Here is a 132,851-nt window from a genome sequence, read left to right on the forward strand (position 1 = left end):
TTTAAGTTGATTTTTAATTAAACTATACTTAAATTATTGTCTTAAAAATTATTACTTTAAGTATTAAATTTGTTTGATAAAATTAATTTAAAATTAATTTTAAAGTATAAATTTAATATATATATCTTCATAAATTATAATTAAAGCAAAAGATGTTAGATAATAATGGAGGTTGTAGAGTAACAAAATAGATCGTGAAGATAATTAGGATATACGAGGATAAAAAAAGTAAAATAAATATGTGAACTTAAGAATAAATTAATTATTTTATTTTGTAATTAAATTTATTTTTTTATTTTAAGTTATACCATTAAGTTATTTTATCAAATATAGTTAATGATTTAAATTAAGTTGTTAAGTCATTTAAATTATTAAGTTAATTTACAAAACACTTATTAAAAGGGTATTTGGTAAAACTTAATATTTATTATTTAATAACTTATGTTGATTTTAAGTTAAATTATATTTAAATTGTTGAATTAAAATATATTACTTAACTATTACATTAAGTATTAAGGTTGTTTGGTAAAATTAACTTAAAATGTATTTTAAATATTCAAATTGATATATTTACGTTCATAAAATTATTAAATTAAGGTAAACGAGGTCTAGTAACAATGAGGGTTATTGAATAGTAAAAAATATTATTGAGGTAATTAAAACAAATGAGAATAAAAAAATAAAATAAAGATGTGAATTTAATAATAAACTAATTATTTGTACTTATTACTTAAAAATTATTTTTTACTTTTAAGTCATATCATTAAGTTGTTTTACCAAATTTGTTTAATTTATTTAATAACTTAAATTAAATTATTAAATTACTTTAAATTATTAAGTTGATTTACCGATCACCCACTTTATTATTAAAACTTTTCTTTGTAAAGTCTTTTGCTTGTTTAAATTTTACACATTAATTATGTTTTATGATTATTTTATTTTATAACTTAGAAAAAGATTTTAGATGTATATTGATAATTTTATCAAAAGGAGAATGACTTAAAAAAAAAAAAGAAATTCGCTAATTATGATAATATTTTTCTAATTTATTATAATACTTTTAATTATTTATCATAACACTCTAATAAAACCTAAAAATATTTTAATTTTTTTTTAAAAAATAAACTATTTTTAGTTTTTTACAACAAATTTTCAGAAAATTGTTTTCATTAAAAAATTTTCAAACAGGCCCATAATTTCTCCAACTTCTAATGAAAGCAAACTGGCCCAACTGAGGCGGGCGATTTGTAGGCCCAGCCCATTGAACTGTGGTATGAACGTGGTCAAAAGAATGCAGGTCTGCTTGACGGTTTGGGCTTAAATTCAAATGGCCCAGTCTATTCGGCCCAGATGGTTGGAAGTACGGGCTCATTTGTAAAACCCAGAGAGGCCCGTCAGCATAGATATCTGAAGGCCCAGCCCGTTTCAGCTATGAGGTCGTAATGAAATCTAACCGTCCGATCCCATCGTAGATGTTTAAGGTACCTGACAGAGTCCGAGTGTGTAGTACTCTATATTTTCAGTGTCTATAGTGTTTCTAAAGCAAACACTGACCTATTTCTTCTACTGCCTTCTAGGGTTTTCCATTTCGCGACCTTTCTCGAGAAAATATGAGGTGAGCTCTCTCTTCTCTGTTGGATTTTCTTCCATTTTGGCTACTCTCTGAAACTTTGATCGAAGATTTCTTTGATCTATACTCCATAAATCTTAGTTCTATTCTAAATAAACTTGCGTTTGATCTTTCTCTGCCCTAAACCTCGGTTTGGTTGTCCAGAGAACTAGGAAAAGAAATGAGGGATTTGGTGCTGTTGATAGGGGGGTTTTGTTTTATTATGTTCTAATGAGGAGTCTGAGATTCAATTTTTTTTTTCCTTTTCTTTTGGTGTTTTTTTCTTGGCATCCAAACAGGAGATCAGAGTGCTATGTCTGTCTTCTCTCTGTTCTCTTTTTCTCTATTTTGCATGAAAATATCGTCGTTTTAGCATATTGTCTTACGCCTACTTGTTTTTGTTGTTTGTGTTCTGTTTAATTTTTGTTTCTGGGTTCTTATATATAAAAATATATGATGTTTTAGATTCGGAAAATTTTCTTCCCCTTGTAAGTGGATAATGCCAGCGAATTGCCTGTTTATTGCACCCGGTGTCTAGATTTCTCTTTGACCTTTTTCTGTTATGGATAATTTAGAATGTTGAATTGGAAACTTTGATTTTCAAACAGAAGGTGTATTGCCTTGCCTGAACTTTAGGCATATTAGGATATGATTGTACAAACAGAATGTTATGTCACACATTTCATTTATTTTTCCCCAATCTGTGGGACTATTCTTATCCTTAAAACTAATTAAGTTGGCTTTCCCTCTGTGGATTGGTCAAAAATTGGAGGTTGCCTTTAGAGATTAATCTGTTTTTGCTCTATAATCTTCTTGCCATAAACTAGTATTTATATTGCCTCAAGATTTTGTAAATATCATTATTTTCATATTCGGTTTTGGGGACGGATATCACTGTTTTGCTGTGCCTATACTCGTGTCTTTATTTTGCTGTACATATTTTAACTAACTCTATTTGGACTTTGTAGTCGGCATCCTGAGGTGAAGTGGGCCCAAAGAGCTGACAAGGTTTTTATTACAGTGCTATTGCCAGATGCAAAAAATGCAAAGGTCAATCTTGAGCCAGATGGGGATTTTACATTCTCTGCTAGTGCTGGAGCAGAAAACCATCTTTATGAGCTGAAGTTGGATCTTTTTGATAAGGTTAATGTAGAGGTATGAGATTGCTTCACACATTACAGCACATCTGTGTTCTCATTTCTTCCATTTATTGTGATAACATGCAAGTTTAGGATTCCCATTCTGTTGTAGTCTTTGGGAAATGTATTATGTTTGAAATAATCTAGAGTGAAGTTTGTGTTTCCAATCATTATTATATTAAATTGTTTCCTTTTTATTTTGGAGCTTTGAGGGAAAACCATTAGTGGCTAGGATACATGTTATCTTATTCAAAAAGATTCAAAGAAAAATGAGTGAAGAGAAAAGGGAGAAAACAAATCTTTATGTGTATGCTACTTGTGGTGCCTATTGAATTGGAAACTCAGTTCTTATATATTTGTTTTATCGCTTATTTTTATTTTGTCCTTTGATTTTCGTTTTTTTATTTTTTAGGAAAGCAAAATTAATATAGGAGTTCGGAGTATATTCTGTGTTGTGGAGAAGGCGGAGAAAGGCTGGTGGAAGAAGCTTTTGCGAGGAGATGAGAAGGCACCACATTACTTGAAAGTAGATTGGGACAAATGGGTTGATGAAGATGAGGATACTGGTATGTTTTTCAGGAAACTAAATTTTGGTTTCCTTAAAATTGTTTTTATTTAAACTATTATTTCTATGCATTTAGTGAGGGAAGCATTGAATTTCATTTTTTGTTTTGATTAGGTCTTGGGGACTTGGATTTGGGAGGAATGGATTTCTCGGTAACGACATCAGCTTAAGGAATTTTCACTTAGAATGTTCTTCTTGGACGTTGTTCTTATCATTTTAAATTTTTCTCTATTTTGCAGAAATTTGCAGGTATGGAAGGCATGGGTGGTGATGCTATGGGTGATGATCTTGATGATACTGATGATGAAGAAGAAGTAACAAGTCCTTATGATTTTGTATTCATCTATTTATTTATGTTGATAAGCATAAACTTTTACATTTGATGTGGGGTGAGTTCCAAATATCTTATTATGGATGTGTTATTGTACTAGATTAGTTTGTTGGAACTGATCTTAGGAGTTGAAAACTAGCTGTTAGAAATTAGTGCTTGGTCGCATATTACTTGAAGGATAGCTTTCAAGTAGAATAAGTTCAGATTAAGTTCTTCACTGTCAAATAGAAAATTTGGGCACATATAAGCACACCTAGATTAGTAATTGTAATATGAGATATTTTGTATAGGGATTATTGTGGATAAGAACTTGGAGACTTGGGTTCTCCCTTGCTCGGTAAGGGAGACTCTCCTTGGTTGGTATGGGTCCTTTGTTGGCAAGAAGTGCAAAAAAGCTTGGAAGTTGGCTCCTTTATGCCTTTTTTGGATGGTTTGGAAGGAAAGAAACAGGATAGCTTTTGACAATGAAGAGTTTTTAGTTCATAGGTTGAAAAATTCTTTTGTGTGTGGTTTTTAGTCTTGGACAAAGTTGTATATAGATGCCGGACCTTTACCTTTAATCGACTTTTTTTGATTGGTTGGGTTATAGGTGAGGGTGGGTGAGGTTTTTTGTATCCCCTCTTTTTTTTTGTTCTTCTTTGCCTTGTGACGCCTACTGTATACTTCCTGTATGCCTTGGAATCTCCTATGCTTCCTTTTTCTACATTTATATATTTTATTCTGATGTTACCTATCAAAAAAAGATTTCAAGCATAGTAGTTAGTGCTCGCATTCTAGGAGAAGATGGGCTATCTAGACCATGAAAGTTGTGAAAATACCTCTAAGTATTGCATTCCCATAGTTAACTTGTAAGACGTATTATATATATATTTTATCGTGTATCGTATCTTATTGTGTATCATAAGTTTTTTTATATAGTAAAAAATAAATAAATAAATTAAACATATATGTACATGTTTATTGCAAGCATGAGGTATAAAGTATATAACCAACTTCATAAAAAATAGTAGGATTTAAAGAGTTAAATTATGCCATACCATGTGAAAAAATTGAATACTAGAGTTTTAAAAAATTCAATGCAACAAAATGAGTTTAATGCACAGGTTCATCATAAAATCCACAAAAACAAACTTTTTAAACTTCAATATGTGATTTTTAGTCCCTAATTTTAACTAGGCATATGTACTTATATATTTTGTCGATATGCATAAATATGTGTCATCTCCAAAATTCTAACTTTTCATTTTCTTTTTCTTCATTATTTCCCCACTGAAAAGAAAAAAATCCAAAAAAGGACCTAATATATTGTAGAAATTTTTTTATTCATCAATCACCATCATTGTCAATGTCAACATTAGAATCATTCAAATAAAGATTCCCCAATATTTATTGTTAGAATAAATTTAATTTGCTTCCAACATTGTCTTGTCAACAAGAATGTAGTTTTTCATATAGGACCCCCTTTCATGATTAATTTCTTATCTTACCATACATTTTAAACACTTAATATAATAATTCTTTCAAGAAAGAAAATTGAATTTGATTTTTCTTAAAAATTATGAAAACTAGTTGAAGATGTATGTATTGTTGGATCACTTATCGTATCATGTAATTATATATGTATTGAAAGATATGCTTAAGATAAGATATAGATTGCAATATGCATTGATTTCCAATAAAAAGGTATCATACTGTCGTATGATGTTGTTTATCGTAACTTTTTAACAATTGTGTGTAGTCCCATTGAAAGCTGTAGAAATTTTTGTCAGACACTGCATTCTCACCTTGTATTCATTTTCTTTCTGAATGAAACAAATACCTCAGTTTTTTTCAAAATGCCATCCCAAAGCTTTTATGTTTTACAATTCAACCTCAACTAGGTGGTCGATGCTCTACCCTGTTCATAATCAATGAATCTGTTTGGTCTATAAGATGTTCAAGTGAGATGCAACTTAGTATATGCATGTGTAAATGGGGAAAACAATCAATGGGACATGGGTTTGTGTGTTGTTTATTGTAACCGACGGTTTTCTTTTTATTTCCCCATCATTGTTTTGATGGAAAGATGTGCTCATTCAACCCTCCCTTTTTTTTTGGTAGAAGAAGTTTCAAAGCCAGCAGAAGAAAACTCTGAGAATCCAGATGAACATGGAGTAAAATCAGAGGCTACACCAAGCATATGATTTATCATGCAGTTGACCTTTCGCTTTGTACTGTGGGGTAGATCAATGCTTGCATTTTTCCTAACCCAGAGGACCTCAGTGTCTCCCACTCTTTCCTGCCCTCTATACAGGAAGAAGAAAACAGAAAACATTCTATGTTTTAACTTTAGGATGATGTATTTTTAGTTCAGGGTTTCATGGGATGATAATGCCAGGTGGGGCATATGGATGTCAGTGTGTTATCAAAATTTTTTACCCACATGCATGAGCTTGCTGCTTCTTGTTTGCGGTTTCTATATTCCATTATCGACAGCAAAATGTAGCGCATTTGGTTATAATCCCTTTCATGGTGTGTAATCATTCTCTATGCTGTGTTGAGGAAGTTTACAAGTAGGGAAATAAGGTCCACTGACGCTGGGATGAAGGATTTATGAGTGGTGCAACCCACAATTTGGAGGTTCCCTTACTAGGTGAAGCAAAGTTTGGTTAGGATCCTCAGCTTGGATATAGTTTTCAAAGGTCAGTCTTGTCTGTGTTCTAATTTCCAAGTTGATGGTAACCAATACAGAGTGCTGCCATAGAAGTGGTAAATTTCAGTGCTTTTTGGCCTGTTCTTTTTATGACTCCTGTTCCAGGCCTCAGGGAAAGGTGGTAATATGCTATTACCGGACGTGTTTATAAGTATTTATAGGGCTTTTGAAATAAATATCATTCGAATCAATTTTGAAATGGCTGAGTCCAGTATCAGCAGTATTTTTTTTATATCAAATTTCATATGATACAGACCTGACTCATCCCATTAAAATTTTATATTATTACAAGTAATATATTTCATTTAATCATACTCATTTGGTTAATATTTTCTACGACGGGTGGGTTGACAAACTGACTTTGGGTTGTTAGTCTCTTCTGTCAAGGGCCAAACCCAAGATTATGAGCCCGGTTGGGTTGGCTTGGCTTGGCTTGGCTTGGGATTGAAAGCTTCTCTCAAACCCAATGTGAAGTAACAGGCCTAATGTCTTTTTCGTTTTTCCTCGTTTTCCTCTCGGAGTCTCGGGGTCTCTGGGGCCCTGGGCCATACTCCGTACTGCTGACTTTGAGTGGTGCAAAAGCCAATAAGATTTCGCCACATTAGCATCAGAAAGGATCGAGGGAGCTTTCTGACCTTAATAATGACGCGTCAGGTTGTGATTGGCTACGAAAATCTCTCGACTGAACTCCATCTCACAGAAGCAAACCCAAAAACCCTTACAACACAGCAGGAGGCTCTTCTTCGCCTTCAATTACTTTACCTCACAGAAACAGGGAGAGAGTAATGGAAACCACAGAGATGGATGCAATGGAAGAGGAAGAACCTCAGCCCAATCCAAACTCATTAAAGCGTTTCGCTCTCAAAAACTCCATCCAAACTAACTTCGGCGATGACTACGTTTTCCAAATCGTCGCTAGGTGAAGATTCTTTCTTTCTTTTGTTTTTTTTTCCCTCGGAAATCAAACGCGGTTGTGATTGCAACTGATTTGATTTCTTTTCTCAAAGGGATGATTGGACGGCGATGGCGGTGTCGCTGTCGACAAACGCAGTGAAGCTCTACTCGCCGGTGACTGGTCAGTACCTTGGGGAGTGCCGAGGTCACTCTACCACTATAAACCACATCTCCTTCTCAGGTCCTGGTAACTCTCATATCCTCCATTCATGCTCTTCTGATGGAACCATCAGAGCTTGGGACACCAGAACCTTCAACCAGGTACCTTTTTTTTTTGGTACACCTAGAGGTATGTATTATGGTGACCTAATCTATTCTCGAAAAGGCATTTCTTAATTCCTTATTAATAATGTAGGTATTATGCATAAGTGCTGGTTCTTCACAAGAGGTATTCAGTTTCTCGATTGGTGGTTTAGGTGATTATCTTCTTGCTGCGGGATGTAAATCTCAGGTTTGGTGAAATTCTATGAAAAGCTGCTATTTTCCTGTCTTACTTGGTGTTTTTCCTTTATTAAAGGATTTTAATGGCCTCTAGAGTTATTTTTTGAAATTGCATTGAAAATTGTTTACTGGCTTTTTGTTTAGACCAGAGGATTTAGAGGGATTCTAATGACAATGGCTCAGCTAAAAAAAAAAAAAATTAGTAATAGTAAATTTGCCCTACTGGTGTTGTTAACTATGAAAAGACATCCAGGGAATCTAGTTCCTAATCTCGGATAAGGTTGTGAAAGCAGGGGATTAGACCACATTCTCAGATGATTCATCCTTTATGGGAATTTCCTTCTGGATGAGGATTCCATGAGTTCCTGTAATTGGTGGCTACGGCTTCAATCAAGCCTTATCACAGATCTTCCAAAAACTTGCCTTTTCTGCTTGACCTATTGAAAACCTAATTCACCTTTGTACAGATCTGAAAAAATGATCCAGATGCTATAGGGTATGCACACCAGGATATCATAGAAAGTGTTCTTACTGAAGTTATTAAAAACTTAAGATAATGATGCAGTACAATGATACAACAATATGATACTTTTTTTTCTTTTTTTTTCTGTGTAAATCCATGTGTATCATCAATCCATATCTCATGTTATGCGGATATTATGGTATCCGATAGAGTATGAGATACAACAATAACTTAAACTATTTCTCATAGTTTCTAAGAAAAATCAAGCTTATAAAAAAAAAGTTTCTCCTTGACATCCTTCCTCCTTATATTTTACTATTATTGAGTAACTTCTCAAAAACCTTCTGCCAGGAGCTTATATTATCCTAACTGCTGATATTCCATCAACAACTTTTTCGAGAGCAAGCCCTTTTGATTCACTTCCTAACAGAGCATTTCCTCCACCATCCATTATTCCAGCATGAGCTCCAAGGCAAAAAAATGGTTACTGGAAAAGAAAAGACTAAACTAAAGATCAATTTTGAAAAAAAAGAAAAAAAATCTTAAAAGAATTATTATATTAATTTTTTAAAGTGCAGTTTAAGTTTTGAAATTGATCCTAAAATGAAAAGAGAAAGGTAAGGTAATGCTACATTAAAAAACTACATAGTTGTCAAAGATACATATGAAATGTTGAAAGTTAAGGAAATGCATTCTTGCAATGAATACTAAAGGAATTGTCATTTGAAAGATTTGAATTATTGGCTTTGAAAATGATGGTGAATAAAGACTTCTATTTAACATATTAGGTTTTTGCTGGTTTTTTTTTTAGTGGGATAGGGAATGATGACAAATATGAAAAGCTGGGAATTTAGAGATGGTACATAAAGGCATACATATCAATAATATAGACAAATACATGCCTATTTAGGATTTGGAATTAAAAATTATAGCTAAAATTCAAAAAAATGATTTTTATGGACCTTGTGATGAACACTAAGCTCATATTTTATTAAATTAAACTTGTCAAAAATGTAATGTTCAATGTTTTCATATGGTATGTCATAATTTAACTCTTTAAATTCTATTCTCTTTTACAAAATTACCCTCTCTTTCTTTCTCTCTCTCTATATATATGCATGTATGTATATATACATATATTTCATGTTATATGCATATTTTTTTTATGTTTATTTCTCATTATGTAAAATAACTTACAATACACAATAGATAAGATGCATGATACTAAAAAATATGATACAGGATATGATTTATGAGTTAGCAACTATGACCCTTACCTAATTTGGAAGCCCAACATATTCGCCTTGAACTTATTGCTACATTTTTAATCTTCAAAGCCATTTTCCGCAGGTGTATAAGCTCCCTTCCTTTGATACCTTTCTTTGATTCTTTGAACTCGATTTCTTGGGAAGCTCTGTTGGCACCTAAGACTTGCTTAGGAGTAGTAGCTGGTTTATCACATGAGATGCCATTTAATTGTTAAAGGGCATGCATCAGCCCTGGCTGATGCATGAATAACATTACTAGCCTATCATTTTCCTGTAAGATGTATTATGTGTTATGACTATAAAAGTTGTCTCATTTGTGTATTGCTCCTGTATGAGAACTCACTCCACTAAATGGTATTGCCACTCATTGGTAGATTTCATGCAGATACTCTTTTGGGATTGGAGGAACAAGAAGCAGGTTGCATGTTTGGAGGACTCTCATGTGGATGATGTTACTCAGGTTTCTGATGCCTATACAATGTGTTTGTAGATTGATGATGACATATGCTTATTTTCTTTATTTACCATATCAAAGTTTATGAAAAGCACATGTGATGACACAACCTAGTTTTGGTTTGGATCAAAAGTTCATTCATTCACACTAACCTGAGATGCCTCTGGATACTAAATACTATGTGCAGTACATGTGAACACTTAAGGCTGTGGGTCTAAATATCACTCATAAAAACTATATAGCATTGTCGTAACAGAATTGTTTGGAATGAGCTTATATTTATACCGGTTTATTTCAATAATTTGTATGTCACCTAGTTTCATCCTCATACATGAGGATCTAAGACCCAGACTTGTGAATGCTTGACAGTTTTAGGAATTGCACTGTCTGGTTAGGTTGGTTGAAACATATGGTGTCTTAACTGTGAATGTGGTTGAAATTGGGCTGGGACTACTAAGCAGGGTTCTGTTCTGGAGGATGGTATTGCCTTCCAAATGATTCCCCTCAGGATGGTGGTCATCTAAGTAAAGGTTTATCTTAAATACTTGGTTTTGTTCTTTGTTTATGTTTTTAAATTTTCAAATTTTCAAATATCCCCTAATTGGATCTGCTTCAGTGGTTGATAAGGTTCCAACTCTTGGACCCTTATGGCTTTAGTAATGGTAATTAGTATGCATATAAACGGTTGGATACATATTGACATCCCTTGTGAACTTAGGCATATCAAACTTCAGGCTGGATAGATTTTACTTTGGCTTTATTGCCATATCCATACAAAAGAATATGCTACTCTATGGTAGACTAACTGGCATTGGACATGTGGCCTCAAAATTTTTGTCACAACGTTGGACTAGTGGAGCTGTAGTTTTTGTACCTACAAGTTGTTTTTCAATGACTTCCCCATAAAGATTTGTCAATTTTTTGTGTTGCTGATGAGCTCGTTGGATCCATTTATAAAATGGAATGATACTTAGATTTTATCACATGATTCATGTAATTCATCCATGAAATATGTTTGTTCTAAACTGTTAATAACTTTATGACATAGGTGCACTTTGTCCCTTCTGATAAAAACAAACTTGTTTCGGCATCAGTAGATGGATTGATTTGTACCTTTGATACTGCTGGAGACATCAATGACGATGATCATCTGGAATCAGTAAGTGGAAGCATGAAATTTTCAGTTTTGTTTGTTCAATAATTAAAAAATGTTGTGTTTCCTTTATATTTATATATATAGGTTGCAATAAGCATACCAGACAATGACTTTGTATTCTGTAGCTAGGAAAAGGAGAATTGATCAAAGCAATTTTGAGTAGTTATTTAAGCTACTATTGCTAAACAAGGCGAGTGCACATTGGCTACCAAATAGATATGGGCTGAAAATGTCTTAATTCTCTTGAGTATGTTCTTTTTGTTAAATATTATCCTTGTTTGTTGTTAAGCATGAACAGTTGAAGTCATAGGGAACTCTTCCTTCATGCCTCGCTTATTCTCATCCAAAATGTGACATTTTTCCTGTAAAATATCAGCATTATACTGTGAATTGTGTTAATAATTCATGCAGCTATTATATGTAAATGTACTCGATGAAAATAATTTTGTATTTGTTTGTTTATTTATTTGCTTTTCTCATTTAGAAATGAGTAGAACTTTTTCCTCCACCATGCAAGATCCATTAACGCTGTTGTGATAAATTGATCTGACATTCTAAGCATCTGTCAAGCTGCTTGTTTGTGAAATTTGAATCTTCTAATTGCTGTCATATCTGTTAGTTAATGCCTGCAATGGTTCTTGTGGAGCATAGCTGAATAGAACTTTTTCCCTTATCATGCAAGATCTATTAACACTGTTGTGATACATTGATTTGATGTCCTAATGATCTAACTGTCAAGCTGCTTGTTTGTGAAATTTGAATCTTTTAAATCATTGTCATATCTGTTAGTTAATGCAATAATGATTCTTGTGGAGAATAGCCATTTGTTTTGACTTACCATGGCAAAGGCTGTTTATAGAATGCTAGGGAATCCATTTCAGCAGTATGGTTTTGGCCTAACTGTGACATCTATAGGCAACCTAGAAAAGGATAGGCTTTATCTGCGAGCTGTGATGCTGTATAGAGTTCATTTCAAGAATCAGGTTTTATTTTAGTTTGGTATGTGAAGCACATTTCTTCTCAGATCGTAATTGCTTGTTATATATGTTCTGCGGACAATCAATGGTTACCTGTTTGCTAATTGCTAGGTATATATTCTGCTCATATTAAAGGATTACCTCTCTCCTGAATAAAAAAAAGGATTACTTATAAATATTTTTATTGTGGACTACCCTTTGAGTTCTCAAATAATTGTTCTATAACTGCAAGTGTTTGTGTTTCCTCATTTTCTGTTCTTTTACAAGATTATTCTGATACCAAATGCATTTGGGTCCAATACTGTCAATTGGTCATGCATTTGGTGTTTGACCTAACGATTGAAGAATGAATAGTTTCTTGTTTTAATTTTCTACAACTGCCTTTAATTAGAAATTTACTATTACAACCATGTAGGTAATCAATGTGGATACTTCAATTGGGAAGGTGGGGTTTCTTGGAGATACATATCAAAAGCTCTGGTGTTTGACACATATTGAAACCTTAAGGTATCAAGAAAAAGTGCTTTACTTGAACTGATTTATCAAACATTTGTAATTGTAATATGAGTTCTACTCTGTCAACACCCTGCACAAATCATTGGGCACAAGTATGGTGGGATGCTTTATAACTTTTGACTTAATTTAACTTCTAATATGTGACAAGCTATTAATATAAATCACAAAGTGTGAGAACCACTTCTTTAGGACCTGGCCCAACTGATTCCCAAAGCTTATTTTTGGTGGTTTTTGCCATTTAATTTAGTGTAGCCATCTTATTTTTTCTAGTTGTAAGGAAAGATGGCTGTATAATATATATGGCTCTGTTCTAATTACATCTTATTTTTCCATTATTTTCATCTGTGTAATTTTAATTAATTTGTTTTCTTGCTTCTGCTCACAGTGTTTGGGACTGGAAAGAAGCCAGAATTGAAGCCAACTTCCAAGATGCCCGTTCCTTAGCCTCTGATAGCTGGACATTGGATCGTGTATGCTAGTCTTTCCTATTAAATTCAATCTGCTTATTTTACTAGAAGGAAATTTCAGTTTTTGTTGTTTGTTGTTGTGTCTTCTATGGTAAGTGAGATGCAAAGCATCAAACAAAGATAAAGAGGTAATATCCAAGATCCATGTTAAGATCGATCACTGAAATTTATCCGTCACAACACTGAATTTAAGCAGATGCAAGGCCCTAAATTTACTTCTGGTTCCTTGGAACACAGTGAGAAGTGGCAAGTTTATGGGGTTGGTTCCTTGAGTTTCCAAGTTGGGGTGGGGGGAACTTATTGTTAACAAACCGTGTGAATTCACTCAAACCATTTTGGTGTAAAATTTTGTAGATTGTGCTGCGCTGAAAGCACCTTACCTTTTCCTATTGTGTTTGTGCAGATTAATTATTTTGTTGATTGTCACTACTCGGGAGATGATCAGCGTCTATGGGTGATTGGTGGTACTAATGCTGGTACTTTGGGCTACTTCCCTGTAAATTATCAAGGAATGGGGGCAATAGGGCCTCCAGAAGCAGTGCTTGAAGGTGGGCATACAGGTGTTGTTAGGAGTGTGCTTCCCATGTCCAGCAAGCAGATTGGCACCGCCCAAAGCCAAGGCATCTTTGGATGGACTGGCGGTGAGGATGGTCGCTTGTGTTGTTGGTTCTCTGATGGATCTCCTGAGACGAACCGATCCTGGATTTCAAGCGAATTTGTTATAAAATCACCAAGAACTTGCAAGAAAAACCGACGTCATCCTTACTAAGTGAGCCTGTGTTATTGCCATAAAATTTTCCATTTCTTGAGTGAAGCATGAAGTTTTCAATCAGTGTTGGGTGCATTTTCTGTACCATTATTGTATCCCCTTTAATTTAAAATCAGACCGAAACTTTCATCAAGTAGTAACAGAAAAATAAAACAATATTGATAAATTGTCGTAACTCTTAACAAAGGGTTCATATTAATCTTACTATTGTATTATTATTATTTATTATTATCGTTATTAGGCAAATAGTCATCTGTCAAATAGGTAGCCCATCAAAAGGAAGTGTACCAGGGATCATTTTTGTTCCAAGGATCTTATAAAGATATTTAAGGCATAAGAGAAGAATTTTGTACAGAAATTTCGACTCTAGGATAACATTATTAACCATTTATCGGGAGTGCGAGGGATGCCTTGCGCTCTTGGAGCAAAAGGAGAGAGTATAAGGTGATAGTAATAGGTTAATTGCATTTGTTTCAAAACCCAGAAAACCTTGTAAGACCAACGGCAGAAAAAACAGAGATTACAAAGAAAGCGTTTCTGTCTTCTAAAATACCACTAACATTAAATCAGGAATAAACCTCAACACGTCCCCATTTCAGCTGTGCTCATTCTAACACATTAAAAAACATTGAAAATCGAAATTTCCATACACCACCCTCACTTCAGACATAAATTGGGAGCAAAATGCCTTTAAAAGTGGCAAACTTGCCTCACTCAGTTTATCAGAAACTTGTATCAACCTCGTCCTCGTCCTCCACCTGTCAGCAAAAGCAGATGCGTAAGTTGTGTGGATTCATGTATAGCTAGCTAGTTTCATTGCAAGCTACAACCAATAAAGGTTATAGTTCATTAGAAAATGCAAAAATGGACAGGCCTACTACATTCTTTCTCTGCATGTATTAGCATTCCCAAAGCTTCAGGTCATTTTAAATTTGGAGAATAATCTAATATACTAATCCACAAAACCTTGCTCAATACCAGAAAAACCACAGAAAATTGCAAGTTGTCTTTAACTTCTGAGTAACTTCAACTTCTTGTGCATTTGGCAGAGTCTAATTGGGGATTAAAATCCATCTTAAAGATGATTAATATCAAACAGATTCCTTGAATATTCAAGTAGCAGCCTTTTCATATAATAAGCTTCACATTCTCAAAACTTCGTTTATTTATTTACTTATATATATATATATATATATATATATATATATATATATTGTAATGATGGGAATGGAAAAGCTTTACCTCTACTTCCACCTGTCTTTCCACCAGGCCCACCTCTACCTCGGCCTCCACCCATGCCTCTAGCACCTCCATCATCTAGGCCACGCCCAATGCCCTTCGCTGGCCTCCCACTAGAACCGTCCTCTCTGCCTCTGCCTCTTCCACGCCCTACCCCAGGTGGCTTCCTATCTGAAAAAGCCAAATAAAGCAACACATAAAAAATCCAAATTCCTAGTATGTATCCAATTCTGAAAGAATTCAATGCCAGAAAAGTGCAAAATTGTCCAAGAACACCTAACAGAACCATGGGAGCAACATTCAGCAGAAAGTAACATGTACTCTAGGTAAATAGAATATGATGCCTATGATTGTGAAGGCTGGAATTGATTTGCACAATAAATGGCCAGTACAACTATGATATTAAGTCCCACCAAAATGAGGTTAATTGGTCATAAACTAAGAAACCTCAATTTCTCTGTAAAGGGTGAGACTTCTTTTACAATATTTCTATTTAAAGCAAATGAAAGATTCTTCTCTTCTATAGGGAAGATCCAGATCAATTACCATTCCCATTTCAATAAAAGAAACAGGTTGAAAAAGTGTTGTTATTCATACCTGCTCGGTTCTTGGTTTCTTCTTGAACTTTATCAATTACCTGAAATGCAAAGGCATCAGTGATTGATCAATGGCATAGACACTAACACATCAGAAGAAACAATAGAAAAAAAACATGCAGAAAGATAAAAAAAGTACACTCTTCTGTAAAAGTCTTTAGCAAAATTCAGTTTTACAAGCGCATTAAATCTCTGAAGCCAAAATTGTAACAACCACTGAGTTATCAAAAAGAGATTTCAGGTACTGTTTTCAAAGTTTTTTACGAAGCACCTTTTTTTAAGGCTTTTTTTTTATAAAGAAGAATTGCTTTTATCAGCCACTCCTTTCAGTTTCAAGTACTAAATCTCTATTTCCAAGTCCTTCACCTGAAAAATAGTACTACTCTGAAACAGCACATTGATTCAAGAACCATGATGGCTGATACTAGTATGTTGTTTTCACAACTGGTATATCCCAAGTCAATACATTTGAAGTAAAGAAACAATTAATTCTTTACCAAATTATAAACACCAGTCTATACCAGCACAACTTTGATCCTTCCAAGCCCCTCCACCCGTTAAAAAAAAAAAAAAACCGGCATATCCCAAGTCAATACATTTGAAGTAAAGAAACAATTAATTCTTTACAAAATTATAAACACCAGTCTATACCAGCACAACTTTGATCCTTCCAAACCTCTCCACCCATAAAAATAATAATAATAATGATAAAATAAAATAAAACCAAATATTGGCCAAAAACTCAAACCAAATGGTTTTTGAAGCTCCCAATGATTAATAAATCAATTAGACAAAAAAAACTTCTGCCCAACATAATGAGAAGCAAAGTTGGTCCTTCCAAGACTGTTCTAACAGGGGTGTAAGACAGAACAAATGGATCACAGGAAAAATTATTGTGTAAATGAGTGTACAATTCCCATTATGGTGTAAAAATTTTTAGATGAATTCCACTAGGTCGAAGGAGAAAATAAGTATACAAAATAGGGCCAAAAGACAACTAAGCACAGAACGTAACAAGAATGCACTGTAAGGTCATAGATTTAGCTTAAACATGTGAGGAAAATTTCAGACATACCTCATCAGGAACTCGAAGATATTTAATTGTATTCCCACGGATGTAGCACTCAGGCATTCTCCAAAACCTATCTCCATCCTACATTAAATCGGATGAAACATGAATTTGAAGAGCAAACAAGAACTGTCAAGGTAAATAAGAAGTAAACAACAAACAAGAACTGTCAAGGTAAATAAGAAGTAAACAACAAACAAGAACAGTCAATTAAAGAGTTGATTACTTTTGAGGTACAGATAACTTCCCGAAGATGAATGTTCATCCAAGTATCACAGTTAACCAAATGCCCATTGTAAGTTTCTCCATTTTTAAGCTCCACCAACTATCACAACATACAAGCAGTATAAGTTACAGGTCACGAAGTGAGATGCGAACTCTTAAAGAAAATTTTACATCGAGGCTCTGCTTGTTTTCATCTGAAGTTATTCATGAAAATCCTTGACAAGAAAATTTTAAAAATTCTAGTGCGAGGAGATGTTTTTTTTTTTTCCAAAATTTATCAGAGGAGAACTTCACAACAAAATACAGATTGGGACAATAGAGCCCTAAAAAAGAAGGAATTTTCTTGAGGAAAACATTTTCCTGAAAAGAAATGGATCCCAAGGAGATTGATTGCAAATTGAAAATCACCCATACAAAGATAAAACACTTACCATAGGATGCCCTTGCGCAGTTTTCAATAGGGAGAGAGGAAGCTGCGGCGACAAGAATCAAGTTAGTGAAAACACCAAAACCAACAATTGAACCAAAAGAAAACCCTCATGCTCCATCTGGATACTGAGAAGCGCATAAATACATAAATTAAGTAAAAATATCGAATCTTCTTATGGAGCCTTTTGTTCGTGTTAAATTCCTCTCATATCATTAAATCAAAAAACAGCAGAAAACAATATTTCAAAATTATCTTTCCATCTCTCAGCAACCAAACGGAAGTAATCATCAGGAACGTACCATTTTTACTAGGGCACAAAAAGCAGAACACCCAGCCTGGCGAAAAATAAATAAATAAATAACAAAGTCGTCATTAGAATAGCAAACGAAGGGCTTTGAAAACCCTAGCCGACAACAAACAGAAGCAGAAGAATTGTAGGCGAACCACACGCGAGATCTCAAAGAATGAAGGGTTTTGGAAGGAGACAAGTACCTGCGGTGAGGTTGGAGTGGAGAAGAAAGGATGAAGCCAAACGCAAAACCAAAACAGAAAACGACGTCGTTCGAAGGATCTTCCTCCGCAGGCGCTTCAGCTGAAGAGGTCTTGTAAGTCAGAGAGTTCCGCAGGTCGGAGCAAACTTAAATACTGAGCCCCACATTATTTTATCTAATGATTATTGTATTTGTATTTATATTTATTTCATGATTTAACGACGAGGTGATAATAATAATAATAATAATAATAATAATAATAATAATAATAATAATAAAAGCTTATATAATTAATTTGAACACTTTATTTGCATTAATTAAAACAATGATGTATTGCCATCCAAATAACTTATGTAAAAATTTATAAGCAGTTTTGCTTCTCCAATATTTTTATAATATCAATTCTGTATGTTTTAGTAACAAAAAATTTAATTCTTCAATTGAAATTTTAGGCTTTATTTGATAATTATTTTTTAAAATAATTTTTTATTTTTTAGGGAAAAAAATTAAAAATATATATTTGACAACCAAAAAATAGAATATGAAAATGAGTTTTCACACAATAACGTAAAAATAATTATAAAATAAAAATCTCTTAAAATAATTCAAATTTTATGTTATCATTGATTAAAAGTAAGACTTGAATGATTAAATATAGTATTTTTGACAAAAAAAATGTATGAAATTTAAATTGTTTTTAAATAAATACTTGAAATTTGTATTTTATAAATTTAAGTTTGAATTTTTTTTTTATATGAGTGTAGAGATAAAAATAGGAAACATAGTATTATCATCGAATATTTTTATTATTATTTTTATTTACATTTTTAGGGTTATTTTAAAAAAAATAATACAAATATAAAAAATAATTAAAAATAGAACACAATAAATTCTATTTATTTTTAAAACATAAAAAGATAGATTAAAAATATTTCAAATTTCAAATTCTTAAATAAACTTTTATTTTAAAAACATCAAATAATTTTAAAAGAATATTCTAAAATATTAATTTTTTTAAAATATTTTAAAAAACACTTCTCAAAGAAAATAACATACATTTTTTATTTTTCATTTTCAAAAATAGAAACTTCCACACAAAAATAAGATATTTTATATAAAAAGTACAAATTTTACTTGCATTTTTAAAAATCACTTTAAAATATTTTAAAATTTGAGGTAACAAATTTTTTTTAATAGTTTAATTTTTTAGGCAAATCTTAAAATAATGACCTTTTTCATAGAAACAACTCACAATTTTTATATTTTATATAACAGTTACTATAATTTTCTGATTTTAAAAACAAAAACCAAAACTTAATTGTCATGTTAAGTACCAAAGCCAGAAATAAAGGAAAATAAATTAATAAAAATGGAGGAGAGGTGGGGAACATGGTGGCGCTACAACATCTACAAAAAGCATGAAAAGCAGGCTTTGAACCACAGCATTTGGGCTCCAGTGTGACTGCGGGGAACGCTATCCTACCACCAGGAAAGCAATGTTAACTACATTGATGCAAAAAAATGAATCTCCCTTCCCCATATCAATGTTAACAAAGCTGCTAGGATTCATATCATATCTGTAAGAAAAAGATGGGTTTTCACCTTCAGGGGAAGACCAGTGTTGCAGTTATTGTAACACATCACTAGATTGGGTGCTTTACATTCTTGTCGGGCAGATGGTGGCAAGAATTTACAGAGACAACAAAAATAAGTTAAGAGAGGGGTGGGCATGGTTCATTGATGCAGGGTTCATCCACTGTTGTATCATTTGAATGTACTTTGTAGACGGTTGTTAAGTCGACCAAGTGTCGCATGGTCGGCCTACCATGTGGGCAATTCCAGGGTGACTTCAGGTCTGCAAGATGCTCTAGTATCTGTAATAATCAAGTGCAGTACAGAAAAATGTGAGCAGTTTTAAGCCTACGTTTAAGGATGCAAAATGCAAATATTGATAGGATATCCTGAAAATTAAATTGGTAAAAATCAGAAGGGCATGGAATTCTAATAGGATTTCTTCTCAGATATTAGAGGAGACAAAAAATAAAAAAGCACTGGCCTTTGCAGCTTAATATGAGAAATATTAAGTTACTAATTATGCCCAGAGTTCTTATTTTGTGCTTTTTCCTTTTTAGAAAGTAATATAATAAAATGTAGAATTACTACCCTCTGCATCTCTTTTCTTCCAAGTGGATCTCCAATCATAACAGATGATCTGCAGGCACGTGATGCTAGCATTGCACGGACTCTTGATGGGCAAATAGAGTCACAAGTATCCATTTTGTAAGTACCAAGGATTGAGCATTCCCCTTGACCATCAGCAAGAGTAGAAATAAGCTCCTTAACATCTGTTCAAAGAGATGTGATTATAATCTTGTGCACACTGCCATATTTACAAGATAACCCTGTGAAACTGAGAGAGTACTGCATGCTCAGGTGCAATATCAGACTGACTATTGGATAATGGCTGCCTGCTTAAATATTTTATAATCAACATACCATAGTTTTGTCTCAAAAGGATTACCTTCAACTCCAAAAGTTATGTTTTTACTGAAGGGAACAGCTTTTAGTTTGAATCTTTGCCCAGGAGGGGCATGTAGATCCTCTTCCAAAGCAAACCCATTTTTCCTGATAATGGAGAATACCAGAATGCACATCACAGTCAGAGAAAAACTATACTAGGTCCAGGAAAGAACAAGAAAAAATTGGGGGGAAAAAACAAAAAGAAAACAGAGACACCCAAAAAACTTAAACCCTGGGCTACTGGTAACTGTAAGAAATTGAATTACTCAAGATGCATTTCCTACCTGAAATAGGATAAATGAATGTGATGAAAGTTTGCAAACAAGAAAAGGCAACTGAGAACTAGCTTATAACTTCAACAACATAATTTTGGAGATCTTCAAAGAAAACAAGTTCACATGTCTCAGGGGGGAGAAAGAGAGTAATGAGCTGCTGAGAGGAAAAGAATAAAGATTCAAATGAAGACTGCACCTGATTATATTCATATGTATGGAAGCAATTACTTCTTCTTCAGGAGATAGGTCCAACCTCAATGGCCTACATATATGAAATGAGAAGAAACAAATCAGAAGTTACTGTATGGAAAAAAAGTTTCACACAAGCAGAGGAAAATGGGAAATGCATGAGGGGAACTACTGAAAGGTGAAGAAAGTAAGGTCACCAATTCCAAAACATTTAAGTGTTTTTATGATCTCAAATAAATAATTAAATATATAAAAGTTTTTGGTTTTAAACATGCTTTTTGAAAATAAGAATGAGCAATCCATTCATCCTACAATGTAATTCCATGTCACTGCAATAAGTACCCTATTGTGTAAGAAACACAAAGAAGTTCAATGGAAGTAACTTCATGAATATTCTGAACACCATACCGAAGCAAAGGCTGCTGGTTCAAGACAGTTGATTGTGCCAGATGCTCAAAATTGTATTTTTCATCTGCAGCATGCTGAAAAGAGAAACCCATATTAAGATTTTGATTCTCATGAAAAACATGCAATTAAAATCTGGAAAATTTGAACATACCCACCATATGTGATATGTAAACTCAAGTTTTACATGAGTTTACTGTTGTATTCATGAAATTAATTTTCCAAAGAATGAATTATCTTTCTTCCATTTAATTTCTTTCTATAATGGTACACTGTTCCATGTTTTATCCTCTTTTTCAGGATTGTGGCCATCACTGTATCGATGAAAAACTCACTCCATCATCATACACTATAGCTGGGTTTATCAGTATCAGACTGATCTCTGTTTACTTGCATAAGCTAATTCCAATGAACTTGGAAGCCTCTTCCAAATCACATGATCTTATCTACTAGGATTTCGCTCCAAGGTGGCTACTACATTTGCCATTAGAACATAAATGTTCCACTAAATGTAGAATTGAGAAATAGAAGTTCAGAAGCATGGAGGGAAATTACCTGATCCACAATAAATAGATCTTGATCTAACTTTCCAATGATAAAACCAAGATTGAATTGCCCAATCACCTATGACACAAGAAGAAATGTTGCTCATGACTAATATTATTAAGTCTAAAACCAAAGATAAACAAGCTATGCATATAGCTAATGGCTAAGAATGAATTAGAATTATAATTTCTAGGACAAGATACCCCAAAACTCTAAGAGACAAGCTTTAATTATAAGCATAGCTGATTGTAGATGAGAATTACTAGGATAAACTTAGACAAAAGCAACCTCAGAAACAAAAGTTGTTTTCTTAACAGACATTTGTCAATGACCAGAAAGCAAGCTCATAAATCTTAAATTAGTGGCAGGAAAAATAAGTAGACTGGCTTTATTGTGTGCTTCCAACTATTTTCAATAGTATCAGATTGTTGAGTTCTTGTTCTGCACTGTTTGTATACACACCTATATATGCGCCTAGAATGTGCATTCATGTAGTACATATGTAGAAAACAAGAACCAGAAAGGGATAAAGTTTCAGCAAATAGATCCAAAATGGCCCAGAAAAATCCAGACCAGTTTCTCTGGGGCCAACAAGTGTATGCTTGAAAAATTTAACAACAATTTGAAGCACTATAAGGTGGCTTCACGTTGATGGGGAGACAAGCCTTAACCCAAATCCAATTCATTTGAAATCATCATTTACCCAAAACCAACTTCTTTAGAGAAACACCCGGCCTCTGCCTATATATTTTGGCAGTTTGACCAGTTGAGCTATATTTAGCTAGCTTGATGAAGAGCATGCGTATCTCCCAAAAAAGGGTCAAAAGCCCAGCAGAGTGTTTCTGGCATGGCATCAAATTTTCCATATCAATGGGAAAAAAAAGATTGCCTGCCAAGCAAACCTGGCATGGTAAACATAATTCTGCAGTGAGCTAATGTTTGAAAGCATGTGTATATAAAAATATGAAAAAAAAAGTGTACAACCTTCATTCTTCCAAAGTCCTGTTTCTTGAAAAGTTTCTCCAACTCGGTAGTAGCTGCAGCTAGAGCCCTTACTTTTCGCTCCTCATTTTCAGGTTGAGAAAACTCCAGTGTTGCAGCAGAGTAGCACCTATCAGTAACCATTAAGGGCTAAATCACTCAAAGAGCAGAATGGAATTAAGCCTTTTCCAGTTTTGAAGGGAAGTTTCCACTTTATAAACCTTTCAGTCGTTGTTCTTCCACATTTATAAGAGCTAGATTGCAACCTTGACAACCTCTGATGCCTCCTTGTCCTTAACTCTTCAAAACTAAATTGCAACGTGGAACATATCTTCAAATCAGAAGAAGGCATAGGAGTGTCCAGTACAGGAGTGTCCAGCACAGGAGTGTCTTGCACTGCAGAAGCTACAGCTGAAAGATCTGAAATATTTTTTTCTTCACTCAGTGAAGCAGTTGTTGCCACATCAGCAGGAGGCAATAGTGTTTCATGATTCTCCAAGTCCTAGAAAATGGAATAATTGAACTCAGAAACAGAAGAACTCAAACTACAATTAACAATTAAGAGCAATAAGTAGATATTGAAGGGGACATCCATGATTACCACCATATAATTTCTAACACATGACCACAGTTTCAAAAGGGGCATAGGTATAGAATGGATTCTCATAAAGTTCCTAGAAACTATTACTTGAACCTATTTTACTCTGGAGGATCATATTCTCTTTCTGCAGAAGTACAATATACAAAATGTTTTAGCTCAGAACACCAACATAAAAACTGATATTTTTTATTGCTCATAGTTCCAGTCAAATCACCAAAATGAGTACCCACCAATTATCTCAATTTACCAGCTTCACAAACTCAGAACTCATGTTCTGCACATGAGATGAGGTGAATCTATATACTTTATTTAAACTATTGCACAATCAGTTCCAAATGCTTTATTTAAATCTCAAACAAATGTGGTTGTAAGGATTTTGACAACATAGGTATTTCATAGTACCCAACTATGCCCGTTGATTAAATTAGTCATATCCAAAATTTATCAACAAAATCAGAGAATTTTAGTAATCCATTGTGTCAAGTTAAAAAACCAACTTCCCAAGAACTGCCAAGTTTCTCTACCGATATAAGTTATGGAGTCATGATTGAGCGTTTTAAAACTTAGCAAATGCTGGATACAGGATAAGTGAAGAAGAACATAAATCAAGCATTGAGGAAGAAAATACCTATATGAGCAGTGGGCCATATGTATCTAAAATATTACAAGAAGAAAACCAAAGAGGAAGATCGAGGTTTTTACTTAACATCAGGGGATGTATTACATTTTGTCTTACCTAGAAACTATAGAAAAAAGTTCGAAGATTATGCCTTATGGTGTTTTTCCAATGCATGTATGCCAATTGAATAGCCTTTGCAATGCTCTTATAACTCCTCTGGTCAATAATACTACCATAAAAATTGTGTACTACACATGAAGCAGGTAGAATGATTAGGTTAGTAATTAAAACCTAACAACAATCTTCAAAGCCAAGTAACATCAGGTTATCTAAACATCTGTGGTTTTGAAACTCAAGGGTTTTCCACAGTGAACAGGCAAATAGTTATTTTTTGACTTCTCAAGGCATTATGGAAGATATACAAAAGTTATTTGGGTAGAAATATGTTGCCTTAAACTGTTGGCATTGGTATTTTTGAAAATAAATAAACCATTGAAACATCTTTGCCTGTCAATTTCTACAAACATGCCAGAATTCTTAGACAACTTCCTCTATGTTCTCATAAACAATCCTTTATTACAATGGAGTGAAAGAACCTGAATAATTTTTTAACCGCATCACAAACAAAGCCCGCTGTGCTACAACTTCAGGCTAGAAACTACATTTTTTTAGATCAGAATAGATGATTACATGTGTGACAGGAACAAGCAAAGAATATAACATATAAAAATGGAAAGGAGATATTGTCAGGTTTTAATCATAAAAACAAGCGCACTTTTAAACTTTAAGTGTGGTTCAGCAGGATTACAGATTCTCATACCTCTCCAGCTTTCTCATCATTAATGTTTCCTCCAGAATAATGTGGGTTTTCAGTTGCATCAAAGGCGCTGTCTACTCCAAGAAACTTGGAAGGCTCACTCTCAATAATTCCAGCAGAATCATTAGTTTTCTGATGGTTAACAAAGGATCTTGAAACCAGAGCATGCATCTCAGAGTTGCTTTTCTTTAACTGACACTTAGGGGTTTGGTTTCTTAGGAGAGGGGCTTCAGATAACACTGTACTAATATTTTCATGCTTCCTTTTATTTACTGTTACAAATTTGGATAGTGATGATTGAAAGTAGCTTGAATGACTGGATGAACCTTTATTTCCAAATGATTGAATGTAGCTTGAATGACTGGATGAACCTTTATTTCCCACAGCGCCTTTTACAACCATTTCTGAAAGAGATAGAACTTGGTGATCAATTGTATCACTATTGATGGTCATTGTCGTTTTCTCACTGTCCCACTTGGGAAAGCTATCTGCCTTCTTAATACCATGGACTCGAAGAGAAAAGTCCTTCTCAATTGAATCTTTGTCATAACTGTGGTCCATTTCCTTGACAGCATGCATGTTCTCAGTGCTACTTTTGACCATCTTTGAAGGAATTTGGTCCTCTGTAATTTGTTCCTCACTGTGTGCTTCTTCCTGAAGATCACTGCCATCTGGAAATAATTGTTTCGACGACGAAAGAATTTGTGTTTGAGGAGGATTTAGTTCAGAATTATCAGTCTCCTCTGTAGGCTCCTCAAATCTATTAACAGAATAACTGGTGAGACTTGGGGAATAGATTTTTTCTAATCCCTCTCTTAGGGAGTGCAATATGGAGCCTTCATCAGAAAAGAATATTTTTCTTTTGTCCGGTGTTACATTGACATCATATGCTCGAGTTGGAACAGTAAAATTCATTATTGCAATGGGATACTGCCTGGAGTTTGCTCCTTTATATAACTCATTCACAAGCTTGCCAACTTTAGGCATATCTACCGGCCGACCATTTACAAAAAAGAATTGTCTATCTCCCAAAGTCCGTCCACTGCCATATCCAGACTTAGAAACAAAGCCATCAACTTTGGAACTGTCAGACAAACATATATTCAGAGGCTCTAAGCAGTTGAAGGTGTTCATGCCAAACACTGTTATAATGTTATCTTTCAGGGAACCACTACCTTGTGTTTTAAGAACCATTGATTTCACATTTTTTCCAGTTGTATTGGTGCAGACTAACCGAACTCCTCTAGCAATAAGAGCGTAGGCCTGAAAATTAAGAAATAGCATGTGAATAAGATGGTGCACATTTACATCACTCAAAAATCAAAGTAAAAAGAGATAATTGATCCACTCATTCAAGGGAATATCACATAGCTGTTTTGCTAATAAAAAAATCCAAATAGCTATTTTTTGGTCACTTCATAACCCCTCAAGTCTAAGCACTGGGAATGGAGAAGCTGAAGAATACCCCCAATCAACTGGAGAGATTGCCCCTATGTAAATTAACAAGTTTCAAGATGGTAATGCCTCATACAACATGATATACATATAATAAGTCACGTGATAGCAACTAGAAGTGTAGAACATCAAGTGAAATGACATTCAAATTATAACAAACAAGAAAATCTTTGACAATTATGTTAAGTAGCATTTTCTGACACAAGAATCCGTGGAAAAAGCGTCTTTCTAGGTGGTGAACCATCATCATCATCTCAACTCCCCATGTTAATCATTGGAGCAACCACTAACATGCCAAACACAACCACCATTAAAATTCCACCACTGCCACCTTTTCCGCCCCACCACTACACCATGTCCATCCTTGCCACACTTCATTTTCACCACCATCACACCTCTACCATTGCCACTCTACCACCACCTCTATCTTTCCCAGCCTCCCAATATTGCAAGCATGATATCACACCTGCACCATCACCATCCAATTCCACCACTTCCAAGTTCCAACTCTTCCACCCTACCACTATCATCATGTTCACCATCGTCAACTTACATTTTCAGCACCATCACACCCTTACCATGACCACTCCTCCTCCACCACCACCACCACTTCTTTCAACTACCAGCTGCTGCAGGGGGTACTGGCAAGGTCCAAAAATTCATATCATAAGTGCAAAGGTTTAAAAGTTTCAGTTAATTCTAAGGAAGTATTGCATGATGATGAACTATCAAAATAAAGTCAATGTGACAAGGTGTTGTGCCAGTTATTTACAGCCACTGGAGCAACTATCATAATTTTAGAAATTATCAATACTTGGAAAACATTTAGCCAATCCCAAGCAGCTGCTGTAAAACCTGGAGAATGACAGGGATAAACCAAACCCATTTCTACTGTATCAAACAAACTCAAGCAATATGATGGAAAATAGAGGCTCACACTCAATAAAGAAATAAGCTTTCCATATTCCTTGCGTATGTTGCGACTAAATTCTTTGCTTCGCACTGGTAGATTGGAGAACAACTTCTTAACAGTGACAGTGGTACCAATTTGACGTGCTGTTTTCTTTTCATCTCTTAGTAAACCTGAATGATCAAAGGTCAGGTGTGTTGCAACCGATTCATTTTTTGTTCTTGTTTCGACAGTCAAATTCCCAAGTGCACAGAGGGAACTCAGTGCCTCCCCTCTAAAGCCAAAAGTGGTCAAGGATTGAAGATCAGGAAAATCAATTAATTTAGAAGTATGATGCTTAAGGGCAAGAACCTGCAAAAATCAAAGCAAGACGATGAATACAGCTAAGCAGTAAAATGCCAATGTTATACAAACAAAAAGCCATCATTTAATAGCTAATAGCAGGCTGAAATTGAAAAGTAGCAAACCAAACAGAAATAAGTTCTGAAGACATTGTTTTTTAAAACTTTTTTTTTTTTTTTTTTGTTGGTATGTAGTTGCTAAGAATGCATTGAAAATAAAAAATTTAGTTAATAAAACAAAGAAAAAAAATCAATATTTTGAATTCAAGAATTGTTATTATTAGAATTCAAGAGGAAAAACCCAAATTTCAAGTGCAAAATTTTGGTCAATTGGGTTGAGTTTTCTATTATTTGAAGGGGGAAAAATAGAATGATAACATCATAGCTAAATTTTTTCTTCCCTTTTCTCTGGGGCTATTTTGTCAGAAACCAAACAGACTATTTAATTTGAATACAGGCACTAGGCATAACTAAAGTTAAAAAGGACATAAGCTGTCGACTTAAACCACAAAATTCATATAAATTGAAAACAGAAACAAAGCACTCAATTCTTAAGCTAACAAAGCAAAAAATACCTTGAAATTATTCGGCGAAATGCCACAGCCATTATCGATGACTTGGAACCATTCTTGGCCGTACTCCTTCAAAGCGATTTCGATGCTAGTGGCGCCGGCGTCCAAGCTGTTCTCAACCAACTCCTTGACAGCTGAAGAAAGATCTAGAATCACTTGCCCGGAGCAAATACGATGAACTGCACCCTTATTTATGGCCCTAATTGTTGGAGACTCAGATTGTGCTGCTCCTTCCATTGAACTCATCACCTCTTCCAATCAGATAAAATCACGTCATCATAATCATTAACATTGCCTACAATTCGTATAAATAAACCATAGAATGTGAGGAATAGAGTGAAAAGCAAGAATGAGTTGAAAATTGAAATACAAGATCGACAAGAGAGAATACACAAACCCTAGTTCGCAGTTGCAGTTGTTAGGTTTTTTGCCGCCAAATGTTTAGTGTGTAATACACGCGTGAGAAGAAGGGGTAAAACTCAAACGACGTCGTTTAATTTGTTCCGTTTTCTATCTACTTCACCCTCTCAAAACGTTGTCGTTTATGGTTTTTTCCTGTTCGCTTTTCTCCGTTTTCTTCTGTCATAGAATAATACACTACCGTCTTCCTTAGTTTTTGACTCGCAGCTGAAATGTAAATTTTTAATGAATCACAGGCTCTTGGTTTTTCTCTCTTCAGGTGTTCAAATGCACACTTTGTCAGATTTGATCCAAAAAAGAAAGAAAAAAAAAACTGTGATAAGGACAAATCTTCTTCAGCAACGAATCTTCTTGTGTGGTGTATCACTGTATTGTCTTCAACCTTAATAGAAAAATGATGAAGAAAAATCATCACCATAGCCCAGAGGGTATTTCATATATATTTCCCATCATTCCTAGTTCATTAAGTAGAATATTTCGGTATTTTCTACATTATAGTTGTTCTTCCTTGTTTCTGCCCCAACCTTTCTTGTTTTTCTGCAGTGACGAGGGAGTTTGGGTCCACATCCTTAACCCTTGAGAACCCGAAACTTCCAACTTGTAATTATCACATAGAAAGCACCACATAGCTTTACCAGTTCACTTTTCAAAAGGTTCTTTTGTTCATTAAAACAATGTTCTGAATTTTGATTCATCTTCTACCTGTTACCAGACATAGGACAACAGGGCATAGACCCTCCGGTATAACCATGTAGCTCGATGCGTGATAAATATGATGATAGAAGACTCAGGAGTGATGGTGACGGCTATATTCAGTGAGATCATTTAGGTTGAATGAGCCTAATGAGTCAAGTTCAACGTTGCACACGACGGATTGGCCAAAAAGGCTTGGTGGAGTACGAAGTGGCTGGCAAATTTCAGCAATTGGTTGTCTTGGGAAGTGGCTGCACTGAACTTTCCAACTTTCATCAATGGAATTACATCTGTTTGAATGCCAACAACTGTAAAATACTCAGATAAGTGAAATATTGTGGTAAATAAAGTTCACACCGTTATCAAGTCAAGAACGTGGGAGAAAGGGACAGGCACATGCCTGCATAAAACTGCTGGCTATAAAATGGTATATAGCGAGATCCCCACAAGGATGATGAGACTCCAACATTAAAGTACTTCAAAGGATAATTAAAAAAAAAAATGTAAAGGATGTTGGAAGCAAGCACGTTTTGACCATCTTATTAGTAGCATACTACAACGACTTGATACCAAGAAAGCCAACACATAAAAAAGAATAGGAAGATTTCTAGTTCCTCTTGGGAATTGAAACAGAATTAACTACATACAATTGAATGGAAAGTAAATATTGTACAGAAGAAGCTAAAAACATCTAATATAACTATGAGAAAAAATATGGGACCAATAGTGGCATGAAAACAACTATATATGCAGCTTCACCCCGACAGGGAAGACTTCGTCATCTAGATCCAGATTAAAGGCATCCAAAGAGCAGTATCCTTCACACCTTTTTAATCGATATCGTCCAAAGAAGATCTGAATCTGATTGCACTGTTATCTTGTCTCCTTTCACAATGTTTGATGTACTTACCAATCCACCAAATTTCATCTCCGTGTCATCTGGAATACACAGGATTAAATTACAAACCAATCACAAATTGCAGAATCATGTTGGTAGAATCACGGAGAAAACAAAGATGATAAAATTGATGTGCCTTTAGGAACACCACCATGACAACACACCCAAGCACTATCGCCAATAACCTCTAACATGGATGACTTAAGAGCAGTCAAATAATAGGACCTAACCATTACTCCAAATGCCTTCTCCTGATTATTTTAAGGAGGCGATGCCTCTATAGGAATGTCAACCCACATATCACCGTATGGTACAGAGGAGCCAAGACACCAATCACGAAAAAAAATTTTAGTAAATAGTTGTCACTTCGTTTTTGGTGAAATGACAGCAGCACTCTTAGTAGCAGGATGCATCAAGCAAGAACTGTAGACTGGTCAAAACTAGAATGGTAAACCATGAATATACATTGCAAACCCCATTTGTGCTTTGGTAAACAAAAGCAAGCGCAGGAAGGGTATATTATGTGATGTATACTTACTGAGATCCCATTGGAGCCCTGTGGTTGTAGTGCTGCCAGAAGGTGTGCCAATGGGGACAAGCCCACAATGTGGGCCCTCTACAGAAGACTGGATATGGATCTCGTGATGGTGAGTCCTTGGAAGAAGGTGGATGAGGCAATCATCAGACAAAAGGATTATTCGCATGGTTGAGAAACGGTAAAGAACATTTATGTTTCCAACCTCGTGGTCAAACCTTCCTCCAAGTGCTCCAGCAACAAGTATGCATAGCTGCAATTTAAAGAACAACCATCAACTGAAATCCCAATTGAAGTGTGCACACTCATAACTACCTAGCAAAGAAAAAAGTATCCTGCACAAATATTTCACTTTCCAGTACCTAATGAAGGTTACAAGAGAATGGAATATCAGCACCTAAACAAAGCAGAAATCTCATAGAAAACAGCACAAATCCCATGAAAAAAGCTTATGAAAAGATTATAAGTCACTCACATTGGACTTGTCCAGGTCTGGTGTGAAGTCCCGAATAAATGCTATACACTTATGCAGATCTGTGGTGTCCTGATCATGAGATTCATCTACAATCTTGGTTCCCTGAATTCAATAATCAAACATAGGCCTCCTATGATATCAATTTCTTGAGGACCATACATACATATACCGTAAAGAAGTCAACCCAACAAAAAAATTGTAAATTACAGATAGAAAGGAATTTGTGACAATGTATACATGTATGCTCAGCATACTGAACATGGTAACATGAACTAGATCTCATCTACTTTATTTTCTCATGAATGACGTTAGTATAATGTTTTGCTTTGACTAAACACAGACAGATATGAGAACACAGATTACTGAAGCATAGTAATCTCTCACCTCCCTCGAAGCGGGATCCTGAATGGTAGTTCATTATCAAAATGAATATATGTATAATTGATAGAATGATTATGCAAGAGAATGGCCCATTTACCAAGTTTGAATAAAATTCCAATACTTCAGTTCTGACTGAATCCATGTCTCCTTTTACTGCATCGGGCTTGTACCTGAAACCAATCAAAGAGTTAGTTTTAGTAACTGCTCAATACAAGTATGTATCTGGAGAACCACATGTTCAAGAACTAGAACAAGACAATAAACAGAAAACACCACAGGAAAGTAAAAGGATCTGCTTGGTTCAAGACAACTCATATCATATGACAAGAATATGGTAGAAGATATATTGTTTTAACACTTTTGACAACTTGGAAAAACTTGAAACTTAAAATTACACGTAATTAGGCCTATTTTGTGAGTGATGGAAAAATTATTGTCCATTACAGTATTATAAATAAGCTCGATGCCAAATGATGCACTGAAGCTAATGACAATCCCAAATAATAGTCCAAGACTTGTGAAACAGTTGAGGTAAGAGTAGTTAAAGACAGATTACGATATGCTAATCAAAGCATGATTCAACTACAAATCCCGTAACAACAACAAACACTTCACTAACCCTTCAGTTAAGCATGAAAACTATCAATTTTTCAGTAACCCTGTCCATGTGATATATCATTCTCAGCCTGTTCTTTCCCTTTTCAAGCCTTTAACTGGTATAAGCTTCTTTCAGCAAGAAAAGGGGAACAACAAAATCACAAATATAAGTCGATCAGATACCAGAAAATTACCAAAAACTACCAGGACTTAAAACATATATGCTACAATCTGAACATCCACAACAAGATTAAAATAGAAAATCAGAGACCTGTTTCTGACATCATTTCCATCTTCATCAGCCAAGAGCCCAGGCATTTCATCATACAGACGATTCGCTCCTCCATCCGCACAGAGCCGCAGTTGTGCTGCTCTACACAAACACACCAGTAATGTAACCAAAGCCATAACCCTAGCAGCCCATTTAGTTTCCAATAAACCACACAAAAAAATAGTCAACACACACCAAAAAGGAAAAAGGAATCTCAAAAGTCATAACAGGTTCTGGTTGAATTGCCAGTTCCAAAATTCCATATCTCCTTTTCTTTCTCCACAACTTTCTCAGCAACCAAACAGAGCCTCAATCAAAACCTAAACGAAGAAAATAAATAAATAAATAAATAAAAAAGGAATAGGACAAGTACCGTGCTTCCATACGAGAGGAGTAAAGCGAGGAAGGCGTTGGTTGAGGACGACGAGGGCGTAAGTAGGAGGGGGACCGTCGTCGGGAATCGAAGGGAGGAGGAAGGCGGAGGAGTGACGCATTAAGTCCATGGCTAACGTGCGCCGTAGGGACGAGGAAGAGAGAGAGAGGAAATGAGGATGCAGAGAAAAATGAATATATCTTTCTCCGAGTGATTTGGACTTTTTGAAGTTTTTTAACTCTCAACAGGACAGAAGGTTCAAGGGGGAGGTGAGTCAGAAAAGGTTTATAGGCGGGTCATTGGAGCAGTGATGCACAATTAATTTGAAGAGAAGATGTGGGCTCAGATGGTTCGTGACGTGGGCTCCTTTCAGCCGTCCAAGTATGTTTCAAATCTTACGAGTCGGTCAAAGGGAAAATAATTATACAAATTATATTGCCGCCCCCCCACCACTCCATTAATCTTCCCTCACCAAAATCTATAAAATTAAAAGCTTAAGAAAAACTAGGATTTGAGCAGTGGACATCGGTTCAAAAATTGGACAATATGAAAAGGATTAGAATTAATAAGGAAAATAAAATGGTAGGAAAAAAAAAGGCCAAAGGTGAAGGTTTTGAACAAGGAGTTAATAGTTTTAAAAAAAAATTAAAAAAGGTAAATATTTTTTCAAATAGATCTCCCCATTTGTGGAGATAGAGCTTCAGGAAGTGTTTTTAAAAAATATTTGTAGTTTATACTTAAAAAAAAAAAAAAAGTAAGGGTTTAAAAAAAATTTTAAATCACTTATATTATTTCTCAAGTAACTCTTTTTAAAAATAGTTTTATATTTTTTAAAATGAAAAAACAAGAAAATATATTTAGTAACTAAAAACTATTTTTCTTTTTTCTTTTTTCTATTCTTAATAAATATTTTATTATTATTTTTACTTCTTATTTAGGATTGTTTTAAAAAATAATTATAAAAAATTAAAAATAAAGTATTAATTATAAAAATTATTTTTAAAATATATTAAAAATAATTAAAAAAAATACTTCAATTCCTAAATAAACTTTTGTTTTACAAAATATTAGAAAATAATTTTCAAAAATAATTTTAAAAAATAGTTATCAAATAAATCTAAAGTGATTTAAAAAAAACATTTTTATTAAAAATATTATCAAATACACTTTAAAAATATATTTTTAAAATATTTTTATTAAAAAAACGTTTTCTTTAAATTTATTTTAAAATAATTATGTATCAAATATATTTAAAAGAGTCTTTGTCATCACATGCTCTTTGCTTTTAAAAAGGAAAAAATAATAAAGTTGAACTTGCAAGTACAGGCTATTTATTTTTCAAAAAGGGTTACTTTGACGGGGAACTGGGCGACAAGCATGTGTTTTTTACATTTTTCTTTTTTGTGGGTAAAGCACTAAAGCTGTGCCACTGAAAAAGCAGGTTGCTACAGCCCACCTGATAACATTGCAGGAATTCGCAGATTCAAATCATATCGGTTAGACTTCGCCATATATGAGAAGTTTTGCGTATGGGTATTCAAAGGTTGCCCATATTGGTATTTGATTATTCCCTAGAACTGGAAGCATGTAGAATAGCATTTTATTCCTTACAGATGTGCTGCACCACCAATTTCCCAGATGCTGGTATCTTCCTTTGCAAACAAACACACAACACCCCGCCCATTTAGAATTTCATTCCTTAAACAAACAGGTAAACCTGAAGGACGATTCCTTCGCAAGACAAAAGATGATGGATGCTACACCATTTCCCAGCAAACGTACGGTACTCTAATTCCTAAATTCTATTCTCAATGGCCATTCAAAGTTGATAGCTCACCACATAACTCTCTTATCTTTCATGCATCTGATTCTCCCACTAGAACAAGTTCAGGCCATGTTTTCTTTTCAAATTTGATGATTTTAATTCTCACATTTGGATGATAAAATGTCCTTAGGGAATCAAAATACCTCTCCTAGGATGAATTAAAATCCCACTTCATTTCCTTTTAGTTTCATTCTCATCATTGTTTAAATTATCTAATAAACATGGGAATGGATGAAAAAATCCCACTTATCATTCCCACCTACCAAACATGCCCTTAACAGGGAAAAAAAAAAGAGAGACTATAATTGATCAAATAGTATGTACAGGCAGAAAGGGCCCAGAGTAGCAAAAATGCTTTGGTTAGATAATATTTAAAAATTTCTAATGGATGGGATGAGGAAAAATACACATACACCTATATATCATACAATGGGGGTGGGAGCTGCAATGGAATTTCCACTGGTGTATCAGTTCCCTATATCTCAGCTGGGGCATCTTACGGTGAAGTAGAAGAAGAATGAACTAAATAAGGAATGCTGCAGCTATACACATAAGACACCTACATGAAGTAGCTGAGGGATGCCCTCTTCCTTGATCCACCTTCTCCATATAATTCGTTCCATTGCAGCAGCTCGGTCATATTTGTAGATTCTGAAGAGACGCTTGCACATACCTGCATCAAGAATCATGGAATGAAGTTATGCTTCTTGCAGGACTTTAAATACAGAAAATATTATTGAAAATATGTCAGCCAAATCAGTCAATTTTCACAACTTGATTGCTTCTTAATCCAGCCAAACTGCACATGCCACTTCCCCTTATAATGGTGATTTCCAGATTCCTTGCATGATATGATGATTTCTACTTCAACCCAGTACATTAAAAATCATCAAACAGCAACAAAATATCCCGAGCTCAAACAACATGGACAGAAAAATTATTCTATATGAAATATGAATAGACAAAGATATAGGAGGAACATAGCCTGGTCTGGCTAGGGACTGATATTAACATGATCAAAAAGATATTACCTGATATTAACAATATAGAAAGCATACATCAATGTGCTCAGTGAAAAAGCATATAAAAAACTCATACCTGCTCATGCGCATATCTAAAATCCTCAATGTTCAAAGGACGGATGTCTGTACTGCAATATAATGCAGGCAAAGCTCTGCTCTCTGCCAATGCTAATGCCTTCTCCTGAAATTTTGCAAACAGCTCATTAGGCCAGTTTATGAAATCAAAACCCCTTTTTGTATAATGTAAAAAGACATGAACCAATGCCTATGTTTTCTCCTGAAATTTTGCAAATAAATTATTAGGCTGCTTATGAAAAATCAGATCTTTTTTTCTTAACAATGTGAACAAGTATAATATTTTTTTATACATACACGCAGATATGCATGCTCTTAGAAAACATATGTTAGTTCACATATCAGTCCAACATGAAAACAATGCTGAACAATAAATCTAATAATATTCCAAATCGAGTGCACTAGCATAATATGCAAATAAAGCAAAATAAAAGGATAAAAAACAATCAGGAAAGCAATTGCATTTGAAAATTATAGTGAGGGCAACAAAAATTCCATTTGATAGTGCCTCCAATAAATTCAGCAGCCAGAGAGAATAGCCGAATCTTACTTTTCATTATCATGCCAAAGGATCAGATACAAAGATCTCAGGTGTAAAAGAAAAAAAAATCAAACATGAACGCTCCATCCCCCCAGGGGCCCACCCCTCTCTTCCCTTCATGGTGACCATTTTCTAATAAAGCTGCCCCATCAAGAGAGTTTTAATGCAGGGGTTTGATGCAAATAGTCACCATTTAAAAAAGATTGCTATTTCAGGGAAAAAAATCTACTCAAGAAGATAAACAGATTGCTATTTAAGGGAAAAAATCTACTGGAGAAGATCAGCCCAGTTTTTAATAATAGTAAACAAAATCAAAGGATTAGCATGCAAACACCTAGTAGGACCTTGTCCACTTGGAGATTTTGATGCAGAGTTTCACAAAGAGAATAAAAGAAAGACAAACAACAGAAACCACAAATATATTGGCAATTGCGTCCAGGTACTTATATATCAAACTAACCTTTTTTTCTCTCTCTAAAATCTCTCTTATGGGACAGTGGGCTGCAGTCACACAAAGATTCTGCAAACGGTAATTTGATTAGAGGAAACTAATATAGGCCAAAGTTCTATGTTTAAGGCATATCATATATAATAGAGAGGAGATTAGGCAACCTTTAGGTCACTTCCAGAATACCCATCAGTCATATTTGCAACTGCTTCCAAACCAAAATCAGGTGCCAATTCTTCTTTGGCCAGAATAACTCTCAGAATTTTCTCTCTATTTAAAGCATCTGGCAAATTCACCATCAATCTGCATGAAATATTTATACATATAAAGTCAATTATAATGATTTACCCATCACTTATTTAGCATAAATCGATCTACATCAAGAGGACATACCAAGAAAAAGATGACTGAGATGGTTTCATGAGGTGCATTGTTGATCAATGAATGCATCAACAAGAAGGGGCCTTTTTTTTTAGTTGAAGGTGCTAGAGGTACATAGGGAATATAAAAATGTGGGCTGAAGTAGTGAGGAGATAGATGATGGAATATCTAAAAAAGTTAAGTGGTCCTAAACACAGCCAGATGGCAAAGAAAATTTTGTGTTGGCAGTTAACATACATAGTAGGGAATTAAGGTTTTGCTGGGTTGACTTGTTGATCAATGAATGCATCAACAAGAAGGGGCCTTTTTTTTTAGTTGAAGGTGCTAGAGGTACATAGGGAATATAAAAATGTGGGCTGAAGTAGTGAGGAGATAGATGATGGAATATCTAAAAAAGTTAAGTGGTCCTAAACACAGCCAGATGGCAAAGAAAATTTTGTGTTGGCAGTTAACATACATAGTAGGGAATTAAGGTTTTGCTGGGTTGACTAATACTCATACACAACCAATCAAGGGATTATAATCATATGATGTTTACCTCCTGGGTAGCCTCCTAATAACAGCCTCATCAAGGTCAAAAGGCCTATTGGTGGCGGCAAGTACCAATACACGTTCTTTATCCTTTGTACGTAGGCCATCCCAGTTCACCATGAACTCATTCTTCATTTTCCTCATAGCTTCATGTTCTCCCGGATTTTCACGTCTCCCTAACATGCTGTCAACCTGAAACAATAAATCTAAGTTAACAATCAATTTTTTAACAGGAAAAGAAGAAAGAAACTAAAGATCAGAATGGCGAATTAAAAGGATTGAACAGTTACCGTCACTAAATCCATGGACCCATAAAAAGATTGAGGAACATTATAGCAAAAGTTGTGGATGAATTTAAAGATTTATTCAACTTACCTCATCAACAAAAACAACACTAGGTGCAATTTTACTAGCTAGAGAGAACACAGCTTTGACATATTTCTCTCCTTCCCCAAACCACTGCAAGCAATATCAGGATGTCAAATATTTTCAAAACAAGACTTGCAAAAGAGAGCTGCATAGTCACCATTTTGATGCACATATTTACCTTTGAAGTGATACTAGACATTGATATGTTGATAAAATTTGCACCTGCCTCAGTTGCAACCGCCTTCGCAAGCATTGTTTTTCCAGTCCCAGGAGGCCCAAATAGAAGAATTCCCTTGCAAGGCTGAAAAATAGTAACCTCATTCAGATGATAGACATACAAGGCATGAACTAGATAAAACTTACTTCCATAATTCAAAAGAAAATTCCACCAGATACACAATATATATATACACAATAAAGAAATAAAACACGTGAAACACCTAACCTTAGTCAGCTGTCCCTTACAAAATAGTTCTGGCCTTTGAAGAGGAAGCATCACCAATTCCTTCAAGGTGTCCTTCACATTTTCTAAAGCTCCAATATCATCAAAAGTTACTCCAATATCACTAGGTGGAATAACATCTGAAAGAAGTTTCTTTTCAAATTCATTCTCAGTAACCACATCCTGAAAAATTTTGGCATAAAAATTCCAACATGTGATTAAATAACTTCATAGACTAGATTAATTTGTGAGGTTTTTTTGAGAGAATAGAGCCATGAATTTATAGAGACATCTGCAACTTTACCTTGAGGGATTTCTTCAAACTCTTGCTTTCACTTTGAATACCTTGTAGAAGATTGAGACCATAGCTAATACTGCAAAATAGAACAGCAAGGAGAATGTTAACAAAGAACATAGATAAGTGCATAAAGTTTATTGGCATAAGTGTTCTCTTTCTTATATATAGCAACCTTTCACTGGAAATCAAAAGTTTAGAGTCTCTGACGGAGGCATCAGAACAATGCATAAAGTGGTAACTTAAAGCCCAGCCTACTAACTTATCCACACCTATTAAAAGTCAGGGAAAAAAAATAGCATTAGTAAATATCACAGCAAGATCACTATAACAAAACTTGGGAGTACAAGCTAAAGTTCAAGATAATGCTCACCATCGCTTGCAAGGGATTGATCTTTTATGGATAGCGTCTCAAGGTCAGGGCAATCCAAACCATTGCGATTTAGAACCTGAAATCATGAAGATTACTTCTAATCTAAATTCTAAGAAAAGAATAAAAGACCCTGGGAAAACATGAAAACAACCAAAACTGCAATCTATTTATCTAAATAAATCCTACAATGGAGCAAATTCCCTTGGCCACTAAAGAAAACAAAAAGGAAGGAAGAAAGAAGGAAAGAAAAGAAAGGTATCAGTAACAAGTCCCACTCAGGCAGTCCTGCTTTTCCTGTTTATGTTTTTCTTTAGATACAAAATTTTCCAAGACTTGAATTTTTCACCCATCTGAACCATTGACTCGTGTCAGTCATGTGTTCATCATTAGAAGAATTAGAATCTCGAACTTTTAGACATAACAGGCATGAGTTCATGCGTGTTGGCATGTCATGTCTGACATGATATTGTACATAGAGAGATTTTTTTTTTGATAGATAAATAGCAAATACATTAAATAGCACAAGAAAAGGGGCACTAGGCACACACAGAGTATACAAGAAACACCAGAAAGAAGTAGGAAGGAAAAGAAACGGCAAACCATAACCCAAAACAAGGAGCCCTAAACAAAGACAACGACTTGGGTGACAAAGAAGAGGCTCCCATACTACTAGACCTAGTCCAAAGCAGCAACTATTTGCTACACCAAAGACCCCAAGCCTCTACCAGAGGCAGTTGAACAAAACCCCTTGAAAAACAAACAAACCAAACCATGGACCCCTTACAAGAAGCAAACAGCAAGAAAACAACCACTTCCTCTCCATCTACCTCTCCACCTTCCAACTCCTCACCTTAACACTAGCTTGGGCACTCAGAGACCAACTCCCACTTGCTCGGCCAGCAACTTCACCTTTGTCCACTTAACTGATTGTAATTAACCGATCACTCCAACTTTCGAAGCTCCCTTTCATCTCAAGAGGAAGAGAAAGGCCGCTTCTTAAAACTCGATTCCACCACTCTGTGACCCTTACTAACCTCTAGCTTTCTCAAAAGGGATTCAACTTCTTTCTCAAAGTCTTCCACCAGCAAATGCAGAAACCCACTGAAACAAACTTTTTGAATGAATCGTTAAGGCTCTCACCAGACACAACATCCTTCACCACCTCCAAGTCCATCCTAGGGCAGCCCTCTCTTAAAGTAACCTCATCACTGCACGAAGCAAGGACCATGGACTTCACGTCATGAGAGAGAGACAGTGGGGAATCTGAAACCAAACCCTTGTTGGGAAACAAATCCACAAGCCCATAGAGAGATATCCCCCTTAGAACCAGGACAATTTATGGCTTAATATCTTCAAACAACTAGACCATAAAATTCATATAAGAACTTCTAACTTTCACAAAGAAATATTTTAAAATTGGCTATGAGAACATACGGTGAAGGATATTCATTAAAACCCATCCATAAGGAAGAGCCTAAACTTAACTAGTTATTTATAATATAACTATACCTCCCACTTATCAAGAATTACAAGGTAAACATACATCATATAGGATTTTATCCATGCCACAAGGAAGTGGAAGATCCTTTTATGCAAAAGCTTCGATCAGCATGTACGAACATAATTATGCAGTTGAGCAACATAAGATTCATGCATAACCAGAAAGTGTAAGCCTTATACATTTACAAGGAATAAAGGAAGACTGTTTCAAAAAAGCAGGTGAATACTCACTGAACGAATGTTAACAATGTTTGCCTGTGCTTTTAGAGTTTCACCATCACGGTCCAACTGCTGCTTCCAATCCAAAAGAAGTGACTCATCCTGCAACAATTCTCACAAACATTTTATTACTTCCTTCAGGTAACCAGAGAAGCACCACCTTGTCATAAACTGAATGTAGGCTCAATACCTGTGGCAGCTGTATCATCACTTTGTTTGGAAAAAGCCGAGTGAGTTGCTTCATTGTCTTGGGGTTTCTTTGCTTCTATCATGCAGTCTACCAAAGTTATCCTGCATAACAAGCAAATAGTTAATTTCTACTGATAAAAGATGTCATATCATTACAATACACTAATTGTATTCCCAATTGCACAGAAATTTACTAAACCTGATGTATGCCAATAATTAATGACCTCACACCACAGGAAATCACATGATTGTATGGAAATCATTATTCATCGATCAAATGACCATTACAATGCCAGAGTAGGTAATACAATCATTTGACCATGGTTAGGGCATTATTCCTCTGGTCATATAATTCTTTCACATTTGGGAAAATATGAGAGATCATCTGATAGGAAACTACTCAAGAAACTGTAATTGCAGAGTTAAGTGCATTTTGATATGTTCCAACTAAAATGGCATTGTTCCCACAGATACATTTTGTTGCCCTGCAGTATGATTTAGGAAAAAACTACACATATCCTAAGGAAAACATAAACTCAAATCATTCAGTAAATTTGTGAATTAACCCACTTAGAAGGGATCAAACTTGATTCAACATCAAAAAATAAAGAGCTAAGTAAATAATATCAACAGAAATGTATTTGGATTCATCTTCTGACTAGGGAAGTGTCCAGGATTATGTGTGACAACAAAAGAGGTCTCTTGTTAGCCTGATGTTGTAAAGATAATTCAAATAATTAATATAGTTACTTTGAATATCCCAAGATTTCACCAAACCATTCATAGAACCACAAATTCAAAGTAACTCCACAGATCATATTATCATAATAATTTGACTAGGTGCCTTCATGTAGTAAGATAAATAGCCACATTATTGTGCTACACTTTATTTTGCAAGCCTCTAATTAAGTTTTTATGATCTGGATGTTTGATATCCATATACTTTTATATCCATCAGATAATAATACACATCATGTCGATGATGGTATGCATTATGAATAGATCACATGTGATTGGAACACCTTTTGCCCTAAAATAGATAGTTTAAACATGTATCATCTCTTGTGAAGAAAAAATAAATTATTATTCAGATGAATTCAAGTTCACCATAGCCCATTCCCTCTGGTATCTATGAGAACCTTAACCCCTGATAGGCGTATAAATTTCCATTACCATCAATTATTTACAATATATAATTTCATCTAAATATGACAGGTATATCATATTAAATGTTTTGAGCAAGTTTCCAAGTAATTCAAATTTTTACGCATTTTTTGAACATGAAAATATGTCCATCCCCTATATAATTGATATGGCACTAGTTACCTTGAAAGCATTGCAGAAATTATTAGAAATTGATGCAACTATTAAAGCAGGAGTTAAATTGGGTAAACATTCACAATGAGTAAAACAATGACACCACAAATTGCCCTTAAAATCAGACCATGATAACTGAACTTTGAACAACAAAAATGGCTGGAAACATAACAAAAAACCAGTAGCACACATGTAAAACAGATATATATGCACTACAGTTACTCCAAGCACACATCAGCACACAAAAACATACTAATGTAAGCATACCGGAAATGCCAGGTCAAGTAAAGCTGTTTGGTTGCTTCCAAACTTCGTGAATAAAAGACCACCAGGATGGGACTGGAAACACATGTCAACACCATAAGAGTATCATTTATTTGTCATTAAGCAGTGTACAGTTCTCCAGTGTTAAAATAAGTAAAATACAATTTGACACTACGATAATGTATAAGATCACAAACTGTTACCTTCTCTTTGCGGCTATCCATCTGGGTATGTGAGCCAATTATAACTATATTCTCTGGTAAATTGTCAAGCTTACTCTTGAATGCTGCATATGCCTCTGGATTTCCCACTATAGACTTTTCTATGTCTTTTATAAACAATATCAAAGGGCTGCTTTTACTTTCATTTGAAGCAACCTACAAAAGATATACACTTCAAATCTTAATACTTGAAGATGGGACAAGACAACTACAATTTTTGGCCTCTAGAATGAAAGCAAGTATTCACCTCAAAGAGTTCATTGAGTGCAAGCTTATCAACATCATCACTGCTGGAACTATCTAAACGAAGTAGATCAGCTGCAGGTCAAACAACTAGTAAGCAACAGAAAATAACACAATGTTTTGACAAATGAAAAGTCCAAAGTATAATCTGAAGAGAGAAAGGGCAAAAATGTCTAGGAAATCACCAGGACAAAAGAAACCATGATCATCTTCACAAAGACCTCCGAGATCATTCCCTTCCGGAATCGATCTATCAAATCTAACCCCAATTTTGGAGGATCCATTTTCTTCAAAAGCAAGTAGTACTTTGCCTCGATAACCATTAGTTGGTCCCCTGCAATAAAAAACATAAAATGAGAAACTGTTTTAACAGAACAAAAACACTGAAGGCATAGTTGTTAACTCATAAATCATGTTTTTGATATGCAATGATGAAATTTTATAAACAAGCGCCTAAGTACAAAAGAAGTATACAATGAGCACCAAAAATAACCAAAAAAGAAACAAGAACAAAGGAAACAGGAATAGAAAAAACAATTCCCTCCCTCAAAGAGAATTTAACCAATCAACAACCTCTGTATCACTTTACCCACAAATGGAAATTACTAAAGAAAATGCTCTTTAGAATCAGGACAGATTCCACCTCATACTCAAATGACCTTTGATTTCTCTCTTTCCAAATCATCCAAACAAGAAACAATTCTCCAGACTTTTTTACGCCTTTTTTCAACAAAGGATCCATGATACCCTAACAAAATCTTTCTCACTGTACCTGACAGTACCCAAGGAACATCAAACAAGGAAATGAGCAACTACCAAAGGACCTTTGCCTTGGAACAGTGAAGAAGTATGTGATCAATTGTCTCTTCTACAACTCTACAAAGAAAACATCTACTAATCAACATCCACCCACTTTTCTAAAGCTGATCAAGAGTCAAAACCTTTCCCCAACAAGCTTCCCACACAAAGAAAGTTGCTTTAGGAACCCATGGATTCGAAATAACCCCCACTAGAAAAGGAATTAAACTCTAAAGCAACACAGAGATTTCATTGAGAACCCATCATTCCTTGAATCCATCCATACTGTCTCCCTCCTCTCTATTCACTACCTTTTCCTTGCAGTCTAGAAAAAAAACTATTCAACATTATCAAGCTCTTAATCATTAAAATGTCTAGAAAAGCAAAGATTCCAATGACCACTCTCTCCTATCCGGCCCCACAAATCCGCCACCCAAGCCTCCTTTGATAAAGCCTAAGTAAACAGAGATGGACAAGCAAAACATAAAGGCTCCTCCTCACACACCAAGCATCCTTCCAAAACTTTGCCCTCCTCCCATTTCCCACAAAGAAGGACAATCTACTATTAAAGGTATCCCAACCTTTCCTCACATAACCCCATACCCATATCTCACATGACAAGATGGCCACCCCTTTTTTTCCTTCCCATATTTTCCACTTATAATCTATCTTTGGAAAACTCCCTTTCAAATGCAAATCACCGACTCCAATTTCATAAAACCGCTTTATTGAGCAAAGAAACACTTCTAACCCTCAATGCACACAATTGACCACTTCCCTAGATGAAATATTTTCTCCAAAGCCCTACCTCCCCAAAGAAAGTCTCATTAATTCTTAAGCCTCAATCTAACTTTTCTCAAAATGGATAATAGCATGAAATAGATTGGCAAGCCGGATAATGTCCTCTAGAACAAAATAAACCCCCCCCCCCCCCCCTTGCGCCACCCCCCAGTTTTTTAAATATCGTCTTGTCCACAACAGCCATCTTTTGCGAAACCTTTTTCCCATTCCATCCCAAGCCACCATTGATTTGAAAATAATGCCCAAAGGAAGCCCCAATAAGAAGTTTGAAGCTCATTCACCTCACACCCCATTAAATAGGCCAACTCCTAGATATTGTCCACTCTCCCAATTGAAATCAACTCGCTCTTTTCAAGATAATTTTCAAACCACATGAGCAACAAGCTTAAATGAACAATTTGGTCTTGAGAAGCCTCAAGAAAAACAAAAGTATTATCAACAAACAACAAATAAGACACTTTCTCCCTCTCAAGTCCTTTCCCCTTTACCCTAAAGCGCAAAAGGTAACTACCATCCTTGGCCCCACTTTAGAAGACAACTTAGAGTCTCCATTGATAAAGCAAATAAGTAGGGAGAAAGAGGATCCCCTTGCCTCAAACCCCCAAAACTTTGAAAAAAACTCGAAAAGGTGTCATTGAAAAGAAATTTTTCAAATGAAAACTTAGCAAAAGAAATACACATTTGATCCAACATATCCATTTCTACCAAAATTCATCTTTTGTAGCAAGAAATTCCAGTTGACATGATCATTAGCCTTTTCGATATCTAATTTGCACCAAACACCACATACATTATTTTTTTAACATGGAATCTATTAGGGGTGTAAGTAAATTAAAAGAAAAAAAAAAAACAATTAAATTGAACCAAACCAACCTCATTGGTTCATTTTTAGTTGTAAAAGATTTGGTTCGATTTTGAAAAATCGATTCAAATGGTTCGGATTTTTATTTGAAAATATTAAAACTAACAAGGACTGAAACAACAAACCCTTGTATGTGTTGGCCTCCACCCATACACCTATCGCCAATGGGGTTGAAGCTTGCCAAACTCGCCAAGTGTTTATCTATGATGAGTACGCTACTTGCCAAACAAGCTAAGTAAAGTGGTCTTAAAGAGCACATGACAAGCTCACCTTAAAAGAGAAGGAAATGAGACAAATAGTCATTGAGGAAAAGGGAAACACTCATTTTCTCTCTCCCTATTTTATCAATACCACAAGGTCGATCACAAGAGGAAAAGGAAACCAACCCAAGAAACCCACCATTATCACATCATCTTCACCAAGACCATCATTCACGTTCATGCCTCCAGCGCAACTTCTCCTTAACACCCACACCACCAACCTTCAGCCACGATCACAATCTCTGGCCAGCTCATCTCCACCATCATCCATACTTTCAATAACCTCACAGCAATAGTCATCTTCACTTCAGAAGCTCAACGTAACCGACATCACCATCTTCAACACCTCCACAACAAGTCAAGGAAGGAGGTTGAAGCCTTAAAATTAGGCCTAAACCAATTCTTTGGAACCAAACAAATCAATCTCGATATGCTTGGTTTTGTTCTATTTTTCGCACTACATAGGTACGGTTTGGTTAGCCTCAAGCAGAAACAAATCAAGTTGGTTAATCACAATCTAATAACCAACCGAACCAAGCTTCCTTACACCCCTAGAATCTATAGCTTCACTAGCTTATTAGCACCTCATCAAAGATTTGTCTTCCCTCCCTACAAAGCCATTCTAAGACTTAGAGACTACCCTTCCACACACCATCTTCAATCTCTTTGCCAAAATTGTGGCAAGAATTCCATATAGCCCTTCAACCAAGCTAATAGACCTGCAATCCTTCATATCCTTTGCACCCTCCTTCTTTGACATTAACACAAAAAGAAAAGGTAGTATTGAGACTTTTCTTGAACCTCCCTTAATCAGAAAACTCCTTGAAAATCCCCACACCTCATTTTTAGCAAAGTCCCAACTAAATTAATAGAATGCTAAAAAGAACTCATCTAGTATTCAGATCAAACAAGGCACTAAACACCTCTTTTTTTTAGAATGGACCCTCCAATCTTTCTACTTCATGTCTATCCAAGGAATCAAAAAGCTAAAATGCTAGGTCTCCATTCATTCGTGTCAGATAAAAGGTTGTGGAACACTATTACCACGCCTTCCAAGTTCCCTTATCTCATTTTCCTCAAAAAACCACTCCCCATTAATGTTAATCTTCGACATCAAACTCTTATGAGCATTGATCATTTTGAGGAAAATTTAGTGTTTCTATTACCCTCCTTTGACCAACTTCCCTTGATTTCTCCCTCCACAATGCTTCTTCAAAAAGGGCCCACTTACGAAAATACTCCTTTGCTAACCTCCTAACTTCATCCTTTTCTTTTGATAGAGACCCTTCTCCGTCCTTGGAATCTAAAACCCACCTGATTTTAAGTGATCTCCTTCTTGATGGAAACATTGCCAAACACTTTTTTGTTTCACTTTTTCAGATCTAATTTTAAAGCTTTCAACTTTACAGACAAGACGAGTTTGGGAGAACTTCTAAAATTATAGTCCATCCACCAACCTTTGAACCCCACCTCCTTTAACCACATATTTTTTAACTTGAAAGGGACAGCACCACTCCTCATCCCACCCCCATCTAGCAATAAAGGAGCATGCTCATAAACAATATTCAATAGAGTACTTTAAACCACCCCCTTGAAATGACTTTCCTACCTTTGAAACAATAAAAACCGATCTAATCTTAGTAAGAGGTGCTCCCCCCTCCTTTCTCCCTCCCTAAACTCTAAGTAAAAGGACTCCCCAACAAAGGAAGATCATGCAACTCAAGCTCTTCAATGACCTCTGAGAACCTTCTTTTTACCTCTGCTATGCTCCCCTAGGAATCTATCCGCATTGAAGTCTCCTCAAATGAACCAAGGATCATCCCACAAGCCCTTTTATATATAACCCCCAACTCTGCCAAGAAATCCTCCCTTTCTCCCCCTATGATGGATCCATATACCAATGCAAAACTCAAACAAAGTCATCCCCACAATTTTTTAACCAACAAAAAATTGAATATTCTCCCAATTCCATATCCACAAGCTCTAATACCCTCTTATCCCAGAAATCCAACACCCATGACTCCCAATTACAAAAATCTGCCCACCCCTAAGCCCTTCACTAGCTCCCTTTAGCATCTCCTAAATTTTTGTTTCTTGTAAGCAAACCAAATAAGTTTTTTCCTTGCCAATGATCTCCCCTTTCCCGCTCTGCATCCCTCTAAGCTTAGAGACCAAACAAGCCCTAGACCCACTCTGTTACTCTCCTCTTGATACTCCAGCCCAAGCCAAAGCCCACTCCCTTTAAAAACATAAAATGGTCGATCCATCCCATAGCACACCTGACCATCCAGCCCAAATCCACACTCATTAAAACCCACCCTCTTTCGGCCCAACCCACAACCCATCAGCATTAAAGAAGAACCACATCCCATCTCCTTTTCTAGGCCTCTCCTTACATGGCCCATTTCACTGCCCCCTTCTGTCTCACAATGGGCCTCCTTTAAAGCCAAACCCCTAAAGTCACAACTAGGCCCACCATCCTCTAAGGCCCTGCTTGCATCCCCCCTATTCTCTCACCTTGGGCCTCCAAGAACCTAGTTTAGCCTAAATTCATGACCTTACCCCCTACAACTTGAATCAAAGGATGACCCATCCCAAACCCCACACCTCATTGACAGAAATTAATCTCCTACTCTACCCACTGTGTGTGGCTCTTCCTCAACATCACCCCCCATCTTCAATCTACCCTAGGGATAAGCAGAGACAGCTATGGCAGAACCTCCCACCAAAGCTGAATACCTAAGTAGGAAGGGCCCACCACCAAATTGTATGTCCCAAGGATCCTCTTCCCATTAGACTTCACCAACACTCTTGCCCATTGCGAATTGTATTTGCTTGGGGGTCTCTTCATAACTGCTACCAAGCCACTACAACTATCCCCTAACTTTTTGGAAACCTCTCAAAGCCATAAATGCAAAAGGAAGCCCACAACTCTTACCCAAACTTCCTTTGCACCAAAACTATTGCAAAAGCACCCTACTTTCAGAGCCCACCTGTCCAGATGCAAAAGCTTGTTCTCATATCATCTATAACCTCTTAACAAACACTAATTCAGCATTGGAAACTTCTTCAAACTCGAAAAGGATGAGCGAGTCAAGATGCTCATAGTACCTCTTAGATAGGACCCCACTTCTTCAGAGCAAGCAAATCTAAAACAAAATCATGAACCTCCCCCCATCTTCCTACTGAGCATTTCTTGAGAAGATCTTACTTAATGTTGGAATTCCTTAACTCTTAGCTCTATCCCAACCACTTCACTCAACTCATAATGAGGCTTCTTCATTATATCAACAAAGGAACATGGCTCGGGCACTTTTAGATTGTTGCACCCTTCATGAGGGCCTCTTAACTACCAAAGCCTTTCTTGAAAACCTAAGGAAAGGTTTCACACCCAGCTCAAGAAGTTTCATCGCAAGAATAGGCCATCCCCTCGGCACACCCCTTCCCTATAGAAATATCAAAGTTAACTTCTTCGCCTCAACAAAGTTAACCAAACAATAAAGAAAACTCCCCACATCATTTGAGCATCTTTCCAATTTGTAAGACCTTCCCCCTTCATCACATACCTTGCAGTACTTCTAACAAACAAGACAAGCTAACCTCTCCAAATCTAATCCAACTAGAGAAACCTCTAACCTTCTCCGAGATTTTTCCCCACAAGCAACCATTTACTTCCCAATAGAGATTTTGAAAGATTTCAAATCCACACCAAAACATTTCTTCCCTCCTTTCACCATTCCACTCCTCTCAAGGTTGAAAAAATATCAAAAAACCCAAATCATGCATAATTTTTCCATTATTTCATATCATATGTCATATCATGTATTGTAAGTTTACTTACATAATGAAAAATAAATGGAAAAACATGCATACATATATGAAATACATGCATATTGTATTGTATCAACTCTCACCCTTAAATAAACACGAATCTATTTACCTAAAACCGTTAAGACTCACCCACCCTGCACTCTACTCTCCCAATGTAGAGGCACAATAATGAGAAAGGTCGATTCAACTCTTAATGACCAACCTCAAGTGAGTTGCAGCAAAATGCAACTTTTGATTGCTTCAACTTTAGTTTTCTTCTAGTTGATTTGGCAATGCCACACTATAATAAGTTTGGCCAAGAGAACAAACATCTAACATAATTTAGCACATGAAGGGTAATGCATAAGTCACTTAGAACCCCTATATGAACAAGAACTACTTTCAGTATCCCCAATAGTTTTGTCCCCTCTTCATTCAAGCATGTTGCTAGTTCAGATGAGGCAGAGGTCAAAAAAGGGCTCCCAAACCCTTAATATATCTTTCTAGTAAATTTTGAAAGGCACAAGCCACTACCCCCTTTTGCCCAAGGGGAGAAAGTCTCATAAGGCTTAGGTGCACACCTAAGTAAAGTGAGATGTGACTTGATGTGCATGTCAATTTTATAAAATATAATCTAAAATTCAGTCTAAGCAACAAAAATTCAAGATTCCAAGCATTTAAAAGAAACATCTAACAAAAAACTTACACAATATAAAATTTCGATATAAAGTCAGAATTTAGAAATTGCAGGAATTAAAGTGTTAAAAAAGGAAAAAGAAAGAAAATAGACAAGCTCTATCTTTCCAACAACAACACTTCTTGGTCTACAAGACCTTTTTTTACTCTTATAACCAAGGAACCTTCATAGCTGAACCCTTCAAACTCTTCATAAGGATCCAAACCTTGGAGTGAGTAACCACGCCCACCACAACCAACAACAGGTAATCCAAGACATTTAACCAACGGTAAGAATCAAACTTAGGATCGTGCACCTCTTCCACACATCCAAGCATTCACCCTAACCAATCGAGGGCCTAACGAGCCTAGGCGCACCTAAAGCATGCCCTTAACAACTATGGTCTCTTACACATCCTATGAGCTTATCTCTTCCCCGAATCCCGATCTTCAACTAAGTGCAGAGAGGAAAGTGAAGGAGAAAAGGGAAAGAAAATTTAGTCATATAATGATTATTTTTATTGGCAAATACAGATTATTTGAAAATACGTCTAGCTTGGTCTCATATAATTATAGAATCTAGGTGGGAAGAATGCATCCAATATTCATTCCAATACACACTTCATAGGAGGTTCAAGAGTAAGATGTCATTTCCTCTCAAAGTACTTTAATCAGTGTAAAATACCTCAAAGGCGGCATAGGAGAAAATCCAGAAGGTGGCGGACCCACAAATTTTACTCTGTCACCTGCTTATTTTACAATCATTCATAGGATAAAGGAATTAAAGGGATGTCAACTTAAGGGTAATGGATCAAAATATTGACTTATTTTGGGAAAGAGACAACATGCCTGCTTTGAATATGTAGTTTTTAGATGTAGCAGTTGATGTCTCCTGCTTCGGCAGAGCTCGAGAGCTTACTGTGGATGCACCTGTAATATCAGCCTCAACACTCGAAGCTGGCTTTTTATGCTGTAATACAGCTGCCTGTGCAGCTCGTTTTGCAAAAATTGATGCTCTTTCGCCCCTCATATTTTCTTTCACAGGATCAGGATCCTTTGGGGTTGATCCCTGAAATTATTAGCAAGTGGCAGACAAAGATGAAATTTCTCTCACAAGCAATTACTTCTATGGTCAAAACTAGAAATAGTACGAGTATATGAAGTACAACCACGTAAGGAAGTGCGCAAAATATCAAGAAAGCTTACACCAGGCAATAGAAGAGAATCAACAATAAGCAGTCTGGCAGTAAAATGTTTAGCAAGTGCCTTCGTCAAAGTTTCCTGGTATATTTCAGAACCTATAAAGAACTCATTGGAGTGTTAGATATAGAATCAAAGAAATTATTAAAAAATAAAGCACAGGCAGCATGAAAAAAAAGGTGGTGGTACCTGCAGGACCAGATAGTAAAATTCGCGGACAAACGGAAGAGAGGTCCATGGTATACTTTGCAAATTTAATACGCATCAAATGTATGTATGTGGAAGTAATCAAAACGTTCTTTGTTGTATCACTGTAGCAATACACAATGTCACATTTAGCATTAACCACCAAGATTCATTACTTAAATATGCAGCACTACAGGCAAAAAACATTTATCTAAATGATTTAATGTGTATACATACACACACACACAGGTTTATCTACTGTTGGTTATATTAGCTCTTTAGCATCCAACAAAAGTTTCTCTACAGGCAACTCATAATCCATTATCATTAACCATGACTCTGCTTTGTCAACCAATCCAGACAATCAAAATGCCTGTCAATAAAGATAAATAAATGATGCAATAAAACATTGAATCAATGCCTGATAATTTCATTTGTCTCGGACATAACTATCATGTCATAATGCAAAGATATTTTCTTTTGACCCAAGCATGAGGAAAACAACTAGAAGTTTCAAGCGCAATTACAGCCTAAGAAACTACTAAAGCAAAGCTGTGCACCTCAGGTAATATGGGAAACTTTCAAATGAAACTTCAATGTCATCAGAACTGAGAATTCCTTCTTGTAAACTATCTTTAAATGCTTGGCGTCTTGTTGATGTCAAAGCCATTGGAGGTTCCAAATCCTTGAGGATTTCTCTAATTTCCCTTTGCTCTTCAAGAATCTTTGAAATGCTGCCACTTAAATCAAAATCAGAAGAAGATGATCCAGCAAGCATCCGCAGGAGCGGCCTTAATTCATAAGTTGCCCCAGGTACTTTTCCAATTTCTGCATCCGTACAAGCATCCAGTCCGATACTCTGAAGATTAAGATTTTCGTTGGCAGCTTCAGAGGATGGAACATCAGTTTTTTCCCTCGAAGAAACCCCAGCCACATCATTATTTTCAGCATCCTTCATGTCAGCATCTGGTATACAACTATCAGAAGCTCCACAAGGTGGCGTGGTCATTTCAGTGCCTTGTTGCACATCCTCACCATTTTTAGGAGGTGGAAGAAGGGACAGATCTTTTCGTAGATTTGACAAAGAAGCTAATATTGATGCTCCAGCAACAGCAGAGGGGTCTCCAGATCGTGCCTCAACATGTATTCCTTTTACGGGAGCACTCTGAGCTTCTAAAATGCTTACTGAAGAAGGAATGACCGGGGCAGCTAAGTTATCACTAGTGAACTGCTGGAAGATCTGATAATGTGTCAAGGAACTCGGTGAACATTAATAAGTCAAGAGGATTATATCCATATCAAACTTGGAGAAAGCAAAACCACGTTCACAGCACATTAGCAAAAACAACAACGTAAAAAAGGGGGAAAAATAGGTAAATCATTCATAAGCTGCCATGAAAATATTGGACAAGGATACATAAGCAGGTTGACCAGATGCACTAAAAACCAATTCATCACCACCACTTATGATTAAAGTGGAACTCTTCTGGTGAATCTTTCCATTTACTTGGACAACACCTTTCCCTCCTGTGATCTCCAGTAAAACGACAGATGCACCACCCCGCTATGCACAGTAATAGAGGACTGTTAGTATGAATAGAACCAATAATGAGAGGAATGATAGGAATGTTTTTGCCTTGCACTGTGTTTTTTAAGCTAAACATTTATGTATTATACATTGTGAATAGATATTACAAAAATTCATACCTCTATATGCCTCAGTCTACACAAGGTATTACTAATGGATGGATCTCTCAGTGACAAGTTGCTAGCCCGGCTTTGGCCAATAGTGAAAAGAGGACCACACAGGGGCTGATGGGGATACTGGAGTAAAAATAACACTTAAAAATTAGAAACAATCAGCAGTTAAATTTCATGGCAATAGTAAAATATGAATCCAATACAAGTGGGGGAAAAAAACCATACGGCCTTTTTCACCTGCAGATATTACCACACACCAACACGACCACCCAACACATAACTCCACCAAACCACTGCCACCAGCAGCAGCCTGTGCCCAACTCCAGGCCCCCCCACCCAAACACACACCAAAAAATAAAAAAACAAAACAAAAAGACTTTCTTGAAAAGCCTATATAGCAGTCATGTTGAAACCACTCCTTAGGCTCATGTCTGGACACTCCTTGATTTATATCCTCACCATGCCCTCAACATATTTATGCTGAGAAAAGATTCAAGGATTGGTCTTCCACCTACAAAGGCAAATTAAGGGAATATGATTTGAAAGATAACCAACTAAATGGATGGAGGAGCTTTAGAATTCATCTTGTCAAGATTTATAATCAAACTTGAAGGTATCATAGGGACCATTGATGAAACAACAAGACTTATGAACGACACAGAGAAAAACATGGCTCAGGCATGTTCTGCCCCTACTAATACTTCTCCCCATCCTTCATCAAAAAGGAGGATACTCCTAGAATAGGCATGTATACATTGTTTCTTCTTATAGATGAGTTGCTATGTGTTAATTTACTGCAGTGTCCTAGGCACGTGCATGTCGTATGCATGTTGTATGTTGGTGTCCAAGTTACACGAAATGAAACCCATTGAGGCCATTCATCTAAACTATTATATCTATCTTGGATTCATTTGATATCATCATGATGAAGACAATACCAGGGCACATATAGGCCCTTGGACCTTTTTTCAAGGTTGAGCCATTAGGCATCTCGTAGCTGGTCCAAATATAGCAATCCCTCACGGATTTCAAGTATGGGACCAAGATTACATTTCTAATAGACAAGATTTAGCATTTCTTAGTAATAAGGGTCATATCTTAACATGTAAATGATAATATATTAATATGTAAGGTACATCATTTCAAGATTTAAAAGAAAATTAAGTTGACCGACTAATAACATTAACAAATTTACAAGGCCTAAAAAATTCAAGAAAAAACAACTTAGAGAAAAGAAATCATCTCAAACACGCCATTTTAATCAAAGAGAACACAGAAAGATGCGCCAAACCATATTTTTTTCTTGACCTTTTTTTTGTGATTGCAATGAATGTTCTATCCACTGTCTTTCTAATGTGTGTACATTTCAACCCAGTGGTTTCAAACTTGGTAGGGGATAAATACCCAAAATCCTTTAACCAAACCCCTTAGATTGAATATGAAACCCTAACTATGCACTATCTTTACCCATTTTGCCTATCAAAAGGAAAAAAGAAAACCCTGACAAACCAGTTGATGGCCAGAAAACTAAAAGAATGACAATTCAGAGACTATATCCATGTCGTTTGGATATCCAAGAAATGAGAAATCCAGCTGTGGGTAGGATTAAACCCAACAGTTGCATCCATCATATTTTTAGAAAAACCAAAAAAAAAAAAACAGGCATGAAACAGAAAGACTTCCCCACTCCAAATAAATGGAATATGTGAAGTTCATAGAAAAGCCCACCTGAGAACACTGTGAAAGCAGCTTTCCCCAAGCAACAGTAGCATTGGATTTCACCGATCGCTTCCTCCCCCGATTCGACACCACGGCAACAGACTTCGATTTCTCGCCACCAACGGCAGAATCAACTGAACCCATCAAATAAAAGATCAAATTAAAACCAAGCGGACGCAGAGAGGAATAGCACGCGTAGAAACACCGAGATCGCACCTAAAGGCAACGGCGACGCCGCCACCAAGGCTTCGCCTTCCGCCACGGCTTCGGTAGACTTCTCCTTCGCAATCACATCACATGCATCGGAAGCCTTGGAAGTATCGGTAAGAGGCGGATCAGATGGTTGCGGCGCCTGGTCAATATGTTCAGAACCCGATTCCTTCGCCTGACATAGGGCTTCCTCCGGCAAAGGACCGGGGACCTCACTCGACGACGATGCCGTCTCCTGCGACTGCCGTTTCAACAAATCCCAAAATTCCGAAACCGGTGAAGAAAAAGAAGAACCATCAAAATTCCACGCACTCGCGAAGGAATCAGAGAAAGAAATAAAGCCTTTCAATCAAACCCCACCTCTAACCCAAATCTTTAAAATCAAAAACCCAAAAATAAAAAATAAAATAAAATAAAAGAAGGGAAAAAAAATAGGACCTTGGATCGTTTGCCGCTGGGTAAAGGAGACGACCCAGATGGAGAATGGCGCTTCTTAGAAGAAGAAGAACTCCGCCTCGTTTCAACCATACTGCCTGCCTCTTTCCCTCTTCTTCTTCTGTGATCCAGATATTGAGAGAGAGAGAGAGAGATAGATAGAGAGAGGGTGTGAATGATTGTTGGGGATCAGTTTATCAAAGCCTCTTTCTCTTCTGTGGACTTCTTTTTATATTCAATACGGGCAGAGCAAAAGAAGCCAAGATGGGTTGGTTTTTTGGTGAATGTTATGGGGAAAGTAATGAGATTCTTCGATTATTATTACATGCAAATATTGTTTGGACCTCACTACCTCTATTCCCCTATCCCCCCACCCCCCTCCACACATGTATATAATCCATGTGTGATCGAGCTTTTCTTAATGGCAGTCAAACCCATGTGGGTAGTGTTCTTGTTGTGAATTTGGAATTAGTCCAACTTCTCATTCATCTACAGTCACTCGTGAGTTTATTTTATATCTATGCTACATTATGTTTAGTTAGAGGTTTTATGAAATTACAAGGTTTTTTTTCTCATTGCATCCATTTGGAATTAGGCCTAGTTGTGACTCCATGGCAGAACATTTCGATGATTAGCAAAAATTTATATTTTATTCTATACTTAAAATTGTAAGCAGTTTTTAACCTAATTGTTTATTGATCAAAAGACCTTGTAAGTGTTATCGGTTTTATATAGTAAACATGTTTTCGAATATTTTGAATGATTAATTCAATTAATATAAATAGATTTATGCTGCAATTAAAACAATCGAGCAATGTTGTTTTTATTGTTGTTAAATCATGTAATGTAAGTAAGTTGGGCATTTTCCATTATTGGATGGTAGGTAAGCTTTCAAATTTGGCAATATTTGACATAGAGGCTTCAAATTTGTTGAAGATTCGAGTTTTAGTGACGAAACCTGATATTATTATAAAATAAAAGATAATTATGAAAATATAGAAGATAATATATTAAAATAAATTTGTGGTTGCCAACTTCTCCGGCGTAATAAGTTTTCATTGATATAAAAATTTTATTATACAAACAAATAAATAGGTAAAGAGGGTTTTAAATTGATTATAAAATGGGAAAGAAATTAAAGGGAAGTTTAATGGCAAATAAGCAAAACCTTTCAAATCTTAGCTTTTAATGAAAATTTTTAGGGTATGACATAACTTTTTGTATTTAAATTCAAATGTTTAGATTTATTAAAAGTATAAGCGTTAAATGGTTATTAAGAAGATATAATCAATATTTGATTAATACAAATGAATATTACGGGTATTATAAATAAAATGGTCAGATACACCCAATTTAATTACATTGAGAAACAAATATAAAATATTTCGATTTTTTTAATAAAAATAATCAAAAAATAGAAATTAAAGTTTATAAAATACAAATTTAAAGTAGGTACTACTTTGATTATATTTTAATATATTATTATTATTTAGTTTGTGAAAAAAAAAAAACCCTAGTATTAAAATCACAACAATTCCAAAAAGATGATCCATAGTACAATCCAAGCCATTCCACTAGAGAGGTCATGGTTTCAAGTCTCAACTTGGTGGGTAGACCATCCCGGAGCCAATAGGCCATAGTATCGGGTCCGACCTAATTTCCCAGGCCCACTATTTTTAACTAGCCGGGCTTGGATCTCCCCACAAAGGTCCGGCTCGTTTTGCCCAACCCACCTCAAGAATTCGTTGACCCGACATGGTGCTATACCAATCAAGAAACGTGGACCAATGAAAAAAAATCATTAACAACATCCCCACATTGTATTTTCGAATTTAAGAAACAAATTCGATACAAAAATCAACCACTATCATTATTATTAGTATTGAAATATGATGTACAACGTCACTTTATTTTCAACACTATGGTCGTATTATTACTTTATGGTGGCTTATCATAAAATGCATACCAAAGCAGTTTCTCACCAACCAAACATCTGGACTAGGTAGTGGTTTTTTTTTTTTTTTTTTTTTTTGTGCTTATGCTTTTTCTCTTTAATAATTTTTTATAAGCAGAGCTTTTGGGGTCTTGAAAAGTAGGAATCAAGCACATTAATGATGGGTGGGTTTGATTAGGTGCAATAATTGGAAGATTGATGTGGACGTAAATATGGCTTCATCCCCGAAGGTTTGACCCCATTGCTCTTTTTTAAGTGCCGCCTCTTGGAAAGTTGTGGAAAATTTTGGAGATCTTTTATGTGAATGTGGAAACATTAGAGGTTTGATTGTGAGTGATTTTGACGGTATGGGAAGAGTTTTCCACTAGTAAGTTCCACAAGATTTTTAAAATTATTTTTTAAATATTAAGATACGATATTTTCTTAAATCTATTTTATTTATAATAAATATAAATATTAAAAAAATAATTAAAATAGATATTTTAATATATATATATATATATATAATTTATCATATTTGATAATAATATAGATAAAAAATATAAATTTTATAAATATATATTTATTATTAAATTGTATTATAGATTATTTTATAATATTATTATGATAATATATTTAATTTTAAAATATTTAATGATATCAAATAAATAATAATATATGTATAATTTTTTAATATTTATATTTATTATATTTAATAAATATATAGATTATATTTTTATATTTTTTTAATAAATTAAACCAAAAATAAAAATAAAATAATTATAATTTATTTATTTAATAATAACAAAATCAATAAATTAGTAAAATATTGATATAATATCTAAAAATATCTGGATATTTTAATGGTTGCCTTTTAGTAAAAGCAGGGCAGGTGGCCCCTAGAAAAAATAAAGCATTGGTTTGGAGGTGGGAGCTGGATCCAGGGCAAGCTTGTCAATATCACCACGGCTGGAACCATCCAAGGAAAGTAGATGAGCTGCAGCCTGCAGGTCAAACAGTCAGCCAGCAAGTCACACAAGAAAACAGAATTAATTAATATTTGCAAGAGTATTCCAAAGTACAACCTGCACAGGGAAAGGGTAAAGGTGTGTAGGGAATCACCAGAACAAAAGAAGCCATGGCCATCTTCTACTCTAATTCAAACTAATAACGAACAGATAAATCATAATAATTAAATTTAAAATCAACATCTAAATTATTTATTTTCTCTATTACTCTTCATATGTATTATATTTGATTGATTTCTATTAATTATTTTTGCGTGGTGCGTGAAAACTTAATATGCATAAATTTTTATTTTATTTTAAATTTACTTATTTATTTATTTTTAATGAAACCAAATATAAAAAACTTATTTTTTTCAATATTTTTTATTTATTTCCTTAATACTTTTTGAAAAACAAGCATAGTCTAAATAACTAAGTCATCATATCCCCACACACAACCCAACATAATCCAATTCCTTTTCACATTCTCCTCCTAATTTTCATTGTGACCAAAATTTAGATTATATTTGATTTTCAAAAGATATTAATAAAAGAAAAAATGTCAAAAAAAATACTTTTTTTATATTTGATTATATTATGAAAATTTAAAGAAATTAATTAATAATTAGAAGTTTACATAACTTTTAAATTATTTAATTTTTTATATAGACTAATTAAAATAATTGAAGAGTTCGTCTCTGTTTTCTTATTTTCTTTCACGGTCATCTAACGTAACCTAAACAATGGGATTAAACTATAACAAGTCCATACGGCGGAGTAAGATAATGTTTCGAGTACTTTAATGAGTGTAAATTAAATACCTGAGCGACTGAAAGGGAGAAAATTCAGAAGGCGGCGGACCCACGAATTTGACTCTATCAGCTGCCGGTCTGATAATTATTTATACGGCAGAAAAATCAAAGGGATGTCGACATGGGGGCAACGGAACAAAAGTTTTCGAGGAAAAAAAGGTGTATGAGAGTCAGCATGCCATTGTAGTTTCCTGCTTTGGGAGAGCTTGGGAGCTCACTGTGGATGCGCCTGTACTGTCACCCTCAACACTCGAAGCTGGGTTTTTATGTTGCAATTAATATTACGGCAGCCGGCGCCAAGGCCTCGCCTTCCGCCACGCCAACGGCGGACGTCTCCTTCGCAAAAATCATATGATTCATATCGATCCCATGCATCGGACGCCTCGGGGCGGATCAGATGATTGCGGCGCCTGGTCCGGTTGTTACGGACCCGATTCCTTCACCTGCAGACGTAGTGCTTCCACCGGCAACGCAGAAAGGATCATCTCGGTCCACGAGGCCTGCCGTTTCAACGAAATAACCCCAGAGTTCCGAAACAGAAAAAACCCATCAAGATTATTTAAATTATTTTAACTTTTTATATAAATATTAAATAAATTGAAAATATAAGTTTTTAATTTATCTTAATTAAGTTTTATTTTTAATAATAAAATCAAATATAAAAAAAAAAACAATTTTCGTTTTTTTTCAAATTTTTAAGAAAGGTGCAAAATAAAGAAAATAAAAGAAAAAAATATTTAAAATCAATAAATTATTTTTTATACTCTTTTAAACTTATTTCATAGAAGGACAAATAAGTAAAAAAAAAAAAAAGATTATTATTATTATTAAACCTTGAAACAGCTACATGATAAAATTACAGGGATTCCAAAAGGGTAATCCATGGCAAAATCCAATCTATTAGTCCCAAGTCCTAACTTGATTGCTGGACCAGTCTGGAGTGACGGGTCAGTAGCCCATAAGATCGGGTCATACCTAATTTTCTCGGTCCACAATTTTCAATTGGGCGGGCTGGACTCCGCGACAAAGGTCTGGCCCATTTTACTCATTCACAAATGTGGGCCAATAAAAAATTATTAAACATAACGAGTTTGAATATCATTACATTACAAATTCTTCATCATCATCACCATGGACACCATCATCATCATCTATTATTGTTGTTATTATTATCATTATTATTATAACTTGTGGTGTAATATAAGCGGAATATGGGGAGTTAATGTTTATGTTATTTTCATTATTATTATTATTATTATTATTATTATTATTTTATGATTACTTATTATAATGCATATGTACAAATTAGTTTTTTCCCAACCAAACATTTGGACCATGGAATACATATTTTTGTTTTATTTTTCTCATTTTTATGATCATGGGTTTTTTTTTAAAAAGAAGGAATCATCATGGATGGTTTGGTTTAGGTGCAATAATTGGTAGATTAATGTATACTTAAATAGGATTCTATTCCCAAAAGTCTGACTCATTTATCATTGGGTTATTCGATGAAAAGGGTCATTGAAAAGTTGAAAACTCAAATTTTGAAATATGACTATTCATCATTTTTTTACCTCATTTTGACAAAAATATCATGGTTTTTTCTTATAAAAATAACTTGTTCTTTTAAAACATATTATAAAAATTTGAAATAGTTAAGGACATTTATGTAAAAAAAAAATAGATTACTCTTAAAATAAAAAACATGGGATGTGATAAATTCATATATACGATGATTATTTCATCATTTTTAACCTATTAATTCTTTATTATTATTATTAGATTATTTTCAAAGAAAAAACACCAAATATTTTTAAGTGGAGATGGTTGTCATGCGAAGAAAAAGAATAGCATCATTTTATTTCAATATTGAAATATTATCAATATCTCATTATATTTTTTAAATCTTGATTAAGGAATAATATCTTATATATGGTGTGCCCATATATATTCCTATCTATAGATAACAAAAGTAAAAGGAAATTGTATAAGTAAATCCTATTTTATAAGCACTATATTTAGGGGTTGTTAAGGAAATTTATATTAATTCTTATGTAGTTTCCAAAACAACTAAAGACAACAATAGAAGTAAAATTTGATAGATTTCATAATTTTAGCTTAGTGTTAAAATGTAAATCTCATCTTTGTTACATTTCCAAAATTTATTTTTTCAAATGATTTTTCGTTTCTAAGTTTAGACGAGATCCAATCAAATACACTTAAAAATGTATCAAATAAGTACCAATAGCACGGTCTCACAATCTAATTACATGTCTAACAATGGCTTGAAGTTACGTTCGCTCTTTCGAATATTAAAGGCCTCATATTTTATTCAATTTAACTCAATTTTCATTATAAACCTATTTAATATTAATAAGTTTATTTACAAATGTATGATAGTTAACTCTTTTGAATTGCTTTTCTCTATTCATTGTTTGAAACTATTTTTTATTGATTGCTACTTTATCATATAAAATTGGATTACAATCAACGAATACATATAAATTATTCAATAAGAACTGTCTTTATAAAACACTTATTCAACAACAATGCTACATGAGTAACAACCAAATACCTTTGGAATGGGCTTCGTTTTTAACATACTCCTTGTCATCTTCAAAATTGTCTTATTTTTCATCTCAATTATACTATTTTGCTCCGATTTACTGTTGGTTGTCATCTTAAGAACAAAATAAAATATTACCTTTGCACATAATCGAAGCTTTTAATTTTTTTTTTAATAGAATTACCTTATCATCCAACTAGTTTATCCAACTAAGAAAATAAATTTTTTTCTTACCACACACATGTTATTGCATCCTATATCGAGATACCAAATATCTTTATGTTTTATGTCTAATGTTTTTATATAATAACCTAACACCAAATGTTGATATGCCTCGATAGTACTTGTCCATTCTACTTGTTCGTTTTAAAATTTTGTTGAAAATTCGAAGTGTTGTGTTCTTTTAGATCGAGGAGTGTTATTTTTTTTTTCTAGAAGAATTTTTGTCGTCATCTTCATTTTTATTAGTGAAGTTATGTTTTCATCTACCTTTACTTCGGGCACAACCAGGGCATTTATCGCCTTGTTAACCACCATGACCTTTTGTAAATATTTTGCTTTACAAAGTCTACTTCAAATTAAAAGAATTGATTTTCAAATTTATTATTTGCTTCTGTGAACACAATGAACTCATCAATCCTAGTACAACAACATATTCGGCTTTTGTACCTAAAGGTCATAGAACTTTCTCTACTATTTTTCTGTCATTAAGTTTCTCACCAATAACTTGCATCTGATTGTAATGGTCTCCACCTAATTAAAACCATCCGAGATTAATTAAGATTCATTTGAAATTTTTTTTGTCTTCTTAGTATTTGTAACTTCATTGTCTTATATAATTATCACCTATATATCAATTTTATAGAGTATATCATAGGCCTCATTTATTGTTTCTGTCTCTAAGATTTTTTCAAAGATCTATTTAGAATATAATTTTTAATCAATATTTATACTTCTTTACCGTGCCTTTAATTATTTCAAGTTAATTCATTTATAATCTCGAGATTTAAGCAAGACCCGCATCTAAATACGCCAATTTTAGAAATTCTTATTTATGATTTTTTGGAGTTGTATTTGAATTAAATTATTATTTATAATCATGATTTCACCAACAAATTGGTATTCCAACTCTAATGTTTTGGTCTCACCTATTCCCACCTATTCCTCGATCTTAGGGGAAATCACCAACAAATTGCTTTGGTCTTACTAGATCTCATAAACCGCTTATGATTACATAATCAATCTAGAAAAGGGTCTTGTACAAAATATCTTCAAATTTATTAAAAAAAAAAGAAAAAGAAAAAAAAAAGGGCGAAGATAATTATTTTAGATATTTGACATAGGATAGGAAGCAACTAGTATCGACCATGCATTGGAGATGAGGAATACTAGGGAGTAAAATGAAACACGCAACAATACGCCAAAAAACAAACCATATCAAACGAAACCAAACAACACCCAATCCCCTACACGCTGACCGCCTTGCTTACACAAGCAACCAAACAAGTTGCATTTCCACTCACATCATCAAGGCGAAGACAACCCAATATCCACCGTTGGATCAAATAAATTAAAATTCTTCCACTCTATATTTGGTCATTAAAAAATATTTTTTTAAGTATTTATTTTATTATAATATAATTAATTAAAAATTTATGTATTTGTGATTTATTTAACTTTTATATAAAAAGATAAAAAAAAAAGATTTAAAAATTGTATAAAAATAATTTATTAATTTTATTTATATTTGATTTTAAATTTTTATTTTATAATATAATTATTTTTTTCTTTTTACTTTCTAACAACTAAATATAACCTGGGAGGAAAGATGAGAGGATGGTTTGGAAAATATTGGGTTGGAGGGCAGTTTCGGCATTTTGTGCCCATATAAACAGCGAAAACCCCAAAGCCAATTGTAGAGAGAAAGAGATAACGAGCCTGAGACACCTTATCTCTCTCTCTCGGACATTGTTTGAAACTCAATCCGAAAGGGGCGAAATCTGAGCCAATAAAACCAAACCCTAAAAGCAAACCCTAATTCTCGACCACCCGCAACGCTTTTTTGGTGTTGTGTGTTTGCTTTTTGGTGCAGAACAAAAGCTCGGGTCCATGGAGTCGAAGGCCTTTGTCCCTCTTTCTGGAACAGAAATGACGTCGCAACCTTCGAATTCATCAGGTTCTTTCTCTTCTCCTCCTATTAGAGCGTCTCCTTCTTATGGTTTTGATACTGAAACTGTTAGAAAGAAGGATGTTTTGGAAATTAATGGGAAGAGTAGTAGTAGTACCAGTAGTAGCAGTGGTGCGAGTAGTGATGGTGAGTCTGAGAATGGGGGGTTTGTGAGCGGGGAGGAGGACTTTGAGACGGCTTCGGAGCCAATTATGGAAGACCCGGATGAGGAAATTGTAGAAAAAGGCATAGGAGGGGAAGGTATTGATTCCCCTTTTGTTGGTTCATCGGAGTTTTTTGTGCCCAAGATGGTAATGCCAGTTGCGAGGGTGTCGACCGACGATGAAGAAGAAGAGGGTGGGGATGATGTTGTTGGAGGCCCTAGAGCTAGGGTTTTGGGGGGTGAAGAAGAGACAGGAGAAACGGAGTCGATTGGGGTTGGGGCTGATGGTTCGAAGATTGGTCTTGACCCGGGTGTGGAAAATTGTGAAAATGAAGGAAAAGGGGTTTCTGTGCAAATGGATTCGATGGAGAAGCCAGTTGTTCGGGAATTGGTGGAAGGAAGCAGTATTGGTGGTGCCGCCCAAGGGAATTCAATTGAGGCTTTGGGAGCTGATAATGGTGATAGCACTTTTGAAACACCAAAATTTGATGACCGTATCAAAGAAGATGCATTTCTGGGTGGTGGGACCGATCTAGTTGGTCCTCTTATTGCAGAAGCAGCAGCAGATAATAAGCCTGTGGCAACGGAAAGTGTGAATATAGCTAGGGAAGGAGATTCAGTTGTGGATGCCATACATGTCAGTGTGTCCGGGTCTGGATCGGCTATTGTTGGGGATGAGGGTTTCAGACAGAATGCAGATGGTGAGAGTGATCAAGTTAGCCCTCTCATTGCAGAACCTGCGGATAATAAATTTCTGGAGGAGGATGGTGTGAAGTTAAATGGTGGAGGAGACTCAGTTGTGGAAGCTATGCATACCAATTTTTCAGGGTCTGGACCAACTATTGCTGGGGATGAAGAGGAAAACAAAGATTCTGAGATTGAAGGAAAGGAGATGATGGTTGATGATAGTGTTAAATTGGATAAAAGGTTTGATCAGATTAGTGGTGAGTTAGAAGAACCAGTTAATTCAAAATCAGTTGGAGTGGATACTGATTTTGAGAAAAGTATTAAACCTGTAACCAACCTCAATGTTGAAACTGCAGAACTGGGAGAGAAAACTGATGGTGGTGTGGAGAAAGATCAAGAACTAAATGTTGGTGCTGTTGTCCGTGATGCTGTTATAGTTGATAACCAGGATGGTACTAAAGGGGATGCTTGTACTGATAAAAGCGAAACTGCTGGTCTGATTAATAATAAGGAGAAACAAGAAACAGAAACCAAGCCAGAAGCTGATTCTGAAGCCACAAGGAATGAGCCTATTACAAAGATAGCTGCTGATGGAGTACAATTTGTGTATAGTGGGAAAGAAGCTGTTGGCAATGAAGATCAGGCAGTGGAAAATGGTGCTGAATCTACCACAGAGAATCCAACACTTGAGTCAAAACAGTTAGAAAACAATCTTACACATGTTAATGCTCAGGGCGCTGAACTGGAAAATGTGCTCTCTGGCAAATCAGAGTCACCTGAATCTGCGGATCTCAGTTCAGTTTTAAACCCAGCAATAAAACTAGATGAAACCAATCATCACTCAGATGAAGATGATGAAGAAGGTGAGATTGAAGGCTCGGTTACAGATGAAGAGTCTAGAGGTATGGTTTTTGAAGGTTCTGAAGCTGCCAAACACTTCTTGGAGGAACTGGAGCAAGTATCAGGTGGAGGTTCTCACTCTGGTGCAGAGAGTTCTCGTGATCATTCACAGAGAATTGATGGTCAAATTGCAAGTGATTCAGATGAAGAAGTGGACACTGATGAAGAAGGAGATGGAAAGGAGTTATTTGATTCTGCTGCATTGGCTGCTCTCTTGAAAGCAGCAACAAGTGCAAGTTCTGATAGTGGCAGTATCACAATAACCTCTCCAGACGGATCCAGGCTTTTCTCTGTTGACCGTCCTGCTGGATTGGGATCTGCAAACCGGTCTCTGAAACCTGCTCCCCGACCAAACCGATCCAATCTTTTTACTCCTTCTAATCTTGCAATTGGAGGCGACTCAGAGAACACCTTGAATGAAGAAGATAAGAGGAAGCAGGAGAAGATACAGCTGATAAGGGTGAAATTCTTGAGGCTTGTGCAGAGGCTAGGTCATTCTCCTGAAGATTCCATAGTTGGGCAGGTTCTGTATCGGTTGGCACTTCTTGCAGGGAGGCAAACTGGGGAAGAATTTAGCCTTGATACTGCAAAGAGGAGAGCTATGCAGCTTGAAGCGGAGGGGAAAGATGACTTAAACTTTTCCTTGAACATACTGGTCCTCGGAAAAAGTGGAGTGGGAAAAGTGCTACCATAAATTCTATATTTGGTGAACAGAAGGCCCTCATTAACGCATTTGAACCTGCCACTACTACAGTAAGAGAGATTATAGGAACTATAGATGAAGTTAAGATCCGGGTCTTTGACACACCAGGGCTCAAGTCTTCTTTCTTGGAACAAGGTGTCAACCGCAAAATTTTATCTTCCATACAAAAGTTTACAAAGAAATGCCCCCCAGATATTGTCCTCTATGTTGATCGTCTGGATGCTCAGACCAGAGATCTTAATGATTTGCCATTATTAAGGACAATTACTAGTTCTCTTGGTCCAGCCATCTGGCGAAGTGCTATAGTCACTCTTACACATGGTGCATCTGCACCTCCAGATGGACCATCTGGTGCTCCTTTAAGTTATGAGACGTATGTTTCTCAGCGATCTCATGTTGTTCAGCAGTCTATTGGGCAAGCTGTTGGTGATCTGCGTCTGATGAATCCGAGTTTGATGAATCCTGTTTCTCTTGTTGAGAACCATCCTTCCTGTAGAAAGAACAGAGATGGCGAGAAGGTGCTACCTAATGGCCAGAGTTGGAGACCCCAGTTACTGCTGCTAAGCTACTCTATGAAGATATTATCTGAAGCAAGTTCTCTCTCAAAACCTCAGGACCCATTTGACCACCGCAAGCTCTTTGGCTTCCGTGTCCGTGCTCCTCCTCTTCCATACTTGTTGTCTTGGTTGTTGCAGTCCCGCACACACCCAAAACTCTCTGCTGAGCAGGGTGGTGACAATGGTGATTCTGATATTGACTTGGATGATTTATCTGACTGTGAACAAGAAGAAGACGAGGATGAGTATGACCAGCTTCCACCATTCAAGCCTTTAAGGAAATCTCAAATTGCTAAGCTTAGCAAAGAGCAGAGGAAGGCGTACTTTGAGGAGTATGATTATAGGGTGAAGCTCCTTCAGAAGCAGCAATGGAGAGAGGAGTTAAAAAAAATGAGAGAGATCAAGAAGAAAGGTAAGGTTGCTTCAGATGATTATGGTTATCTGGGGGAAGATGGTGATCAGGATAATGGAGGTCCAGCTGCTGTGCCAGTTCCATTGCCTGATATGGTTCTGCCACCATCCTTTGATTGTGATAATCCAGCTTACAGGTACCGGTTCCTGGAGCCTACTTCACAGTTTCTGGCGAGACCAGTTTTGGACACCCATGGTTGGGACCATGATTGTGGGTATGATGGTGTCAACCTTGAACAGAGTCTAGCCATTCTTGGTCAGTTTCCAGCAGCAGTTTCTGTTCAAGTGACTAAGGACAAGAAAGAGTTTAACATCCATTTGGACTCCTCCGCTGCTGCAAAGCATGGGGAGAATGGATCGAGTATGGCAGGCTTTGACATCCAAAACATTGGAAAGCAACTTGCCTACATTCTTCGGGGGGAAACCAAATTCAAAATTCTGAAAAAGAACAAGACAGCTGCTGGGTTCTCCGTTACATTCTTAGGAGAAAATGTGGCCACTGGGTTCAAAGTTGAGGATCAGTTCACACTGGGCAAGCGCCTTGTTTTGGCAGGTAGCACTGGGACTGTTCGATGTCAGGGTGACGGAGCATATGGAGCGAATCTGGAAGTACGGTTAAGGGAAGCAGATTTCCCAATTGGACAGGATCAATCTACACTAGGCCTCTCTCTAGTGAAGTGGAGAGGCGACTTGGCACTGGGGGCCAACCTTCAATCTCAGTTCTCCATTGGACGGAGCTCAAAGATGGCTGTTCGGGTGGGATTGAACAACAAGCTGAGTGGACAGATCACGGTTAAAACAAGCAGCTCAGAGCAGCTCCAGATTGCACTTGTGGGTATTATTCCAGTTGTCATGGCCATCTACAAGGCCATCTGGCCCGGAGTTAGTGAGAATTACTCAATCTACTAGAACCTGTTTCATTTTTCTTTTTTGGTCTGTCTCTGGTAGTTTACATTGGGTAGCCAACCTGATATAGATCATAGTCTGAAGCACATGGTTTCTTGAATAATGCTTTAAATTTCATTCGGTGTAGAACTACTACTGCAACTATTTGGGTTATGTTATTTTGCTGTTGTCGAATTGTATTTGAGAAAGAGGTGGAACTGAGAGGGAATCTAGTAATGTCATGGTCTGTTCATTAGTTTTCCATTGCTGAATGAATAAGATAGTATTTTGCCGTGTCATTTGAATTGTTAAACATCTCATTTTTCATGTTTAAGGTTCATTGTAGACTGCTGGGAAAAAGGCCGAAAGGGGGGTTGGTAATGAAATCCTAAGCCATTTTAGCCTTCGTGACTTACTTCATTTGTTTCTAATCACTTTTGATTAAACTTTGAAGCGGGAGGGGAACACAGCAGATGCCATTTATCAATCTGTTTAGGCTCTGTTGGGACTGGGGTTTTTATTATTTAACCTTAAATAAAAATCTTAGTAATAAAAAACTCTTTGAATGAAGAGCTTAAGTTAATACACAACTGTACATGCTTGATTGGGGCTGTTTCTAAACACGTATATATTTTAATTTTATGGATATATTGAAAATTTAATTTTATGGATATATTGAAAATATTGGTAAAATATCGATGAATATTTTAACTCTAAAAATATTAGTGAGATTGGAAATAGTTCAAAATGCATGAAAATATTTGAAAAAAGAATAAAAAAAATAAGTAAGAATGCACGTATTAAAGTGATAATTGACATAGGTATGGTTAATGATAATATTTATCACTTTTTTTTTAAAAAAAAAAATTCTTAAATTTTTTAAATATATTTATATTATTTTATTTTAAAATTTTAAAACTATTTTTATTAAAACATGTTTTATTATATTTTAAATAAAAAATTAAATTGATTCATATCACATATTTTATTTGAGATTTAATTTTTAAAATTTTATTATAAATTTGTGATGACAACTTTTTAGTATTAGTATTAATTTGTTTAAATAATTAAAATTATTAAAAATTATATTAATAATTTATTTTATCAAATTCATTTTAATTTATAAAATATTAGAGTTTTATTAATATTTTTTATAATTTATTAATTTTTAAATAAATTAAAATTAAAAGGATAAAAAAAAAATTAAAAGTAAAGTGATAATAATTTTTTAAAATATGATTAATGAGATAAATATGAAAAATAAAAAAAATAATATAAATTTAAAATAAAAGATAAATTAGAAAAAAAGGTCATTAAAGAAACACGAAAGATTAAAAAATTGATTGACGATTTTTCACAAATTTTTTACTCCGTTTGTAGCCCCTTGAAAAATCGGCGATTCATTAGTTTTTAATCGATGTTTCGTCCATATATCAACGGTTTTGTCCGATAACTTTCGGTAGCTAATATTGCATTGATGCCTCCCGATATCCGATATTTTAACAAAATTTCCGAAAATTTTCAACCTTGATGGCTCATGGGTTTGGCTTACATCAGTTAGCACGATACAACGTGACACAATTTTCAACTAGGCCATGCTAGTGCCATAAATGCCCATTAAACATTGGATCATGCTGGTCGACCCGACCCATTTGACACCAACTGAAAGTTCCACTTATATCCGGGCCCTTCATCGATCTCCGAAAGGGGAACACGTTCCGGTAATGAGAAATGATATGTTAGGCTAATTATGACTTTTTGATTGAATCTCTTATTTTATATGTTATGTACCATAGGATTCATGGAAAAGAAGACAGGCCTGGGAACAGAAGACCGAAATTTGGGTTTAACATATTGTGTGTGGCCCACCCCACTAGACCAACCTGTAAGCAAAATTTAAAGAACCCATCAGCTTCATATTCTTCCCAACGTTGGATCTCCAAATTATTTAAAAGCATGGAATGATGTAATTATTATTAAAATATTATCTTTTATATTTTATATTCCATTTAAGAGTTTTAAATAATAAAATTTTCAAAAAATCAACCTTCCCTTGTTTGATTTGAACTCAAATTTGATTAAAGGTGAGTCCCAATGAGGAAGATTATTTTGTTTTTATTTCTATTTTCTTTTTAGTAAAAATAAATTTGGTAATTTAAATTCATGTGTTTAAACATGTATAGGAAAGTAAGGTTGAAATGATAATTTGATTCTATTTCAATGTTAAGTAAAAATATAAAAAAAAAAAATTATCAATACTATCTATATATATAATTTAAAATAATTTCTTTTTATTTTATAAAATTATAGTATGAAACATAGTTTGAAATAATTTTTTAATTTCATTAAAAAAATCAATGAATTTTTTTTGTTAAACAATAAAAACCTATTTGGGTATGCACTTTAAAAACAAAATCGTTTTTTAAAATTTATATCACTATAACACTATTTGATTAATGTAATTTAGAAACAATTTTTAAAAAACTGTTTTTAGGAATTTTTTATTAGAAAAAATAAATTTTAAATCAAGTGAGACTTTGTATTAAATTTATTGATAAGTTTAATTATTTTTAAAATAATTTAAAACTCAATATATATATATATATATATATAATGATTATAGAAAATAATAAACATAATTAATACTTTAAATTCTTTAATAAATCTTGTATATTTTAAGACTAATTTAAATTAAAAATTGATTAATTAATTATAGATTAAATAAAATAATTTAAAATATTCGTAACTGAGTGATATATATAGGCATATAATGAAAATTTTGACAAATTTAAAACTTAAAAAAATAAATTTTATTTGTTTTTATATTCATTTAAAATACAATAATATTAACAATTATTAATTTGAATAATTATTTAAAAAAAAAAATTAATTATGCTAAGATGTTGATATCTATATTTTTATAATATTTATAAAAGTCTATAAACAGTATTACAAATGATAAATTTTAAATTATTTATTTTTAACAAAATAAATCAATTAATTTAATATATATATTTTAATAATATTTATAAAAAATATAATTTATGATTTTATTATATTATTAATATTCATATTTTATTAAAAACTATTTATTTTAAATTCATTTGTAATTAAAAAAATTATTTTTATTTTAATAAGATGTGAATTAAATTTATATAAATTATATATAAATCGAAACTATAATTTGTGTTTTATATAGAATCAAAATAAAAAAAATTATTTTTAAAAATAACTCATCTAGTTCTTAAATTTTTGAAAAATATTTTTAAAAATAATTTGATAGAAATAAAAAAACCATTTAGTTGACAAAAGTTGAAGTTTCACTTATACATAGGATTTAATTTTTATTAAAATGAAATTTGATTCCATTCCTATCACAAGTAAAGAGAAAAAATACTTACTTTCACTTCTCATTCCAACATGATTGATAATCTAACATTTCTCATTTAATAGCTGACTTTATTATTAATGAAATAATAAAAGAAAAATATTTAAAATTTTCAATTATTTAGTATTATGAAATTCTAAGGAATATATAAATTTTTTAAAAATATTTTATAAATTTGCCTTTTATACGGTAATCCGAAATAATTTACAGGAAACACTCAAACCATTAACAATATTTAGTATAGATGCTCATCACAGTATGTTTTATTGTTTTCCCAAATCCCAACTATAGATAAAGCCAAAAAAGCAAAGCACCCAAACAGGACTTTAAAACAAACCGACAGCCCAAAACTAATTGCCATCATTGTGCCAAGGGAATAGCATTCCCATTGGTTTCCACGGTGGGGAGAGCGCTACCCTCCTGAAATACCTTGGCGATTCTCTCTGTTGGAATTAATGGCAGATACAACGCTACCGTGTACCCTCTCTCGGCGGTGTAGGACACACTCTGGTTGTACTTCTCCGACCAGTATGCCGCCGTGGGGACTACTACTTGAGCCACTTGAGGGAAGAGCGGAAGCCGATTCAGTGACCTCCAAGCTGACACAGCGTACTGCTCCGCTACCGGCTCGTACTTGGAGCAGAGCTCTTTGGCGGTGGGCTCGCACTTACTGTACACGTTCTTCGTGATGTTCTTCGCGGTGTCCACCACGCCGGCCCGCTGGACTTCTGAAGCCACGGCTAGGGCCAGCTCAGGAGCCTTCTGAGCCACGGTGATCGCTTGGCAAGAAGCCCGCTTCACCAGCGATGGCACGTGACGTTCCAACTCGTAAATGGACGCCTCAACCTGTAAAGTTACACCATCATGTTAGCGTATTATTGCAGGTGGTGCTAAAATACGCCAAGAGCGTTCTTCTCACCTTGCGATCGACGAACATGAGGAGTTCGAAGGGAACGTCGTAGAACTTCTCGTAAACCGGTCCAATAACGGTCTTCACGGTGCCTTCGACGGTTTGGACGCCGGGCTTCAGCGGACCAGAGTTTTCCTTCGCGTACTCGTAGAGGCTTGAGAAGCAGACGATGACATAGATCGCTGCCACTTGGACGAAATCCAGATACTTCAACCTTTTCTCCTCGCCATGAACCTAAGAATATCAATAGGCCAAAACCAAAGAGATCTTAAAACAGATCGTTTTTTCGCCTGATTTTCCTTCGTTTTCTCAGCATCCAAACAAAAAATGAAAAAAATAATTCCTTTCAAGTCAGATCGAACACCAAAACAGAGGAATTTACCGTTTCTGGTTGCTGTTTGGCTTCTGATTCGGCCATGATCGTACTATTTCACTGGCTAAGTTGCGGCTGTGCAACAGACACCTAGTTTGCCTTCGCGAGATTCTTCTTCTACTTGCTCCTTCGATTATAACGGAGAGGAAGCGGAATCAATAACGACTCGCGATTTATAGGGATCCCAATCTAGGGGCGACGATCTCCACGACCATCCACGGAAAACTACGACTGGTGCCACGTGGCGAGCTTCTAGATGGTTGATGAGATTCAACTTGTTGAGGCTAAGTTAACTTCATCGCTTGGATCAAGCGGGCGGCTTATGATTTATGAATATTTACACGTGGATGCTCGTGAACGCTTCCGATGACAAGGCACGTCCTTGCCACGTGGCTATTATGGATGGCACTTTTCTCGATACGTGTCGGAATTTGGGAGGGTGTGTTGTGCATGGCACGGATAGCTATGCAACCATTGGCACGATGACCAAGGTTGTTTAAAACGTCACCGTTTCGTTTCCTGACGAATTCGAATTAGGTATCATTAGTTTAAGACAAATTGAAAACAGTCTTTCTCAAAAGTAATATTAGATGATTGGTAACGTCAAAAAGTAGAGGATTAGATGTCAAATTTTTCTAAAAGAAATACTTTGCCTGTCTGATTGATTCTTCCGCACGATCCTTATCTCCCTAAGCTGGTCCCACATCGAAAGCTAAGGTTTTATCTTGATTCCTGGTCTCTTCCCCGAACTTTTCCTTTTCTATTACAGCCAAACAAGGCCATCATATTACAACCGCCAACAGTGTGGAATGCGTTCCTTATCCAGAACTGCACTTTTATTTACTATAAAAGGTAGGGATGTTATAGTTGGATAAAATTTTTTGCTGTGGGAGTAGTACAAAACACAACCAGAGAAAGGCCAGCAGTGAAGTAGGAGGGTTAATTGAAGATAAAGCCACGGTTGGATGATAGAACTGAAGGGTTTGGACCTCTGGACCTAGGGACCTCTTATTCTTATTTGTAGAACCTAGACTCCTAACTAGATGACTCTTACCAATTTCAATACTTGGATGTTGAGCAAAGAGACACGTGTGGTTATATTTTCATTCACTTGTGTCTTTACTCTTGACATGGGGGTGGGCGGATGAGCAAGCTGTTGTGTGGAGCATGACTTGATTGGGCAAGGTATGGACTAAGGCCAGATGATACCAAGCACGTGAGCCAAGCGTCATGTGAGTTGAGCAAGGCATAGGGTTAGGTTAAAGGGGTGCAGTCAAGCCTTGGCACATACCCAAGTGGTGGGCTCGGACTGGTGCAGCCAAGGGGCACTGACATGGACCAATACCATGGGCTTCTGACACACTGTGCATTTCCACACCTTGCTGATTGCGTGGATGGAAGAGCAATGGAAAGTTGGCCGAATTGCCATGCAAGCATGACACATAGTCGTCACAACACCTAGTCTAGGGTTGAAAAATGGCGGCAGATTTGGCACGCATCACCTTTCTCCCAACCCGCTGTTAATTTGTATCTACTCTTATTCCCATAAAACCCCTCTTTAAACAATTTTTTTTTACTTTTAAAATATTAAAATTTATTGAAAGTAAATATAATTTATAATTTTTTTTTATAAATGTTTATAGTTTATTTTTATGAAAAAAATATTTTATATAAATTAAAACAAATTTGAAATAAAAAATATTAATTAAAATAATTTTTCATTTAATATTATATATAATTACTTTGGGACTAATGGGATAAAATTATATTCAAACCCGACTCAAACCCATTTTGAGTTTCAAAAAATTTCTTCACACGTTAATATTTATCTTAAACTCATTCCTACCATCCCTCACCAAATCTAAGGAGTTGTAGGGCATTAGACAAGTAAGTTGTTGAGAAAAGCATGTTAAACATGTGGTATGAGTTAGGCAAGTCTTTGTTGTGCCAAAACATGTGGCCTGCAAGGATGAGGCAACAATGGCATGATTCAAGGAAGTAGACAAACTTAATTGGTGACATTAAAGTTTTTGGCATTTATCTTTGATTCATGGTAAGTTATAAGAATAAATCAAAATAATAATGCAAGATGGTATAGATTCCATTTTGTGATATGTATATGAATATTATATCATATGTTATATTAATTTATTTAAAAAATGTAATTTAATGTAAGTATTACCAATGTTTTAAAATTTATCGAACTGTTTATTTTTGGAATTTTTGTTTCATATTTTTTATATTTTCAATTATTTTTGTAAAAACATCCTCCTTTGGTGCACTTGAATTTAATATCCTAATCTAATTATGGGCCTTCAAGCCCACAAAAACACATTCAAACTTGAGGCCTCTCAGAAAGAAAGTCAGGCCCAAATCGACACTCCAAAAGGCCTCCGTGAAGCAACAGCAAAGACTCAAAAAATGGAGGAGAAGCAGAAGATACTTCTTGAGGCCGTGTTTGGCGAATCATCCGACAGCGAAGACTCCGATCACCATCCGCAGAATCGGTTGGAGGACTCTTCAATCCATCCCGAGAAAAACCCTAGCTGGGAACCCATCAGCGAGATCAACGGCCTATGGCTCTGCAGAGATTTCCTCTCTCCGCAAGACCAATCCTCCCTTCTCTCCGCAATCGAAAAAGGTTTCATCCTTTTCTTTCATTCTTCCCTATGTTTGGGTGCTGAGGAAATTCACTTTTCCCAGGATAAAATGGGTGTGGAGTCGGAATTTTTCTGTGGTTTAATTCTCTTATTTTCTTTTCACAACCTTTCCTTGGAAACCAAACGGAGCACTGTGTGTTTAATGTTGTTGATAACAACTGTCATATTTTTGAGCTGATTTCAGTAGTTATCAGTGAAATGGGGCATCGGTCTTGCGTTGTGTGGATATGGTTGAAATCAGTGGAGCAATTTAAGGATAGGAAAATCTATCTAGAAGTTTCAATAGGTTCAAAGATACAGGGAGCATCATATTCTAATGGTGGATAGCTTGAACGTTGATAATCGATGTCTGCAATTGAGTAGTTGAGTTAATCCCAATTTGTAGAAACGTCAGACCATTCTTGCCCGCTCATCGAATTCCTTTAAATCAGTGGTAGTTATTGAACCTTTTTATTAGAAGTTGTGTTTTTGATCCAGATGCTGAATGTTGTTGCTGTACAAAAATGGTTATAAGGCTATGAATAATTGGGGTGTATGTTTTGTAGTTGCATTGTAACTATTCCCTCTTTGAAGTTGCTTTTCTCAAAATCTTTGATCTGTACATACATTTGCGATATTTTCGGATTTACTCTGGGGATGCAGAGTCCTAATCCTCATTGACTTTTCTTGTCAAATTCTTACAAATCTTGTTTTACACCATGTGGTTTCAGAAGGATGGTTCAGTCAAGCCTCTCATAATCAGGTACAATGCAGCTTCAAACCCTAACATATAATATCTGGAAACACTCTACATTCTAGCAGTTTTGGTGTTGTCATTGTAGAATATGAATTACCTTTTATAGTCTTATTCTCAATCACTTTTTCTATTCTTTGTTTCTCTTAATAAGTTTTGTATTTGAAGGGGTGACACACACAAACAAGAATGTGGAAATAAGCTTTGAGTTTGAATTGCTTTCAACAAAAATTGGTTAGGGACTGAGGAAATAAGAATTTTGAAACTAAAAGGAGTTGCTTGATCAAATGGGAGTAGTGCTTTCCTTAGCAATGTTGGGAGTCCAAAATTGATAATATATGTTTAACTACGAGGAATTGGATAAGTATATGATCCGCACTTAATTTATCTAGTTCTATTAGCCATATCCTTAGCACTGCATTCCTTGTTGGGAAGGTCTATCATCAATAGTGGCTTTTCTAAAAGAACAAATATTTTCCTTGTGCTGTGCAGGCTATGAGGTTTGGAAACCTTCCTGAGTGGGCAACTGAACTCTCTCATTCCATTCGTGAGGTGGTGCTTTTTAGCGATTATGTTTCTGAACACATGGACTCAGTGACCTGTGATGGGGATAAGAAAGGCTGCCTCTTGCCATCTGAAATATTGTGGAGAGAGCCCCTTTTTGATCAACTAATCTTAAATGTATACCAACCAGGTGAGGTGCGAATAACTTCTGAAAGTTCAAAGTTATTGTTTTGACATATACTTGAATGAATTGTGGATTCAATGTGGCATTTTATCATCAATTCCATTGGATCAGAAGAAGAGTGTGATTCAACTGGTCAATAAGTTCAACAATGTGAGTAGAAATTGAGATGATTTTTCTCCTGTCTTTTTTTTCCTGTGTGCAGGGTATCTGTCCACATGTTGATCTCATGCGCTTTGAAGATGGAATTGCCATTGTTTCTCTGGAGTCATCATGCATTATGCATTTCACCCATGTTGATGATACAGAGGCTTGTGACAGTGGAAGGGAAGGAAGAAACTATTCGTCCATGACAAAGATTCCTGTTTATCTGACCCCAGGATCTCTAGTTCTGATGTCGGGAGAAGCTCGCTACTTCTGGAAGCATGAGATAAATCGCGAGCCAGGATTCCAGATATGGGAAGGGCAGGAAATTGATCAGAAGAGGAGAACCTCTATAACACTGAGGAAGCTCTGCAAAATTGAGTAGTGTCTTCATTCCTCCACCCATTTGCCCATTTCAGGGATTACCAGTTCCATAATTGTATTCCAAAATGTTTGTTTGTCTGCAATCCCAATTTCAAATCTGCAGAAACTAGGGTTTGAGATTTTGAACTGCATACCTGTATCAAAACTAAAATGACAAAGCCACATTCATATTGCAGAAGAGAAAATTGAAGTTTTCAGATGTTGCCTGCTTTGGAAACAAGATGAACACAGGGTGGAGAGCCTATTTGCCACTGTAAAATAGGTGGTAAAACCCAGATGGATATGCTAGGAGCTATGTAGTTGCAATTAGTAAGAGTGCAACTCTTTTATTTCACTTTTTTAATTTTTTAAATTTCATCAACCACTTTTGATTTTCTCCCTAATTCTAAAACCACTCCCAATCTCTTAGTTGTAGCCTCCTTATATGAATAGCATAGTGGATGCAGATGTTTTTTTTTTTGGATAACCGTGGATGTCCAAACCCAAGGTCGGCCCATCTGAGCTAACCCTCAGGTTAGGTATGATTGCTTGATGGGCAAAGCCAAGAGCCAGCCACTAATGATTCACATTCTCTTTGGATTCCAAAAGTAATCAACACCATGTTTATTATATTCAAAAAGGAAGAAGCCAGTGGGTACTTTCCTTCAATTCCTTGTTCTCCACCTATTCAATGTATTCATACATTACCAGTAGGGTTTTGTAAGAAAAGAAAATAAAACATATGTTTGGACCTTGTACATGCTAAATTTATTTTCATCTTCTAAAAAATAAAGTTAAGAAGGAAGGGATAAAATGTGCATTCATGTTTTCAAAATTTTGTTAAAGTGAAAGATATGTTTGGTTACAATTTCTATATTTAGTTTTTGAAAAATTTGAAAGAAAATAAAAAGGAAAAGTAAAAAAAAATATATTTTTAAATTTAAAATAAAATAAATTATTTTTATATTAAAATATATAAGTTTTTAACTACTTTTAATTATATTTGATTTCTCTAACATCAAATTTAGAAAAATAAGTTTATTTGGATTTTTTTATTGTATTAATACTTTCTTAAAATTATAATAAAAAGAAAAATGATCTTCTGGTTTATTGTGAAAAATAGGGAAGAAAACTAAATATAATTATAATTACTTAAAACTTATACTTTTTAAAATTATTTAATTTTTATATGAAAGATAAAAAATAAGTTAAATATGTTTGAAGAAGTTCAATTTCTTGGGTTATATTTGGTTTTTGAAAAATATTATTGAAAAAAATAAAAAAATCATATATTTTTTTTTAATTTTTACTTTTTCCCCATTTTCCAAAAAGAAAAAAAAGAAAAAAAAAAGGGTTTGGGACCCACATTCCATGAGGACTAATTTGGTGTATTAAAAACAGTTGTCATTTTATTTAATTTTTTTTTAAATGAAAAGCAACTTTAAAATATGGAAAGAAAAGAATAAAAATTAGACAACTTTTGAAGGAAAATCCAACCTTAAACTTTGAGATGGGAAGTTGTTTCTTTGGAAAATAGTTACTAATAATGTGGATTTATTCTGGTTTTATCAATAACAAAGCTGTCGTGGGTTCCACTCGTCGGAAGTCGGAACATAGTATGTTTGGATTACTCTGTCAAACGTGTCCGAATGAGCTGTAACACATGATGGGAGCTGAATGCTGGTGTTTTTGTATGGATACAACATAACACGTTTTGTCCCAAATCTGATCTGCAATCCCTACTTCTAGGGGTTTTTCCTGTGGTTGCTCAAGAAAAGGTTCGTGCTTTAGGTTCTAGGGTTTCCAATTCGATCGCATTATCATCAATGCTCATTCAATCATAAGTTTCCTGTTCGATTCCGTTGATCGCAACAATGATAGAGAGGTGTTTGGGGGCTAGAAGAGCCCGGCAGATCCACAGAGCTCTGCGCCATTTCAAGGTCACCATCCTCTGCCTCGTTATGACCGTCGTCGTCCTACGTGGCACTATCGGGGCAGGAAAATTCGGCACTCCGGAGCAGGACTTCGTTGAGATTCGAGACCACTTCTCCCCGCGCAAGCGAGCCGAGCCTCATCGGGTTCTCGAGGAGGTACAAACGACGTCGTCTTCGTCCAACGAGCTTAACAACTACGCCACCTTTGATCTCAACAAGCTCTTGGTTGATGAAGAGGACGATAGCGAGAAGCCCGATCCGAAAAAGCCCTACAGTCTCGGCCCAAAAATTTCAGATTGGGATGAGCAGAGATCGAAATGGCTTGAACAGAACCCTAATTTTCCAAATTTCATTGGACCCAATAAACCTAGGGTTCTTCTTGTTACTGGGTCGTCTCCAAAGCCTTGTGAAAATCCAGTTGGTGATCATTACCTATTGAAGTCGATCAAGAACAAAATTGATTACTGTAGGCTACACGGGATTGAGATTTTCTACAATATGGCTCTTCTGGATGCCGAAATGGCGGGGTTCTGGGCGAAACTGCCATTGATTAGGAAGCTTCTGTTGTCTCATCCTGAGGTCGAGTTTCTATGGTGGATGGATAGTGATGCAATGTTTACAGATATGGCGTTTGAGCTGCCATGGGAGCGGTACAAAGATTACAATTTTGTGATGCATGGATGGAATGAGATGGTCTACGATCAGAAGAATTGGATTGGATTGAATACTGGGAGTTTTTTGCTTAGGAATTGCCAGTGGTCACTGGACATTCTTGATGCATGGGCCCCCATGGGGCCAAAAGGGAAAATTAGGACTGAAGCCGGGAAAATTCTGACCAGGGAGCTGAAGGATAGGCCAGTTTTTGAAGCTGATGATCAGTCAGCAATGGTATACCTTTTGGCTACGCAGAAGGATACGTGGGGCGGTAAGGTGTACTTGGAGAGCGCATATTATTTGCATGGCTATTGGGGGATTCTGGTTGATAGGTACGAGGAGATGATTGAGAATTATCATCCCGGGTTGGGTGATCACCGGTGGCCCCTGGTGACTCATTTTGTGGGGTGTAAGCCATGTGGAAAGTTTGGGGATTACCCAGTTGAGAGATGCTTGAAGCAGATGGACCGGGCGTTTAATTTTGGCGACAATCAGGTACTTCAAATTTATGGGTTTACCCATAAGTCATTAGGGAGTAGGAGAGTTAAGAGAACAAGGAATGATACGAACAATCCACTTGAGGTTAAGGATGAGCTTGGACTGCTTCATCCAGCATTCAAAGCCGTGAAGGTATCTTCTTCTTGATTGGGCTGGCATGTTTACTCTTCTGCTGCTAGATGGTCAGGATTATCTATGATTATGTTGTCCATGTTGTTCCTATGTATGCCATATATAATGTCTGGAGATAGTATTCTTTTGTTCCTAATCACTGTTTAAATTATAAAATTATAATGCTTTTAGAAAGAAAACAGAGCCTTTTTTCTGTTTGCAGTTATTCAATTTTGTAGTTTCTTTTACTTCTTAACAAGTTTCATTTTTTTTTTTCAAAATTGTAATGCTGGAATGACTTCGGATCATCCATGTAAATCCATTTCCCTTTAATTTTGGCTGTACATTTTAGTTGGTTAGCTTGATTGGAACTCATTGCATGATGGATTACTGAAACTACTATTAATGTTATTGTTCATATGGTGACTGGTCCTATAGATGATGGTCTCTCTTTTTTGTGGACTGTTGGATGGCTTGAGCCTGAATCATAGAATAGTTCAGTTGTCCTCTGTCCTGCCTATTCTTGCTTAGCAAACTTAATTTCCGTGGCTTTGAAGAAATAACTCTTAGGCAACATCCATGTCTGGATTGATGCTTTATTACTGTATTTTTACGGGTTATCACAGACCTTTTGATTACAAGTTCAATACATGGATTATCAGTTACCCATGTGCTTAGGAACTGGTTGACTCTGGGATTAGCCGACCTTCTTTGTTCATATTTAGTTCTAGGTCGTGCCCCTGGTTGCAGTGATATTTTTTGAGTTCGTTCAGCTTAATCTTGTAGCAGGTTTGTTTATGACCCATTTACTGATCCAGAAATTCACATCTAAGAATTGATTGTTTGTGTGACTTGAGGAAAGCTGATATTGCCAGAGACAATTGGCCGTTGAATAGTCTCAAACCATAAAGCGTATATGTTTTAACTGTAACAAAACCTTGACATATCTTATATCGATCTATATCAAGTTTACTACTATGTAACACAAGATGTCCACCCCTTTGGCATCCGTGAATGATCCTTCTCTAGCTTCAAAATTAACCGCAAAGCTTCCTAGTGTGCTAAAACATATAGTAACCACAAAGAAGAGAAATTTTCGTGCAAATTTTTGGAGATTGTTCTGAATGTACACAAGTTGGGTAGCCCAGGCAAAAAAGAACAATCCCGTCAGTGTTGTAAGCATTGTTTTGAGACAAGTTGCCTACCAGGGGACCCAATGGCCAACAGCATATTTGAGACCAGTTGCCTCTATTGTGATATTAAACACTTTCAAACCACCCCTTTTATCAACCCCAGCGGCACCCAGAAATTCAATTTGATCAGCGGCGCCCCTTTTATTGAGCTTAGATCGAAAAAGTTGATCACAGACAGCAGGAAAACCAGATTGGTTTACCAAAATTGGAATTATATAAGATGGTAATTAATCTCAACATGACCATTTCTCCAAATTTTCCTGCAACCTGTATGAATTATGCTGCTGATATTGTTAACTTCAAATCAAAAGAGGAGATATAAAATTCAAATAAGAGAATTTATGGCATTTTTCTATAATTCTTTCTTTTCCTATCACATAGGAACAACAGAGGCTACAGAATATTTGAATCACATTGATGGAAAAACACAGAACTTTGCTCAACTTTTCAAAATCTTTAATACCATCAACAGACTCTATATAACAGACCTCCTTCAAACCACTGCCAATACAATTCTTTTCTCAATTTCATTTTCCCTTGAACCAAACATAACCTTTCCCTGAACGAAGGTAAATATGCTACAATACAAAGCTCCAAACATAAAGGGTCCTCTAACCCGTTACTTACACAACAGACACAAAAAAAAAACCCAGCCTTTCAGGCAAAAAGAAGCTTAAGAGTTACAACACCCACATAGGCAGTCCAAGCCAAACACGGTTTTACCAAATCACCTGCAATCGGATTCACCTCTCTGAACATCCGGGCACAACCTACCAAGGCCCCAAACAGTCCCATGCATACCACCAACCCCACCCGAGTCCCTCCGTATCCGAACACAATCGGGTCTCGGATCAAGCTCAAGGCGAGCTGGGCTACGAAAAGCGGGAGAGCGGTGGGCTTTTTGTGGAAGCCGCCCTCGGCCCACACAAGCCAGGCGGAGAGGCCCATTAGGAGAGACGAGGCCATGGAGGTCGCGTGCACGGCCCACAGCGGCGGGAACCAGAAGGGCTTTGGCAGAGTTCGGTAGCGGTCAGTGGCGCCGGAGAAGTAGATGGTGACGAGGGTTAGGGACAGAGGGATGGAGACCGCTGTGGTGAGCGAACGAAGGCCCCGTTTGGCCATCGCCATTTTCTTCTCTCTTTTGGTGGTGTTGTTGGTGGGGAAGGGCGTGCTCGGACCATCTTTGATGCGTTGTTTCAGATTGGTCGAAGCCATGAAAAGAAGAAAAAGAACAGAAAGAAAATAAGGTAGAGAGAGAGAGAGAGAGAGAGGAGAAGAGATGAGGTGAAATGGAGGAATTTCAGGTGGAGAGTTTATAGAGCAGAGCGGGATTTTCTGGGGAGTCCGTTTGGAAGGTGGGGAAGTATGTGACACGTGGGCGAAGGAGGTGGTAATCAGGGGCATAGGTTCTGACACGTGGAGTTGGATAGTGCCAGCAATGCAGATGAAGATTTGCTTTGACCCTCCACCTGTCGGCATTGTTTCAATCTGACATGGGGCTGAACTCATGTTGAATTGGACTTTGGGCCAGGTATCTCTGAACCTATGCTATTTATATATATTCCTATTTTATTAATTTTCTCCGCAACTTTAGAGAAAATTTCGGGTTAGGTGCACAATTTCTACGGAAAAAAAAAATTGAAAATAGATGTTAAAAACACTTTAAAAATTGATTATTTATTTATTTGTTTTAAGAATAAACCATACAAATATTTTTTTTTCATTTTTCCATGTCATTCTCACATCCCGCACCTTTAAGAGGATTTTGAAAAAAAAAATACAATATTTTTTAAAAATATTTATTAAAATATTACACTTTTAAAATTATTTTTAAATTAACGCACTTACAAGGAATTCAATTGAAAAGTATGAAAAAAATAATTTTAATTGAATTTTAAAATTGATTTTTAAAAATATAACTTTCATATTTGAATCAAGATTTTATTTTTTCAAAAGATAAATTTTAATTGATATTATTAATAGAATTATTGTTTTGAAATAATTTCACCTTTTGACAGCTTCAACTTACATGAGTATCTCATTGGCAACATGATTAATTTTCTTTTATTTTTATATATTTAATTTTTAAGTTTTGTTGTTTTAATTTTATTAATAATGTTTTTTATTGATGATATTGTACATTTGAGGTATATTTTTGTTAAACAATTATGTAATGAGAAATGAGATTCAATGAACTCATGAAAGACCCATATTATAATAAATATATTAAATAAATAATTAGATAAATTTGATTATCATATGGTATATAAAAGGGATAATCTCAATTTTCTTTATAAATTGGGCACATTTGGAATTGTGAGGGAAAAAGGAAGCCAAAAAAAAACAAAAGAGAGAAAAAGTAGAAGAAAGGAAAAAAAAAAAAAATTTAGGTATGTTTGATTCTTGCATTGCAAAATATTTTTAAAAATGTTAAAAAAATGATTTTTCAATCATAAGAAATACGAAAAAAAAATATAATTAAATTAGTTATAAATTTAAATATATTTGTTTTTTTACATAGAAGAAAAAAATCTAAATTAAAATAGTATATAAAAATAATTTATTGATCTTAATTTTTAAAAATTTTAATTATCTTTTAAAAAATATAAATTTCTAAATTTTTAGATCAAACATAACCTTAAATTCAATAAATTATTTTTATATATTATTTCAAACATATTTCCTTTATTTTAACTCTTTTATATAAAATTAAATAATTAAAAATATATAAAAATTTAATTAATTTTAATTATATTTTATTTTCTTTTGTATATTTTTTTTTTTACGTGAACCAAACAAGGGTAAGGGCATGCTCAATAACATTTTCTAAAATAATTCTTAAAAATTTGGAGAATAGTTTTTAGAACAATTATGGATTATTTAGTATTTTTTTTTATAAAAAATCTAAAATACAAAATATAGTTTTCTTGACTTACTTTTACTGAAGTTACTATTCATTTGTAAAATATAAAAAGTTTTCAAATTTATTTAGAGGAGTCCAAACTAATTAAACTTACACTTACTTAAATTTTTATTTTACTTTATTTATTTATTTTTCATTTCTTTCTGGGAACTCTCAATGACCCAAACGAAGCCTGAGGCCAACCTTAGACTGTTGCACGGTGACCCTAGGGCCAAACACCCTCCTTGGATGACTTTCTTTTACTATCATCGAACAGCAGATTTGAGAGAAATCCAACAGCAGAGGCATGGCAGCATCCTCAGCAGCCAGGCGCAAACCCTCACAGAAATCAGATTCTCCGCTTAAAATTTTCCGAAACCCAAAAGTAGTCTTCGCTTTTGCTTTGATTTTCATCGATGCCCTCCTCGTCTTTCTCATCATCACCTTCGTCCCTTGTAAGATCAATCTCTCTCCTCTCTCTCTCTCTATGTTTTATGTATTGTCTTATTGTGACTGTTATTTTGGTTGCTTCATTTTCAGACACAAAGATCGATTGGGATGCTTACATGTCACAGGTGAGATCATTTTTTTGGGAAACCTTATGAATTAATTTCGATTTCTGCTCGTTTTGGTTGCTGAGATACCCGAGAAAAAAGAAACGAAAGTAAAATTGAAAATTCAGCTTCACTGAATTAAGTGGTTATGTTAGCCTGAAAGAATTGGGGTCCTTTTTGTTCCTGCTTTTTTCTCTCTCGTTCCTCTAAACAATGGAATTGTGATGTTTGTGATTTTATTTTAATTTATTTTCCCATGCATTCTTAGTAACCAAACGGGGCGTTGTGGTTGGTTTTGGGTTTTATTGTCTAGTTGAATAAAATGGGTTAATTTCATTTGTTCCCATTAACGAATAGGTTACTGGGTTTCTTCAAGGAGAAAGAGATTACACGAACCTGAAAGGCGACACGGGACCTCTGGTTTATCCAGCTGGATTCCTGTATGTTTATTCTGCTATACATTATGTTACCGGCGGCCTAGTGTACCCAGCTCAGGTAATTTATTTTTCTTGCATTTCTATTTGATTTAGGAATTTTAGGTTGGGGATTATGATTGCAGTGCCAAAGTTATTGAATTATTCTCAAATTAATCCTTATTTCACTAAAGGAATGAAAAGCCAGATTTATCCTTTATTGAATTAATTATTTCTGAATATCTCCAATGACAACACTTGTTTCTTGTTTGTATAGATGTGGGACTAGATGTCTTAGTTTTTTTTATGTTCAATAATTCATGAATCTCAAACTTTCTTCTCCGCCTACAACTACCAGCTGATTTTGACAACAGGAGCTCAAAATACTATTTCATCCATTAAACAGAGTTAAATCAGAGTCTTAATACTTAATAGATGTTTCTTGTAAAGATCATGGAAAGCACAATATACATTTTGGATGTGGGCCCTTTTTCTCTTGTGAACGCTCTGCTCTTACTTTTAGGATACTAAAGTTAGAACTGGATCACTGTAACAGCTCCAAACAGCGCATTTTGATATATGGCTTACGGCTTACCCCATTATAAGGGCTGGTTTTGTCAAGAGCTTGCCAGGTTTATTTTTTATTATAGCAATTATGTAAAAATCGGATATTAATGTAATGCGGAATGCCATGATGATACACTCAGAAAGTTGTTTGACCCCAAAATAAGAAGGAAAAACAATAGAAATTATTTGTCTGTGTAATACTGTAGCTGCTATAACTCGTAAATGTGTCTATTGAAAATATAAGATGATGGCCGTGTCTGTATATAGTTGCCACTTTTATTTGATTTTCATTTTCATGGCTTCTATTATTTTCTGCCCTTGCAGATTCTATTTGGCATTCTTTACATTGTAAATCTGGCGATCCTCCTATTTATATACTTAAAGACTGATGTGGTAAGAAATTTTCCGCCTGCTCTATGAGGTACAAATTATTTCAAATCTTGCCTTTTTTATAATTTTTATTGTTATTAAACTGTATTGCAGCTTCCATGGTGGGCTCTTTCCTTGCTGTGTCTGTCAAAAAGAGTGCACTCGATCTTTGTGCTTCGCCTCTTCAATGACTGTTTTGCTGTCACTCTCCTCCATGCTGCGCTGGCCTCACTTCTCTTCCAGAGGTGGCATCTGGGTTTGATTATTTTCAGGTAGTATTTTTATTTCCTTTTCATACTGCATTGCTTTATTGGAGTTGATATAACTTTTTTTCCTTCTTATACGTACAGTGGAGCTGTTTCGATAAAGATGAATGTGCTCCTTTATGCTCCGCCTTTATTACTCCTCATGTTGAAGGTATATTAATATATACTCATATATACATTTTCCAAGCCTGGGTTTAGTATAGAATTGCTGAAACTGGTCTTTAATCATAGTTCCCAAAACACTTCTTTACAGGCTATGAATATTGGTGGAGTGATATCGGCTTTAGCAGGTGCAGCAATAGTGCAGGTGCTTCCTTGTACTGTTTTGTGTTTTAGGATTCTACTTGTGCTTCAGAATACAGAAAAAAAGTTTAAGTTCCCAAGATTGTAAATTTATTTGAGCAATCACAATGTTCTGCAACATAGTCGATCTGACAAAATTCTCATCTATGTACTCATGCAACCTTTTGTTGAGCATTTTTCTTTCTACTTTCCATCATTTGTAATTTTTCTTTTTCCCTGTTTTTCAACATGGCTAGGTGAGTTGGACTACATCTGCTATTAATGTTATGGAGGACATTATCTGATTGAGGTATTCATATGTTTGCCCTCCTATTGGGTGAATGGTTGTGCAGATTCTGGTGGGGCTACCTTTTATTGTATCACACCCAGTTGCATATATATCAAGGGCTTTTAATCTTGGGCGTGTCTTCATCCACTTTTGGTACTTTCCTTAACCTGATGGTTGAAAATGTTGTTATGAACTAGATCTTAGTACTCTGGACTAATCCTTGTGCCCCACATGGTAACCACATGAGAAGTTGGTAAAATTGGGGGTTATAACCTTGTGGGGAAGGATAAATATGGCACTCATGAGGCCCATGGTTCAATGCACTTTTATTACACAATGGAGTAATCCACGTGAAAAATATGTGTTGCAAAGTTGTTTGCCACACAGATTGGTTCATTCTTTGGACTGCTTTTTCATGAAAGGACTACAATGTAGCAGCATGAATCTTTTACCTACTGGTCTTGTGAATCTTATCAATCTTGATAACCAGTAAAGTATCATATCCTCCATTTTTGTGATAATCAGTGCTGTTGATTAACTCAAATTTTTTCTTCACTTCTCAAAATACTTGCTAGTTTGATCAGTTTTGTATTAATTTCCTTTGAATGCGCTGCTATGCTCGAGTTTTCTTTTGATATGTTGCCCTTTATAGTTGAAATTGACTTTCACTCTACTGTATCAGGTCTGTTAACTTCAAATTTGTTCCTGAACCAATTTTTGTATCAAAACCATTTGCGGTTTCATTGCTGGTTGCTCACCTCGTGCTGCTTGCAACTTTTGCTCATTATAGGTGGTGCAAGTAAGTAAAAGCATTCTCCATTCTTTGTAATAATACACAAAATGGAAGTTGCAAGCTGAAATTTGAAGGAGATCAAATTTAAGGGAAAAATTTCTTCCCTAACCTTATATATCAGAAAAAGTTTCCAGGAAATGCTACAGCAAGTTCCTGAGATTTGTGCATGTATCTGACATTATCATTTTTTATTTCTGTGTATCGTTCATATTTAGTGTTTTGGACCTTATGAATCACTTAACCAGCAAGGTAGACAGATCTTTTGTAGTCTAGCCTTGTCAAATAAGGTTTATTGGACAATCCTAATTACCTGGCATCTGAAAAATCTCTCTCCAATCTTGATATTGCATTCTGTTTTTGGATAAAATGAACAATGATATCGAGCATGTAGTTTCTGTAGAATGAGCCTATTTTAGGGCCTCAGATATTGGACTGTTGGATTGATGAGGATGTGGGGACATGAAAGAACAAGTGCAAAGACCTGAGATCTATGTGCTGTTTCAGGCAGAATTCTAGCCTGTGAATATGCTCATATGAGTATGGGCCTGATTGAAGTTTTAGACTCATTGCTTCTGTCATTGCAGGAATGAGGGAGGGCTTCTCAATTTTTTGCATTCTAGATTTGTTTCTATGAGGCTGGGAGTTACTGGTTCTAGTTCCTTCTTCAAGCAGTTATTCAGTTGTAACTCAACCTGCAAAATCCTCAATGAAGATCGTAAGTCATGAACTTTCTCCTATTTGAGTTCAATTTGTGCTGTGTTTTTCCTGTGGATTGGACATTGAACATGGTTTTGCAATTGATTCAGACATTGTAACCACTATGTTCGTGGGTAACTTCATCGGCATCCTATGTGCCCGTTCTTTGCATTATCAGTTCTACTCCTGGTAAGTTCTGCTGACAAAAATCCTTATCTGCATACCAGTCTTAATATATGCTAGAGCTGCATTCTTTCAATCTCATTTAAATAGAATGTTCTGGGCAATATTCAAATGAGAATCAGAAGCTTATTTTTATCTTGATTGCAGCTATTTCTCATTGTATTTTGATGCAACATGGATTATGGACTACTCTCATTATTAAAAAATGAGTTATGATAACATGGGCTTGAAAAGTAGCTTTTAAAGTATTCCCAAGTCTAGATATCATAGTCAAACATTCTCCTTTAAATCGAGAAGGAATGGCATAATCTAACTGTAAAATATTGGATTCATGTGCAGGTATTTCTTCAGCTTACCATATCTTCTCTGGAAAACGCCTTTTCCTACATTTTTGCGGTAGGTTGCTCAGGTGTCTAGTTGTTCTAACATAATGATGATAAATACTTTTACTGCTACCGGACTGATCTGCGTTTTGTATTCTTATCATGCAGATTAATTTTATTTGTAGGAGTGGAACTCTGCTGGAACGTATACCCCTCAAACATCTATTCATCTGCCTTGCTCCTCTGTATCCACTTAGTTATACTATGGGGTCTCTGGACTGCCCCAGCTGAATATCCTTATGTCAATGATAAATCATTAACAAGAAACAAGAACAAATGAAGTGGAAATTTTGTCTGTCCTCCTGTTATTTATCTAGTTTAAATCTTTGAACTTTTTATACCCGTAAGTGCAAAACAGGCTAATTTTCCTTTTTTCTTCCTCCATTTTTGGCAGGTTGAATCTTGTTCTGGGTCCTATTTGAATATGATTTCAGCAGACACAGCTGCATTTGTGCAGATCCATTCCATTTTCATATTCTTAAACATTCCAGTTTGTTACTAGTTATACCAAAGATAACCTCAATGTTTTCAGGTCATTAATCACTGTGGCATGGTAGTTGGTGGTTGGCACTTGGCAGTTAGTTCTTTTTGAAAAGGGTCTGGTCATAAAATAAAAATTTGACAGAACCAGTAAAGGATTTGATTTGGCTTTAGCCACTTGGAAAGAGATCCTTTGATGAAAGTGTTTTTAAATTAAAATTTTTGAAGAATCATTTGATGTTTGAATATAAAAAATATTAAAAAAATATTTTTTTTTTATAAATAATGAATCAAATTTGTTTTAAGATAATTCTTTAATTTTTTTAAAATAATTTTGTAAATATTTGTAGGGTCCTGGTCAATGACCTTTTTGTACATTAAAGGGCCTGTAGTTTGAAATTTTGAATTAAAAGGCGCCCCTACCACTCAAAGTGGCTCTAGTTATTGAATGACGAAAATGCCCATCTTCAACTTTTCAAATCAATTTTCAATTAGCAGTGTGTACAAGGCAAGAACAACTACTGTCAATGACAAAAATGCCCCCTCATGCCCTCAAATTATTTTGCCAATTTTTTTTTTTAATTCTTCTAATCTGAATTTTAAAATGAAATTCTCTCTCTTAAAAAAAAAAAAACTGATCTAAATTTTGTAAAACTTGGGAAAAAAAAATGGAAAAGAATTTTCAATTCAGAAATTCGCTCCAAAAACATAATGGAGGAGGGTAGCAGAGCCAATATGCATTTTATTGGTTAATATTGTAGCCGTGGCAGGTCCGTTATTATACGGAATTACCAGGGAGGAAAAAGTAAATGTAAAGCAGCTGATAAATATCAATTCTTTCGCATCGTCTCCAACTTTGCTTCACGTCGCTGCGATCGTACGAAACTGCAAAGCATAGATCAACAGCCAAGAATGGTGAGGATAATCCAACTCTATCATCGTTTTTGGTTGATTCTTTGTGCGATCTGTTTGGTTCTCGGGAAAAATGAGGAAGCAATGGAAGTGGTTTTTCCTGAGCCATTTTGCGTGCATTTTCTTTTTTCTTTCATTTTTACCCCGAGACAAACATTGGGTTAGGTTTCGAGGGTTCTCAGGGCAATTTGATGGAAAATTTAGTTTTGTAGCCCCTGAGATCTGCTTTCATTGAATTATTAATGCTCTGTTTCTTGTCTTGAATGTCATGTCTTTGATTTTGTCGTTGTTGCTGCGGGCATCATAGGTTGTGTGTGATCGGTTTTCAAACAGTCTTAGGGTGGGAAAATCGGATATTCTATATTTTTGTAAAGGTTTGTGGATTTGTTGGTGGTTTTTTCGTAGTAAATTACCGGAGTCTGGGATATGATATAGTGGATGCTTGGATGTAAGTTGGATTGCAATATAGGTTGAACCAAGAAAGTGTTTTATATGACCGCCTCTTTTTTAACCAAAAAAAATCGAAAGAAGCAGAACATAGATCAGTCTTTTCCATTGGGGGAGGAGGTGATATTTCCAAAATTTAAGATCAAAAACTTCCGGTAGTATCTTAATCTACTTCTGTCTATGAGGCATTCGAATTTCAAAATTCATGCAAATGGTTATGAGTTGCATTTTAGGATCAGATTCAATATCATTTGTTGAAATAATTAGGGATATTTTAATATCTTAATATACTTCTGCTTTAGGGGCATTGAAATTAGAAGTTACTGCAAATGGTGATCAGTTTCATTTTACTAACTGGTCTTGCTGGCAGGATGGACAAAACTTGGAAGATCCAAAAAGCACTGCTGATATGACAGTTTTCGTGAGTTTCTCTAGCTTTTTAAAAGAAAAATATGGGAATTTGTCCTCCTCATAACATGAATGTGGGAATTAGAGGCCACTATGAAGGGCTGACTTATGATTAATAACCTCCTATTTCTCAAATCATCAGAATTTGGTTTTTACAAGGAAATAGTCAGATTTGAAAGGATGTAGGAACCATTATTTGACTATTGCAATTTTTCTGCCGTTTATTAACAAAGCCCCTCAGCGTTGACTCATTTTTATTGCTTTGTTTTTATCAGGTGCAAAACCTTCTTCAGCAGATGGTGAGTTGTGACTCTCTGCAAATTGCCTTTTTCTTGATTGGAAATTTTGTTGGTATGCCGCTCTTACTAAAATGTAACTTTGCTTTCAGCAATCCAGGTTCCAGGCAATGTCAGACTCCATTGTTACAAAGAATATCCTTTTTCATATTTTCAGTTTGATGGTAATGAATATGATAGGCATCAGTGAGTCAATGGGAAGAACCCATTTTCCCAACATAGGTCTTAATATGCCGTATGATTGAAGGCAGTTAAATCCCTCCAGTATAATGTTTTAGGACAAACTTGTCTATTTTCCTTCATATTGACACACACACTTGAAATGGAACCTCTATACCATCTGAGCTAGACCTCAGGGTATAAATTTGTCTGTTTTACTTTCTATTCTGTCAATCATCTTTAGCCATACATGTTTGCTATGATTCAAATCTGCGAGATGGTATGAATAGGCTTAATACCTTAGTTTGTGTGAATATACGCATATCTTGGTCTTGATCATCAGTCCTTGTGCAATCATATCACATCAACCCTAGTTTTGACGTTTCTCCTGCCCCAAGCAAATAAGAGCTCTGGATATAGAATGCGTTTATACACAATATTGGGCAAAGAGAAGTGCTAGTGTCCCTAGACTTCACAAATCACAAGCAGGAGACCAGTGGGAGTATGTGTGCTTCACATTTGCATTGAGATTGATTGGTGGGTAGTTCTTTATTTCCTTGACTTGGACTCACTTGATGAGATGGGAAACTCAATAAATGAGTTGGAGCAGAGCATCAACGAGCTGAGAGCAGAGATGGGAGCAGAGGGCTCTCCAAGCCCCTTGGCACCACCCAAGTCGAAGCCTGATGAAGTGAAGCCAGATGATAGTTAAGTATTTGATTAATCACAGTCCAAGACATGATGCTTCAAGATTTCATGCCCGACTTTTCTCCCTATGTTTGCCCGGTTGAGAAATCAAAACATTTGTTACTATAAGACTATTACGTGCACTGCTGTAGGAATTATGCAGTTAAGGATCTTCCTGTTTTCCATTTCCCTAAATCATTTTGGCAACTATGCTTGTATAGAGTGCTTTTGTTTCATGCTATCATTCAAGTGCCCCAACTGTGCCTCAATCTGACCTAGCCTTGCATTAATCTGATCATCTCATGTGAGGATTACGGCCTTCCTTCCAATGCAAGCAAGGTGGTTAATTCTCCATAACTTTCAGTACATCAAATTGGTGATATTGTGTACACTTAAATTGTGTTGTTTCTTCTCTTTCATTATTGTTATTCGTTCAACTACCACATTTCTTTTAAAGTCCGCTACTTGCAAGGGCTATATATTTTCAAAAAACAAAGTTGCAGACAGCTTTAGCTTTGAGATTGTGTCTGCAGCTCCTTTATCTCCCTTTTGTAATTTAGGACTGCCGATGCATATTCATTCTTGGTCATTAAAATAAAATTTTTTTTTTACTTTATCCTGTTACTGCAAGGGCGATTCTTTCCCTCAGTTTCGGTCCAAATCGGAGAATATTTTGTTCCCTTAATACAAGGAAGGAAAGATCAAAAGACTGATTCCTGCTGTTCCCCTTTGTTCTAATACCTGTGGCGCGAATATTAGGAAAAATTAAATATCAACCTATTAGGTTTAATTTGGATCGAGAAAATATTAGAAAAAAAAAAATCCTTTTATTTGATTTGTCATGAAAACTAACATACATACAACAAATAAAAACATTTAAAAATCTAACCTTATGATCGAGAAAGATGGGGTGTAAGTATGAAAAGAGACCGAATCAACTCGTAATAATATTGAAGAGCTTATAGATACATTATTAAACAAAACACTCCACATCAAATGTAGTAGCTAAATATTTCCAGTACTCATCGTATTATTATTTTTTGTTATTATTATTTTTATTATTTTACAAATAAAAACAAAGCCATAGATAAAACCAAAATTAAAAAAGAAAAAGGAAAAAGCTTAACTACGGCAACGAGTAATAGTACTGCAGCCACGGTTGTAGGGGTTGGCCTCGGCACCGGGCTTGCAGTTGTAGTATGACGCACCCCTCTGAGAGCAGGGAACAGTGTTCCTCTGCAGCGCACCGTAGCTTATGTACTGCGTCGTCGCTAGGATGCGGCGGTTGATCTCCGTGTCCATCTCGAACTCGTCCCTTCCCGCGAGGCACTCCGCTATCGAGCCTTGGCATGTGGCTGCTGCCTTCGCTGCCGGCTCCCAGTTCAGTTGGCTGAAGTCCCCGCCGGCGGAGACGGAGGCGGTGAAGAGAGCTGCAATGAAGATGGAAGATACGAGGAAAAGGCCATTAGAATTGGCCATAGTTGGTGTTGTTGCTCTCTTTCTCTCTCTTTCTCTCTTTCTCTGTATGAAAAACTATTGAGACTCCTCGAGACAAAATAGCGGGCTGGCGAGCTGTTTTAAAGAGGACAAAATAGGGGTATGGAATATGACCTTGCTTTTGTACATTATCACGGAAATGCCAATCTGTTTGACCACTATTTTCGAATCTTTTGCTTTTTTATTTTTTATTTTTATAAATTAGGTCATTAGGAATTGGATTTAGGAAAAAAAATATTTTTACATTAGAAAATTTTTATTGTAGCAACAAAAATTAATCGAGGAGAAAAATTTAATACTATAGGAAAAGAAAATAAAGAGAAAAAATAAAAAAATTTAAAATCAATAAATTATTTTCCTATAAGACAATTTTATTTATTTTAACATTTTTATATAAAAATTACATAATTTAAGTGACAGCTTGCCCATCAAAGAAATGAGATAAGACAATGTATTAACATAAGGATGACATTATTTTGTCCTTTTCTAATTGGCCAACTAAAGTCATCCCTCCTCTCTATGGTGGCTTTGAAGAATACAATAACCCAGATGGAGTAACCAACCAGCAACCCTAATGCCACTTTTGACTGAGATGCTATCACCTGAGGAAGATCTTCTAGTTACTTAACTGTTTAAGAAATAAATTTGATATTTTTTTCACAAAAGTATATGACACTCATAGAAAATGATTTGAAATTGGGCTTAAAAGAAGTATTTAAGATGCTTGTCTCAATGTTGGTGTGGCAGTTTTGTAATTAGATTGAGAAGAATGGGTTGATTGATGGGCATTTTGGTTGACCAATGAATGTGTTGTCATATGTGTTTTGCTCTTATTCCAAGTTCTGCCCAACTACCCTCGACAGTTGGCCGTCCTAACCTTGGACTCAGTAAAAATAAAAATAATAAGAAAATTAATAAAAATAAAATAGCAAAACCTAACCCCAAAAATTAGATTAAGAAATGAAGAGAGGAGTAGAATTTGATAATAATAATGACATATGGGCACTCATTTCTGAGGCGAATCAGGTTATTAGTATGATTATTCTGTGACAAGTTCAAGGTGTTTTCATTGCTGTAAGAAAGTAGGATCAGTGAGTGTGTGACCTCTTCAAAACCTACCAAGAAATTGATATAAGCTAATCAAAATAGCAAGAGAATATAAAAAAGGGAGCATTGATCGGTTCAACTTCAATCCATGTCAGTTCAGCTATGTTCATGAATATCAGATGTGAAGTGTGATGTTTACGCAGTCTTTTGAATCAAACCACATCAGAAATGAAAAAGATGGATGACATTCAATACCATATGTGTGAAAGTAAATGCAGAGAGGATGATCAGGGGTCTTTCAGACCAGAAATGTTATGAGTCCCTTCCTTGATGTGGGAATGCGGATTGAGGATGATCCGGGAACATTCTTTGTTTGTTCTTGCTCTTTTGGACATGGGGTTTTCCTTTTTTCTGGAGAATTGTAGCCCAAGACTCCAACTCAAGGTCTAGTGTTACATGGAGGTGTTTTTCTGCATAGAAATACTAGGAAGGGGTGCCCTTTTCTGGATGATCTAAGATTCTAAGGCTCTATTTGGTAATTGTTTTTAAAACTAGTTTTTTGTTTTCTAGAACAAAAAAATAAGAAAACATGATTAACAACTAAACAACAAAAAATGGTTTTTTGTTTTTAAAAAACATCTTTTAATTGTTTCTATTTGTTTTTTGAGAATTGTTTAAAAAAATAATTACATAAATATGAAGAATGATTAAAAATAAAAACATAATATGTAAAAGTTATTTTTAAAGCATATTTAAAAACATAAAAAATAGGTCCAAAACATTTCGGTTTCCAAACAAACATTTGTTCTACAAAAGATGATAGAACATTTTTCAAAAACTGTCTTAGACAACTGTTTTACAAAACTGTTTTTGAAACAGTTCCCAAACAGGACCTGAAAAACTGAAGCTTAAGCTGCAGCTGCAGGGCAGTTTTCTTATGACTCAGTCAGTAACTTGAGAACTTTGACATTAATACATGCCAGCTATATGAAATGCAGACTACCCACATGGTGATTTTGATATTCATATGTCAAAGTATGAAACAAAATCATGTCATCGATCTACACTTATTCCAAAATGGAGTGAACTGGGATTATATTTTATAGAGTCCAGGATCACAAGATTTTCCATTTTTATATCCTTCTTTGCCTATTCAAAGCACACTATATCACATCTTTTTAGGCAGCAGAGATTAGAATATGAGTTTTCATTAGAGCCATATACAACTAATTGTTTCATTTTTCGTGCCCTACTAATTGTTTAGAATTTACGTGGCCCAATTCAGATTTATACTATCTGTTCCTCCAAATCCAATGTGGTGAATTTGTATTCTTTACTTCACAACATGTTCAACAATATAAAAGAGAAGGATGAGATGAATGCCCAGGCTGGCATTGTCTTCAAGAATTCAAACAAGGAAAAGAAAATGGATGCCGTCCCATTTGGGGACATCATACCCTATAAGAAAGTTCAATAAATAAAACCAAGGAAGTCCACATACTGTTCAGTTGGCACACTCTGAAGATCGGACAAGGCCAAATAAATGCAACACTGGATGAGTGAAATAGCCGGCCTGCCACCTTAGTGTCTAGTCCCTGTCATTTAGCTTTCCTTTCCTTTATGAACTATCTCCACATTAACTGCCAAATTGAGGGGTAAGACAGGCGTTTTATTTTCAGAGTTTGAAATTTGCAGGGTAGCCAAAAAAAAAAAAAAGGCATTTACAAAGATAAAAGGAGTCTTACCTTAGCTTTTAACTCAAATTCTCTCTGAGGAAGAGTGAGCGAAACATGCGACACCTATCTCTCTAGCTTGCTAAGCAATGCTTCCATTGGTGGGAGCTCCTTCACAATTTGTTGCCAGTCAGGCATGCCCTGCAAGAATGAGGGAGTTATAACTCACAATGACAACATAGCAGAAAGAAATGTAGTAATGTAGTGTGAAACGCTGAATTTTAAGGATACGTCGTTTTTCATCATTTTGTTTCTTAAATAAAAAATGAAAATGATAATGAGGTAAATATCCTCGTGATGTTCTCCAGAAATCGGTCTCAAGCATGATTTTTCCCTTTACACTTGCAATCTCCTATGCTGGTTTTAAGAGTGTGTTATGTAACAAATTCACATTGACCAGTATGGAAGGGGTTAGGAGCTTAATTTCTGTTTTCTAATAGTTTAATTCCTTCTTTGCCAATAGTTCGCTTGAGATAATGAAGCACATATAACATGAACTCTCCAAATGGATGCCAAACCTTCCATTGGTTGCCAAGAATGAAAGGAAAGAACATTTGGAATCTTAAAATTATACAGGATTTAAATGGCGGTAAGATTCCAAGCTTTCATCTTCTTTAATGTCTTTCCAGAAGCCAAATAACACATAAGAAATTGGTTATTCCATATATCAGCAAATAAACAAATAAATAAATAAACTTCATCATATGCATTTACCTTCCCAGATCTTCGAACACGGCCATCTAGACGCAGTATTATGTATACATCCTCACCAGGGGTAACTCCTTCAGATTTTTGTTGATCCCTTATCCACCTGTACAAGTTTAGGAATAGTTAGTGAAAAGAAACAAACTTTTCAGGGCACACATCTGGAGTTCATTCACAATATTGAACTTATAAACGGTTACCAGAAGACCAAATACAACCGTTTGAAATTACTTTGTCAATAAGTGAAAGCAATTTCCCATTTAAAGAAGAAAAACAGAAGAAGCATAACATAAATGTAAAACTTTGTTGAGGTGCATTTCTTCTCTTAAATTAGACGAAAAGTACCATAGAACAATTCTGTCATCCACAATATCAGGACTATGGCAAAACAAGCATGCAGACAAGATAAATCAGCATATGACCTTTCCCATTCTGCAGGTGATACAACTTCAGCCTTAAATCGAACTTCAGCTTTCAACCTTGATTTTGCAGCTATAGATTCAGTCCTTTTCTCGAAATCTTCCTAACATGACATAATAACATTTAGAGTAAAAAAGAAGCATGTCTTAGCAAAGAAAACATCTGTGTTAGTTTTGGAAAACGCCATGGAAGTTTGTAAATGGGTAGAGATATAATCTGTTTTCATGAAGTGATTTACCAAAAAAAGTGTACAATTGTCATATCATCATGTGCCTATGGCTCTCCAAACACAGGATACATCCAAACTTTACAATTATAAATTCTACAACCATTATCCTGAGGGATAATCATGAACAAAATAGACAATATGGCAATTCAGTGTAGAAAAAATTGTGGGCTGTGAGGATACTGCTTGTATTATAAGAGAACTTTTGAATCTTACCCCAATTGAAGGAAGAGAAGTAGCTGCCTTTGAAGGAATGCCAAATCCTTTCTTCTCCATTTGTGGTGCCCTACTTTCACCCCAAATTACAGGAACCAAAAGAACACCTCGCTTAAGGAGCTCAGTTCGAAACCTTTCAGCCTTCTTGATAGCTAAAGAAACAGTTTCTTTTGTTCCAGCTAAGATAACCTAAGTTCAAGCCTCATTTAGAATATCAACTCGTTAAGATAAGACAGCAGTGGATGTATACTGAGAAAAAAGAACACTACGTACATATATGTAATTTGGATAGATTTGATAATTAGATACATCCAAGAGTCATGCTTAGATAAACAACCACTTTGTATTCAGAGAGTCGAGAAGGAGAACGCATATGCATAGCTTCCTTTGCAGAGACTTAAACTTTTGGTATATCTATTAAGTCATATTCAGAGGGTAGCCGCAAAGCTCTTGTTGGATTTTTGGCAACAAAGGACCAAAATAAACTTATATTATCAGGTTCCTCATCCTGTTTCTCCTCCTAAAATGTGCCCCCCACATGGAGGTTTACACCTTTTAGAAAGGAATGATGAATCAAGAGTTATAATTCCCATATCCAGCAAGAAAATAGCTGGACAAAGATTTGGAATAATAGTGCAAGGTAACTTTTGACATGAGTAGTAAAGTTTTCGTTCTAATATTGCAGAGAGTATTTGACATGAACAATCTGAGAAGGAAAATCATCGACACTTACTGGCCTGACAGTGTCTCGCAGCTGCACAAGTTCAACAACACGATTAGTTGAAAGGCGCAATGGTAACCGTGAAAGAGTTTCATCTCGGGATATTTGTGCAAGTTGTTCCTCCTCTTTCTTATTGTCCCAGAAAAATAATAACACAAGAGCAATAATACCTGTAGATTGCTGATTAAAAAGCTTAGTCATTTTAAGAAACAAACTATTCTGTATTGAAGAATGTCAAGTAATCATTTTTTAACAAAACCAATCATCCACAGCCAGAAGAAAATCAGAGATACATCACTATCTTGATTTAGGAGTAAAAGAACCCACTGCTTACCTCCAATATTGATGGCAGCATTACCAGCAGTTTCCCAGATATCGGGAGCACCATCACCGCCTTTAATTGCACGGAATAGCCTGGGTATAGTAAAAAAAGTTGAAATTCCTGCCGCTGCAGAAAATGCCACATAAAAGAATCTCCTAACCCCTCGAAATGGGGCTTGGACTTCGCTAATGAGTTTGAGATCTCTTCGGAAACTGTAGCCTATATCTTCCCCTCCAAGCCTAGCCTGCAGGTAATTGGAATCATATAAGAAATAACTGATAATGAGATGCAACTCTAACTATATTGAAGAAAATAACTTGACAATATCCATAGAGAGAAAAGCAGGAGAAAAATAATCATTAGATTCCCATATCAAGTAATAACCTCTTCTTGCAACTCCTTAAATTCAGGCAAAGCCCTGAAGGAGGCCAAGTCTGGATCATTAAGAATTGTGCCGAATTTAAGGTTGTATTCTCTCAGTGCAGTACGCAAACAGTCAGCAGCTTTCTTTCCTTCCCCTCTTCCTCAAATAGGAAAAAAAAAAGGAGAAAACAAAATCCATCAGCTTATCTGACAACCCCCAGAGAAAGATTTACAGTGTCTTTGGAAAATCTATCGGAAGAATGACTACTAATGGCCATTATAAGAACTTTAATAGCTTATTTCAGAGGCATATATTAAGGATTGAACATTACTGTAAAAATTTAAGTGAATTGCTTCCTTCAATCTCCAACTGTCCACATTCAACTTCACACAAAAGAAAATAAATAGGAAAAGGCAAACAAAATCCCTCAGCTCAGATGAATAAGGCCACGTGAAAGATCCATAAGGAAGAATGATATCCAATGACTATTATGATAACTCTAATAGCTTATTTCAGTGATATATTTGAAGGACTGAGCATAAACTTTGAAATGTTGTATAAATTTAAGTCAGTTGCTTTCCCTCATCCACCGAAAATTTCCCATACTTGACTCAAAGAGCAGGTTGTACCTGCTTTTTTATGGAACCATTTCACGCATTAATTGCTAAATAGTACAAGAAAAAATATCACCAAGGAACTTGCAAAGAAACTTGATTTACATGGTTATGACAAGGGTTTACCTCTATGAGGATGCAAAAAAGCATATCCACACAATCTGGATTTCACATAAAACTGTATAGACTAAGAGAATAAAATAGACAAAATCTTTACTTAAAAGCCAGCATATTTATGATGCAACATTATATGCATAGAACAATGAAAATTAAGACAATTGACTGGGTTGCATTTTGTGCATAAATACAGCTGTAGGTATGCTTATGACATCTGTGACAGATGCAAAGGCCTTCATTTGAGAACATTCTCAATTTTGAACTTAAAAAACAAGCTATAAATCATGAGTTGGTTTAGAAGCATGAAAATTCAGAAATTTTTTATTTTTCCTGGTTTGAGTTTATATAAATTGTGTACCATGAGAAGTCAATTTTTCCTAGAAGGTGCTCACAAGCACACCATAATTGAATAATATTTAACATAGGCAACTCTATGCTAAGGAAGAAGGGAAACAGGAAGGAAATGTTGAAATTTCTACCTGTAAGCATGACAACAGGCTTTATTGTAGAGTGCAGCTTGAGCCTCCATAGGGTTGGGATCTAAGGTAAGTGCAGTCTCAAACTGAGCTAGAGCATCTTTAACCTGTAAAATCCATTGTCACAAGTGCAGATACTAAAATTGTTTCCTTAAATTAAGTTGTCCAAAAAACAACGAAAGATTCTAAAACAAAAACACTATACATGGACAAGAAGAAGCTTCAAGAATGGCATGTGGAAAATGCTGTCTGTGGTCTTGCAAAACTCTCAGAGATTAGATAAGTGGTCATGATGATCATAGAATCCAATGAAGAATCTTACATATCTCATTACCGTGAATAGGAATAGAACCTCTTGATGGATTTGACTCAGACAAGCACCAAGTCATCTTGATTGAGAGTAAAAAAAACCATGATAGTGGAATCTTACATATCACCTTTGAAAGTAAAAAAACCATGATAGTGGATCAACTATTCTCAATTGAATTAGTGCTAGATTTTTTCTAGACAATGTCTTCAGAAAACTGTGAGGTCAATAAAGAGCAAGAGGTCCATCATGCCCTATGGCATAGATAGTTGGGGCAGCATTGCCATACAATTGGCAGTTGACATTGGGATGTTGGAATGAATCAGTCCCATGTCAAGAAATAAATAGACTAGAAAACATTCATAAGAAATTAAAAGTGGCACTAATTCAAGATGAGATAAGAGAGAGTCAGCTGAAATACGTTGGTCACCTGCAACTCAGAGCAAGAATTTACCATCAAAAGGGAGTGATATGGTCTTGACTGAGGAAAGCACAAGGACAGGGATAAGGTGAAGGTAGACAGGAACATGGGCCAAGTTTATGATTAAAGATGTGAATCTTTATGATTTAAAAGATCATATGCACTAGAAGTAGAATGGCAAAGACTGTTCATGTAGTCAACCCAAATAGTTAAGATGACACTTAGGCCAAGTTTGGAATGCTAGAATAAAGAATCGGAATGGGAAATCAATTCCATTCTCATTCATTAATGTGTTTGGATTTTTTTTTTTTATTTCATTGTTATGCAAATCAAAGCCCACTTTTACAAGGATTTTGATTTTTCTCTTCTACACGGTATTATGATCCACCTCCATTCCCATCCTATTTTCATTCCCATTCCCATTCCCACATACCAAACACATCCATTGAGCTGGTCCATACATACTGCATTGAGAATATGAGCTTTCGATGGTCGACCCAAATAGAATGGTAAAAATCAATCTAAGATACACTAAGAATTGATTTTGTGCACTCATTTAATTGAATAGGAGAGGATGCATTTTCTTGCAGCCAAGGCTACCATCAAATAGTTATTATTCAAACTTGAACCAAAATCAAATTAGGGATCTTCCCAAATTAAGCAACTTCTCAATGAGTTAAAGAGATAGTGTAGGTACCAATTCTATCCTTCTATTAACAGTTTCCCACAGTAGTGCACAACCAAGGTCCATACTCCTCATGATTAATTAATGTACATAGTGTTAGAAGTTCTAACAGCTCTTCCTCAAGTATGAATTCAGGTAAATTTGCCACAAAAAAAATCAATAAGCCTATTTCGTGTATCTTCACATGCCGGCCACAGATTAAAACTACATTTACACACCATATCAAAATCACAACAAGAACAGGCAGGAAAAGCCATCAGAAAGTAAACAAAATCTCAGCAAGGCATGTTGCTGAACATCAATTCTGTCATACTGAGCCCAAAGTATACCAAAATTCAACACACCCATATCCTAAAAGCACAACTACAGAGCAGAAATTCAAAGAAAAAGAAAAAGAAAAAAGAGAAATAATAATAATAAAAAAAACAACGGAAATACCCGTCCTTTGGAGAAGAGGGAGAGACCCAGGTTGACACGAGACTCAGCCGTCTGTAGATCAGCTTCAGGCGAAGTAGAAGAAGAAGAAGAAGAAGAAGAAGTGCAACAAGTGAAAGAAAGATAAGCCCTCTTTTGGGGTTTCAACTTGGTGGGAACCCATGTCACTGTTCTTGGATTTGAGAAGCAAAGCAAGTGGTGGTTCACTGCAAGAGCAGCAGCCAAAGCCATTTAGATTTCATGCAATTCGAAACAGTTATCTTCACTCTGTCCTCTGTTTTGCCCAATCTTTATTGGATGCCAAATCTTTCACACGATGTTTGAAACGCCGTCGTTTAATTCGCCCCTCCATATCCTTGGGTTTCCCCTGAGATCAATCCATTTGTACCTAGGAATTCATTCATGGTGAAAAATAATTAATTTGGTGGCAAGTAAAAAGAATTTGTGTACACCAAATACTCAAAAGAAGCATTCAATGGATTCATCATACACTTATAGTATCCTTGGCTTCATTTAGGAAAATTTCTTATCATTGTTATTATCATCATTTATATATGATCATGGCAGGACTTGTAAATTTTTGCAGTGCCTTTTCTTAATAAAATTTAGGTGTTAAGTAAAGTTTTAAAATATAAATTATTACTTTGAAATGATTCTTAAATTAATAAAAAAAATTATTTTATTAAATATATTCAATGCTAATTGATTATCAACATAATTTTTTTTTTTTAAGAAAATCATAAAAATAAAAACTCGAATTTATAAAATTCAAATTCTATGCATCTATTTAAAAATAATTAATATCTTATATATTTTTCAATCCCCCTCCCCTCAACACCCCTTTTTTTATTTTTTATTTTTTTACCCTCAACATGGTTGGTTGAATATTAGTGGCTTTATATGATGGTAAAGATATGCTAAAAGAAAGGTTCTTTGATGACCAGATATCCACTTAGTATCTATTGTCAACTGAGCTATTGCAGGTCTAGCCAAGAAGTAGAACATATAGGTATTGATAAATCATAGTGATCACATCAAGAATCAAACATGTAATTATTTCTTATAGAATGAGAGTCCCTTTGATCTTATCATGGGATACCTGCTGGATGTAGACCATTGATGGACATCTGCCATTGGAGAGGTTAGTTTTGCCATTTTCTAATTCTATCTGCCAAAGACATAGCTCTGTTCTGTTCATAGTGAAAAACTTATAATGCAATTGTTCAATCCCTCTTTGCTTGATATTTTCTAACCTGAACTACATGTTAGAGAAATCTGTGGTCTTCATCATCATATAAAGTTACATTTTTCAACCAAATTCATAGATGTAATGCATTTATTAATGTTTTGAAAATTGTATGGCTTATTAAATCGAAAAAATTATTTGGTCGTAGATCATTGTTTAGATGAATGACTTATAAAAATTGAATATTGACATCGACATGGTATCATAAATATATAATTGATATATTATTCAAATTAAAAGTAATTATTATATATAATTAAAAAATTACAAAAAATAATAAAACTGACATTTTAAAATGTTAACATAAATTTGAAAAAGTGAAAATTTTAAGAAAAAATGATAGAGGGAAAAGGAGTCATTGAACCTATACTTCTATTAGAGATGATACATCATCAATAAAATTTAAAATTAGTATAATCTTCCATAAGGCCTAGATATACTTCAATTTTAAGCTCTCAATTAGAAGGTAAATACTAAATATAGTACTTTTTAAATTTGTAATATTAGCAATAAGATATATAGATGGAATCAAAGCACCTTTCTTCAATTCCAAGCATAAAACATATCTCCACTAAATTTGAATATCGGGAGACATGTTGGCACCTCCATTGATTGCCATTAGTGACTCATGTTAACCACCACTGATTCTCATTAGTGACTCATGTTAACCACTTGCTTCCCTTACAAAAAAACCCACCCTCCATTTCTAATTTCATCAGCCTTTATGATTTACCCATCTCGGTCCCTAATTCGTAGTGCATTTGGTTTCTCAATAATCTCGAACATCATAACTATGAAGGCGGCACAAATGTTGTGGTTATAGGTGGTGGATTCATATCCATCCATATATAAATATATGAAGTTTTTGTGTGAGGAGCAAGAGTGATGGGTACTTGGTCAGGGTTACCAAATGTATCTATATTTTGGACTAAATGATTTTTCAAAAATTGGTTGATTTAAGTGCCAGTTCAATTGGTAATTCTGTTGATTCTCGATCGATTCAATCTTAAAAATAGTTTCACATGTGAATCCAACTAATCGATTTGATCTGGTTATAAAAACATTGGTATATATTTGTAATTCTCATATTATATATCTAATGCATGTGAACATATTAAAAGTATAATATATGTAGAAAAATATAAAGTATCATGACCAAAGACATGAAACTCGTAAATTATGTAAAAGATATAATAATCAAAGTCATGTACTTAATAACATTAAAGTTACGTATACAATGAATATTATATATATAGGTTTAGAAGAGGTGAATTCATTTAATCTAGGAGAAAGTATTCATTTGTAACTCTTGATGGGTTAGGCCACTTTTTAGTTCCTCTTTCCAATCATCCTAAATTTGTAAGGTTTCCATCGTTCCTGTAAACATCATAAAGAGTGTAAGAAAAGAGAAATATAAGGTGTAAATACTAATACAAGATGTTGTTTAAAGTGACACAATTTCGTGAACAATACATAAGTTTATTTTTGTCATAATGATACAAGGTGAGTTTTGTGAATTTATTTTGGTTCCTTAAACAAAAATTTCGAGATCTTATTTGCTTGATTTTCTAACATTTTTGTTGAAGTTTATGACTTGATAAAGTTTACATTATGATGATCATGCAAGTTATTTGGGAGATTGACTTCAACTTAATTTATTTAAAAATGGGAGCTAGACTTCGTGAACATTTTTGTATTTGAAATTTTCAAGAACTTTATTTATGTAGGTATTTTGAGATAAACCAATAAGACATTGACATCTATCTCGACGAATCTCAATTCTAAGCATCAATGATACATTACCCCCATATCTTTCATCTCAAAGTTCTTCGAGAATTAGTTTAATGTAACAAGACCAAATTATTAGCAACAAGTAGGATATCATCCACGTACAACATAAAAAACATAAACTTGCCCCTAAGGACTTTCAGGTATATACAATTCATCAATTTTTTTATTCTTTAAAATTGAAAAATGTTACAATATTGTGAAACTTAAAGTACCATTAAGGGGGAGGCTTGTTTAAGTCTATCAATTTTCTTAACTTACATATTATATGTTTCTTGTCTTTATCCTCAAACCCCTATGATTGTCTCATACAAATTTCTTCATTTCGATTTTCATTCAAAAAGATTGTTTTCACATTCATTTGATTTAACTCTAAATTATAATAAATTACAAGTGCCATAAAAATTCTAAATAAGTCTCTTTTTGATACTAGAGAGAAAATATCATTATAATCAATGTCTCTTCTTTGAATGAATCTTTTAGCAACCAATTAATTGAGTGTTATAATGAGGAATCCCTTTTAGTTTTGAATACTTCATTTACTTTGTATTAGGGTAAATCCATTAAGTAGTTCAACTAATTCCCAAACCTAATTTACTTTCATAGACATAATTTCATCTTTCTTTGTATCTATCCATTGATCAAGTTCATTACTTTTAATGGTTTGTAAAAATGTTTGTTTCTTCATGAATTGATAACTCTTTATTAGTATCTTGATCAATCACCCCTTGATCTTTAATAGTTAACTTTGAAGTATTTACATCATTTGGACCTTTCAGGATATCCAATAAAGAAACAACTAGTAATCCATGGATCTAATTTTCTTTTACATGGATTGTAAACTCATACTTTAGTTTGACAACCCCAAATATATGTTTAAACTTGGTTTTTATTGACTCAAAAATAACAAAGGGTTTGAAAAATAGTTTTAGCAAGAACACGAATTAATATATGCATAACTGTTTTTGTGACTTCACTCCACAAAAATTAGGGAAGAATTGAATTACTAATTATACATCTTGTCATATTTAATAAAGTTCTATTATATCTTTCTACATCATTTTATAGAAGTGTCCTTAGCCTTGAGTATTGTACAACGATACCATTTTTTGGATGAAATCTTGCAAATGGGCCTAAATTTTGACTAGTTTCATCATTTCTTTTTATAATAGTCACAAAGATCTCACAACTTTAATTTCTTTTTTAATTTAGTTTATTTTCAACCTCTACATTGAAAATCTTTAAGACATTCAAGACATTATTGATTTTTCTTAATTAGATGAATGTAACCATACCATTAGAGATCATCGATGATAAGATATTTTTGTCTCGAAGAAACCGGTCCACAAGTATTAATATATGTTATTTTAAGTAATTTTGAACTTTTAGTGGTACTTTCTTAGTATTTTTCGTCTATTTTCCTTTGATATAATCAATATAAATAAGTAAAGTTTAGAGTTGATACAACTCCATCCTTTACTAATTCTCAAGTCTTTTTTTTTTATTTTATTTAAAATACTTATGCCACAATATTGATGAAGTTTCTTATTGCAACTATGTTTGTTGCCAACTTTTACATCAATATGCAAAACAAGGATTGAAAAAAAAAAAAAAAAGAATCAAATTTAACCCTATGCAACCTATCACACAATATTCTGTTTCCAATGAATTGAAATTGTTATTCTTATAAATTGTAAAAGATAAATTTCCAATATTGAAAGAATATCACTCCAAATCAAGTTGGTGCATAGAAACTTTTGTAACATTAGGAACATAAAATCCATTGTGGATATATGTGGAGGAAATCTAGTGTAAAGGATGAGTCTATATATAGGTTCCAATAGCCTTTGCTAGTTATTAATTCTTTTCTATTTCCCATTATTATTGTCTTTTCCTATACCTTTGTTTTATAGGTTGTAAAGAAATTTCTGAATGGTATTTGAAACATAAACAGTTGCAACATAATCTAATAAAATGTAATAGATTATATACTTGCCTATAAATATGGTGGTCACTAGAGGTTGTTGGCTATTCCGATTAAGATTTTATAGGATGTGTTGCCTATAGATGGAAAAACATTAAACAAACTATCATGATACACCTAATAAAATGATATGTGACCATCATGATACGTAATGGTGACTTCATAGGATAAACATGCAGCAATAATAATATAATTTTTATATGACCTCTTCTTGACTTTATAAAAGTTTCAAGTCTTACATGTAGTCATGATTTGCCCAAAGGAGAGGATGTTGGAAATTACTGTGGTTTTCATGACCACATAAAGTTACATTCATGAACCTAATATTTACATTTTTTATATTGTACATCTAATATGCGTGGGTAGATTAAAGGCATGATGTATGTGGAAAAATTCAAGGTATCATAACCAAAATAATGAATCTAGCAAATTAATGATCAAAGCCATATGCTTCTACATTAAAGTTTTATACACAATAAATACCCTATGAGAATATTGAAAGAGGTGGATTCATATAATCTAGGTGGAAGCATTTATTTGTGACTCTTGATGGGTAAAAAGATTGTTGGTTCCATTCTCCAATGATACTAAGTTTATGAGGTTTTTCATCATTTATATAAACATTATAAAAAGAGGAATGAGAGATAAAACACAAGCCGCTAATATCAACACAAGGTGACATGACGTTGTTTAAAGTGATGCAATCTCATAAATAATTTATGCAAGAATGTAAATAATTTACGTAAAAATATTAGCTTTGTCATAAGGGTATAAGGTGAATTTTGTGAACTTATTTTAGTTGAAAGATTTTATTTACTTGAAGGTCCAACTTTAGTACAAAATTATACTTTTCCCATTCTTGTTAAAAAAATACCATGGATCATATGGTGCCATATATATATATATATATATATAGATCTTATATTTTGTATCATAACTTTGTGGTGCTACCTATATATATTTTTAGGTCTTATATTTTGTAAAATAACTTCATTTGTTAGTATTCTTATGTCTAATCTATTTGTACTTTTATACTATTCTCATACCTTTATATCCTTCTTATTCATTTGTACACGACATATTTAACTATTGGGATCTTTTATCCTGGATGTACCACTCAAGGTACCCGAGTACCACTCGGATACTTAGCATATTCTTTTGCTTAATATCTATAAGGACATGGACAAAGAGTAGTTATCAGTCCTACATGGAAGGGGACATGAGGCGAAGTGATTTATTCTCTTGCGCACTTGTTTGAAATGTTGAATGTACTTTCAGTACAGCTGCACAAGCTTACGCATTGATTTGATTTTATTCCACGATTTGCATAGAATTGTCTCCATTGCAAGTGCCTCGGGCGCATGATGTCTGTACTCAAATGGAGTTTGAGTGACTGTGTGCACGAGGTTGAGTGTAAGATAGTCAACCTCAACCTCATGGCCACCTTCTCAAACAATATAGCATGATAGTGGGCAGCGCTTTCAGTGAAGAATCTCAATATTATTCTCAACCCTTATAAAAAGCAAATACATGCTGTACGTACGAGTTTGAGTAGCTGATGCCTACCGCTTCATTCCAACTATGGTTCTTTAAAATAGGTCAAACCCTGTAATGCTCTTCATAATGGATAGTCTCAGCCCTGTCTGAGATGGGTTTTTCCTTTTCCTTTTTTCCCTTCTTTATTGAAATACATTTTGGTGGGCATCGAAGTCAAATAATATTGCTCAAACACACAACTTGGCCTTTCCTAAATGAAATTCTCACCTTAATTAATGTTATGAAAAGTCATTTCGTGCTCCACTGGTGTCCAAGAAGAAGCTCAGTCTGTGATGATATGTGTGAATCTAGATTCAATAAGCTCTTCCTTTTCCTCTCCAAGATTCAGTCCAAGTGTATACTCTCAAGAATGCGTGCAGTGTGTGCCTTTTTCAGCCCCCAAGAAGAAGAAACCCTTTCCTTTGCACTTATATATATATATATATATCACACATTACATATATTATTTGGACCACTTGACTTAATGGACCAGTAAAATGAATTAGGGTGAGTCCATAAAAAATCAAGTAACAATATGTGTTCAGCCCCATTATGAACCACAATGCAAAAATAAAATAACATTGATTTATGATATTATCATATTAATTATGTAAGTCCACACATAAAAAATTCAAACATAATTTTCTTTTTGTTTTTGACATAACTAGGTGGGGATGGTTTGAATTAGGTTAAGAATAGATCCATCAGTTATATTTGCTCAATTTCCTCCTCCTACTAAACACACAAATTTGAAGTGCAACAACAGGGTTGAAACATAGGTAATATTTCTTAAAATGTTGATTACACTAACAAACTACTATATATGATGGTAAGTCCTCAGCAAATAGGAAAATAAACCATGAGTATGAAAAGATAGGGGTTCTATAGACCATGTTTGATTCCCAGAAGATCTAAGAAAAAATGCAAAGAAAAGAAAATATAAAAGAAAAGTAGAAAAAAAGTAGAAAAAAAAATAAAGAAAAATAAAAAAATAGATTAATAATCGATAAATTATTTTTATTTATTATTTTAAATTTATTTTATTTATTTTAATTCATCAATATAAAAATTAAATAATTTTAAAAAATATAAAATTTTAATTAATTTTAATTATATTTGATTTTCTTTTATATTTTTCATTAGAGAACCAAACATAAAAAATTTATTTTTCTTTGTATTTTTTTTCCCTCCTTATTATTTTCCATAACCAAACACAACCATAGAAAAAGCTAAGCCTTTTGAAAAAGCATTTTGATATGGGATATGATTCCTACAAAAACAGAAAACATCCTAAGGACCAAAACTTTCTTCTCTGGTTAAAACTTGTCATTGAGAAGAAAACTTGAAAATTCTAAGCTAAGATCAGTAAATAGAGTAACTTACGTCTTTTCCTTATAATCTAATCAAGCAGGTATGTTTAAACCAGCTTTGGATGACTGTACTCATCAAAAGGAAGAAAAGTGCTTCCTTGAGAAGACACTTCAATAATGAACTCCATTAGCGGTGAGAGACGCTGAGAAAAGCCATTGAGGAAAATGTACAGAAACAATGAATGTTGTCTCATTCTCAGAAGTGTACAGAAACAGTATATGTTTTATTCGATCATGCAATGCCCCTTTTCAAGAAAGGGGAGAGATCACTTCCATGGCTACATCGCGCCCATTAATTGAGCTTGGGTTATTGAGGAATTATACAGGTCCTCGCATCTGAACGTACTTTCAATAGAAAAGCAACCTATTTTCAATACTAAAAGCTGATAAATTTACCTTTCATGTGCCCCGGTCTTTCTTCGTTTCACTAGCTCCAAAAGTCATCCTCCATTATGCTGCTTGCAAAAATAATTCTCACCCATCATCAGTTCTTTATTGAAAGCTCTCCTCTTTGCCACAAATGTAATTGTAATTCCCTTCAGCACTGTTGTCCCTTTGGGGTTGTATTGTGGTTTTCATCAGAAAGAAGAAAGGTGGGGTTCTAAAGAATCAAACCCAGATTGAAAAAGCAATTTAAGGGCCTATTTTCTTAGAAAAGTGCCATGGTGGGATGACAAATCCTAGTTATTGCGACTATTTCCGGCCCTAACTAGCTTCTAGCTTTCCAATTCCAGAATTTCCATTGGGCTCCATGCATGCATTTTGTAACCACAGTTTTGCTCTTAAGGTGATGAAACGGTCATTCCAGGGAACTTAGAAAAAAAGCGAAAGAAAGAAGGAAAGCAAGAGTGATGGATTATATTTTTCTATACCGTACAGAGAATACTTCCAAGTGAGTGTTGGAGGACACCATGATTTAAATGGTGGCACGCGAAAGTTGCTCAAATTGCTCCACCTAGTCATGGAAAAACCAAACCCTGGAGACAGTTTACTTTCTCCTGCATTATCACAAACTTCCCAGGAAGGGGAAAAGGTCTTGGACGCACTAGCACTATTGTCTACCCCAAAATTGTCAAGTGAGTAGGGGAGGGTTTGGAGGCAATGCATCATGTCTCACACTAAATCTAAAGGAGAGAGAAAAAATTGATAAAGAAGATCAAAAGTGGATGCGGCGAGCACCAAAGCTCAGTAAATGGTACATGTGTTAAAGATGTAGACAAGGACAGTGATCGGTCATGGATAAGGATGTTCTGCTGACATCTGCAGTCCCTTACACTCCTTGGACGCATTGAATGGTCCAGATTGTTTCCTTTTTTATTATCACAACAACAAGCCTCTGATATATAGATGATCCCATCAGTACTAGTATGCAAAGATGGTGCAATTCCCTCTGATCCAATCCAATTTCATGAATATGGTAGTTAAGGGAATAACTTTTGTATTAATGGGGTTTTGATTGAATGACCATCTGATACCTGCAACTTGACGCGGACCAGCTAGTAGGTGATGCCTTAATTGCAGCTTGTTAACCACTGGAATTGCCAGTTGAAGGAATGAAGTAGAGGATTCTTTTCTGTTTTACACGTCATATATTCTTATTCAGACAGTACTAGTATGTGAGAAAGAGAGCAGATACCATAAAGAAAGAAGTGATTTTGTTGGCTTTTCTAATGCTTTTATTCAGACAAGAAAAAGCAAAAAGCTCTATCAATATGGGCGATCCATGATGTCGAACCAGATACTAACAATCTCTCAATATTGTCCATGATTTATATCTAGAATACAAGGCACCACTACTATTTCAAAATGCCTCAAAATCCCTTGCTATCAAATACCAAGAACTGGCTGTGATTACACTATTTGTGAACATTATCAAATCACAGATGAAAGCTACCAACCTGGACTATAATTTCTAGAAATATTGCCTACGATTACACTGCTAAGAATTTCGCCTGCCGGGTTTTAATTACACTAATGAAACTTCTGAGTCTGTCATGTTCTAAATCAAACAATTACATAATGAACTTCCATGTGAAACAAAAAGATGGAACTTGTGCTGTCCATGAGAAGAACATTACTAGCTAGTCACATGTTAAATGAGACATATTGATGGATATGCGTACATACACCTAATTGAATTGAATCATCAGACTGAAGACATGCTTTCCTCTTTGGAAAAGCAATCTTATATATGTTGTGTGGAAAAAAGAACAATATTAGATGGTGTGGCTACAATTTTAGGCTAATTATACACACCAAAAAAATCAAACCTTCGATGCTTCATATCACATCAAAAACATGTGAGCCTGCTGGTAGGCAAACAAAAGCCATTGGATCATTCATTCCATGATCTTTCTTGGGGGGCCCAAATTTTTTTTTATGCACTTGCTTTTGCTCTTTGGCTGGTGCTTGTGGGCAGGAGAGTTTTGGAAGAAATATTAACTTATTAAGCAATGTTCATATATAAGAATCATTGTCTTGGTACATCAGATGGCACGGTCATTAATCTCAAATCAAGAAAAGCTTGTGAAGGGCCACACTTGTGGATCCAATCAGCATGGATTGCCTTGCCTCTAGCCGGGTTGCAATGATGTGGAAAAACATATCCATTTGTGAGAAACATTTTTTATAGCCAAGCTTATTATATATAGACCCTATTGGTTCACTCCTGAGAAGCACTGCAACCAGTCTTGTTAACTTCTTCTGCTACTCTTCTCTATTCTTACTCATTTTCTAGTGACATGGAAGGGAAAAGATTGGAGTACAGAGGTGAGGAGGCATTGAAGGAACTGGAAAAGTTCACAGCCAAGGCTGATGAAGTTCAGGAGAACATTTTAAAAGAGATAATAGCACGTAATTGTGAGACTGAGTATTTGAAGAAGTACATGGGGGGATCAAAAGATGTACTAGAGTTTAAGCAGAGTGTTCCCGTTATTACTTACAAGGATATCCATCCTTACATCCAGAGAATCGCTAATGGTGAAGACTCTTCTCTCATTAGCGGTCACCCAATAACTGAGATGTTATGCAGGTTCCTTTCTCTCTTTTCATCACCTTTGCTACACTTGTGTCTCTTGTCCGGTTTTGAATATTTCTAATGAACTTGTGTTTCTTGCATTTGATTTGCAGCTCTGGGACTTCTGGTGGAGAGCCTAAGATGATGCCCTCGATCGCAGAAGATCTCAACCGCAGAACCTTTTTATATAATCTCATCATGCCAATCATGAACCAGTTAGATTCTTCCGTCTATATATCACATTTACATGTAGCTTTTAACATCATTATTCCCTTTTTTCTTCAAGGAGACACATGGAGGTGTGGGGTTGAGCTTGCCTTCAGAGAAAACAGCCCCCCTCCACTCATCCATAATATCTTCTAAAATTTGTGTGTTTGGTGGCATCCACCCCAGAAGCATACTCTGAGAATCCGGGTAATGGATAGTGTAGGCTGCGTGTAAACGCATGATAAACACTTAACCCATTACTTGCTTTATTAATTCACCCATCCATCTGCACCAGGTCTAGTGAGCTGTGACTCGAAAACGGACACATAGTTGATATTGGAGCTAGTATATAGCACCCTTAAAAATGGTCATTTATAAGTCAAATATACACATTATCTGATTGATTCTATTGTGTGTGATCCTAAAAAAAAAATTAATTTCAGGTACATCCCTGGTCTTGATGAAGGCAAGGCGATGTTTCTATATTTTGTCAAGGCGGAGATGTCGACACCATGTGGCTTACCAGCCCGGGCAGTCCTCACCAGCTACTATAAGAGCAAGAACTTCAGGTGCCGAGTGCGTGACGCCTTCAACGACTTCACTAGCCCCGACCAGGCCATCTTGTGCACTGATAGCAACCAAAGCATGTACTGCCAGTTGCTCGCCGGTCTAGTCCACCGCCACCAAGTCCTGCGGCTTGGAGCAGTCTTTGCATCAGCCCTTCTCCGGGCCATATCTTTTCTTGAGCGCCATTGGGTCCACCTCTGCAACGACATCCGCACAGGCCATCTTGACTCCAGCATCACTGATCCTGAGTGTCGGTCATCCATGTCGACCATACTCTCATCCCCCAACCCGCATCTGGCTGATGAAATTGAGGAAATCTGTAGCCATCCATCATGGAAGGGTATGCTCAGTCAGCTTTGGCCTAGGGCCAAGTACATTGAGGCTGTGATCACAGGTTCAATGGCACAATATATACCTTCACTGGAGTACTACAGTGGAGGGAAGTTACCATTGGTGTGCACCATGTATGCTTCCTCCGAGTGTTACTTTGGAGTTAATATGAAACCCTTATGTGATCCTGCCGATGTAGCTTTTACCCTCTTGCCCAACATGTGTTATTTTGAATTTATACCCTTGGGAGAGAATGGGACACTGTTAATGGACATGGATGAAGAAGAGGGCGTGCCAAAAGAGAAGCTTGTCGACTTAGTGCATGTTCGACTCGGCTGTTACTATGAATTGGTGGTTACCACCTTCGCTGGTAAGAATATATTCTTGATCACATATCGTTTACTGGTATTGGAAAGCATTGAATTGTATCAATATGTGTCTTTTGCATCACTGTTGCTTGATTTTACATAAATTTTCAGGACTGAATCGGTATCGAATCGGTGATGTGCTCCAAGTGACTGGATTCCACAACCGAGCTCCACAATTTCGATTTATCTGCAGGAGAAACGTTGTCCTCAGCATCGACAATGATAAAACCAATGAAGAGGATCTGCATAGGAGCATCACAATGGCAAAAAAGCTGTTAGAGCCCTATAATGCTCTACTTGTCGAATACACTAGCTATGCCGATACATCATCTTTACCGGGGCATTACGTGCTATATTGGGAGATCACACACTGTATCTCTACAGATTCCCCAACCCCACTTGATTCCAAGGTGCTAGAAGAGTGTTGCATTGCTGTGGAAGAAGAGCTTGATTACATCTACAGGCGGTGCCGCACACACGATAAGTCTGTAGGACCGCTCGAGATAAGACTCGTGCAGCCCGGAACATTTGAAGACTTGATGGACCTTTTCATTAGCCAAGGGGGATCCATCAATCAGTATAAAACCCCCAGGTGCATCAAGTCCAGCAACGCCCTTAAACTGCTTAACTCTAATGTGGAGGCTTCTTTCTTTAGTCCAAGAGATCCTAGATGGATCCCTTAAAAAAATATTGTAGTAATCATACAATAATTAGAACAAACTTTAATTTGTTCATATCCCTAGTACTAGTCTTCTTGACCCGAATGGGATTTGCTGTGAGCTGTAGGGTACACCATTTTGTTGCAGAAAGATCTGACATGCACTAGCTGTCGGTGAATATGTATCAGTCATTTCAATCAATGGATTGGCTTAGTTTAATTGTGCTTTGAAGCCAAGATTTGATAAGAAGGGGATAGTGCAGTACAACTACTACACAACTTGTGATGATTCTGTTTCTGGCCACTTTGGTTAATTATAAAGTTGCAGCACTACTGCATATCTAATGCAATGAGGGAAACTGAGAGGGTAAAGCCAAAAGCTGCTCCAAAAAGGGATGCTGATTTCCCTTTTGTTGAATTCTGCTCACCATAAGTGGGTTATTTGGTAAAACACAGTAGTATGCTTATTTCTTAATGATTTAAATTGATTTTAAGTTAAATTGTTAATTTAAAACTTAATATTTATTTTTTATTTTAAGTATTAAAGTTGTATAAAGTCATATTAAAATTTATTCTAAATTATCAAATTAACATATTTACACTTATTAATTTAACTAATTTTTATCCTCATTGATTTTGACTTATAATCATTTTTATTAATTTTAAATAATAAAGTTATTTATGGAACATCCGTATTTTAAAGTATTGTAAACACATAATATGATCATAAAATATCTATTATAAAACAACCGGTTATGGACGTGTAATCATAATTTTAAAATATACTCTTATTAGGTTAGATAAAAAAGATAAAAATTATTTGAGATTAAGAATAAATTAACTATTTTGACTTATTTCTTAAAGTTAAAATTAAATAATTTTAAGTTGTAATATTAAATTAATTAATTTATTAAACATGTTTAATCTATTTAATGATTTAAATTAAATTATTAAGTCAAATTGTTATACCGATTTACCAAATACCCTCTATGATTTTGATCGAAATAATTTTGTATCATGGTCGAAGCCGTTTCTAATCCATTGGAGAAGAAGTACTAGTGACGCAGAGATGATTGAATTAATCATGCATGAAGCCAAGAATTAATTGGAATTGGCATGAGGCATGAAATCTACCACGATTCCAAGCTAGCTCCATATGGAATGCCTACACGGCCCCATTCAAAATTTGTGGCTTCTCGCTAACCTCTCGTCCGTTCTAAACAAACTTTGCCATATGATTTCAGACCAATTTATCATCAGCACTGATCACATGAAAAACAAAATTGACACTGAAAAAGCATTACGTATGCTAATAATGATGATTTTATGCTAGCCTGATGGGATTCAGGATAATTTGGCATATGCTTTTGAGACAGTCCAATCATGGGTCTCACCTACACGAATTCACCAAATTTCCAGTGTGCGGAGTGTCAAAATTCAAGTATGCTCAGCCCCACCAGTTTGAATTTTGTGCAGTTATCCGTTGGCCTAACGAGAATCATATAAAGTGGGTTTAGCTAGGCGACACTATGTTTCAGGGTGGCCTAACATGCGCATGCAATTTTCTCTCTGCAAACGTTAGGAAGAAATGATGAATCTTAGGCTCTAAAACAAGTTGCGGCCTAGACAAACACTGTAAATTTTCTCTACTATCCCATTGAGATACTCTTTTCAGAACACAGTTGCAACCAATAATTGTCTCTACTAATATGTCAACCATACGTGGATTCATGTCCAAATTCTGTGTCTGTTATTTCATGTCCTTGATCACTTCTTTTTTCTTGAGAATCTGTTGAAGGACAGATAACATTAATCTAAGGGTTAATTAATTAATTAATTAATTGAGATATATGATCTTGAATATGTGGCAAAGAAATATGAAGTCACATGAGCAAATAAACAATATACAGAACGTGTAAAACTGAAGGAGATAAGATTTCCAAACATATGGGGCCAAATCCCTCATATGTATATGGCTCTTAGGCAAGAATGGATTAGAATTTTATTTTCTTCTCCATGTTCCCCACCTCCTCCCTGCTTGTCGCCCCACCACATACAGTGCTATCTACTGTCATACCCACTTCTCAAATTGTACAATTTTCATGGCCAGAAGCTTAAAAACTACAACAGAAAATGAGAACATGATTATGGGCGCCAGCCATATGTGACAGATATGGATTTAGTTCTCTGTATTATGGTTCTAAAGAGACCTCTATTAATGATGCCACTGATCTTGTTTCACTACATGTAAATCCTGAGGTGGGACAGGACTCGAGGCAGCCCCCTGGCCCCATGCACACAATTTTGTCAATGGGTGAAGCAGATACGGACAATGTGAATGGTGTGTGGAGCCAATTTTTCAACGAGAAAAGCCTTTAAGTCTGGAAGTGAATGATGGAAGTAAAAGTAAAATGGAGGAAAGGGGAATGGCGGAATCTGGTGCAAAGGAAGTGTAATTATTTCAACGAAGAAAACCACGAGTTTGGACCTCCGAGTCTTTCCCTATTCTCTTATTCTGAGGCCAAGTGGGAACCAGTATTTTTGGATAAGATTGTTGATCAGGTGGGGACCGGTCTTCAAGATTGCATTGGCCGGATGTCCACCTGGGAAATCCGTGCCGGTGGATCAGTATTTTGTGCTCCCAAACAACATCTGTTTGGTCTTGGGCTTAACCCTGGCTCTTGATTTGGCTCCAAATTCACCTATCAATATCCACTTGGTCTGTTGGGCCCCAAAACTACAAACTGGGATTCAGGTCCTACCCTCCACCTCCCGGACTCAAATTATTTTTGTTTTGAAGTTGTAAGGGTTTATGATTTAGAATCATTCGACTAAACATTCAATTGCAATCAACCATGTACCGTACATAAAGAATCAAGAAAAACTTTGAGAAGTTGTTGTAAGTATTTCATTGATTTTGTGCAGAGATATTTATACAAAATAAAATACAAACCAGAAAAGGAGAGTAAGGAAAAAGAATGAAATGAATTGATTGCTACAATCAAGTAAGGTGATGATTCGCTGCTTGTGGAAGTCCTAATCCAATTAACAAGCTTTAAGTACTGTCACCCATTGCAGTGCAGCAAACCCTTTTTTATTAGTTTCTCTTGATCAATCATGTCATATGATTTTTTTTTTCTTTTTTTATATACATAATAGGAAATCTTTTTAGTTTTTCTTTTTAAATCTTTTTATTTCTATTGATTTTAATTCTTTATGGACACATTAAACTTGAATTCTTTTAACCAAATCAATCCAACCACACATGGTGGATAATTGATTTGGAATTGGCTTTTTTTACAAAGCAAATTGGATAATATTGAGTTGAATAATTAATTTTAGCTTCAAGGCATTTTTATTCTTTCAAATTTCAAGTTTTCTAAATTCTTTAAACTATTTCATGTGCTGGGTTTCAAAAAATTTTAAAATCATCCTATTAAAAAAAAAAAAATTGTCGGTTGATAATTGATATTACTATTTTAGCCAAATAAATAGTCAAGTCCTAAAAAAAATTATAACCTTTTAATAAAATTTTGTTTTCTAAATTGTAAGATGTAAGAAAAAGGCTTTTGATTATTACTCAAAAAATGTATATTTTTAGTATTGATTGATGCATATTTCATATCTTTTGAATAGTAATTATGTCTAAATTACTTCATTCACATATTGTCAATCTTGCAATGCTACTAGCAATTGATCTTTTCATTTGTGGAAGTAATTTTAAGGTATAATTGATGATAATTTGTACAACGAGGGAAATAAGCTTATGAAACAAATGAAAGTCAAGTTGGTGATGGATGAAGATAATGAAGGAAGACCATGAATGGGTTGTTAATGACAATATTTGATTCATGATGTAAGAAGACAGCTAAGTGTGGAGTTTACAAGGATGAGCTGAGAACTGTCATTGAATGAAGAGAATTTTTGCATGGAAGAGTCAAGTTCGCATATCCATGCGAATTGGACTAGCAATGGTGCATTTCTGGAGAAGTTTTGGTAGTTCAATTCGTATGCTATATTAAGTTTCGCATAACCATGTCAACAACACAATGAAAGACATACTTAAAGTGAATTTAAAAGACATTTTTCACATGGAAAATGTCAATTTTGATAGCCATGAAACCTGACCATATTGACATGTTTTACTTGTTTGTTTGCATTATAAATTTGGCGAGAGAGGTAAAGTTGGTATGCCCACACAAAATGGACAACAAGGTGTAAAATGTTGTTGAAACTCCTTTTCAACTTTGCATGCTCATGCAAATTATGAGAAAGCCTATACAAGATTGATCACACTGGCTTTAAACTTCGAGAATTTGAATATGAATGTAACGACTTGCACCCAATATGTAAATATTGTCTGTTTTAGGTTTAAATGGGCTTTTACGACTTTAAAAGTGGTCTACAAGATTAAGAAAGACTCATACTTATATAGTATTAGGAACTTTCTTTCATATCCGATATGGTATATTACAAACACCTTTTCATTCCTCATTGTGTCATATGGAATTACAAGGTCAAACAGATAAACACCTTCCATGGGGCCAAAAAAACCCCTACTTTGGAATTGAAGATCGACTTTAATACTATTTGTAACAACTCGCACATAATCGTGTAGATATTATCCGCTCTAAGCCCAAATGAGGTCTCACGGTTTTAAAACACATCTACAAGGTTAAAAGAGACTTCATACTTACATGGTGTCAATGACTTTTTCCTCTATCTTATGTAAAATATCATAATGAAACTTTTGAATTACTAATTTGGCAATTTAGAAGATTCTAAAATAGCTCAAGATGATGCCAAATGTCCATTTATATAACTTTTTTATAAATAGGAGTTGGAGATTCTCATTTGGGACTTTTGAAAACTTTAAAAGAATATTTTCTTTTGTAAGAAATTTTTTGTAATAAAATTTTCTTACACTTACTTTCATTTTTCTTGGAGGAAGAAGGATCTTGAGTCAAGATCTATGATGGATTAGTTACTTGAAGTTAAGATTGAAAGATAATTTTGATTAAATTGATTAATTGATTGAAATTTAGGAATTTTGCTTTTTAAATTGTCTTAAATGACTACTACAATACAAACTAAATAGATTTATTTAATTCTTAAAGTTAGATTTAATAAGATATTTAAGGTCTTCAACCCAACTTGATGAAAAGTAGATCTTGATGACTTTTTTACCATAAAAATTAATTTTCAGTGAATTCAGAATCTAACATTTTTTTTGGTTAATAGAATTTTCTCTAATTTTGACAAATTTATTATTTTTACTTTCAATCAAATTTTCTCAACTTTTCATCTATAATTTTCACCGTCTCATTTTTTTCATTATCATTATCATTTCAATTCTCTTTATTTTTTCTTAATTGTTAAACATATTTATCATCGCACTGAACAACACCTGAAACCATTATATTATCATAACTTTTTTTAAAAACCAAATTTGATCGGGCAAAAGTTCCTTAACATAGTTGAATTAGATTATAAATTTTGTTTTGATATAATAAATGACAAAAAATCATTGATCCACCATAAAACAAATAAGAGAGAGCAATATTCATACACTGTTTATTTTCTACTCCTGATTATACATCATTACAAGAATGTGCAAAATTTAACAAAGTTTTTAGTTTATTAATAAAATTAGTTTCTCATATTTAAAACATTACAACAAGTGGATTTTTGAGGGGGAAAAAAGTAACAATTTTAAAAATTATTCTTAAAATATGATAATCAAAATAATATTTTCAAATTTATTATAATTAGAAAAATTAGTTTGAAAGATGTATTTTTAAAAATAACTTAAGTTGAATTTTGAAATTATCTTTTAAAAATACAACTTTAATACTTAAACCGAAATTATCTCTTCAAAGAATAACTTCTAATTCATATTTACCATAGATGTGGAAACAGTGGAAAAGGTTTTCATCACATTTTAATAACTATTCTTTAGCATAGATGTGGAAATAATTTTCAAATTGTCACATTATTAAAACAATTCTTTTAAAGAAAACCTTATTTTGTCAAAAATCCCTTATGTATTTGTCTTCAATAAGAATGACATGGAATTATGTTATGATAGTAGGGATTAATCCATTATACCTGTCAACATTCTCGGATATTAATAGTCTATTTGATAGTAATTATAGAAAGTATTTTTAATTTAAAAAATATTTTTGAAAAAAAAAATCGGAAACATTTTTAAAAAATTGAAAAATTATTTAGAGTGTTTTTTTTTTTTTTAATAAATACTTGATAAATGATTTTCTTAAAAATATTTTTGAAAAAATCCATTTTCATTAAAAACACGTAGAAAAAAACTGCCAAACGGAGTCTAATTATAAGATACCCATGCCTATTATTTAATTTAAGCCTCAATATTTCTAGATCTTTAATTAGAAAGCCAAGTTCTGTTTATTTTTAGTACTTAATTGGTTTCCCAGCTCTGGCCGAGACCTCGTACATTAACTATCGAAAATCCTTAAACTCGGTTAAGAATTAAGATAGCCCTGTGCAATATTGCCAATTCCACCCTTTGGAAGGAAGCCTCCAGGCTGGCTCTCATTCCCAGTTCCATACACAATCCTCAGAATCTCCTGCGGTTGCCTCGCATACGACAGTGAATTGGCATCCGCCGACAATATGTTACTGTCGGTCTTGTTCTCCACCCCAGACTGCGGGTCTACTACGATGACCCCTTCATCTTTCACTCCACACATGCCCAGCTGGTTCCTTAGATTGGAGATTCCGCGTGTGAACTCCGCCACGGTTATGTTGTAGGGTTCCACAAATTCACACTCTCTCTTGTACAGCAATGCCCGTATAACTGCATCCTGCCCTGATTCCACGCCTAGCAGCGATGCAACCAGCTGCATGCAATAATATAGTCTAGCTAAGTCACTATGACATGTATTAATATTGGCCTTGAAATAAAAAAATTATTTTTGAAAACACTGTTCAAACAAAGCTTCCTTAATTTTTTGATATTTTATTTTTAAAAACAGAAAATTAATTTTAAAAACAATTATCAGTAATTCTTACACTGAGCGAAGAAGAGTTGGTGAGGGATGGAATGGTGCCAACATAACCAACGAGTCCAACATAAGGGATTGCGTAGCTTGCTAGGAGATAGTTGACTGTGTTCGAGTAAGGGTCCATCGGGGGCTTCAAATCCTGTCCAATTGCCTGATTAAAAATATTATCAAAATTTTGAGGACTAAGATCCAATGGAGGCCTTGGGAGTCCTTCCACTGCAGATGTGATGGCCCTGAAAAAACAATCCAATATGGTTTGCAAAGCATTAACTCTCAAATCTCAGTATGTATGTAAATATATGTGACCACTAACCTGAGATGGCCAACTTCCTGATAACCAAACTCCTCGATGATTCGACGCTCAACGTCATCAAGATTAGCCTTCCTGGCACCAATTGGAGGTGGGCCGCCATGGGCCAACTGCGGAGCAACCTGGTCGAGCCCTTCACCTAGGGCGCCATGCAAGAAAAACTCAGCTTCCAAGAACTCCAAGTTGAGAGCAAATTGAATCCGGTCGACATCATCGGCCACTTGTGGTCCACAGCCGGGAGCACTGCTTGCTATATCCAGTCTCGAATAAAGAAGAAAGGGCAAGATGAAGAAGAAAGATGAGAAATAGTAGCCATTCTTTTGGGCATACGATCAAAAACAACTACCAGAAGAAGAAGAGTTAGAGGTAGGCTACATGCATCATGGAGCTAATTAAGTAGCCTTTTTATAGGGAAAAGATTTTAAGATTGATCGGACAGAGAAATTGAGATTTGACCGAAAATACCATATTTAAAATAAAAATCCAGAATGTGGATTAATTTTCAAAATAATTCTCAGTTCAATGTGATTTCAAAACATAAGCATCTATGTTACGATTAAACAGCAGTGATTACGGTTTTTATTTTTTTTTCTTTTTAATAATCAAAATCATAATCCTCAATTAGGACTTTATTTTAAATTTAACTTCAAATTTATATATATATATATATATATATATATATATATATATATATATATGAAATTATGTTATTTTATTTAAAATATTTTTGTTTATTTTTTAAAATGAGTTTAATATAATAAATTCATAATATTAAATTTATTTAAAAATAAATTAAAATATTTTAAAATATATATATAAATTTTTAGTTCAAAAAACCATAATGTTAAAATCGTAATAAATGATTCTGATTTTGACTATTTTTTGTAAAAAATTCAAAATCATACACCAATTATCATTTTATTATATGCCTACTCGGTGAAAACACACTGAATTAAGAACTTTTTACAATAAAGAAAAAGAGTGACAAAGTTAAAAAGGAAAATGTACAAAGTTAAAAGTTTATAAAACAACAAATAAAATAATGGAACAAAAATGAAATAAGTTGCAAAGTAAAAAAAGAAATAATAATAATAAATAAAGAAAAGAAAGTGAAAAAAAATTAAAAATAAATACATAAATAGAAAGAAAATAAGAAAAATAAGTAAGTGGCAAAGAGAAAAAAAGGTATATTTAAAAAATTAGGTAAAAATAAATATATACTTAAAAATAAATTTTATTAAAGTTTTTATTTTGATTTATATAAAAAGTTGTCATTATTATGCTTCACAAATTATGACTTTAATTTTTTTTTTTTACCATCAAAAAATAGAAAATTATCCATAATGGTTCTTTAAAAGGAAAAAATTTATTTTGAATTATAAATGATTCAAAAGAAATAAATTTATCTTTATCTTGAAGAGTATTTAATTTAAATTAAAATAAAAGAGAAATGATAATTGAAAAAAAAAATGTATGTTTGATAGTGATTTTAAGAATTTTTTTTTTTAATATTTGATAGATAAATATTTCAGGTATAAGAAAGTTTAAAAATATTTTTTAAAATTAGAGGAAGTGATTGATTTGATATTTAGGAAAATCAATAAATTCATAATTAAATAGCAATAAATTCATAATTAAATACACATCTGACAATTGATGACAATTGATTAGATGTCAGTCTTTTAGAAAAATTAAGTGGAATAAATTCATAGTACAGCCTAGCATTTGCAGTCTTTTAGAATTAATTTATTTTGCAGGCATGCTCAACTGGCAGAACTAATAAATACTCCTATCTCAATCACGTAGATAAAGACTCATAAAAATCATCATATTTTCAAATTCATGTAAAGGCCGATAATTGTGTTTTGGGCCCAAAAATTAACATCCGACTCATATGACTTCCATAGATGAAAATGATATGAGATGTTATAAGACCAAAATATTTTTTAAATTTTTATACATTACTTTTTAATGATATAAAATAGTGATGGACTAAAATACTCAATGACTTTTCACATAATTTTTTTTTTTGTCTTTATTGCACTACTATTCATACAACTATAATAATTCTATTTTAACAATTTGGATTTTTTATTATTTAAATTTGTTTATATAAATAATTGAAAAACAGCATTATTTTCTATTTTAAATTATAAATAAAGAAAAATTATGTTCAAAAACTATTTTAAAAAATAAAAATTGAAAACCTTATTTAGTACTATTTTTATATGAAAATAATTAAAAGAATTAAATTTCATTAATTGATTATCCATTTTTATTTTTTTTCCATTAGTTATTTTAATAATAAAAAAAATATAATATGTTTACAATTAAACAAGGAAATTGATCAATTATGTGTTTTTTGCAGGACTATCTTTTATATGAAAAATAATTAAATAACTAAATTATATATATTTATTACTCTTTTTAATTTTATTTTCTTTATTTATTTTTTGTCTAATAGAAAATTTTAATATATTCATAATTAACAAAGTAATAAATCAATTGTGCACATTTTAATCTATTAAAATAAATTACTTTCTAATTTAATAAATAAAATGAAATAAGTAAATAAATTTGGGGTTATTTCTATTTTTTTTAACATATCTTATATCAATGTTTTTTATGATTAAATAAATTTTTTATTTTTTATTTATTTAATTACAAAAATAAAATGAAATAAATAAATAAATTTGGAATTTTCCAACTGATCTTATATTCATATTTCTTATGGTTAAATAAATTTTTTTATTCTTTTTTCTTTATTTCAAAAAATAAAAGGAAATAAATAAATAAATTTAGCTTAAATAATAGTTTTTAAGTAATTTCTTTGTCTTATTTTTAATTATATTTTGCAGTGAAAATAAAATAAAATAACGTTTTATTTGAGTCACTGTACAAAGTATTTACACTAAGTGTACATGACAAATATACTAATTGTACAAATGTGTACGAGACTATTATTTGTGAAGGATTTTATGTGATTTTGAAAAACTTGTTTGTTTATTTCCCTAACCGAGGATAAATGACATTCCTTACACACATTGGTTAAACATACATTCATCTCATGCACTTTATCTAACTTGTATATGATCATTTTAATAGGTACCTCACTTATGATGATTGTAAAACAATATTATACAACAATTTTTCTTTTTTTTTTTTAAACCAAACCAATGCAAACATGGTTAACCGACCTATTGTCAGATATTCATGAGATGATGTATATATGAAATTTGAGTTATTGTATAAGGGTATTACTCTAACTGTACAAAACAAATTTACTAATTGTATAAGGGTGTACAAGACTATTTTTTGTTTAGGATTCAAGTGATTTTGAAAAACTTTCCATTTTTTTCCACTCAAATATTTTTTACCCACTCAAATTCTCTCACTCAAGAATTGTTACTAATTTTATTTTAAAATTTCATCATCAAATTTTTGTAATTGCATATTTTGTTTTTGTAGTTTTAGCAATATTCTTTCTTTCCACTCTTTTTTTTTTGTGAAATTTTATCCAAATGAATCTATATTTAAAATTATAATCATATTTATCAAATTTTTTACTAAGATTATCTTTAATTTTTTTAATATATTTATACTCATTTATTTAAAAAATGAAAAACTATTTTTTTTTTTTTTTTTTTTGTAAACATGTTCTATTACCTTTCAAGTAAAAAATTAGAGAAGTTTGAAAGTCAATAAAAATATATACTGACAATTTTATATAATATATATACCACTTTCAATAATTTTTAGATAAAATTTTATATAATATATTTTATTTGAAATTTAATTTCTAAAGTTTTACTAAAAAATTATACTGACAATTTTCTTGTTGTGAATCAAAATACTTTGCATTAGTCTATCTAGATAAGAAAAATTATTAATATAATATTAGAACTTCATATCTTAGTTATTTTTTTTCAATAAATTTATCTTTTTAAAAATTTTAAAATAAAAACATTAAAAATTAAAAAGCTAAAAGGATATATAAATATATATATATATATATATATATAATAGAGTGAAGTGATAGTCAATTTTAATTTTTTTAAATATGGTTAATGTAGAAAATATAAAAAATAATTAAAAATAAGAGAAAAATATAAATGAAAGGGTAGTATAAATTTAAAATAAAAAATAAAAAATAAAACTAAAAGATAAAAAATATTTGGATGAAAAATCCCAAAATTTTTATCATTACTTATAATAAGAGCAAAAAGATTCAATATCTTTAAAAATGAAAAGCAAAAAAACATTATTACTTTTTATTTGACATAAAAAGAAATATAGATTGGAAGAAAAAAAAAGTTAGAAATAAGTAATACTTAATAGGGAATAGAAAAAGGGAAAAAAAATACAAAAAAATTGAAATTCACACTCACTTGTGCCTATGTAAGGGTTACGGGTATTTTAGGGATTAATGAATGACAATATCCTTCATCTTAATTTTCATACTTTGTTTGGGTTTTGGGCTTAAATATACATGATATATGGACCAAATGTTAATTTTTGGGTCAAACTAGGCCCAAAACACAATTCTCCCTTCAAAAATTGACAATTTCATCATTCCAATTGTACTTTTTTTTGTCTTTTGCTTTTATTCTTATTTTAATTTGGGAGAATTACCCAAAAATGTGAATGGGAAAAATAATGAATACGGAGACTCACACTTTTGTCAATAACGTGGGGCCCATATATGATGATAAGTATATATTGATAAATAATATGAGGCACATACATGATGATAAGTATAGATTGATAGGTAATCAATGGTACATTTCTCAGCTTAAAAAAATAAATTTAAGACCAAAATAATCCATTTGTAAAAAAAATGATAAGAAATAGTACCAATTTCAAAATATTTGTCAAAGTAATCTTTTATATCCACGTAAGCATCCACATGGATTTTTTTTTTAAGTGTAAAAAACCACAGTTGGTAACTGTGGTTTTAAAAGTTTCAAAAATATCCTTAAAATCACATTCACAAACTGTGGTTTTACAATTTTCCTTAGAACCACAGTTACTAATTGTGGTTTCAAAATTATTTCTAATCTACCTTCATTTTAATGGTAAAATATTTTTTATCATAATAACCATTAAACCACAATTAGTAAGGAATAACCTAAAATCATAATCATTGACATTATTTTTTTTATGAAAATATAAAATTTTAAATAATATAAACAATTTTTTTAATTATTTTAAAATTTTAAAATAATATGAAAATATAATTTTCTTTTATTCATATGTGATAGAATTCATAAAACAAATAAATATTTTTTTTACCATAAATATATAAATTTTATATGGGAATGCATGTAGGCGAAATTATTTTCTCAAAATTTCAAGGAAAATATGAATATATATATATATATAATATATATATATAAAATAGTCGTAAAGAAAAAATTTATTAAGAATAATTTGTAAAAAAAATAGTTTTAAACTGACAATGGAAAATTGTAAAAAAATTTCTCCACTCTGAAACGAACTTTAAGGAAATTTGGTACATCGTTAAGAAATTTTGGTACATCCATAATTTACACTAAAATTAAAAATAAAATAAAAAACAAAATTCTAAAATCTCATATTTTTTTAGTTGATGTATGGTTATATGAGTTCCCTTTAAAGATAAGTGTGAAACCACAGTCTATAATTGTGGTTTATAGGATATTTTTAAAACCAAAATAATTTTGAAACCACAGTTAGTAACTGTGGTTTTAAGGAAAATTGTAAAACCACAGTTAGAGACTGTGGTTTTAAGGATATTTTTGAAACTTTTAAAACCACGGTTATCAACGTGGTTTTTTACACTTAAAAAAAATCCATGTGGATGCTTACATGGATACAAAAGATTACTTTGACAAATATTTTGAGATGAGTACTATTCTTACCATTTTTTTTACAAATGGATTATTTTGATCTTAAACTCTGAAAAAATTGTTGTCACTTTTGAACAATTGACTGTTTAAAAATTTGCTATTTTTTTTTTCAAAAAAATTGAGATTTTTTAAAGAACCTTGTAAAAAAAATAATTTTTAATATCTCATAAATAAAAACCATATCCTAAAGTTATTATATCATTTTATATATAAAACATACAATTAAAAACTTTGTTATCATAATATAATGAATAATTATTTTTTACGAGCACTCATCAATTGAATAATATATAAATATTCAATTGACTAACACACACCTATTAAATGGAATAACTCACAATTATTCATTGGGTAATATAGCACGTGAAAAAAATTAAATAAAAATAAAATAAATTATGTTGTAATATATTGTAATGATAGCATATTTATATTGTAAGTATAATGCATTTATGTCGTACCTATATTTCATTACAAAATTAATAATTCTAAAAATATTTATTCATACTCTATTAGTATATTAACAACATTTATTTAGTGTTTTGAAATTATTTAATAATTTTTGTATATATATATATATATAAACTACGTGAATTCAAATTAGTATTTCATTTAATTTCAGAAATTATTTATAATAGGTATGTTGTGAAATACGGTATGATCATACAAAATTACCATTTTTATAAAAAATTTCATAAATTTCTTAATTAGGTTTTATTGTAATGTAAGTGTATTTATATTGTAATTATAACATATTTATATATATATATATATGAAAAAATCATCATTTTTATTATATAATTATAAAACTTATTTTTTTCTTCATAAAATTTAAAATTAGAATAAAAATAAAAAAGGTAAAAAACAATAAATGATATTTTGAAAATATTTCTTAAAAGTATTTTTGTTTTAAATAGTAAATTTAAATAACAAATTATATATAATTGTAAGGGTTAAACCCAAAATTTTGATTAAAAATTTAAATATCAATAGTTACAATAAATGTGGGACCCATGTATCATAAATGTATTGACAAATCAAGTGAAGTGCTTTAAATGCTTTGAATTTTAAAAGTTTTAGTTAAATGACAGTTTTGGTATATTAAGCCTATTAAAGTTCTCCCTAAGAATTATTAAAAGATATCACCCTTTCTAGTAATTGTTATGCCGAGTCCACCCTTTTAGGTAATTAGCTTTTAATTTTACTGTATTTTTTACACATTATTATTATTAATTATTAATATTGTTATTTGTGATATTAGTATTTTAAATTATTTATATTATTATTAATATCATTCTTATTGATATTATCTATTTTTGTGATTATTATTCATATTTTTAACATTATATTAAAATAATATTATTATATTTTTATTATTACTACTTAAAAAAAACCCTAGAAAATAATTTTTATTTATTTTTAATTCTTAAGGCTTGTAAGCTTCATTAGAAAATTATTATTATTATTATTATTATTTTTTGCCCTTTATGCTTTATATGCTACATTAAGACTAATTAAATTATTATTGTTATTATCATTAACACCTCATTAATATTATTATTTATGATACTAGTTTTATATCATTAATTTTATTACTAATATTATTAATAGAATTAATATTATATCCAAGTCATAAGTATGACAAAAATACATTGATTTTACAATATTAATATTTTAAATATATAATACATTAAGACATAACTTAATTTAATTTTTATTTTTTTTAAACAAACACTGTCAATAGTTGCTTTATACTTCTTAAAATTCTTTTTACTATAAATTTACCTTAAAAGACATTTTTTTAAAAGTTTATGATTTTCTTTATAAAAATTATTTCTATTAATAATTATATTACAAAATTAAACATTTCAAGAAATCTATATAATAAAAAAAATATAATAGCTTTATATTTTTAATTATCAAAATGAAATAATAATTTTTAAAATAATTATATTGTATATTGCTATTATTATTATTATTTTGGATAAGTTATTTTATAATATTTTTAAAATAATAATTACTTAAACAATAATTTATAATTCATTATTATATTATTTATATGTACTAGCATTAATATTATTCTTGTTTGATAGGTTAATAATAATAATAATAATTAGAAGAAAAAAAAAGGATATAAATCGTAGGTACGAACCACACTCATGTATTGGATTTATAATATAAGTATACTAAAAGTACAATATATTAGGACATGCCTTAATTTCTCTTTTTAACAATTATAAAAAAAATATTATAATATTTTTTTAATAATTATATTGTAAAGTTAAACAATTCAAATTTTCTAAAATCTATTTAATAAAAATATAAAAATAACTTTTTTATTGTAATATTTTCTTATGAAATCTACATAGTAAAAAATATAATAAATTTATTATTTTAATTATCATAATAAAATAATAATTTTTAAGATTATATTATTATTGTTGTTGTTATCATTATTATTTTGAATAATTTATTTATAGTATCTTTAAAATAACAATAATTAGAAAAAAAAAAAAGATAAAATGAAGAAAAGACAAAGTAGGGATATGTTTGACTTGAAAGCGGAAGATTTAAGAGTATATTTGAATTTTTATATCTTAATGCTTTCTAAAATCTTATCAAAGTTGATGACCATTTTGGGTCTCACCCATAGCCTATCTTATATGATATTTTTTATTTTTTATTTTTTATAATAACTTAAATATAAAATAATTTGTCTTATGAATACTTTATAAAAATACTAACATTTATACATAGAATATTTTAAAGTATTATTCATATTTTGTAATATTTTTTAAATACTCTATAAAAAAAAATACTTCAAAATACTTTAAATCTCCTATAAAAACATGTTTTGAGGATAATTTTTTAAGAAATTATTTCTAGTAAAAAATTGTTAAACCTAAGTTTTAACACTTATATAAATACTTTGTTTTATATTCTATAGAACAAAATATTATTTTTAAAAACAGTTTTCAAACCAGCACTAAAATAATTATTTTAGAAGGTGAGTTTTCTTTGAATTCATGGGAAATAAAGTCTTTAGTAAGAAATAAAAAGGAAAAAATTATTTTGCATTC

General features: G+C 34.0%; 17 protein-coding genes across 27 annotated transcripts; 8 read left to right on the forward strand and 9 right to left on the reverse strand.

The window, feature by feature from the left end:
• Positions 1-1,509: 1,509 nt before the first annotated feature.
• On the forward strand, positions 1,510-6,104 carry LOC117919325 (uncharacterized protein OsI_027940). Of its 2 annotated transcripts, none has more exons than XM_034836497.1 (6): positions 1,510-1,615; positions 2,578-2,764; positions 3,161-3,314; positions 3,428-3,465; positions 3,553-3,627; positions 5,750-6,104. In XM_034836497.1, the coding sequence occupies exons 1-6, from the start codon at positions 1,611-1,613 to the stop codon at positions 5,825-5,827; spliced, it is 537 nt and encodes a 178-aa protein (XP_034692388.1). In that variant the 5' UTR covers positions 1,510-1,610; the 3' UTR covers positions 5,828-6,104. The 2 variants fall into 2 exon arrangements, with proteins under 2 accessions (XP_034692388.1, XP_034692389.1); XM_034836498.1 differs by having other exon boundaries at positions 3,553-3,618; positions 5,744-6,104.
• A 139-nt stretch (positions 6,105-6,243) lies between these two features.
• On the forward strand, positions 6,244-13,976 carry LOC117919323 (WD repeat-containing protein GTS1). Of its 2 annotated transcripts, XM_034836496.1 has the most exons (9): positions 6,244-6,325; positions 6,991-7,255; positions 7,344-7,551; positions 7,646-7,741; positions 9,848-9,922; positions 10,965-11,075; positions 12,465-12,556; positions 12,951-13,035; positions 13,436-13,976. In XM_034836496.1, the coding sequence occupies exons 2-9, from the start codon at positions 7,122-7,124 to the stop codon at positions 13,799-13,801; spliced, it is 1,167 nt and encodes a 388-aa protein (XP_034692387.1). In that variant the 5' UTR covers positions 6,244-6,325; positions 6,991-7,121; the 3' UTR covers positions 13,802-13,976. The 2 variants fall into 2 exon arrangements, with proteins under 2 accessions (XP_034692387.1, XP_034692386.1); XM_034836495.1 differs by having other exon boundaries at positions 6,273-7,255.
• A 270-nt stretch (positions 13,977-14,246) lies between these two features.
• On the reverse strand, positions 14,247-17,980 carry LOC117919326 (probable U6 snRNA-associated Sm-like protein LSm4). The gene is made up of 8 exons (XM_034836499.1): positions 17,853-17,980; positions 17,660-17,695; positions 17,362-17,403; positions 16,932-17,030; positions 16,712-16,789; positions 15,638-15,677; positions 15,044-15,211; positions 14,247-14,559 (listed from the first exon to the last, which is right to left on the reverse strand). Exons 2-8 carry the CDS (start codon positions 17,660-17,662, stop codon positions 14,537-14,539), a joined length of 453 nt encoding a protein of 150 aa, XP_034692390.1. The 5' UTR covers positions 17,663-17,695; positions 17,853-17,980; the 3' UTR covers positions 14,247-14,536.
• Positions 17,981-19,331: 1,351 nt separating this feature from the next.
• LOC117917672 (DNA mismatch repair protein PMS1) lies at positions 19,332-29,619 on the reverse strand. Of its 3 annotated transcripts, XM_034834021.1 has the most exons (12): positions 28,480-29,619; positions 28,086-28,377; positions 27,197-27,520; positions 24,808-26,067; positions 22,989-23,269; positions 22,771-22,897; positions 21,796-21,864; positions 21,244-21,317; positions 20,843-20,908; positions 20,373-20,476; positions 20,015-20,196; positions 19,332-19,725 (listed from the first exon to the last, which is right to left on the reverse strand). In XM_034834021.1, exons 2-12 carry the CDS (start codon positions 28,326-28,328, stop codon positions 19,564-19,566), a joined length of 2,892 nt encoding a protein of 963 aa, XP_034689912.1. In that variant the 5' UTR covers positions 28,329-28,377; positions 28,480-29,619; the 3' UTR covers positions 19,332-19,563. The 3 variants fall into 3 exon arrangements, 2 of the variants coding, with proteins under 2 accessions (XP_034689912.1, XP_034689913.1); XM_034834022.1 differs by lacking the exons at positions 19,332-19,725; positions 20,015-20,196; positions 20,373-20,476 and adding an exon at positions 20,492-20,748; XR_004651738.1 differs by lacking the exons at positions 19,332-19,725; positions 20,015-20,196; positions 20,373-20,476 and adding an exon at positions 22,490-22,688.
• Positions 29,620-29,781: 162 nt separating this feature from the next.
• Positions 29,782-33,087, reverse strand: LOC117917674 (thiamine pyrophosphokinase 1). Of its 3 annotated transcripts, none has more exons than XM_034834023.1 (6): positions 32,726-33,087; positions 32,353-32,449; positions 31,582-31,654; positions 31,104-31,205; positions 30,632-30,881; positions 29,782-30,134 (listed from the first exon to the last, which is right to left on the reverse strand). In XM_034834023.1, the coding sequence occupies exons 1-6, from the start codon at positions 32,853-32,855 to the stop codon at positions 30,016-30,018; spliced, it is 771 nt and encodes a 256-aa protein (XP_034689914.1). In that variant the 5' UTR covers positions 32,856-33,087; the 3' UTR covers positions 29,782-30,015. The 3 variants fall into 3 exon arrangements, with proteins under 3 accessions (XP_034689914.1, XP_034689916.1, XP_034689915.1); XM_034834025.1 differs by having other exon boundaries at positions 32,353-32,454; positions 32,726-32,818; XM_034834024.1 differs by having other exon boundaries at positions 32,353-32,493; positions 32,726-32,818.
• A 1,746-nt stretch (positions 33,088-34,833) lies between these two features.
• LOC117917671 lies at positions 34,834-55,879 on the reverse strand. The gene is given in 28 exon segments (XM_034834020.1): positions 34,834-35,223; positions 35,649-35,753; positions 36,649-36,708; positions 36,801-36,939; positions 37,556-37,740; positions 37,924-38,007; positions 38,096-38,218; positions 38,363-38,542; positions 38,664-38,733; positions 38,830-38,926; positions 39,028-39,103; positions 40,759-40,848; positions 40,937-41,001; positions 41,004-41,037; positions 42,520-42,591; positions 42,720-42,893; positions 42,985-43,055; positions 43,166-43,314; positions 50,872-50,932; positions 51,036-51,255; positions 51,393-51,484; positions 51,576-51,697; positions 52,133-52,812; positions 52,990-53,136; positions 53,280-53,396; positions 55,002-55,126; positions 55,209-55,443; positions 55,641-55,879. Coding segments are annotated over 28 exon segments (3,777 nt in total). The 5' UTR covers positions 55,731-55,879; the 3' UTR covers positions 34,834-35,109.
• An 8,008-nt stretch (positions 55,880-63,887) lies between these two features.
• Positions 63,888-68,727, forward strand: LOC117917395 (translocase of chloroplast 159, chloroplastic). The gene is given in 2 exon segments (XM_034833659.1): positions 63,888-66,543; positions 66,546-68,727. Coding segments are annotated over 2 exon segments (4,386 nt in total). The 5' UTR covers positions 63,888-64,064; the 3' UTR covers positions 68,453-68,727.
• A 3,263-nt stretch (positions 68,728-71,990) lies between these two features.
• On the reverse strand, positions 71,991-73,273 carry LOC117917358 (stress-related protein). Its single transcript, XM_034833600.1, has 3 exons — positions 73,109-73,273; positions 72,736-72,960; positions 71,991-72,662 (listed from the first exon to the last, which is right to left on the reverse strand). Exons 1-3 carry the CDS (start codon positions 73,142-73,144, stop codon positions 72,177-72,179), a joined length of 747 nt encoding a protein of 248 aa, XP_034689491.1. The 5' UTR covers positions 73,145-73,273; the 3' UTR covers positions 71,991-72,176.
• A 2,207-nt stretch (positions 73,274-75,480) lies between these two features.
• On the forward strand, positions 75,481-77,907 carry LOC117917482 (alkylated DNA repair protein ALKBH8 homolog). The gene is made up of 4 exons (XM_034833782.1): positions 75,481-75,740; positions 76,470-76,501; positions 76,985-77,191; positions 77,383-77,907. The coding sequence occupies exons 1-4, from the start codon at positions 75,521-75,523 to the stop codon at positions 77,704-77,706; spliced, it is 783 nt and encodes a 260-aa protein (XP_034689673.1). The 5' UTR covers positions 75,481-75,520; the 3' UTR covers positions 77,707-77,907.
• Positions 77,908-79,289: 1,382 nt separating this feature from the next.
• LOC117918867 (xyloglucan 6-xylosyltransferase 2) lies at positions 79,290-81,235 on the forward strand. Its single transcript, XM_034835820.1, has one exon. It carries the CDS (start codon positions 79,559-79,561, stop codon positions 80,915-80,917), a length of 1,359 nt encoding a protein of 452 aa, XP_034691711.1. The 5' UTR covers positions 79,290-79,558; the 3' UTR covers positions 80,918-81,235.
• Positions 81,236-82,468: 1,233 nt separating this feature from the next.
• On the reverse strand, positions 82,469-83,360 carry LOC117918868 (translocator protein homolog). The gene has a single exon (XM_034835821.1). The coding sequence runs from the start codon at positions 83,287-83,289 to the stop codon at positions 82,732-82,734; it is 558 nt and encodes a 185-aa protein (XP_034691712.1). The 5' UTR covers positions 83,290-83,360; the 3' UTR covers positions 82,469-82,731.
• Positions 83,361-85,164: 1,804 nt separating this feature from the next.
• LOC117917250 (dol-P-Man:Man(5)GlcNAc(2)-PP-Dol alpha-1,3-mannosyltransferase) lies at positions 85,165-90,307 on the forward strand. The gene is made up of 13 exons (XM_034833459.1): positions 85,165-85,431; positions 85,517-85,551; positions 85,888-86,025; positions 86,835-86,903; positions 86,994-87,151; positions 87,230-87,296; positions 87,399-87,452; positions 87,781-87,869; positions 88,399-88,515; positions 89,094-89,224; positions 89,316-89,394; positions 89,728-89,784; positions 89,880-90,307. Exons 1-13 carry the CDS (start codon positions 85,284-85,286, stop codon positions 90,049-90,051), a joined length of 1,314 nt encoding a protein of 437 aa, XP_034689350.1. The 5' UTR covers positions 85,165-85,283; the 3' UTR covers positions 90,052-90,307.
• Positions 90,308-90,959: 652 nt separating this feature from the next.
• On the forward strand, positions 90,960-93,549 carry LOC117917645 (heat shock factor-binding protein-like). The gene is made up of 5 exons (XM_034833985.1): positions 90,960-91,166; positions 91,981-92,031; positions 92,294-92,317; positions 92,407-92,449; positions 93,046-93,549. Exons 1-5 carry the CDS (start codon positions 91,164-91,166, stop codon positions 93,183-93,185), a joined length of 261 nt encoding a protein of 86 aa, XP_034689876.1. The 5' UTR covers positions 90,960-91,163; the 3' UTR covers positions 93,186-93,549.
• A 524-nt stretch (positions 93,550-94,073) lies between these two features.
• LOC117918950 (rapid alkalinization factor-like) lies at positions 94,074-94,823 on the reverse strand. The gene has a single exon (XM_034835948.1). It carries the CDS (start codon positions 94,637-94,639, stop codon positions 94,283-94,285), a length of 357 nt encoding a protein of 118 aa, XP_034691839.1. The 5' UTR covers positions 94,640-94,823; the 3' UTR covers positions 94,074-94,282.
• Positions 94,824-96,960: 2,137 nt separating this feature from the next.
• On the reverse strand, positions 96,961-103,819 carry LOC117919021 (protein LOW PSII ACCUMULATION 1, chloroplastic). Of its 5 annotated transcripts, none has more exons than XM_034836037.1 (10): positions 103,470-103,783; positions 101,622-101,725; positions 100,432-100,567; positions 100,060-100,291; positions 99,738-99,895; positions 99,005-99,193; positions 98,565-98,665; positions 98,152-98,248; positions 97,450-97,578; positions 96,961-97,344 (listed from the first exon to the last, which is right to left on the reverse strand). In XM_034836037.1, the coding sequence occupies exons 1-9, from the start codon at positions 103,695-103,697 to the stop codon at positions 97,504-97,506; spliced, it is 1,320 nt and encodes a 439-aa protein (XP_034691928.1). In that variant the 5' UTR covers positions 103,698-103,783; the 3' UTR covers positions 96,961-97,344; positions 97,450-97,503. The 5 variants fall into 5 exon arrangements, with proteins under 5 accessions (XP_034691928.1, XP_034691930.1, XP_034691932.1 ...); XM_034836039.1 differs by lacking the exon at positions 103,470-103,783 and adding an exon at positions 101,824-103,459; XM_034836041.1 differs by lacking the exon at positions 103,470-103,783 and having other exon boundaries at positions 100,432-100,571; positions 101,622-101,714.
• A 10,246-nt stretch (positions 103,820-114,065) lies between these two features.
• LOC117917740 (putative indole-3-acetic acid-amido synthetase GH3.9) lies at positions 114,066-116,773 on the forward strand. The gene is made up of 4 exons (XM_034834112.1): positions 114,066-114,421; positions 114,520-114,621; positions 115,057-115,880; positions 115,990-116,773. The coding sequence occupies exons 1-4, from the start codon at positions 114,132-114,134 to the stop codon at positions 116,559-116,561; spliced, it is 1,788 nt and encodes a 595-aa protein (XP_034690003.1). The 5' UTR covers positions 114,066-114,131; the 3' UTR covers positions 116,562-116,773.
• A 6,104-nt stretch (positions 116,774-122,877) lies between these two features.
• Positions 122,878-124,215, reverse strand: LOC117918225 (desiccation-related protein PCC13-62-like; the record flags this gene model as incomplete). The annotated part of the gene is made up of 3 exons (XM_034834732.1): positions 122,878-123,411; positions 123,584-123,809; positions 123,890-124,215. Coding segments are annotated over 3 exons (930 nt in total), but the record flags the coding sequence as incomplete, so codon positions are not given.
• Between the last annotated feature and the right edge of the window lie 8,636 nt (positions 124,216-132,851).

The sequence above is a fragment of the Vitis riparia genome, chromosome 7 (genome assembly GCF_004353265.1).
Source record: "Vitis riparia cultivar Riparia Gloire de Montpellier isolate 1030 chromosome 7, EGFV_Vit.rip_1.0, whole genome shotgun sequence".
NCBI classification, from domain to species: Eukaryota; Viridiplantae; Streptophyta; class Magnoliopsida; order Vitales; family Vitaceae; genus Vitis; species Vitis riparia.

Bases quoted from the DNA above. Each gene is read 5' to 3' on its own strand.
- LOC117919325 (XM_034836497.1), top strand. The intron at 3,315-3,427 runs GTATGTTTTTCA...TGTTTTGATTAG, and splicing joins TGATGAAGATGAGGATACTG to GTCTTGGGGACTTGGATTTG. The intron at 3,628-5,749 runs GTAACAAGTCCT...TTGGTAGAAGAA, and splicing joins ATACTGATGATGAAGAAGAA to GTTTCAAAGCCAGCAGAAGA.
- LOC117919323 (XM_034836496.1), top strand. From the start codon at position 7,122: ATGGAAACCACAGAGATGGATGCAATGGAAGAGGAAGAACCTCAGCCC. The intron at 7,256-7,343 runs GTGAAGATTCTT...CTTTTCTCAAAG, and splicing joins GTTTTCCAAATCGTCGCTAG to GGATGATTGGACGGCGATGG. The intron at 7,552-7,645 runs GTACCTTTTTTT...TTAATAATGTAG, and splicing joins ACACCAGAACCTTCAACCAG to GTATTATGCATAAGTGCTGG.
- LOC117919326 (XM_034836499.1), bottom strand. The intron at 16,790-16,931 runs GTAATCAACTCT...GATTTAATGTAG, and splicing joins AAGTTATCTGTACCTCAAAA to GATGGAGATAGGTTTTGGAG. The intron at 14,560-15,043 runs GTAAAGCTTTTC...TTTTGCTGACAG, and splicing joins AAAGACAGGTGGAAGTAGAG to GTGGAGGACGAGGACGAGGT.
- LOC117917672 (XM_034834021.1), bottom strand. From the start codon at position 28,328: ATGAGTTCAATGGAAGGAGCAGCACAATCTGAGTCTCCAACAATTAGG. The intron at 26,068-27,196 runs GTGAGCCTCTAT...CTTAATTTTCAG, and splicing joins AGCTTATTTCTTTATTGAGT to GCCTACGCTCTTATTGCTAG. The intron at 23,270-24,807 runs GTATGAGAATCT...TCCATTTTCTAG, and splicing joins ATGATGAGAAAGCTGGAGAG to GACTTGGAGAATCATGAAAC.
- LOC117917674 (XM_034834023.1), bottom strand. From the start codon at position 32,855: ATGGACTTAATGCGTCACTCCTCCGCCTTCCTCCTCCCTTCGATTCCC. The intron at 31,206-31,581 runs GTAAATGGGCCA...TATTGAATTCAG, and splicing joins TGGAATTTTATTCAAACTTG to GGAACCAAGATTGTAGATGA. The intron at 30,135-30,631 runs GTAAGTATACAT...TGTGTATTCCAG, and splicing joins AGGGCTCCAATGGGATCTCA to ATGACACGGAGATGAAATTT.
- LOC117917358 (XM_034833600.1), bottom strand. From the start codon at position 73,144: ATGGCCGAATCAGAAGCCAAACAGCAACCAGAAACG. The intron at 72,961-73,108 runs GTAAATTCCTCT...TGATATTCTTAG, and splicing joins CCAAACAGCAACCAGAAACG to GTTCATGGCGAGGAGAAAAG. The intron at 72,663-72,735 runs GTGAGAAGAACG...GTAACTTTACAG, and splicing joins TCATGTTCGTCGATCGCAAG to GTTGAGGCGTCCATTTACGA.
- LOC117917482 (XM_034833782.1), top strand. From the start codon at position 75,521: ATGGAGGAGAAGCAGAAGATACTTCTTGAGGCCGTGTTTGGCGAATCA. The intron at 75,741-76,469 runs GTTTCATCCTTT...ATGTGGTTTCAG, and splicing joins TCTCTCCGCAATCGAAAAAG to AAGGATGGTTCAGTCAAGCC. The intron at 77,192-77,382 runs GTGCGAATAACT...TCCTGTGTGCAG, and splicing joins ATGTATACCAACCAGGTGAG to GGTATCTGTCCACATGTTGA.
- LOC117918867 (XM_034835820.1), top strand. From the start codon at position 79,559: ATGATAGAGAGGTGTTTGGGGGCTAGAAGAGCCCGGCAGATCCACAGA.
- LOC117918868 (XM_034835821.1), bottom strand. From the start codon at position 83,289: ATGGCTTCGACCAATCTGAAACAACGCATCAAAGATGGTCCGAGCACG.
- LOC117917250 (XM_034833459.1), top strand. From the start codon at position 85,284: ATGGCAGCATCCTCAGCAGCCAGGCGCAAACCCTCACAGAAATCAGAT. The intron at 87,152-87,229 runs GTAGTATTTTTA...TTATACGTACAG, and splicing joins CTGGGTTTGATTATTTTCAG to TGGAGCTGTTTCGATAAAGA. The intron at 87,870-88,398 runs GTACTTTCCTTA...CTACTGTATCAG, and splicing joins CGTGTCTTCATCCACTTTTG to GTCTGTTAACTTCAAATTTG.
- LOC117917645 (XM_034833985.1), top strand. The intron at 92,032-92,293 runs GTGAGTTTCTCT...TGTTTTTATCAG, and splicing joins CTGCTGATATGACAGTTTTC to GTGCAAAACCTTCTTCAGCA. The intron at 92,318-92,406 runs GTGAGTTGTGAC...CTTTGCTTTCAG, and splicing joins AAAACCTTCTTCAGCAGATG to CAATCCAGGTTCCAGGCAAT.
- LOC117918950 (XM_034835948.1), bottom strand. From the start codon at position 94,639: ATGGCCAATTCTAATGGCCTTTTCCTCGTATCTTCCATCTTCATTGCA.
- LOC117919021 (XM_034836037.1), bottom strand. From the start codon at position 103,697: ATGGCTTTGGCTGCTGCTCTTGCAGTGAACCACCACTTGCTTTGCTTC. The intron at 100,292-100,431 runs GTTATTACTTGA...AATTACCTGCAG, and splicing joins TTAAGGAGTTGCAAGAAGAG to GCTAGGCTTGGAGGGGAAGA. The intron at 99,896-100,059 runs GTAAGCAGTGGG...AGCAATCTACAG, and splicing joins TGCTGCCATCAATATTGGAG to GTATTATTGCTCTTGTGTTA.
- LOC117917740 (XM_034834112.1), top strand. From the start codon at position 114,132: ATGGAAGGGAAAAGATTGGAGTACAGAGGTGAGGAGGCATTGAAGGAA. The intron at 114,422-114,519 runs GTTCCTTTCTCT...TTTGATTTGCAG, and splicing joins ATAACTGAGATGTTATGCAG to CTCTGGGACTTCTGGTGGAG. The intron at 115,881-115,989 runs GTAAGAATATAT...ATAAATTTTCAG, and splicing joins GGTGGTTACCACCTTCGCTG to GACTGAATCGGTATCGAATC.